This window comes from Athene noctua, chromosome 3 (genome assembly GCF_965140245.1).
Source record: "Athene noctua chromosome 3, bAthNoc1.hap1.1, whole genome shotgun sequence".
Classification (NCBI taxonomy): domain Eukaryota; kingdom Metazoa; phylum Chordata; class Aves; order Strigiformes; family Strigidae; genus Athene; species Athene noctua.
The window spans coordinates 71,011,218-71,119,702 of NC_134039.1; the positions used below are offsets into that span (position 1 = coordinate 71,011,218).

Here is a 108,485-nt window from a genome sequence, read left to right on the forward strand (position 1 = left end):
GCTTTAGTTCAGTCCTTCCCAAACACCGTTTTGCAGCAGGCAGCTATTTCTACATTTATTTCTCAACAGACATGTTTTGTTTGACATAAGCCTGCACCGGTAAAAAAACTGGCTTTGTCAAGAAGAGACTGTCCACTTTGAAGAGCTCGCTCAACGGTTTCAAGCAGCATCATCTCCCTTCAATTGTGCGGGTCATCAGGAGCAAAGACATGACATGTCAGCATGAGAAAACAGAAGCCACTGAGTAATCTAAACCAGCAGAGATAGTAATTTAGCTCCAATTTACAGACAAAGGAAGATGTAACAGGTGCGAGGCAGCTTTAGTGAACTTGTGACATGTTCATCAGGACATGGTCAGTCAGTATTTCTAAATAATCAGGACTGAAAGTATGAGGGTATTTTTGTCAGAGGAAGAAAACTGGAACAATACAGCAAAAACACCCAGTTAAGAGGAAACAGAGGAAAGCTCTCAATTCAAAACCCAAGTAGTCACAGAGACAGCAAACAACTTCTCTTCAGACATAATTCAGCTTGAACTTTCAGCTAGACTGTAAGGCAAAAGCCAGCCACAAATTACTAAATGAAGTGAGGATAAAGAGACGTTTCTGGTCTAAGCATGCAAGTGCTAGTAGGATTTTATCCATTCACATGAGATCATCCAGAGATGAAATAAAGAGCAGGGGATAAATAAAAAGGGATGCAGTAGGCCAAATGGGCCAAGTGGTTTTGGAAGAAGGTTTGTGTATGCACGAGATAAAGCAAGAAAGAAAACAATGGAAAACAAATACAGAGGATTAGGGGAGGGTGAAGTGTAAGGCAGAAGCTATAAACAAATCTGGTATTTAATAGAAAAGCATAGTGAAAAAGGATGACTGAAGGAAATAATTCTCCAAATGTGACTATTTTCCACAGAAATTGGAAAAGATAGAGCTTCAGTGGAGGATGCAAAAGCAGAGATTTTGCCTAATTCACATTTCAAATAGGCTGTGAAGCTCACAAGGTATGGAGAAGACCAGCTATTTAAACACAGAAACAGGTATTTACCTTCCCCCCTCATCTCTGTCTCCCAACCAAATCCAACCTAGTCAAACAGAGCATCACTTCAGGCTAAGCATTTCAAAGATATGTTCACAACAACTACATCCTCGAGGCACTGCATTAAGCCAACTTAACTTTTAGAACATCCACAGCCCAGTGAGGACACTGTTGCTGCAAGGAACTGTTCCTTTTGCAATGCCAACTTCCCAACACAGAACAGGAACCCCTCACATCTTCAATACTTTTTACTCATGATGTAGGAAAAATATTTGAAGGTCTGAGATGAGCTAATAATTCATGGGTAAAACATTTAGCTTATCCTAAAACTGTCTAAATAGAAATATAGTGAATCCAGGGATTCAGTAGAACTCAAAGTTTACTTAAAAGTAACAGCAAAGAACCCCCTCCACTTCTGCAAGTTGAATGCTGTAACTTTACTGTCCTTTACCATTAGCCCAGGTACTGTACAAGGCCATGCTTTTACCTGCTCCTATGCATTAAGCCAGTGTGTGCTGGTGATACCCTGCGGACTGCCACCAGCATGCCTCCTTTCCTTGCACAGGCATTAGGGTTACACCAAGAGCACATAAACAGCTCATTCAATTCACTTCTGTTATTTTCATGTGATACTAAAACAAGTGAGAAAGCAAGTGGCATTTTCAGGACGAACCATCCCCTCCTCCCAAGTACCATGCAGTCTACAGCTGAAACGAGACTCCCAGGCTCCACACTCCCTTCCATGAGGCTTCAGAGGCAGGCAGGGTTGAATCCAATCTCTGTGAGTACTGCTGGAGATGCAACTTATCTTGTACAAATGTTTAATGAAAAATGCATTAAAGTAATAGAAGTGTGAAGTTAAGTATTGTCAGAACACATAAAATACCACCTTAAAAGCACCACTGCATTGCCAGATGCATTGCTGCTATCATGGGAAAACTAAATATTGAAATAAACAGAGCAGCACACATTCAGGACCAGAGGATCTGTCACAGACTGATCTATTTCAGCTGAGCAAAACACAGAGAGGAGTATTGTAGAGGCAAACAAATAGGTCTGGATTAGATGACGGGGCAGCTCACTCCTGGTATTACATCCCTAATGGCAGACAAAGGCCTGTGTACCCAGTGAAAGCCAGCGCTGGGCAGCGAGCCTCCCTGGCAGACACCACGGGCAAAGAAGCCCTGCCATTTATCCCCAGCAGCGTTACAGGTTGCACAGAAGCATAACCAAAGGCTCAGCAATTCAGTACATGTTGGTGTGACCGCAGATGCTGCAGAAGAACAGCCATATCTGGATGTGAAACGCTTCTGCTGAGCACACCTGCAAACCTCTGGGGTGGAAAAGGGCTTATCCTTGCTTCCAGTGCTCATCTGCAGCACAGTCTGCAGCTATTTGTTTCACAGAGGAGCTCTGACAGATATGACTTATGAACAGCCTCATGTCACTCACGCCCTCCTGCAGTAGCAGCATCTTAGAAATCACTGGTTGCTTTTTCATCCCTTAAATTAACTGTATGATTACAAAGTGACAGATGTACTTACAAAGATCTAACCAAAAATATACATACACACTCCAACACATTAACAGGATTATTTAAAATAAAAACATGTTCCTTGGGCTTCAAAAGCAGGGAGAAACAAAATTCACCTCCCTCCCTCTCAGTAAAGGCCTTGAGGTGGCTATGAATCTGCCAAAAAGCACTAACTCACCTTGCTCCAAGAAATAAGGTGTAGTTTTGATAGCTAAGTTATTAAAGTTTGTAAAAAGCATTAGCACAAAGCATTTTTAGGTTTATTTAAATAAAAATTATAATTTATACAAGACTTTTTAAACAAACAAGATTTTCTTAAAAAATGTACAGGGCAAATCATTTCATTATTTCAGTTCTTCATACAGTATAAGTCTTTTGTCAAACAAAAGTTACACTGATAATGAATTATTTACAACTTCAAAATATAGACTCAAACTTCAGACATAAAAATTTTAACATCCATTATACTTCAATGATTAGTAGAAATTAAACATCTGCGAAAATGTACAGAATTCAATAAAAACTACCAGTGTTTTTAATACAAGTTTAAGTAGCCAAAAAAAAGTACATCCTTTCATCTCTTCACGATTGGCTAAAATCTCTTTTCTCTTTGTCTGCAGAAACAAGGGTAGGGTTTTGCTGCTGGCGTCCTGTGTGATGTTGCTACTAATAAATAGCTTGTTTCATTCAATCTTGCCTCACAAAAGCTACAGTGCACAGAAAGGCATGATTTCATATTTCAGCTTTTTTTGCCTTTTGAATTTAATTGGTCACCGATAAAGAATTAAAGCAGTCAGTTTTCATATCCCTTTTTTCTTCTCTTTAAAAGGGACTCAAACTAACTAATGCACTTCTAAAGAAGTTAAATCCAATTACACGTGAATGATCCAGCAATGAACCACAGACATCAACAGAATTGCAAATATAAACAGCAAACAGACAGACAGAATGACAAGAAAATCACTTTCTGCTATTAGAAAGTAGCACTTTACATTAAGTGGTACGACTTAGCCTGTTACTGAAGTACAACAGGCTATACTGCAAAACTATGAAGAAAGATTGGACTTTAAGGTGAGAGCTTCAGTGTAATTATACAAGTATATATTTACTCACTGTCCATCCCCTCCTGACCTCCAAACTTGGGAGGACGTAGCAGAAGGAAAAGCATGAGTAAACACACCAAAGTTACCTTCTAGCTTCTCTGAAGTCACATATGCCACAGGAGCAGTTACGTAGCGGGAACCTGGACAACCCAATGTAAAGTGAACTTTGCAAAATATATACACGTTTGTCAGTTATATTACAACTCTATTTTTTTAAAAAAATCCAGTCTGTTTTCTGTATCTTAGAATGAAACAGTGTTGCATTGCAGTTTGCACTAGGTTTACTGCTTTAAGAATCACTTTTTAAATTCACACTGTTAAAGTGCGGATTAATTTCAAACATCAACATATAAGAAGTTTCTAATTCCTTTGTCCAGAAAAAAAATTTAAGAGCATACTGTACACAAGGCATTCCAGTCTGGGAAAAGGATAACGATTTCTCTTCTCCCTCTCCGAAGCCTAGGTATAGTTAACTGCCCTGGCACCATCAGCATAGGATCTATAGCTTCTCCAGAAACCAGAATCTAGGACAACCCTATATACTAGGGTCAACCAGTGAAGGGTGGGAGGGGAAGGAGGTAATAAGTGCAAGTTACCTACTGAAACTGCTGTTATGATCAGAGTGAAGGTATAAATTACACTTGAAAAATGATACAAAAATAAGAAAAAGAGCATGCTCTCTGTAAAAAATATAGTTTTCTGTTTCTTCAAAAAAAAAAGGATAACCTTAAACATACCCAAGGGATTTTTTTCTTAAGACAAAATGAATGAATCTGATTAAGATTTATATAACATTAAGCGATTTTAATGCCTATTTGTTAGCCACACTTACTATTCAAGGAAGCTTCTAGAAAGGAAAGCCAAATGATAATTACAATTACAATTGCAATTACAAAAAGAGATTAATTGATTTTAAAGTAGGTTTGATGAGAAAAATTTAAGATCAAGGATTTTTATTTAAACATAAAACCTGCATGTGTAAAGTGAATAAACCATAAACTGTCAAGCTACAACTGTATTAGATGGTGGCAAAATGGATTTCCCACCAGCTTCACTTATGTCTTAAGTTTTCAGGCCCTGAGTTACACCATAACTAAAGAGGTGTTAGAAAAGCACCCCTTTTTCAGGTCACATAAAGACATGTTCAAGTGCTACTCTGAAGGGAGAACTCAAAAATAGCCTTTTAGCCATTACAGGGGATTCTCATGCATTCTTGTTCACATTTCCACTGAGGGCACAGAGTTTTACCCCGTCAGTGTTTCACTTTACTCAACCAAATCAGAGTATTCAACAGTATTTCTTCATATGAAGTCCATATTAAGTTCTTCATATCATACCTCTTCATGGCCAGACTGAAAAGGGTTTGTACAGTTTGACTGCCACTTTCTTCATTACTGCTGCATTTGTTGAGAGACCTAAAAACTGTACTAAGAGTTAAACACCCTTTGGTGTTTGTCTCCCCTCTCCCTTCTTAATTTTACTCCCTTCCCTATACAGAAAGAAAAATCTTGCTTAAAAAAGAAAAAAAAAAAAGGGACAAAAAAATAAAAAAATCCATGAAATTAAGTCCCATTTTAACATAAGAATTTGAATCTGCATTGCTTTTTTTGGGGACATTCATATAATGTCTGGAGACATCCATACTACTCACTGGAAGGCTTGGCGTAACTCCTACTGTGCTTTCATGAAAATGCAAATAAAAATCTAAACCTCTCAGATGGGTGCTATTATATAGAGTATAAAAGCTTTCTAATATTAGAGACAAAGGTCAATATGTGCTTTGCTGCTAGAAAGGTCTGAGAGAGTTTAGAGGAGGAGCACAGCCTTCCTGTTTTACCTGGCAGTTGGGTTTAACTGTTACTAAAAATTAATTTTGGAAGGGGAAAGAAAGTCCCTCAAATTATGCTTTGAAAAGGAACTACTGCTTTCAGCTTCTCTATTATAGTGTTATTTTATTATAAGGTAACTCAAGAGAAAAGTCAAATTAAAAAAAAAAGTCACATCTTAGTTTAATTATTTCCACCTCCTCCAACACAAAAGCCTTCAAGTCTTTAATACATTAACATACAAACACCTTGTACATACAACATGTGCAATAGCTGAGCCCTTCTATGACAATTATCTACAGAAATACAAATATATGATGCCTAACATTTTAGGAAAAACATTTTGGTGCCCTCTTTTATAAAAAGTATCTGCCTGCCTTTCTTCCTCTTACTTTGGTTAATTAGGAAAGGAAGATACAGTTACAAACTTTCTCCTCCAATTCACTGTACAAGCAATTTAAATGTCTATGCAGGAAAAACTGAACCTAACCAAACTGCTAAAATATCCTTCTGCAATGCAAGAATTAGCAAGGAGTTAAGTGCAGTTATAAATACTGAAATGCTAAGATGAGAATACTTCCTTGGTGTTGCTATCAGTTTTAATAAAGAACCCAATTTAAAAGTTTGAGCTGAAGAAAGAGACTTCAGGCTGCTGCAGTCATCATTCTCACATCTTGGGAAAAATAACTAAGATAAAGGGACAAATGTATCCCTAGTGATATCAGCAGAGCTAAAGGGATCAATCTGTTTCACTTTGTTATTTGGTGAGTTCTCCAAGTATCTTCCCAGCTTTTAATGTCAGTAAATAAACATTAAAAGTGCTTAATGTGCAAGGCTAATAGTGATGATAGCACTTTCACTGTTTTGTTTCATTTTGTTTTTTTTTTTTCTTTTTTTACAAAAACCTTAAAAACAAACATGAAGGCATATATAAAATACACTTGATTTATGTAACAGATAGAATATAAACCACCAGACAAGAAAAATTATTGCAAAATAGATGAGGATGTTCATTTTTTTTCACTACCAAGTTGTTAAAATAAGAAAATTTCCTTTAGATCTTCTAAGATAAGATACTAGCTCTCGCTGCTTGATGATGCAGAGGTTATTTTTACATATTGGTTGAAAATTGTCTCAAAAGCTTCATCTCTGTGAACCATGGCACCAAACACCAAAGGCTAAATGACAGAAAAAAAGATCATGTCAGTCTGGAAATGAAAAATCTTCCTCTAGGTATAGTTTTGGCCAAATCAATAGGAACAGGAGATGAACTGTATTCAAAGTGCATTAATAAAGCCATAAGAATCTTTCTCTCCACTAAATCCTTGGATCTGTGACAGAATTTCTAAGATTTTTTTCACTTCTGCATCTGCCTCTTTAAACAACTATGGAATAAAATGCAACTGCACAGAGTAGTAGCAACAGAGAATGCTTCAACACTCTTCCCTCTCTATCCACTCAGTGCATGATGATTTCATGATTGACCTCTGCCTTCATTAAAGATTTTTAGAAATCTCTATCAATGCCTCTTTGTTTCATTTCATAGAATATTTATTTAGGTAGATAAACATTTTAAACCTTGTAATTGAGAAGTACTTCTCATTATCAAACAACAAGTAGAAAGCCTGGTACAATAGTTGTCTGACTTGGAGAAAAGTTATTCATAGGTGATTAGTTTAAAACAAGGTTCAGTCATACATAAGAAAAGCTTCAGTCACACAAAGCATATCTGAAGCTTAGAGAAGCTTAAATCTTTAGCACTGTAAGACTGAAATAGAAAAAACGCATCTGAGGGTCAGGCCACTCCACCCCAAAGCCTCCTCACCCACTGATACTCTCAAGCCATCAGCTTTTTGTTTCAGACTGCACTGCACAGCAGCCCCCATGCTCCTGATAAAGGATGCTGGAACAGTCAATGGAGGTATGAAATAATGAAGCAAATCTTTCTGAAGTGTTAAATAGTCCAGATGCAGTAGAACAAGATAAATTAAAATTCTGAAGCCAAATATAATGAATAATAGAAAACTGAACTAAAAAAAAAACCAAACAAAACAACAAACCAACCCACTGGCATAAGGAAAAAATAAGTCTTTATGCTGATGCTAGCCAGAGAAGGAAGACAAAGACACGAAGTCAAGGATAGCAATGCAGATACAGCCAGCTACTTACTTTTTGTGTAGATGGTGTTGATACAGCAATACCCATCCCTGATCCCGGGAGAACAGAGAGCACTTTATACTAAAAAGAAAAAAAAAAATAGACCAAAGGTATCTTACATACTGATTAATTGCAAAATGTGCTGAGAAGGTTACATGACTTGTCACTGGTGTATCCTCCCATCCACAACTATAAGACCTCTATTAAAAACAAGAAGAGGCCAGATGCTGTTCTTTGACCCCAGAGTCATTGGGTACAGTGAGAACCTGCCTCTCCTCTTCCTCCTACGCGTGGTGGCAGCACCCAGCCTGCCTGCTGGAACCAGCCCCAAACCAAGCACTCTGGAAGCGCTGCGGTGTGCGAGAGCTGGCCCAGCCGCAGCGCCAGGGGCCACGCTGGCACCTGCACAGTGCATCCCGGCCCTGTGTGTATATACATACCCAACAGTGTGCTTGTGGGTATCACCTACAGGTTTCCCTAGATGTAACATTCAACCACTGTTTAAAGGAGCAGCAAGCAGACCAGAAAAAGCTTCTTTTTTCAAAATTAAATAGACAAACAGGGTATGTATAGGCTCTTTTGATTTTGTTGTTTTGGTTTGTTTTTTTAAAGAAAGTCTGTAATGCTAAGAAGGAATACAGTGGCTGAATTGGGGAATATTCCCAAGGGGGAAGAGACCCCAAGTCTGGTCTGTGTTTCCCACCCCCAAATAAAACCAGGCAGAGTACATTTTTATGCTTGGCTGCATGATCCTTGTCTCTTCTTCATTAAAAAAACTACACAGATGCAAAAGGATCTTTATGACAGTAAAGACCTACTAAACAACAAGCCAGCATTAATTCAAGTATGATGTTTAAAATCTATCAACATGAATTATTAATTTGAATAGCAGTGTTCAAGTTATGTGTAAGTTGTCTGCTTTATAGAATGTGATATAAATAGAAGGGACTTATTTGAAAATCTGGAGGTACTTAAGCAGTAAACGCTGGGCTGAGGTGTTTCTTTGCACAGCATGACTGAGTGTGGCACTCACAGCCACAGCATGCAGCAGTAAGCAGCCGTGTCTGTGTTTAAAGAGTAGGACAAGTTCAGAGAGGGTAACAAAGTAACATTAAAAACAATACAGTGATGCAAGGCACCAATAAAGCCATTGGTGACTGCAGGCTAATAAAACTCAACCAGAGGAAGGATTCCATTGTACTTGCCATGCTTCCAACCATCCTCCTCTTGACTCTGTTAGTGATGGGATCCCAACTAGATGAAACTCCAGTCTGATCCAGTTTGGCTATTCTAATGATCTACCTCTCTCCACTGACAATAATCACACATACTTCTGAGGCATCTGCTCTTAAGATGGTGCCATCTACTGATATCAACACCCAAACTGAAGTTAGTACTACACAACTCCTGTTAACAATAAATCTTAAAGCCTGCACAGCTCTAGTCAGTAGAGGAGTTAAGAAACAACACAACATTAATTTTAAAATAATTCAGGAGCATAAGGGTTTACTAAACTACTTTGGTTTTATGTTCACATTTGAGTTTGCTTGTGCTGAGCCCAAATGGCTAAACAAGCAGTTCTGGGCAATATTCTTCACGAAATATTTATATTTTACTTATAAAAATTAACAATGGTATGCTTTTTCAAAATAACATAAGAAAAAAGGCAAGTTAGGACTACCTGAACAGAAAACCAGCTTTGTTACCTATTTGAAACACAAACTAGACATACCTTCTGAATATCTGTTATATCCGTTAACTTTATAACTTTATTTCTTTTAGATGAGCCGGATTTGGAGCTTTCAAAGCACAAGTAACTAAAGAGAAGGAAAGAAAATGCTCATTTTGATACAGTATTCTAAAACAAGGCTCTCAATATCCCTCCTTTCACTTCTAAAGTTTGAAACCTCATAGGTTAAAATCAGCTTCAAAAAAAAGAAAAAGGTACACAATACACAATTCAGTTATTGTTTGTAATTTAGAGCAAACATTCATAAATTCTAGCAACTGGCTAACATGTCTGAAAGCCCAGCACATACGGTATGCACACGCACACAAAACCCCCTTGTATTTATATTACTTCACTGAATGTTTAAATGTGACAAGCATTTTAAAGACACTGGAAGCACATATATCCTTAAACAGCTGAAATACCAAATCTCAAAAGGCTTATAAATCTTTTACCATCCTAAAAGAAGATTAATGGAAAATGCTGAGTTTGGTTTCATGTTATTGTGATGCTGACAAAAGCTCAGATTTCTAACCGCTGAAGAGTGCTCTCCATCATTAGGTGATGCTGCATACAGATGAGCTTTATTTCCATTCATTATACTCCAAAGGAATTTCAGTGCAAGACCCAAACAGCAGTGACCATAGTTATTCAACCCTGGAAGGCTGGCGGGTAAGTAAGGATTAAAAAAAAATATAATAATCAAGTACTAGTTTTGAAACCAAGGCTTGAATTTCTATTTTCTTTTTGTTGACCATTGTTTCAAGGAAGCTATACATTCAATTTGCTTTAAAAAAAGAAACTAAGAGCATCTGCCAATCAATCAAGGATCACAACTCTCCAAATACACTTAGCTTTTAGCTTTCTTTTTTAGTATACATATAGTTAGTATGTTAGACACATCAAGAACTGCAGCTACAAAACACCTGACTATACAGAGCTACCCTCCATTCCTACGCAAGCCTTTCCAAGCCAGAATCACATTTGTTAAGCATTACCACACCCCAGATTCAGCACACCCTCTCCTATAGCGCTTTCTTGAGGTTTTAAAGCACCATGAAAAGGCATTTTTGTTTCAAAAAACCATTAAAGGATTACTTTTAGATTTAAATTTTTCAAAGTCTGTTGCATTTTCCTCCTAAGAAATGTGTGGAGTGCAATGACTCACTTTTCTGTGACATAAAGAACTCCATTCCTGATGTAGTCTGTCGGCATCTTCCTGTCTCTGTTAATCAAGCAACAGCGCCAGCCATTTTCACACACTGAAAAAGTCATAACAAAAAATTTTACTTTAAGAAAGACAGACACAGGCATTGCGCCCAACAATTTCCTTATAAACCAGAGGAAAACACTGAAAATTCAAACTTCAGATACCTAAAACTAGAAGTCTTTACAAAGGAAAGCCTAAATAAGGTGTTCTTAGACATCATAACATCTGGTTTAACACTGTTTTTTAAAAAAAAATCCAAAACACCTCACCTACACAATTATTCCCTTTAACTTGACTATTCCATTTGCATTAACACAAAAGGCACACTAGGCTGTGCATTCTTTCAAAGAACTGCAAGGATGTGGCATGAAGAGACTGTCTTCTGTTCATCCTAATTTAAAGTGAGTCTTTTTAGTCAAAAGCTTATACTTGTACATTGTACAGAAAGGGAATTCAACTTTAAAATATCCTTGACTTCTCAGAAAATACTCTACTAATGCAGCCTTCCTCTTGTGAAATACCTGCCAAAGGACGCTCATTTTCTGACAGGTTAAAAACTTCATGGAAATTCCCCCTCTTGGTGGTATGAAAACGACTTGTGTCTTCATCTTTGCTTATTCCAGTTGGGGCACTTGAGCCCACATAACTTCTGGATGCTGCTGTTTGAAGCTGCAGAAAAATAAATACAATTCCAAAACTTAAACAGCAACATTTAAGATGCGCTTTTAAAGAGAACTTGGCTAACTACTCTTCCTAAAATAAAAAGTCTGTAATGCAGTAATTTTCATTAATTACTTCAGCAAAGTTAACTCTGGACTACCGCACTACACTACTGCTAAAACTCTAATGTGCAATCTCAACATAACCTTTCAAAGTGTTGCTCTTTGATGGACACCCTTTGCTATGGTGAAAGCACACGGTGCTAAATGCATCTGTCTTAAAATACAACTTTTCTACAGTAAATAGTATATCAGATTAGATACAGCTAAGTCACTGCACACAGATCCAATTATTATACTAGTAGGACTACTAGCAGTTAATATATTATCAGTACTTGGCTTGTCTTCCAAAGACAGACCAAACACAAAATATTATTGCACAAAATAAGTTTAAAAACAAAAAAGAGCAAACAAAGAAAAAGCCACGCAAAACTGCATACGCTCATTATGAATACAAATGCTGAAATTGAAAGGAAGTTTTGCACGCTAGGATCCATACCTTTTCATGCCCTGACAGCTAGCAGGAAAAGAAATAAACAGCACAAATGTGACAGTGACAAAAGAAAAAAAGTGAAGTCTATTTAGCAGTATAATACACAGAATAAAACATGAACTGAGTGACACTGCAAGATCTTGCTCACAAACCAAGACTACACACAATTGAATGCAATTTAAAAAAGAAGTTATCAGTGGTTAGAGCACACCAATTTATTCAAGCTGCATTAGAGCCGTTGATCTTTGCTTTGAAGTTGCACTAAATTTTGAGAGTGTTGACGTGTGAAATAAAATCAGACTGGTTGTCAGCATCCTTGGGAGTGGGAAAAAGGTAGCATGGAGTTCTCAAAACCAAAGTATTTGAGCAAAATCTACTTTTAAACAGAGCTCCTGAACCACTGGAGACTGCCCTAGCAAACAAGCCTTGCTTCTGGAAGGACAGCAGACAGTTTCTTCTGGAACATCTGCGTTTCCTTTTTCATCTTGGTTAGGCACCGCATGATTACAAAGGCTGGCTTTTGTCATCAAAGCATTAACAGCTCCGTTCTTAGCCCTACCATACTCATGTGGTTAAACAACTGGCAAACTGACAACATGAAAGCTCAGGACTAAGCCCTTCTGTAAAGGCCCGATGCTGTTGGAGGCCAACCAGACTTTGCTGCTTTTTTTTTTTTTTTTTTTTTTTTTTTTTTGCACATAAGTTGGCAGCACTCGACACTTCACAGGATTTAGCAATAACAAAAGAAATCCAAAGCAAATGAAAAAATGTGCACTGCATTTGCTGACTAGAAACCAGACTGACAAAACAGGCACAGCAGAGAGTATTTACCATCCAGCTTTTAGGGTAACTGTAATACAATGATGCCTCGGGGGAAAAGAATAAAGAAAGTTGACATGGAAAGCAAACGGTTGGTAACTGCACTACTGCTCCAGATATTGCCCTTCTGCGCTGCCCTTAGCAATGACTGAGCCCCTGGAACCAAGGAAAATATTTGCTTCTCCAACACTGTGTGCAAGTAAAGATCAGATCAATTTTTTGAAGCTTTCTTGGACAAGTTACTTGGCTCCATAGGCACGTAACCTGGTGATGTTCCATGGCCCAAAACAGTAAAAAGGTCAGGGCAAGATGTCTGATGTTTTTTGCACTGGAATGAGAATTACTCCTGCTCTCTGCTACCCCACTTCCTACCTACCCATTATATAAAGAGATTAAGAAAAGGTGTTTAAACTTTAGTACCACATTCCATCCAGTGGCTGAAGATGTGAGAAAGTTATGCCCTTACTTCTAGTCCTTCCTAACACAGGCAAATGTTTCATCTACCCTTAAAAACAGCAGCCAATTTATCCATAACCGCCCAGGCTTGAGACAACCTATGGTCGATTATTAAAAGCAAAGCATTAGCATCCAATATTGATAAGTCTTAAATCTAACTGGAAGTGATTGGATTTGGAATGCTGAAAGAGTCCTGACTGTCTAAAAATGTCACCAACAACCTAGAGGTAGGAATATCTTGAGGTATTCCTTTTCATTTGATCTGTCATCAGCTTTTGACATACAACGTTTACCCATCAGATACTGCTGTAAGGATTGTTCTCTAAGGACACAGGGTCGGAGTGGTCGTATAGGCAATGAATATTGCATTGTGTCTAGGTTTACAGTGTCTTGTATGCTATTTAATGCTAGATAGACAAAGCAAATACACATATGCTGGCACTACATGCTTCTCGCCTCTGCCTTTTCTGTGAAAAAAATGAAAAACCTATCTGCTTTTTACCTTTTTGTACAATAAACTATTTTTTATAATATAAGGTTGCCAGAAATCTCTCAAGGAGTAAGAAAGTTTGTCTAAAATTACTGAGACCAAGTTAATGATTTCAAAGACATTTGGAAGCAGATGATTCAGTCCTGCACATCCTTTCCAGACAGATAACCCAAGCCTGTCAAGTCAGACACCGTAGTACTAATAGCCTGGTCTACTTGTCAAAACTTAAGTCATAAGGAAAAACTAGAAGGGATAATTACTCTTTAAGTTTATGGATTCAAGTTCAGCAATTTAGAGCTTTTCCTCCTCTAAGGCAGATTAGAAAGTCCAAGTAAGAAGCTACCACAGCCACCACAGTATGTGAATGATAACCTGCAAGCTCAAGAGGTGCAGAAACTTCTAAGCCCATCTTCTGCAAGCAGGAGAAATACAGGCTATGGGTGCTCCGTCCATACAATCATCCACCTGTCTTGTCCCTTGGAAAATAGGAGCAAAAAGACTCACTTTCTGTCAGAGATCATCTTTCTCTTCTACGTCCTTCTGAAATACTCAGATCATGCTGCAGTTATTTCACAACCAATTGCATCATCACCCCCAGAACCCTGTATTTCTTTATCCTCCTTCACAGGTTAACAACTGAGGATTCATGTGTTTATCTCTCTTGCTCTACAGTTGTGTACCCAGGCTGAATTACTGTTAAGTGCTGCACATTTTAGCCAGGGAGTTTATGACAGTACTCAGATACTTCATGAATGCAATTAGATATTGTGACATTTTAAGCAAATGCTAAAATAGGATTAGACTGAAGTTTTATTACAACTGTTTTTATTTTTAGACTAATAAACATTAACAAATTCAGAGATATGGAAAAGCATGACTTGCTCTTCAGTTATTATGTCAGGCCTCAAAACAAATTACAAAGATGCACAAAACACAACACTTAAAGATTTAACTATAAGATTTTAACAAAAGAAAAACTTACTGTTGGAGTACCAACATTGGGAAAAATCATTTTTCACCACTATGTTAAAAGATCATCTAATACAAATAACCTTAAGACATAATGCCTAAATCTGTAAACTACTTTATTACCTCTGTTAATGCTTATCCCATTAGTAAGCTGGATATTATACTCAAGCCTTTTTTTATTTATTTTTTTAACTAACTGTTCTGCAATCTACACAAGCAGCTGAATTTCCACTGAAAAAGAATGCCTGAGAACAGAGAAAAGAAACACAAAAAGCAAAATTTTGACAATAAAATCACCCAGAATGTATGTTACAGAAATTTATATGAATATGGATGGTGGGATTTTTGTGCATTTAGTTTCATACGGTTTCCTTTACATATATATATATATATTTATATACACATTCTGATAATAGATTCCTTTCTTAGAAGAAAGAGAATCTATATAAAAACTCTGTGGATCGTGAAAATAATAAAAAAGAACTAACGTTGACTATTAGGATTTAATTAATCTTCCTTTTAATGTGCTCTAGTCACTGGGGAAAAGGGAAAGGAAGAAAGGGATCTGATTTTCAAATGTTTGGAACAGAAGGACAAAAAGATTTATTAGCCTTACCCGTCTCGACACTGTAGCATTAGATCTTTCTTTGAGCTGAGGATCTGTTGGGAGACTTGTCCAGATGATATAAGGAGTATCATACTTAGCTCTTAGTCTGGGGCATCGTTTGAAGATAAAATCAATAAGGAAAAACTTGATTCCAGCATAGAGTCCTGAAAAAAAGGTCACTTTAGTAGACATGTTGAAGCAGCATTAAGAACATCACTGTTTTGATCATGTTTTAACAACGAATGAAATGAAATTCTGTATCTTCAGTCACAGTACTAAACCATTCTCTTGGTTTAAATATTTTGATTCTTCTTCCAAAGGGAGGAAATTATCCTTCTTTTCCTCTGCTGCCCAGATTCCTTCCTCCCATTCCCAGTTCTTTCAAACCACTTATGTAGCTTCTTATGCAGAAAAACTTTAAAATAATTGAAACATACATTCCTTACTACCAGAAGCATTCTGAAAACATTATATACTTCCAGAACAGAAAACATGCCAAAGCATTCAACTCTGCAACTCCTTGCAAGAATTTAAATGGCAACAGAGGGCTCTCATGTACTACATTAAACTCTATCTTCCAGTCCAATATGTCCTCATCTATTTCCTTGCATTCTGCCAGATTAAAAAGGGCTTGAAATACTCTCTCAAAACAGATCTCTAAGAGTCAGAGTAAAAAAATAATTCCTCACACATCTAATTGAATTGCCACGTCAAGCAAACCTATGTTTATGTTCAAGCTAACACAGTTTGAAGTTCAGTGCCACTAGAAGTAATGCTCATTTGATCATATCATTACTTTAATGAAAAAAAAAAAAGAGAATTCTGGGTCCACAGGATGTGGCTTCATATGAGAAAACACAGTCTCATGCTGTAGTCAAAACCCTCTTTTCCCAATTCCCAGTTGAGAGTTTAAGTATCAGCAACTTCACCGATAGTAATCTGTTCATTTTGTACAGTGTATCCTCCAAGTTTTACAAGTAGCCCCATTAACCCTCTTTTTTTTTTTCCCAATCCTGTCATCTTTGTGCCTTCCATGTGGCCCCACATATTGAATTTGCAAGGATATACGAGTGGAAAAACATCCACAATACAGGAATTTCTGGAAACCTTAATGCCGACAGTCTAAAGACCTCTGCTAACAGCTCATTATCAACTTTACCTCTTCAAGAAGCGCATGCATTACCCAGTATTTTTCTACTATATTATCTATTCAGAGATGTTTTCTGAAATGCACATTGCAAACAATATCAAGCACAATGAAAACACTTTTAAAAACTACATTATTTTTTAATGCAGGGTTTTCTTTCTCAAAACTCTAAAATTCTTAGATCACACTCAGTTTTAACACATTAAGTCTAGACTGTAACAGGTCAATTATTTATTGCATTTACCCATTGCAAGCCCAATAATCCTGTAGGGCAAAAAGCAGGATGCAATGAAAGCTGCCCATAGTGTAATGTAGAGCTTCTGTGTTATTTCTGGCTGGACCCACATGAACAAGCTGAAAACAAAAAATTAAAATTTTATTACTAGTGTTCCAGACATTGGTCAAGTCTTCATTTTAGAGGAAAAAGACTCACATCAGATAACTTACTTTTTAATTTTTTCCAGTATATCTGCCATCTTGCCAAAAAGGTTCTGCATAAGAAGCAAGAAAATTAAAATGAAGTCCTGCATTATTTTGGTTTTTTGGTCCACATAACAGAAACCAGCAAAGTTATCTTACTCTGTTGTTAATAAGCATTAACCAGAAATGATTTTTTTAACTCATTTTTAGACATTTATATACTTCACAAATGAGTATATACAGAACAGAAGTAAACTTCATTTTCCCAATAAATTTCCAAAGTTGTTCATATAAACATATGCACCACCACCAGAAGGAAGGAGATGAGTGCAAGAGAAAGGTATGCTACCTTCAGCAGGGACACATCGTTAGACACAGCACAAGGCTGCAGTTCAATGGGAGGGTGGAGTCACTCAGCTGCTAAGGTAGTTCACACTGATGGGAGTTGGGAGAAAACCTTCCCTCACCCTCTCCCACACAAATAGCAGATTTCAGGGCTGTTGGGGGTGGTGGTGTTTAAAACAGACTATATCGGAGATGCTGTGCAAACTGTTGAATTAACACAGCTAAAGAGACAGTCGAAGGAACAGGGCCTTTTACACCAGTTTTGTGACTAGAAGGTCTGGGATATGGACCCATACTACATCACGTTGGTAAGATTCTACACTATCAGAAGGCTCATGTGCACATATGAGGGGGAAAACTGTCAGAAGCTGCTTCTGTTCCGCTTGAGATCTTGCTCAGAGCCATGACTGGAGAACTCTGACCAGTTCTCTGAAGCATCATACCATTCCAAAAGCTCCAGGCATCTTGTTGAGAGCTCTATTGATCATAAATAAAGAACCCTATGCAAGGAAAGCATGGCTTGTTTAAGCAATTGCTTTCAGATGCTGTATAACAAAATTCTTTGACCACTGGGATTATGAACCAACTTGTTCTAAGGAAGCAGCCAGCAATGTCCCAGAGCAACACAGTACCTGTGCCTTCTGAGCCACGTCTAGTACAAGCTGAAACTTTTCAGACACTGTCAGGTCCTCTTTTGGGGGTTCCTTGGGCAAGAAAGAGACAATCTATTAAATTTTCAGTTCAGCTAAAACTGGTATTTTACAAAATTCCTCATAACATCACGACCCTTCAGCATTCTTGGCTATAGTCCTCTCACTTGAAACAGTCTGTAAATTCACCAAGTTCCTTCCTTGTTTAAGATCTACTGTTTGTGTCTTTCATTGCTGGTTATCTTTAGCTATCACTGTTTTTCTTCCATGGCATATGCAAACATAGTCATATGAGTCTGTGAAAGACACAGTAAGTCTTTGGAGCAGCACGGTTGCAGTAGCTTTCAGTCTATGACCTACTTCTGGTCTAGCGTCTTTTTTTTTTTTTGTTAAACTGTACATCTATAACTTTACTTAAAAATCATCCTGGAAGCAAGGCCTCACTAGACTTAGTAAAAGGTTTGAAATTCAAAGAACCCCATCTTATATTAATACTTACAATATTTCCTGCTTAAAGCAGGATATGCAAATATTTATTTCAAAAATGTTACAGAGAAAACAGAATGCAAGGCTTCTTGAAGATCCCACAAGACCTAACTTGTCCCAAGCTGGCTTATTAACATCTATTCCAGAAATGTCATTCAAGTTTGGGACATTTTATGGTGAAACACCCAAACCTAGTGCTGCTAGTGAAGATTTCTAAATGTAAAGAGTAAGAAAAAAGGCTGCAGTGTCTTTATTTGCACCTCACTCTTCCTTCCTTTTACAACTACCCACATAAACACAGAGGAAAGTTTTGAAGGTGCAACTTTTAACACAGGCATATAAGTCAAACCAATCAATGGCCTACCATGGGTTCAGAAACTTCAGGCACAATGCTCCACTGTATTCTCCAACCCCTAGAAGTTATGGAAATAGTTAAAGAGAGCAAGTACTTCTTCTCCACCTGCCAACATGGATTATTTGTATGAGGTTAAAAAGTAGTTTTTTGCAACAAGCACTTATGGGTTAAAAAATAAAATAAAATAAAATATCCCCAAATCAAAAAGAACCCTAGTAAACACAAGTGGCCAACCACAGACAGCTTTAAAGGTATATACATTTTTTAAAAATTGTATTAGCTAGGTAGATACTATACAGAATCACTGCTTGCAGGTTTTACAACAAAAGGGAACTGTGTGCACAGAGTCAGTAATCAGGAAATATTTTTTCTTGGTTTTTTATGTGAACACAATTATATCAACTTACTCTGGAGTCTATTTGCTACTGGTAATTTTCAAACAGAGTGACAGACAGTAAGTATTAATTAAGAAATCAGAAATTTATTTTAAAATATGCACTTTAAGATCCACCCCAACATTTTCACCATTTTAAGGAGGAAAACACTATCAGGCTAAAAGAGCATTTGTAAAAGAGCCTCTCAGTAGAGAAAATAGGGGGTTTTTAATAAAAGAAAGACTTAATTTTTTAATAGAGACCAAATACACAAATGGAAGACACTTTGGATAAAGTATGTCAAGGGCCACTGAAAAAGGCAAAACTGCAATTTTAGGTGAAAATTATTCTCCAGTGAAAAGGAGCAGGGTTCAATATTTCAGGTGATACTTTCCAACTACCCTGACTACTGCAAAATATTTTTATTTTTTAATTTTAAAGTGTTGAGGCATTTTTCTGAGAACGTGCAGCACCATTTATGATGGCCCAAGACACAAGAAATGAAGATAATTCCTTAGAATAGTAGAAAATTATAGAAACCGAGCAACGAAATTAATGGTATAAGAGTTTGAATTTTATTTTGTTAAACTTAACTCACAATGTTAGAAAAGGTAACAGTTTACGACTCAGTGCAAGAATAATAAAACATCTTTCAAACAAAGCATTACAAGAGAATAATCTAGTATTTAAGCAAATACCTGGCTATGAGGTAATTTAGGGACAACCTCAAAATTGCTAAAAATAAGAACATAGGAATGGCCCAGCCATGCCATACAGCATTCATGTAAATCTGCAGATTAAGAAGAAAAAAAAGAAAAAAAAGAGAGATGTGGATTACAAACTGGGGTACAGTGAGTTGTATGAAACAGCATTTCTCACTGTACTGTTGGGTTCAGAACCACACAACTCAGATCACAAAAGTTAAGAAATTTTAGCCATCCCATGACAGACAACAGCATTGCATTTATGAATATAAAGTCAAAACTGTAAGATTGAACTAAAACTCCAGAGATGACTCTTAAATAGTCAACAGTTGCTTGAGAGAATGAGTATTTTCAACACTGCAATTACATGAAGTATAGAAAAAAAACAGTAAACATTAAAGTCTATGACCTCACCTATATCAGTGAAGCAATGGTATAGTAGAGGAGTTATAACAATTAGCCCCTTACAGGTCAACGGAATAAACTCTCGCTGTGTTATTTCAGGTCAACTAAATCCCAAATTTTTACCAAGCTTAACTGTAGGAAAACAGGTCTTATTTTACCTAACAAATAGAAACACAAAGTGCTTCAAAAGGTATTCTGTCCCCTTCCCAGCTTCTGAAAATACAGAGACTACTGCCTCCATGCTTAGGCTTTTTATTAATTTTTTATATACTAATTTTAATAATTACACGTTAGGTTTTTTACTAATAACTGCAAAATGAAGCCTTGCTCTGGCTCTGAGGTCCCAGAGGTTTCTGAAGAACAGCTGTAATTCCTTCTTTCAGCTTTTATCTGAAGAATGGGTTTGTCAGGAGAGACAGACACAGGGCACCAGGAAGGGGAAGTCTCCTCCTCAATACTCCTTCAGCTGTGCCATGCAAAACAGCATCAAATAAATAAGGCTCTATAACTTACAGGGAGGGATCATTTAATGAAAAGGTATGTGACTTTTTCATTAAACAGGTTCATTCAGCTACAACTATAGATAATAATTCAATTTGATATCATATTATTTCATATACACTGTGACCAGAAGAATTTAGATCATTTAATCACCAACTAGAAGGAAAACAAATCAAAACTTCACTAGTTATGTCACTTTGTGGCATGCAAGCCTCCTTACATAGTATGGGAACGCTTGAATTTAGCTCACAGACTTGAAGTTTACACATTATACTCAAATCAAGGTGTTTTGTCTCTCATCAGTAAGTACGATCCTAACAAATGGTAGAGAGCACTGACGGCAAACAAAAGCTTCTTATCAAACACAGCTTCTATCAGCATTTCAGCCCTAGACAACAAGAGATTTTGCAAAGGCTGAAGTAACCATCAAATTACAGGATTGGGAGACAGGAAACAAGAAATGAGAGAACAATGCCTGGATTGTTACAAGTTATTTTAACGGTTACAAAACTATGCTACAATAAATCCAGAATACACAATTCAAGTGGCTTTCAAATACAACTGAAGTGACTCAGATATGGCAGTTTTAATGAATTTCAGTAAATAATACATTTTAAAAGTTCTTACTACTTTTGGAGGAAAAAAATAACTTACAATAAAGGCAATAGCAGAAGTGTAGATAGAATACCAGTCTGATAAGGCAGAAAGATTCTTCACAAAATTAGTAACAGGTTTGGCACCTCTCTCTAAATAGAAACAGAAAAAACACAACTGTTAGAATTAGCTGGTACTTAAATCAGCAAATGACAAACAATCAAATTAGAAAATTAATAGGAATATTCAAAACATGTAGCGATAAAAGGCTTATGCAAATTAAGAAAAATGAAACCCATCAATATAACTGAACAACTAGCTAAGTAATGCATTGACAAAAACTGCTATTCAAGACAAAGGTTATGTCTAAACTCTGAAATACAGACAAAACCCACCAATACCTTCTATAAGGTTACCCTGATGCTGATAGCAGTTTGTTCTGAGCCCTGCTCATACTACCCCGAAGATCTCGCACCGGTCAGCTCATCCCACTGCAAAGCAAGGTAAATTAGCCTGACTGGAATCCAAGACACTGAGGAACAACTTGCTGCTACTTGAACAAGCTAGTTTAAAACCAGGCTAGATGTCTCTTAGCTACGTTTCTGCAGGAGTCTATCGATTTGTAGCACTTTGCTGCTTACTATTCTTAGCCAAGAGACACAGGACCTTGCTGCCTGGCTTGTCTCCCACCACTGCTCACCTTCGCTCTGGCAGTCATTGCATGGGAGACAAACCTGTGTTGGGAGAGGCGTCAGGCCCACCACGCTCAGACGCCCAGAGCCAGCGAGTCACAGCAAGAGGAGCTCTTCCTCAGCTCCCCGAATAAGACTTGTCCTTTACCCTTCCTACTCCTTTAAGCTCTTTTACCACTTGAACAAACTAGCTGGGAGACACAAGAAAACAGGAGAGGACTGCTGCAAGACGACCTTTACTCTCTCTGTTGGAATGCATGGGTTTTTGCTTTCCCTGCCAAGAAGACTGATGACTCCACAAGAAGGCTGATGACCCCAGAAGGACCCATTCTTGTTTGCAGTATAGCTCACAATTTTCAATGACTTTCGTCAAGAAAGCCTGTGACTTGCTGTCCTAGTTTGTTTGGCTTGAATTTCAGCTATCCTTGATACATTCCCTATGGGAAGTAATTAAACAACTAGGTCTAGATTTTCCTTGAGCATCAGCAGCACAACCAAAGCAGCAGATGAAGTAAGTGAAAGGGCATGCCTGAGGCACTGGAGGAGGCCACAGACTTGGGCACTACTCCACCATCCTACACCAAACCTGCTAGGAAGGTCAACACCTGGAAACCACTGGTGACAATGGGGGTACTGAGAGTTCTGAGTGGTTGTCAGGCACCCCTGGACAACAGGGATCTAGATTTTGTGGCTCACCAAGTGGAAATTAAAAAACACTCAAAGCTTAAGCTTAATACCGCTTTTTTTAAAGCTATTCTGATGGCAATGCACATCCACCACAGAGAACAGGTCATAAGTCTTCTCCCAAATGAAACTAGAATGAATACTAGTATTAGAACGAGGAGAACAAAACTGACCTTACATGGAGATTACAGACCCTTATTTCAACTTCACCTTCCCCCCTACAATAATTTAACAATTTGGACCACAAATCAGTCTTTTTTTTTTTTTTTTTCAAATTAGCAATTTTTTGCTGCACAGAACTTTTGGAGGGCTTAACTACTTTGTTTAACCCACCATCTTGCATCCTCCACCTTCCAAAATAGTTTATCAGCTATCCAAGAGAAAGAAATGCAAGACAAACTCAGGGTATGCATCATCCAACCCCTCCTTCTTTGAAAGCATAAGCTAATAGACTAGCAAGGAAATTACAAGCAGCTCAGACATAAGTGTATGAACACTGTTACTTCTGCCATTGAACAAATATCCTGTCCTCATTCATTACATGTTTACACATTTTAATTAACATTACACTTTTAGTTCAGAGATGCCCTATGTAATTCAAGATTCTACCACTGCTCCTCTAAGTTACTTTGCACTCCAAACACTAATTCAAGATTTTGGAATCATTTCTGCTTATGAACTGGCAAAAGTATTTCAAAACACTTTATTTTAAGATGTAGCACTCCTCCCAACAGGGTTAATAAGAACTATTTTTTACTTCCAGAAGATAAATACTGCTAAGTACTTACTTAATCTTCTCATATTTTCAGTCAACCTGAAAAATAATGGATAAAACCAACTTGTTAAATAGGCAAGTAGTGCGCAGTTGTGTACATCTGGTCCCTAAAATACTGCTCACAGTTAGATGTTTGTGCACAAAGCTGCATCCTTGCCTGTTATGAAATGTGTTTCTAGTAACTAATACAGCTTACCTTGCATCAGAGCAAAAACTGAAATGTAAAAGCTCTCCAGCCTAAGACTGTCCACAGTTTTCAAGAAGCATATGATGGAACCTTCTAAATAATATAACTCTTATTCTACCTCAGACAGCACATAAACTTCAAATTTCATGTTTTGTCCAAATCTTTCACAAACCTTCTGAGACGGTTCTGTGCTTTCACTTTTATTACTTGTTATGCAAACACTTGCTCAAGCCATGTAAACATTTGTAAAAAGATTAAAAAAGCAACTTGTAAAGAAGCCCACAATTTCTCACAATCACATTAGAGGCTTACCTTCTAGCGCTAAGTGGCTCTTCTGTTTCCACTGTATTCTCTTCTGGCTGAAACCTGAAGTCCTCAACATACTCCCCAAACTTGTCACAAAACCACTTCTGAAGTCTCGAGCAGACTGTGTGACTACGCTTATCTGTAAAAAAGAAACACTAAGTATCAGGATAATACATCTTCACACAAAGCCTGCCCCTGTTCCCACACACCATGCCTCACTGGGAAGCAGACTTTGTACAGCTTTCCCATCCTTCACCAACACTCTCCGTGGAAACTCATTACAAAATTTACTTCTGCCATTGCACAGAAACCCTGACTGCACTAAGCTGGTAAAATAAGAATAACAGTGACTCATGCTTTGCTCAAAGTATGGTACATGGGAGCATCTTATTACCAGAAGTATAGAGATGACTTAAGCATCCTAACAAACAAGAATTTTTAGCAAACACTGTAAAAACATTTTCTGGTTAAGAGGTTCCTGTAAACAAAAGACTGACATAAATCTCAGTGCTCCTTTGCTGCTGAAGGGTCAACCTTGAGAAAAGGAAGTGCAAAGCAAAATACTCCTGAGCAGAGAGCAGGACAACCACCTTGCAGCCATACAAATTTGACAGGGAAAGGAGGTGGAAATTTAAGCAAGATCATAGAATCATAAAATACCAGGTTGGAAGGGACTTTAAGGATCATCTAGTACAACCTTTCTTGGTAAAACCACAGTCTGGACAAGATAGTCAGTACCCCGTCTAGCTGAATCTTAAAAGTGTCCAATGTTGGGAAAGATCCTGCAAAAGACATTTTTGCTACCACCTTCCAGCCATCTACAGGCCATAAAGATTGTGCATGTGTATGCATATATATATAAATGTGTGTATATATATACACACAATAAAAAATGTGGACCTTCTTTTTTCTAAAGCCAGGCTATAGAAATTATGCCATATATACCAATTCTATATATGGAATATATAGTCATAATACTGCTGGAAAGTCTTATATGGCAAAGGAATGAAGTGATGCACACTTTCTGCATGTGAGCTGCAGTGGAAAAATGTAACATAAATATTTAGGTATATGGAAATAATATAAGGGCAAAACCCTTAAGGTAGCACAAGTGAGAATAAAATAATCACCTTTTGCTTTACCTGACTCAGAAAATCACTGTCTAGAAAGAACAGATTATTCTTTGGAAAGGTTGTAGTTCACATAAGAGAAAGTAATGACATTATGGGAGTACAGGAGGAGCAACTTCAAATTTTATCTACAGATTTAAAAGCCTAAGTCTCAAACAAGAGGTGTGGGGAAGAAAGCTTAAGAAATGCAGACAACAGTTTAGATGTCCAAAGAAATGAGTAAGTCTTAAGCTTATTCCTTCTCCATGATGTCTTTTCTTTCATAAAAAGGAAGTAGTAATACAGTTAATGGCATAAAAGAGCTTTTGCAGTTAACAACAAAATAGAATGCCTTTTCCATGTATTACATCTGTTTGCTGGTAAGTCAAGGATCAGCAAGGCACACAAGGATGATGAAGTCAGTCAACAGGTTTCATTACATTCCTAAAAGCTTTACAACACACAATAAATTCCTTGCTCAGGTATGCAAAATCAACTACAAAAAGTAAATGCAGAATCATGTACAGAGAAGTAAGAAGCTGCTAAAACAGTCTTTCATATTGGGCTTCTTCCAAAGGCTGCTTAAGGATCCAGCAAGGTTTGATCTTCTAAGGATCAAAAGAAAGGGGTAAAAAAAAAATCCAACTAAAACAAACTGCTGGTAGAGATCTGACCAAGATTACCTGTTCCATTGGCTTGCATCTGTGGCTTTGCAGGTTGCTGAGCTGCAGGCACCTCTTCTGTCCTACAAACAAAACCGAAACAGTGTGAAATACTACAAATGACTAATTTTTTCCCTTTTTGATAAAGGGAGCACTGGAACCTGCACAGTTTCCATAGCTGAGATAATACAAAATGACAAGGAAAAAACCAAAACTTATGCCCTTTTGCAAGATTCAAAATATTCGTTGCACATTGCACTTAGGATCCAGGGAAATACCACCCACTGGAAGGAGAGGTGTGGTTTACCCATTTCCTGTTACTGACAGCTCGGTTTCATCTTACAACTACCAAATAATTTAGTATCAGATTTGTTGCTTTACTTATGCCTTTTTATTTCATATTCATCACAATGCCTACCACGAAAACTCTTCAGAGCCCTGACTATTCCCACAGTAATAAATGAAAAAGGATTCCATATCCCAAGTTGATAACCACAATACCAGAACAAAACCACAGTTTAATCTATGAACCTTGACTTCTGTCATTGTTACTACAGCCAAACACCACTCGTCTTCACAATGAGAGCAACAGGTGTCAAGAATTATGCAAAATGCTGGTAAGCTCTTGAAACACACAGATAACAATGAATTCTAAAAATCTTTTTTTAAAAAACTTGCAAAATTTAAATAATAGTTTGAAAAGATGAGAGGAATGCTCTAAAAATGTTCTAAAAATATATGGCAAGTAGCAGGCATCACTGGTCTCAGCTTTCAAAATGAGTTAAGAATAATATTCTCATCCATTAAAAGTGAACAGATTTTAGAAAACACTATTGCTTTTGCCATTCTGCACATGTGCAAGGCTTCAAATTACATTTGCACTATCCACAGCTTCCAACTGCCAACCTGTCTTGAGAATACTTCAGACTTCAGTCCAAAAAGTCTTCAGCTATCCATGTAGATATCCTACAGAAAGATTTATTAACAAAGAAGCAGCTTTGACAACATAACACCAGTCGCAGCAAGCTTTACTTAACATGGAGTTTTATGATTGAAAAGATTACTGTTTGAAACAAAAACGTGTTGGTCATACAATTTTATTAGCACTCATCAGACAACACAGGTGCTTTCAAATGTTCCCTTCAACTTTTGCTCCTCAGGAAGGGAACCAAGTGGAACGCTGGTCAGCAAACGGAAGAGTGAAAAGAGGGATCCCAGCAGATTGCAGCAATATAGACAGGTATATAGTTCTATCTCCTGCTGTTCCTCTAGAAAGAACATTTGAGAAAGATCTCACTCTACTGTCTGCACATGGGAAAGGCCATTACTAATGTGTGTTGTCTCAACATCAGCATACATCAACAAGTATGATGAAGAAACTAATTACCTTCTTTCCTTCCTAAGTGCTCCCCACATTTAATGAGCTTTCCACATCCTTGTTCATTTCTAAAAGGAGCATTTAGAAATAATTTACTGATTTATAAATTATAACTGGACATCTATCAGTGTGGAAAAGCTAAATTCAATTGTTTCTGCTTTCAAAGCCAGTTGTTTCCACACTTTTTCAGGACTTTCCACATGGCTTCTGCATTTGCAGCAACTCTTCTTTTCAAAAGCCTCCTGATATTTCTTCTATCAGCACATCAGATGGTTACGTAAACCATACAGGTGGGCATCTTCATCTGCAATCTGTCACTGCCACCATGTCTCATTGAAGCTGAAGACACATTTAAGTAGAAAGGAGGTAGTCATTCACAAGCAGGTTCACACCAGCAGGAGCCAGTTACTCAATCCACTCCAGTTGTGTGAAGGCTTGGGGGAGTGTCACACCTGAACGGCTCCAGCGACAGAGCCAAGATGGGATCCCCCCCCCACCAGACATCAGAGTTTTCAGGCTGGGTCTTCGTTTCACATGCTGGAATATATTTTCAGAAGCAGCACAGCATTATTACTATACATGTTTCTTGGGGAAAACATCAAAAAAAATTTCATCAAGAAGCAGTTCTGGATAGCAGCCTCAGTGGGCTCCATCAGGAGCACATGATCGTTTGGCTTTGGCCCTTCTTGTTGCTTTTTTGTTGCATTTTTTTGGCAATGCCTTACTTGACATCTGCCTGGTACTCCTTTCCTGTGAAGAACCTGACCTCTACAAATCATCAGGTTAATGACAGCTCATTACTGCACCTGTGAATCAGGTTATAATTAGCCACTTCAGACAGATTTGGGCCAGGAAGATGAAAATTCATTGTTTAGGCTTGCGCACCCTCTGGGAAGCTCAGTTCCAAAATCAGGTCATATTGAACCAGCCAGTACATCAAGACCACTGACAGAGGGGAGAAACTATCTTTCTTACAGTTTCTAAACTACGCTTCAGACTAGAGGTCAGTTAAAAGGCTTGAAAACATAAATGGACACTAGAACTATGCAAAAGCCTGTATTCCTATGTAGGGTTCTTAACTGCAATCTGCACCAAAGAAAACAAGCTGCATAAATTCCTCTGGGACCACACCTTCCACCCAGAAAAAGTGTGTGATTGGTAACACCAACAGATCCCCAACTTGAGGCTAGATTGTGTTTATGCAACTAGAGATTGCACCCATTTAAAAGCACAAGCTGATTAAAACAGATAAAAGCAAACTCAGCCAATGGAGAAGACAAACATAAATGTGCTTTTTTTTTTCTTCAATGTTTTTAAACTGAAGTCAGGGAAGTATGAATGTTAGAGCTGTTCATGACCAGTACACCTGTACCATTCAAAAATGACCAGCACACACTGATGCAGCATCCCCTCAATGCCGCACCACCAAATCGCACCAAAACATTATTTTTGTAGCTGCAAGTATGACACAAGTTAAAAGAGCCTTGACACTAAAGGCCATTTATCTTAAATAAACATTTTTGGGTTTTGCATATTAGGCCTTGAATACAGTTGCAAGTTGAGGTGTATGTGAACCAAGAGACTGCCCCCAACAACTTCATGAAGACCAGACTTGCCGCACACAACAGGTCTAGTCACCACTAGGATGTTCTCAGACATATTAAAAGTAATTTTTCTACAGGCTAACTCCAAGTTCACATCCACCAGGATGTTCACAGACATATTAAAAGCTATTTTCCTACAGGTTCACTCCAAGCAATCCATCACCATTCTTTCGACAGCTGTTGTGGAAGCCAGTCAAGGCTGTTATGTCTTTCTTACTGCTCAAAGCAACAAGAATGCATGTGCACTTCCATCAAAAACACCTTCCAACCTCAGAAATGCAAAAATAAGCATAAACAAGGTATTTTCACAGCCTAGTTTAAAGACGTATCATTCAGGTATACATGGCTTCTTAACCTGAGGAGCTGTCACAAAACTGACTTAAACCAGTTTTGTACGTTTTGCATTTCCATCCCATTAAAATGTATCAGACACTTCAGAAGCCTTTGCCCTTCTCATCTACGTTTTACATGGCTACTGTCATTTGTGGTTTCTGAAACAAAAGAAAAGGTTTCTAAAGAAATGCCATCAAACCAAAGTTATACATGTTCATGGGCAGAAAAAAATATTAAACTCTTGACAGGAGCTACTTTACAAGCAGCCTGTCACCAAATCTATTAAGTTAGCCATGCACGAAGTTCAGCCAACTGGGTATGTCAACAATCACATATGTATGTCAGCAAGCCCAGTGCAGCATGGCAGCCGGGCAGGAAGCTTTTGACCCAAGTCTCAGGTTCCTCCTACCTGTGCAGAGTCCCAGCCTGACAGGGAGGGAATGTTTCCAGCCTCCAGAGCAATCTTCTCTGGAAGCAGAGGCACCTTCTCAACAGACACAGTCAGACATGCTCAAAACATCACCCATGTGGAACACAACATAATTTAACAAGAGGCCAGGGAAAGTTAACCAAGATAAGCAGCACAGAAGGAACAGTGGCTTATACAGAAGCATTGTCTATTTGCTCCTCTTAAAAACAGTTCACAATGATACTAATAAAAAGGTTTGTGTAAGTCACAGCTTGCTAGTAGGTGGTGTTGAAAAACTTCTTTTGTTAATTTTTTTTGGTGTCTGATGGAGCTAGCTCACAATTTGTAAAATAAGGCAGCAACAGCCCACAATTTACACTAAGCAAGCATTACTCACACAGACTATTCCAAATTATTTATGCATTGTTTCACTAGCAAAATGTCATAAGCTTCAGCTGTTGTGCCAAATGCTGGGATGTCCCGAAGTGTGTCTATGGCAAACTTCAGCTGAGGCCACCATGTTGCTGAATACTCAGACATACTGACAATGAACACCACGACCAACAAAAGCACTAAAAATCCTCTTTTTCCCACTCTCCTTGTGCACAACTCAGTGAAACAAGCCCATGTTCTTCACACAAAAAAAGGAATATCTAGATTGTTAGCTCATTGTTTTCTCCTTGCTGAACACTTTGCAGCATGTATTTATATAGCTACATGTATTGATTGACTTCACAAATACTTTTGAATACTGCAACTACTGAAAGAATTTCTTCCTTCTTACACCACAGCATGGTTTGGTTTTCATTAGTAGCTTACTTCTGTAAGCAAAAAGAGTACATGCAAACATGTTTATATGCACACCTGTTTAAAGACTGTATAAAAAATTACCTAACTGAGAAGCAGGGCATATTTAGTTTTGCTGATATAAGCAGAGATGACCTTCTGCAGTTACTTTGCTTAATAAAATTAAGGTTTCCATCAGGCATAAATCTGTCCTACTATGTATTTGATTGTGTCAGCCAACACTTTGTCTGCAGTTCTAATAAAAGTATTTTAAAATATCTACAGTGAAGTGCAAAAAGATAAAAAGCAGTGAAGAATTTCACACAATGGAGCACAACTGTAGACAACCATATTTTTCTTCTTCTGAGTAGAAACTGGAAATTTTTCAGTCTTATTTTGTTGTCATCCTACATATGTCTGTCCCCAAAAGACTGAAATACTAGTTATGACTAGTTAGAAAAAGGTGATAACTGGTTTAATGTAATCCCCAAGTGCAATCCCCAAACTAACAGGGCTAATGTAATCCTTAGCATAGCAAAATGGGAATACAGCATTTATGTGGACAAGTGATCCAACCTTAATTTAGCAATGGCATAACTGCTAGAGATTGCTGTTGTCCACAATCCAAGAAGGCACAGATGTTGACACTAATACTGATAAACAAAGACCTTCAAAATCTTTTCTCTACAAAACACATGTATTCACAAAGTTGCAGCGGGCCATATCAGACTCTGGGCCATCCTCATTACTCTGAAATAGGGGAGGATGAGGGGTACCTTCCTGCAGAGGAAGATGGCTCCTCATCTTTCTCCAGAATTCCTAACAATGATGGGATCACTCTCCCCCTTCTCTGTGCATGACCTAGAGCTCAAGCATACCCGTTCTCAGGAGAAAACCTAAAGGTCCATGCCAGTGCTAAAGCATGTGGAATTTGTATCTCAAGCAACTCCTTCAAGGCAGCAAATCACAAGACAAGAAGGTATCCTGAAGCATCAGTTTTATCTATCTATAGCAGAAAACAATACTCATGATTTTGTACTGCTGTTACCGAGCTAACAGACACTCAGCATAGGGACGGGTCCAAGTTTGTCCTCTTCCACTGTCCCCAGTGGCCCACTCAACCAGGCAACATCAGTCTAGACAAAAAAATGGTAGTTACATATGCATACAGCCAGGCCAACCAGCATAGGCAATAAAAATGCACTCCCACTTCCCAGCTACAAGAGCAACTGTCAATGTCACAAAAAAATCAAAATCCAAACAGATCAGAGCAGTCCAGATTACCTCTCAGTGCATGGTCACAGGGCTGGCTTGGGAACAAGACTCCTCAACAAGGGCCCCACAGAACCACTTCTAAGTGTGCAACTTGGCAGCTCATGTAAAGACTGCACACAGATCAATCTTGCATGGAACTAATGATTTTAGAAAACCTTCAGTGCAAAACATCGGCTAAAAAACCCACTGTACCGGGTACTAAGGATAAGAGGGAAGGCCTAATTTATCTTCAGTCTAAAGCTCTGGCGAACCCACACTCTGAATACTGCATGAACTCAGTCTCTACATCTTAAAACAGTTAAAGAATGGCAAAGTACTCTTCAGGAGACACTGAAAAAGCTGAACTCTTCAGTCTGGAGAGGAGAAGAGTAAGAGAGGAAAGGACTGATCAAGGATGGCAAGTAAGCTGAATGTGAAATATCACAATTCTGTAACTATGGAACATTTCTTGAAACCACTAAGAAATCTGTTAAAAAGGGAAGAAAATAAATCACTTCTTTAGAGTCAAGAGTGAACTTCTGTATCATATTCCTCCATAGCTTCCAGTGGTAGATAGCTTCAGCACTTTCAAGATGGGGTTAAATAAATTTATGGATAACAGGTCTGCAAACAGATACTGAAGTGAAAAGGCAGAAATGTACCTTTTGATATTCCTAAATTGAGAGTTTGTGGATGCTTATGAGGAGCAGCTGAAGAAGTTGCGTTGTTTAGTCTGAAGAAAAGGAGGCTGAGGGGAGACCTTAACACTCTCTACAACTACCTAAAAGGAGGTTGTAGCAAGGTGGGTGTTGGTCTCTTCACCCAAGTAACAAGCGGTAGGACGAGAGGAAACAGCCTCAAGTTGATCCAGGGGAGGTTTAGACTGGACATTAGGAAGAAAATTTTCACAGGAAGAGTGGTCAGACAGTGGAATAGGCTGCCCAGGGAGGTGGTGGAGTCACCATCCCGGGATGTGTTTAAGGGTTGTTTACATGTGATGTTGGGGGATATGGTGTAGGGGAGAACTTTGTAGAGTAAAGCTGATGGTTGGACTCAATGATCCCAAGGGTCTTTTCCAATCTGAATGATTCTGTGATGTCCTGATGACAGTAGCTGATGGTGAACCACAGATCCTAGTGCCCAGCCAAGTAGTAGTAGCTACTGCTGAGGAGGATAACACAGGCAGCTACATACACAAGTGGTCTTGACCAACAAGGCCAGCAAGCAGCTGCTATGGTCTTAAGATCTAAAGTCCGTGCAGCTAGGAAGACTAAGAAGAGACAACATCAAATGTGATGCTTTGCATGAAGGTGGGTGTCCTCAAGGCTAGAAGGACTTCAGTGTCTAAGGAGGCACGTTTCCATTTATCATTGCAGTGGCAAGGAAGGCTCAAACTCCAGTCACCCTCACACATTTAGAGTTGTACTGTGGTACCGGGATGTCCTTGCTGCTGGAACAAGGACTGGGTGGTCTGGAGATGAGACAGGTTTTGAAGAGGCAAAGCATATGCAATGGCACAGCAAAACCTCTGGCATTCAGTAGCACACAGTACACACTGATAACTCCAAGTAGGTGAGATCCCAGAGGGAGGGCACCAGAAAAGGTGAAATGAAGAATATCCCAACTAGACAAGCATCAGGACACCTCTGTAGCTAGTGCAGTATGTACAGTCAAGTAATTCAGCTGTCTGTGTGGGGACAAGATGTACTTTTACAGGAAAACATAGACAGCTTCTTTCTGTGAGCTAATAATTTATTTTAATAGAGTCTAGGCTGGAAACGGATGCTGTCACCAGAACTCCTCAGAGAAAGTCAGAGATCAAAGGTGGCTTTCAGCTTTACAGTGAAGATATTTCTCTTACCTTGCTTTAAGTACTTCATTGACTTTTTGTTCTAGTTCTAATCTCCTCTGCCGTTCCTTTTCTAGCTCCTGCCTTAACGTTTCAGCGTTTGTTTCTTCTCTCAGCTTCCTGAGCTCCTCCTCTGTTAATTAAGGGAGAATAAAAAGATTTAGTTACCCTGAAGTATTTCTGTAAGAAAATTAAAACCTAATTATGACAGATTAGGTGGGGTTTTTTTAACTGTGCCATACCAAATGTGTTTACCAGAAAAAACGAGTAATCAAGGCCTAGAAAGACTTCATAAAAAGCACACAGCTGTATCACATACAAGATGTTTAGTTACAATTGTTAAAGAAAGGAAAAAAACAACTTTAAAGTTTTCTTTTCAAGATGCAATCTATCAAACATAAGCCCTTGGTATAAGCTACCTTTATCTAAATAAAACATGACATACCCTTCATTCCCCAAAGAAATAATGAGCAGGAAAGGCTGTCTATTGCCAAATCCAGTAGTCATAACAACAGGTAAAAAAAGTATGTTTTCCTCCCCTATGATGGGTAGGCAAAAAACTCCCCACACACTCACACAAAGTTACATGATGCCATATAACCCTCTATCCGTCAATTTCTGGCACTCCTGTATTTTTATGTAAGTCAGATGGCCCTGTTATGGACCTGGCTATCTTACAGTTTTAAGAAGGGTGGTAAGACAAGAAACTAAGTTCAGATTTTTATCCTTTTCTGAGCTTAGAGTGTGTCCTACTAACTTCCATGCAATAATTTATATATAAATATATATACTCACACATATTTACTTATATACTTATTTTTATATATAAACTTATATACTTATTTACTTTACACATATACACACTTCCATAATTTTTAATGAGAAATTAGTATCAACTATGCAATATTTTTTTGTGGCTAATTAGCTTTGCTTTTTTGTCACTGAGAGTATCCTTGTTCATGACCTTATCTTACTCTAGAGATACATGGGGTCACTATCACTGATCACTTTTCCCACATAGGTATACAAGAGAGAAACAGTAAAGAGAAGATTGGAAATATCTATCTTTTTTTTTTTTCTCCTCTCCTTTTTAAACAAAAAAAATGACTCTACATTTTGGTCTCTGGGCTTGTTTTTAAGCTCAGTGTTAACAACAAATAGTAGAACAGCAGGTGTATTTCAAGCTTAAAGCAAACCAGAACAGAAAATACTTGCTAATTCCACTATTAACAGACACAGGGGCTCAGGCTTTATGTCATTTTACAAGATTCATATATTATGCTCTACCTTTCAGCAACCTCTCCTGTTTCTTTTCACATATTGCCTTGTAAATCAGATAATTTTCATATCTGAGCCTCTCTGACTCCAATCAGTATGTGTTTTGAGAAGGTCTAAAGCCCTAGTGCAAATACTCAGAAGTGATAAACTCTCCCTCTTCTGCAGGAGGCCCTTGTGCAGTATCTCTGATCATTTTATCCACTGTGCAAGTTAGGTGGTGGTAGATTATCTGTATTCCTGCAGCACTAAGAGGTTTAGAGCACAGAATTAAGAGAGACAGGAAAAAGATACACAAATTGAGAGGACAACATGATGGCTTCCACCATAAGGCTACAAGCTGAATTCCACCAAACAGAAAGGAGTACTGTCATCTTCCCACTGATGCTTTGTTAGGGACGCTAGAAAGAAGAGTTGAAGCACAGAAACCAAGTTATCCTCTGGCAACTAAAACTGAAATTTATTCCCAAGGGTAGGGTAGGGAACTTTTCCCTGTTGCAGCAGGTATTGTGTCTCCTGTAAATAAATGGAAAGATATGGACATAAGGGCATATCTATACACGGAGCTGTTCCTAATTATGTGTCCACAAGGAACTTTAAACCCAACAAAAAAAATATGTGTATAATTAGTTAACCATACTTTCAAGGGCTTGCCTTGTTCCACAACAAGAGCAGGCACACAGCTGAGGGGAAACATCTGTTGCACTTCAAATGCACTGGAGCTTGTGCAATATCATGAAGATACCACAAATAGCTCCAAAGCTTGATAGGGATGTTATCTTCCCAATACCATTAAAGGGAAGAAATTCTCCATTAAGCACTGTTGGGTTTTTTTAAAGAGGAAGTGACTATGCATTGTGTGTACATAAGAAAACCACAAGTAGTGTAAATTAACATCAATGCCCTTGAAAGTCTGTTCAGATCTTCCAGCTTCCTTAATTCCAGTTGTTCAGATTGCACTACATCTTGTTCTATTAAAAACAAAACTCCAGAAACTTGACCACCAGGACAAGCAGTGCCAGAGATGCAGAATTTCTTTACGCAAAGAGGCGGAGTTAAAGCATACACAACGAACTATGTAAAACTCCTATAAAACAAACAAAAAACCACAGCATCTCATCATTAAGGACTGCCACAGCTTCACATTTCATGGCATTTCCTAACTTCCATGTACATGACTGCAATTCAAATCCACCGCACTACAACTGCTCTGGTCACTCCAACTCTTTAAAGCAGTATTTGTTGCTCCTTTGGCAGCAGTGTGATCTGGCAGTATAAAACCTCCGTGTTTGGTTAGTTAAATACTCTGAAGTTTGCTAAGCAACAGAAACCATAGACAGTCAGGGGAAAAAAAAAAAAAAGAAAAAGGGAAAAAAAAACCCCAAAAAAAGTAGTACTTCCTCACTCTCTCCCCTGCAATAATCTACAACATAGCCAAACTGAACTGAACTTACAGAGGACACTTCTCTAGCCCTGAGGGTTCCTCCTGCAGAACAAGTGAAGTTGAATAGAAAGAGCAGAGGTCACAGACCCTTGAGAAGAACCCATAAGAACATTTCATGGTGGTATCTATCTACAGATGAGTACCCTCCCTGACAATAAGAACAGAGTGCTCCTCGGATTTCACCTTCAGACCACCAAAATTCAAACATCCTCCCACCTCCACACACATATATGAAAGGGTAAAACACAAAAGGTCAAGCTTCAGCTCCAAGATTAATCAGCTTCCATAATCTCCCTCCCTGGCGTATCAATCACAGCTCTCTTCCTCCTACTGGGCAAGAAACATTAAAATATTACAAGAGGCTCAGTGCACATCTTAATTGGACATGCAGGTGATGTGACCAGCCATAAAGGTGACCTGGTTAGAAGGGGAAAATTACAGAAGAAAATGTCTGCTGAAATACTGACAGAGAAAATGCCAGTCTGGGAACTAGGCCTGGGAAGCAGAAGTGTGCTTCTTTGAAGTACTCACAGCTTGATACTTAGAAACCAGAGACATCCTGAGATACCACTGATAGGCACAAAACCAAGGAACAGTAACAGCAACTTATCATCTGAAAAGGTGAAAAACAGTTGGGGAAAAAGGGGAAAACATCCTGAGAAAGTAAGAACTGGTAACTGCCGCTGACTGTTCTATCTGCAAGAACAGAAAAACTGTCTGGAAAAATAAAAATTGGCCTGAGACAACAGAAAACATCAACATCTATTGCTATTCTGTGTGAAAAATAGAAATTAACAGCATCTATTGGCTGCTGAAGTGGTGGTGTCCTACATCTCCTTATTTCCCTATGATACAAAAATGACTTAATTTTTATCCAAAATGAAGCTTCTCTCTCTGAGAGCTTCCTGTGCTACACGTACTTTTCTAAATAGGTTGAACTCTCCATAGAAACTTTCTAAGAGATCATGTACCCTTGCCAGGGAGGGTTTGGTTTGTCCTCCCACTTCTGGGACAGTTGGGTTCCCTTCTGGGATGACTTGTCGCTTTCTGAGATCTAATAAGCTTGATACTGGTATTATTGTGAACAAACATATATATGTGCATATAAGCAATCTGTCTTAAGTATTTCTGCTGCTCACTTCACTAGTGATAGTTATAGCAACCTGTAACAGTACACACCTACTTGGTTACTGCCATTCTATTGATTGCTGCCAATAATTTATAACACCTTTTTATATATATACACACATATATGCATATATATGTTTTCATTCATATATATATATTCACTTTATCAATCACAGCTATAGTTGCTAGTGGTGATTTTTGTAGTATTCATGGAAATGTGTAATAAAGTAGAGAAATTTAGAGTAAAAAACCTCCGTGTTCTTGTATGTTACAGAATCCTACCAACCTAAAGTCACAATATCTATATACCCGCAGGCTGGGTAACCCTTTAGGTCATGACAGCAGATGTAACCCTGAAAAAATGCTTTAAAAATCTCTCTGACAAAGTCAACTTGTGTAGAAAAGCAGGACAGTATCTGGATAATACCGCACTTTTACAAATCAGAGAAAAATGTGAGAAAAGGCAACACTAGTGTTTGAACTACATTAACTTGCATACTACTGCACTGTAAACTGTAGGAGAGTTGACACTGTAGGAAAGACCACCACCACTGATGCATCTCATAAATTTATCAAAAACCTGTATCCATTTCAAATTTAACAAGCATTTTATCCTCTATTAGGTGTAATACAACTGATGCACCCACACTCTAAGGATTTGATCATTGAAATTTAAAGACAATGCAAAAAGTTTAGTTGATACCATGTAATTGTTAAAAGACAAGCTACCCAGGATTTCATTGGATCACCATATGTCATCAGCCACTACACCAACTGAATAATCTGTTTGCTCCTCAGAATACACAAGCTTGTAAGAAATGTTTTGGTAAAAAGCTCTTAAATACTGAATAAATAGTTCAGGCAAAACTGTACAGTGAGTAATATTTAGAGAAGAAGGATGATACATCAGGCTGGGAAGGCATGGCAGCAGGTTAGATTTCTAACTCAATACTGCATGTACAGTAAAGTGGTTGTTTCCTTTAATGCAGAGATTGGAGGTAGATTAGGGAGTCTCCTAGTAGTTGTTTTACATAATAGCATTTCTTTGTAGGCCTGCAGGTATGCTGCAAAATCCCTCCCTGGGACAAAGTGACAAAAAAAAAAACAAAAACAACCAACCTGTAGCTAGAGACTACAGACCACAGTTTCTAGCTACAAAATCAATTTAGTGTTGAATCTAAGTAAAGTTAAAAACTGGAAATGCAAAAAAGTGTACATGCACCCTATCATATTTACATGAGAAAACCAGTACTTAACAAGACAGAAATCCCCCTTCTACATCTATGTTAATTATGTCGCTACTTTTGAATATTACCAGAGTTCAAGTATGTTGTTTACTTGGTACTAAATGAACTAAATCCCAACCATACACCGTCAAACTGGATCTCGCCAGCCGCACTGGGGGAGCCAGACATCGGGAGTTTTCTCCAGTGCAGGCAGCTTCTACCCTTGCCAGACTCACAACTCCTACAGAAAGCTAATATTTAACTTTGTCCCAACTAAACCAACTATATGACATCATTAACAAGATGTTAGGAGTCTGAAAACATGTCTATTTTCATCATCATAGACACTAAAGAGCTTTTAGTCTTTATGTTAAAACACCAGCAGCAAACAGCAGTGCTGTGAAAGGCATGGAACGGCTCCACCCCTTCCGACAAAGAACACTGTCCGAGCAACAAGCGGTGATGGGGGAAGTACCCACAATAGAAATCCCTAACCTGTTTTTTTCTGTTTACAGTTATTTTGTAATTCATACACTCCTCTGGAGACAAGTTCACAATTCACAGCTATAATTGGATACAACTTAATTGTGTACTCTTTGTTATCTTCCCCAGGACTTATGTCCTTTCCACCAGTGACCTGAGAACCAGAGAAGGTGCCAAAGACTTATCACAAACCTGCCCAGAAGACTTCAGATAAAACATTAGCCTTTGATCCCAGACATTGCAAGACATCTATTTCTTTGCATGCCGGATGCTTGGGAAGAACCTAAAGACCTCTTTTCTCAAGCCCCAAACTCCAGGTTGACTGTCTAACCCTTCCTTTGTCTTGTGTGGTTAGGTGGTTGCTTCCAAAACTGGTATCAGCTTTATTGTTCTCATAGACCTTCCAGAGCTGGACAACGACTGGTCTGGAGAGACATCTCAGCTGACAGACAGCAGCAACAGCAGGAAGAGGGTGGGAGATGCAGCCCAAATGTGGCATTATCTGGTCAGTTTTAGAAATTCCTTCCTACTATAATACCAGATACTACTACCAAGATGATTTGGTACAACAATGTAAACTGACCGCACGTTAAGCAAGAGTTCTTCATGCTGGTTTTTTAGAACACTGTCCTCACATTCTTTGCAGGAAAGGTAGGAATCCACATTATTTTGACTTTATGTCCAGCAATCATTTTACACCAACAGACTAAAGCCAGCCTATGTTCCTACTCTAGATTTTAATTTTTCTATTCCCTTTAATTCAGAAAAGCCACAAGTGAACTTGGCAAGGCATAATGACGGGTTTCAGCATCCCTGATCCCTTTTTTGCCAAGTGATTCCTCAGAATTTGTTTTGGTAACTGTGTTTTATGTGGACTTCATACTACACCATTTAGTTTTTTTTAAAAAAGCAGATTAAGGGGAGGTCCTGTTACACTGAAGGCAGAAGCTCTCAGACTTTGTCTAACTCAGAAGTGGTTCTTTATGACAACTCAGGCACAAAGACGAAAATTTTTTTTTTTCTTTTTATCTTGCCACAGGTATTTTGTGAAGCAACACTGAAGAGCCTAAGTGTCGTATACAAACATTTAGCAGCTACATCAAGTGAAGTGAAAGAGTTACTGAGCTCAGTATCCCATTTGGTGATGGTCAGGAAGAGGTACTATTCCACCTGTACAAGAGGAACTAGTGGCAGTACACTCTGAACCACCACCTACCTGCAGTGCAGGGACTTCCCTCTGCCAGGCATGCTGCACGGTGCTAAGGAGTGTAACAGCAGCCAGTGTTACCGCATCACAGAGAGCATTACACTAAAACTGTTCCCAACACATTGCACTTACAGTTTCCTTTTTCTAAGAGCACAGTTGAAGGTGCCAGTGAAAGTACTGACTACTCAGAAGGAACAGAGCCATCTCCTTCATAACCTTTAGTGGTTAGTGTTGTAGTGACATTCCCTGCGGATGCGGAAGTCCTGGACACAACTATTCCCCACAACAGGAGTGAACTTCTGTCATATTTTTTGTATCATTCAACAACTTATTTATTCAGTGGTGAAGATTCCCAGGTGAGCAAAAAAATCCCTGTATGGAAAAAGTAAAATCAAGAATAAGTGGGAAAAAACCCCAAACCAAACCACCACCTGATCTACTACTGCACAGGGATCAAAATGCATTGTCCACACATTCAGCTACACAACTAATCCTCAATGAACTCTCATTCCTCCTTCCTCCAAAACTTCTTTTCCTATTGTTCCAAAAGACTCACCCTGAACTACATTATCTTCAGCTGATCTTTCTGCTTCATTATCTTCAGTTTCAGTCTGCTCAGCTACACTGTGTAGAAGAAAATAATGCTAAAAACATATGAAGATTTTTTTAACCCAACCATTCTATGAATGGGGACAAAAAGTAAGCCATCCAAATGCTAATCAGATAAGGGAAAGAAAAACCAAACAAAATCAAGTCAGCAAAGAAGGAAAACTGAAGGAAGAATTATTCAGGACTTTTTGCATTTGAGAACATCTTACTTTGGCAATTGAATAATTTTCCCTGTGGTCAGGCCTCTTGCTTCTTTGAATGAGTCTTTCATACATAAAACAAGGGAAAAAATGATTTTCTAATAGCAATATTGATGTCATAAAAAGCCAAAAAGCAGACAGAAACATCAAAGATGAGCTACATTTATTGAGTGCATATCCCTTCCTCCTCCCTACCCTGTTTTACATAGGCGTTTTGGTAGAGTGGAGAAATGAAACAGTTAAAATACAAACCCCACATTTTCACTATAAACTTTCTCCAACTCAGTCTGGTTTACCTGCACACATCAAAATTAAGAAGTGCCATGTCACATTTGGAAACAGTCATGCCAATTTGCCTTAAAAACCCCTAACACAGGTTTGGCAGTTAAACAATCCCTCTTTTTTCTTTTTTTGTTTCCATCATCCTGCTGTGCCTCTCTGCTCTTCCAAAGGCAGAGCTCCTGCTCCCTTACTTACAGTAAAACCACAGCTTTTGAGGACCAATGTTTTAGTCTCTTTGCATATGCCTACAAGGAGGGGAGCAGCATAGGCTCTCTCTACATTGATAAGAAATAAGCCAACATTCACTGCTTCTGGATCAGAGTTAAGTCTGAACTATCACCTTGCTTTGCAGTTCAATTAACATTCCCGTGGTACTATCTTCCTCACCACAATAGCAGAATTTCATGTGAAGTGTTCTTCTATTTCATGTGATGAAGGAGACTGATTTAAAAAGCACAAAATATTTGACAAGATCTCTCCCTGTGTGCAAACTGGTCTAGTCTCCTCTCAATTCAAATGGGTGAGGTTAGAAATAATTAAGATGTAATTACTATGGTATGTACAAAACAGTTATGCTAGCAACCAATTAGTAACTTTATATTTACATATAGTGACTTCAGTGGAGTTTTACTGTATTACAACAGACACAGGATGATTTCTCCTTCATTATGGAAGGATTTTAAATAAAGCTTCCTGAAAATATCTGAACTGCCTTAAAAATCAATAGTTTACTAAGATAAATCCCCTTCTCAAAATACCAAGTGGGAAGTTTTCTACTGCTAGATACACTTTTGCCAGCTTAAAAAGTCATTAAAAGTACTGCTGATCTATGAGTTTTCAGAAATTTCAGAGACTAAAAATGCCAGAAGAGTTGCAGTATCCATCTAAAATGAAGGGAACTGCAAAAATTTTGCTATTATTGCAGGAACTGTTTTCACTCACTGTTTTTGGCAGAAGTGAAACAGGCTATAAACATTTCAATGTCTGGTTCAGGAATAGCAGCAGACTCTTCCAAGGCTTTTATGTTACTAAACTGAGCAGGGAAGGGTAGGTTCCACATGGGGCTCCCGGAATCTCCAGCCCAGTTATACAAAAGGGACAGGCACAGCAGTGCTTACTGCTGCCCTGCGTGAGCTTTCACACCGACTCCACAATTCATGAAGTGAAGTTGGGCACCCAAGAAAAGGCAGAAGCAAGAGCACACCCCACCTACATAACGCACTGTGTAGGCAGCATCTGTTTGAGTTGGTGGAGGAGCTAAAACCACACATCTCTGTCAAGGCTGTGCTGCAGTTTGGTTAACCAGCCTCATGAAAAGGTGGTGTGACAGCACATGATCCTCCTGGGTTGGGCCCTCCAGCATTCTGGCATCTTCATGCCATCACCATTCACACGTCTCATCCAATGATGAGGGCAGATTGCACAAGCTGGGCCTGGAACAAGGACCAGCCCAAGACTCCAGCTTGCTGCTGCACTGGGATGGAGTCACGTTGGAACCTTGTGCTCTTGGAAGCCAAGTTGAGAGTGAGCAAGTGCACAGCACACCCTCCGTCAGTCAGAGAAGAGTTTTTGTAGATGAAAAATGGAGGTCTGAATCCTCCTTTCATCTGTACTAAGGCCTCTTAAACATCAGGCAAGTACTCTAACCTGCTCACAACTGCCTCTCTCAACAGTGTTTCCAGGAAAATGAAGGGTTTTTTCCAGAGTTTTGGAGAGTGTTTTGTCCAAGAAGGGTAGATGTGAACTCAATATACATGGTGCATCATGTAAGCATCTCTGGGTGTAAGTAAAACCTTTCCTACACCTCTTAAGAAACTTTCTGTCATTTTTGAGAAGCCCCCCAGTCAGAAGTCAGACCTAGAAAAACTTTAAAAATCTTTTAGTACAAAAGCAAGCAAAATCTAGTGAACAGACAGAGAAGCTAGACTCATGTCTTTTTACCGTGGCTTCTCTGGGTGCCCAGGGAAAACATTCAAGAAGATTCCCCACCAGTCACCATATGCAAACCACAGTCCTCATCAGAGGAACGCCACAAGCTTAAGGGATGCGTGCAGATCTCCCATGAATACCCTGTTAGCATCTGGGAGTCCAGGATTTTAAGCTGAAAGAAAGGAGGGCTTATGAGAAGGAGTAAAGGGTAGGAGAAGCCCAGGGTAAATTCCACTACCACAGCAGCCTTGGTGCTCACTAGTGTCAGCACGCCTTATTTAGGAGCCCCTGCTGCAGCATCAGGATCCCTTGGCCATGGTTGACCATCTAGCAAGGAATGGCTACTATGGCCCACAGCCAGTATCTGGGTAACTCAGATATACAGAACAGATACTTACTCTCTTTACCAGGGTCTTCACCTACTACTTAAATCAACTCCATTCTGCTTCAAGATTTCTGAACCAAAGATGACTATAGGCTGCTAGGTCAGTAAGAAGAAAGCAAAATCAATGCAATAAAACTATTCTTCTGCTATTCTCTAGCTCTGCTACTGCAGCAGATGTTTGACCCAGGAGAAATTACACTAAGGGTGTTCTGACACAATTGGTAATTGGACTCTGACTCAGCTTCATAGTCAATTTTTTGCCTAAAATTACTGCAGCTGTTTAAGGAAGTATTAGAATTTCTGTACGAAACAGGACCTCAGAGTACAGGTCTTTTTGTTGGTTACAACCACTACCACACACTTCACCTCTAAGGTTTATCACCCCAGATCTACCCGAGGACCACATATGTTTTTCTAGAGCTCCACTTTCATGAAGTCTATATCCTGCTAGGTCACTTTTCTTACAAAGAATCTGGGTCATTTATACCAAAAAACAGAAGCCAGAGAAAACACTGTGAAGGTAGTCACATACAAGGTTTAAAAAGGCATATGAGAATGAAAAGGGTGGGGAAGCAGAAATTTCAGTGGGAAAGAAGCATAATCCCGGCTTCTTTTATAATGTTGGTGTAAAAATCATAACCGCAACCAGCATTTTGTAAGTACCTAGAGACTCATGCCACAGTCTGCTGTACAGAGTAGAATGCAAAACCCTTGGGGGAGATAACTTTATTTCCTCCTAAAGCTTTTCATCCTCATGTGACATTTCTTCAATTTACCAGTTTATGACTAACCTTCTTCTCTAAGTCACCTGGTTTGTTTACTCTTAGCCACTGCAACCACCACCTCCTCCTCCCTGAGCTGCTAAAATTAGCACTGCAAAAGGCTTGAATATCCTTGAATCAGAATTAGCTAATACTTCTTGTAAACCATAGGATGCATTGCATGCCTACAAAGCACCTTGTAACACAGGGAACAGAGTGCTGCTGTCAGCAAAACTGCCTTCCATGACCAGGCACAAACAGTAATGGGAAGGTGCAAACACAAAAAGGTATTTCCTATTGTTCTGTCTTTCAAATGCAAGAGCAACAAGCAAGTTTTTATTTCTTGTTTAGATACAACTGGATTTTGAAATGGAAACACTAAAACCACTACTAACCTTAGCATATAAACCTAGCTGCCCCAGTTCAGTAGTTACCTTCCCTACCTGACTACTTAGCCAGCACCAAGGCAGTGTCCATTAAAAACAAGTTATATTAATACACAACATCCTTTAGAAATGGTTGATTCTGATGGTGACAGCTCCAAGACAAAGCTTTGTCCATCCATGTGCATTCAGAGATCCAGCAAACTAATCTGTCTGCACTTTCTCTTCAGCAGGTGTTCAAGCCTTGTTCTGCACGAACTCACCCTGATACCCTGATAACCGCTGTCTCGCCAGACCCAACACGCCCCTTTTTAGCACTTCTGTCCTACAACTCAGAAGGAGCCATTAGATTACAGAGATTAAGACTATTCCTGAAGACAGGAAAAGCAACTGGGCTGGAAGAGTAAGATGATCCTTCCCTTTCTTAAGACATCATTATTCAAGATCCTTTCCTCCGCATGCCTCATCCTCCTGTCAGTTTGCAGCTTAAACCCCTCACATTCCCAGTCACTTACTATCTGCATTTACAGTTACACAACATGCTAAGCAATTCTTCTCCATCTTCGTTTCTCTGGATGTTTAGATTATCTCTTCGCTAAGAGGAAGATATTTTCCCTTTACAGTTTGTCTCCAGTAACTACTTGCTCCAGATTTCCACTGCAGCTTGTAGAGGCTACAGTAAGGTTTGGGATGTGTTTCACTGGAAACACTACTCAGTCAAACTGCACCTTAAACTTGTGACTACTAATGACTGAAAGTAGTTTAGAGAAGACTAGCAGTTCGCTCTTCCTCTAGCCAGGCACCTTCAACTACAGATCCACACTGACTTGTAGCTGTGTTCATTATACATAGTGTATAGCTGGGAGGAAATCTCTCCTTAAACCTCCTGGCTAATAACACACCAATACAAATAAGAGGTATAGAAGAGGCAAAAATAAAATCAGGACTAGACTGATAATGATTAGAAACTCAACACACAAAAAACAAATCCATGGAACTCTAAATATTTCCCCCAAATATCAGCAGTCACTTTGATTTCTACACACCTAGCTGGAAGAAATGGAGTAAGAGGAATTGGGAAATGATTTATGTAAAAATACAATTATAGCAAGGTGTTGTTAAGGAATTTCATAATTAAAAACAGTATGCAAATACAGCTGAGTGACCAGCCTTCTTAAAAACATCTATTGCACCAATAGGATTTAAAAAAAATAAATAAAAATCAAGCTTTCTTCCAAGGGCAAATTGAAGTAAACAAACTACACATTTCTTCTATCAGTTCACTTCTGGGAAGAAAAAAAAAGAATGAAGCATTTCTAGTACAAAAACACCCAAAACATTAACTCAAAGAGAAAAATAAAATGAAAAAGTAGCGGAACCGTATCCAAAAAGTGAGCTCCTACTTCACTCCAACTGATACAGTTACGTATTTCTGCAGAAAATTTTGAGGGGGTGTGGGTAAGGGATAAGTTTATTTCTCTACCAGTTTATTATTCTTTCTCTTGTTTTGCTGTACAGAGTTGTAACCAACTTGTCAGAACAACACTATAAATAAAGCTAAAGCAAACCTCAGGCTTTGGTAAAGAGCCCTTGACCTAGTAGTAAGGGTTGGAGCCACCCAGGGCTGACTCATGCCACCCAGCTGAACTGCCCTGTTGGCCTGAACCTCCAACCATATGCTCAAAGTTTATGTGAAAGGATGGGCTTTATTAACCTTTACCTTGGAGTTTGCTGCAAAGGTCTCTGCAAAGGAAAAAGATTCAGCTGGAAGTGGTAAAACGGTTGATCAGAAGGTTTTTAAACTGTAGCATGAACCTGAACAGTAAAAATATTCACAAAAATGTGTGTCCCACATGGTTACTGTAACCACATACTAAGGACTGAGCATGAATTCACTAGCCATAGAGGCATCTGGGCACCGTATCATGTTTTTATAGCAAAAAGCATGTCCTAGTTCAAACCAGAAAACAGTTCTGGGAAGTCCTACTGTTTCTGTCACACATCAGATTACATCAGGAAATCACAAATATCCCATCTAGTTTAAAAAACAATTTAATAACAGAAGCTTAAGCAATATGTCATTGGGAACGATAAGAGTACATGATAACTCTGTACTGCACAGTTAAATAAGAATTCAAATAAACCAATGAAAACAACAAGGCAAGTCAAACAGAGCTTTCAGTTCTTCCCCTCCTATTCCAGTGATATATCTTCCAGGTATCAGTGGAAGCTGATAGCAGCTCACTATAAATTCTTGCCCAGTATCCTTTATCAGACCTCCCCCTCATACACATGGGAGACAAAATAGCAATGAAATATTGCCAAACGCTTAACAGAAAACTAATTCCAAATCCTTGAGAATATGAAGATAAAACACAAGTTTTGTAGTTAGATTGTAAACTAGAAACTGAATACAATCTATTGCCTTGTTTTTACCCTTTTGAAAATATCCGACAAGCTTTGAACACATAAAAACAACCCTCTTAAATTCAAAAATAATCCATTAAAATTACCATTTGGGGAAGCAACTGAGCAAGAATTCTCGTTGATTTATTACAGAGATCTCTACTTCTATCAAGTTAAAGGAATGCTTGTCTTCAATTTTTCTGGTTTTAACTATCCTGTCTTACGAGTCAGCAGTTCAGATCTGCTGAGATAAAATCCCAAAAGTCTTTATGGGTGCCTCTAGCCATGAATGACAATTTTGTCTTATATAGATACTCATATAAACCCAAACAAATAACACTTGAAATCTACAGATTCTCTTACCTGTATTTCTTACACCACTTACCAGCAATTTATATACTTTTAAGAGGCATGTGTTTTAAGATGTATTACTTGCTGAAACAGCTGACAAGGAAATGCATTGGTCACCCCTTCAGAAATCTCTTTACAATTACTACTAGACAAACAACACCTACTGCAACCACATTAAGGTTGAGTTAATTCTAAAATAACCTGCAGGTGTCAACATCAGGTCATCAGCTAAGCAGCTTTTGTCATATAGTGCAATGCTGTGAGCAATGCAACGAGGGGAAAAAACAACCAAGTGACCCAGAAACCCTGGGAATGCTTTTTACTTCCTCCTAGGGAGGTGTCAGCCCACATGCTATCCACACATCAGCACACCTCAAAATTCTGATGCCAACTTTTGCAATTTAGAAAAGTTTCAGCAGACTTAAGCCATTCCTTTTCACAGAGCATTAATTTTATACTTACGTAAAAAGTGTTTTTCCAGTAAGGCTATTTCCAGGTGACCTTTAATCTCATTCAGTCTGTCAGATTCCGTTCTGTTGAAATCTTGGACTCCTGAAGCCATGATGATGGTCCCTGGACCAGCCTATAAGCAAGCCAGAACACAATGACAGCTCAGAGGCAGACTTTTTTTTGGTAATTTAAATAAATCAACTTATTTCTGCAGCAGTAAAGAAACAGCCACATGAGAAACATGCAAGTATCAACAACTCTGCATGCCTCTTATTCAGCATTAAATTACCAAAATAAATGAGTGAAAGCTAATCAAATGCACATATCTCTCCCATGTGAGTTTACAGAATGCACTTCTACAGACCTCAGGGAGCTAGAGAAAACAAAGGTATTCTTCCCTCTCTCCCTCCCCAGTTTTGCTGCATCACCATTTAGCCTTTCTTCTGCTGATTTAAGAGGAATATTTACACTATCCAACTCCTCTTTGCATTAAATGAATGGTCAATGCAACATACTTTACATATAAAATTGTGAACCTAGCAAAAGTAATACTTTTCTGTATTATTCTACTGAGCTATGTGAGAAAACACATATTGTCTATTTTAATACCTATTTATGGAATGTGTAATTCTGAAGACCATGGACTCTCTGCAAAGAAGGGGTCCCCCTCTCTCCCACCTCCAGCACAGCCCAGTTACTGCTGAAGGATCTTGTTTGTGCCCAGAAGCTCATCCTGACAAGCCAGGAGAGGAGGGAGTCAGGAGAATGTTGTGTCTTGACAGATTCACCAGCACTCCTCAAAAGAACTCAGCACTGGAAATACTGCAGAATGCAGGAATTAAAGAGCAATTTGATGAGTTAGGAGGAGCAGTGACAACCACCACCTCCACAAAGTGAGCACAGCAGAGCCCCAAGCCCACACAGCAGAAGGCAGGTGATGCTGTCTTTCTCTCATAAAGTGGGCATTTTCAGAGAGCAGGGTAAGGAGTGGGTGAGGCCATCTCCTGTTCAGGCACTGTGTGCAGTCCCCACAGAAGCCAACATCTAAGAAACAATCTCAAGACAAAAAGGGATTTATTCCCCTATCCTAACCATTCCCTCACCCCTTGTTTGTGCCCTGAAAACACAGGAACTGTATTGCTTTCAAAAGTCAGCTTGCATACATTTAACCATGACAGCTTAAATTATATACATATATAAACTCAACTAATCTACAAGAGAGTTAACTAAAAGACATTTTCTGTGTTTCAGGAAAGATGTACAGAGAGCTCACTAACAACAAAGTGCTTTCCCTGCTGGGAATGATTTGCACTTTTAAGATAAAATAATGTGGAGATACCTATTAAACATCTGTTTTCTTACTTGAGCTGAACAGATGCTGACTTGAAGCCTCAGACAAATCAGCACTCTGTAAGCATTTATAGCACAGCATTTACCTGGCACCAACTCCTCACCTGGGCTTGCTCAATACAGTGCCAAGCAGAGATGCTATTTCCAGTCCCAAAAGCAACGCACACCCACACAGCACTCTGCCAACACTGCTGGCCCTGATGAGGAGCAGAAACCGTTAGCTTAACAGCAGCCTTGTGCTGCTTCCCATTTTGGAGCCGGCACAAGCCATGTCATAGCAGAGACAGACAGACCCCAGGGCAAGTCCTCACAGCATCCCCCTCCCCATGCTCCACATTTCCTGTTCACACTGCCTTTGGCCAGAGAGGTACAGTAAGACATGCCACTTGCACCAACTCCAGTCACTGCTGAAGAGTAACAGCTGCTTTCAGATGAGCATGGGATGGCAATTAACCTCTGTGTCCATTTCTTATCTATAGAGCTGGGTCGTATTTGTTCACACTGCGAGATTTAATGTTATCACTTGCCAAACACTTGGAGAGGCCCAAGAAGGATGGTGTGGTTGAAGTTGAACAGCAACACCCTTACAATACAGGCAGGCACAAGGAAAGCATTATTAAAATACAGATTGCTGCCCAGGCAGTAAAGCATGGCTTTCTATATTGTATAGCCACATCTGGTACAATGTGAAAATCTCTGCTCCCAGCACACAGGAGTTAATATGGAGCTGTCTAAAGAAACAGTGACACTGCTTAATAAATAAATAAAATCACATACAGGTCGAAGAGCAAGATGCTCTAATTATCAGGAACGTGCCCAGGCTCTGCTCATCAGCCCGGTGCTTAGACAGATGCTGGCTCCTGCCCAACCAGCCCCCAGACTCACGTGCTGTGGCAGGGACACGAGCACAGAGACTGAGGTGAGGGAGGAGAGGAAGAAGAAAGGGACTAGCAAATATCTTAAGTATACTGAAGTTTTCAACCTCATTGAAGATACTCAAGATATTTCACCCTGAGAAGAGCTACATTTCAGAAATTCATCCAGAGAACCAGCTCCACTTTTGCTTCTTCAGAGATGTTAAGTCATTAATTAAAACCCAGGATGCCTTAACTGTGCCTCTTAGAAAGAAGGAAAAAGAGGTGCATAGCACTGGGGAGAGTGATACAAGTTAACAGGACTCATTCTGAAAGTTTCCAAACGTGTATATCTACAATGACCTTCAAAGTCAGAGAAAAAAGGGAAAAAAATGCACTAAGTTAAAACATAAGGCTGGTTGCTAAAAATACTAGGAGCAAGATCATGTAATTATCATGTAATAATAAAATGGTTTAACCAGAGCAGTAAGATACACAGTGATATGAGTTTGGTAGAAAATAAAGCATCCAATTTCTAAAATTAGTGGCACCGTAATGTATTAATAAATACAATTTAGAAGCATTCAGAAAACTCAGCATGTCCAAGATAGCAATGTAGGAGACATTTAAACAGATGGTCCTTTGGTCCCAGAAGTTTTTTTCCCCACACCAACATACCTCGTTCTGTCAAGAGGTGTTAATGGGCTAAAAAGGTAAGAAATAAGGTCTACATATTTCCTGCACGTCAACTGCCTGCCTCTGAATTCAAAAAGTACCTCTGCCTGAAGTTACCATAACTGACTCAACTCACAAGTTAACAAAAAATTATCTTGCATTAATGCCAGTGTTAACTGGGTAAAGGTTCCTCCTTTCTGCTCCCTCTGTAGACTAGTACCGGGACTCAGGATGGATTAACTACAGTGTACTGTACAGATGCCCTTTCTTGCTTTTGACCCTTGAAGACTTCCACAGATTTCTGCTTTTTCTTCTGCCTCTCTAGCTTTAACAGGATTTGACACAGGAGCCCTCTTAAAATGTTGGCAATCACTATTAGCAATGACCATGCACAAAGCTTGGCGGTGCCTAGGAAGCCAACAAAATGCCACAGTTGAGTGTGGAGTCAGAGACAGAGGGGTTAAAGGAAGATTTCTGACGATGACAGATTGCCTCTAACCTACTATCAGAGTTCAGCATTGCTGCTCCAAGCCACATACAGCTCCGGATCTGATAAACCACATCTCCCCACTAATGTGTTTTTCAAGCCCTGTGCATTTAGGCTTTTCTTAACAGCACCTCCCAACCTGAAAGTTGTCTGCACTCCCTCCCCAAACCCCCTCATCCTGTGAGCCCTGGGATTTTCTTCTGTGCACTGAGAACCAGCGCCACTGTCACTATAGAGCCACAGAAAAGGTCTAAGTCACTTCTTAACCAAGCAGATGTGGATCTGTCCTCTCCATCTGCAGCACAGCACATCTTCAGCATCACAAAGAAATGTAACTGGCCAACACTCTCCTTTTTTACTTTCACAGCATCATACACAGATGATTCTTCTCTAGGAATATCTAAAAAAAAATGCTGGTCTCATTTCCAAGCTTGTAATTAACTTAGAGAGGAGCAGTTCTCAAACACAGATGATGAGGATCAACGAGGACACAGCATGTCAAGCCCAGGGACATAACCATCAACCCAAGTCACTCCTCAGGGTCCAGCAGTGGCCAGGATATGACACCAGGAATCAGTAGTTTAAAATACAGAATTTTAACCCGCATTAACTGAGCAGCAAAGGGGGGGGGGGGGGGGGGGGGGGGGGCAGGGGACATTTTCAGTAATACAACAAACTACAGAGCTTGTCCAGAGAGGTCATAGCCTCCCAAGTTTCTTGACTGACAGTTCATGTGCATTTTCTTACTTCAAATTACAAAAGAGTTCCCCCTGGCTGCTGCAACTACCTGCTGTAAGAAAAGGGAAAACCCACCAACAGTGCTCAAGAATGAAAGCATCTGCATGAATAGTTTAATCCTTAGTACCCATTCTTGGAAGCATACCCATATTGGCAAGCTCCTAAAACACAGCTATATTTTACATAAATTTGAAAAAGTCTAGCGCTAGCCAGGTTTAGAGACTTTAATATCTTGATTGCAATGTTTGCATCACGCTTTAATACCTTCCAAGCATAATGCTTTATACCTTCCAATCATTGTAAATGAGGTGACTGGTACAGAAGCGTTTAAGGTTTTAATTAGCATGTTTCAGGAAAAGCCAAACTGTACTGGAACAGCAATTAAACTAATGTTTTCTGTACCACAATAACTCAGATTTAATCCTAGTGCACTGGCAGGGAACTTACGTAAATAGATTAGATTGCTTTTGTACAATATACCAGGTATGACAGCACTTCAACTTGTAATTCTCACCACCAGCTTAGTGCAGAATCTCCAAGGGTGGCTGAAAAACACGAATTTGTTCTTTACTCCTCTCTGCCAAAGAGGACATAATCCTCTTCTGCTCCAAGTTCATTCATATACCTGTACACAGAACTGAAAGTTTTCTCCCCTTTTATAAAAATGGGACGTTTGTCATATTAAGAGTACATAAATTCACCTATAGCACAAAACAAGGAGACATAAGTTAAAAATGAGACAAATCAAGCCACAACTGGCAAATACAAAGGCGGGCTATGATTTTCAGTGCACAGAACCCCTCCCTGAACATTTGCGTCTTAGCAAATCAAGTCACTGGAGCATTTTAAAGCTTTTTTAGGTGCTGAATTGTCATCCAGCAGGAAGTAACCCATGTTGCATCTACAGAATAGGTAACCATGATGGCACCGTATGAAGGGACTTAAATTACTGAGCAAGTAACACTACCTGAATTTCCAATGTCATAAGACAAATGCTAATACATTTACTATTAGGAAGTAGGAATGGACCAGGTTACCCCCCTATACCTATTTCACGATTGTATTATTTTTATAAAACAATGCAGAAATAACAGTGCTACATACAGTGCTGAATGTCCCTGTGTTAAAATAAACAACCAATCACCTATGGTGAAGAGGAAAGGAAGAAATCTGGGAAACCATTCAGGAACTGAAAGAGACATTTTGAAAAAAGTTAATTTGTTAACCACCATGGCTGTCTTGGCAATGATCTGATCAGATTGTCCAAGTACTCTCAGAGACCTAAGAAAGTACCTGCTATCCAAGACATACCTTGGCAGTCAGGGCACTTAAATGAGAGGGGGGAAAAGTACCCACACAAACAAACAACCAGCCTGTATAAACTGAGACCAAACTAGTTCAAATTAAGACACCTATTGAACAAAAAGTCTCAGAAACCACTGAGGAGAATTAAAAGGAAAATCACAAATCCTTTCAATCCCAGGGCCCTCCTACCAGGACCTAGCTGTGTTCTTTACCCAAACACAGGTTAGGATGTTTATTATTGAACTAAATAGATAAAGCTCATAGTTTTAAGATAAAGAACATAAGATGCCCTCATTTGGCCATTCTTTCTGTTCTTCCACGGGGTATAAATTTTGCACATGCTACTTCAGTAAGACATGTGAAGTGTTGGGACTAAATGTATCCGTGTATCTGTGGATATATACTAAATGTATAAATTATATATAAATTTATAATATATATATATTATATATATAATATAATATAATATAAATTATATATATAAATATATATAATGGATATATACTAAATGTATCCTATGCTGTATCCGTGGCCTAGGACTGAACGTTCTCTTCATTTGTTGGAGGTGTGCAACAGAGGATGCTCTTCTTTGAAGATGGTCAGGGCTCTGCAATCACAAGCTTTTATGACAAGGCTTTTTACTTCAAAACCTCCATTTGTGGCAAGATTTTGCATAAGCTTGTCAAGTTCAGACACATGCAAAAAGAAGAGACACCTAATGTGCACATTTCTAAGTGCACTATGTACCCCTGAGGCACAGTACAGAAGGGCCTTTCATTCTAATGACTGTGCTGTACTGTTCTAATAGACAGAGATCTTTCTTTAATGGCTCCATAATGATTACTACACCAGACTGGGGAAAAAAAAAAACAAAGTAGGAGAGAGGGGTAGAGATGGAGCCTTTGTCAAGGGAACTGCTGACAAGGGAGTCAGAAACATCTATATACCGAAGATGCAGATAAGGGGACCAGGACTCAGATTTTGCACACCTATGCTCAGTCCCAAGCCATTAATCTTGCTCTCTCAAGCCCATGAGTTCTGTACTCAGATTTTAATAGGAACAGTGAAGCAACAGAAGTGGAAGCACAGTACAGTTCACATCTATCTGAAAAGATATGCAGTCTAACTTCAATTTATGCACAAGACTTCCATTGACTTTTGTATGCTTTCAGCAGTTCCCCAAAGATATTAACCAACAAGACTTGGTCTTCTCATAATCAGTGTGGTGTAAATATAATACTAAGTTGCTTGTAGAGCCTATAAAGGAAAAACATCCTGTATAAGCAATTTGAGTTTTAATCACTGAATTAAAAACAATTCAGGCACATTCAACCATATGATCTCAGTAAGAAACAGAGACATAATTCAGAATCGTCGTGTTCACACAATTTCAGCCACTACTTTAATATTGACTTAAATATACAACATTCCTTTCTTTACTCTTGGCACCTCTGTGGCACAGGGGATTATTTCTTCTCCCTGCATTTTATGGATGGGCAGCAGCACTTAGTGGGCAGATGTCTGTGAGGGTCAAGTCCAACTTCCCATGTGAAATTCATCCTTTGGATATCAGACCTCTTTCCTCATACAAGGTTGTCTATTTTGCTCATATCTGTAACACAGCTGCTGGTCTTAGCAGCACTTCTAGCTGTTGCAGCATCACACTGGGTTTGGAGCTCCCAAACATCAGGAGCAGGGCAAAACAACAAGTCTGATGCTGTTGCTGCTTTCCCCCCTCCCATTATCCTTGTTTTTAAATAACTATACTCAACTGTATTCCAAGGACTTAGATCACAACAGCCTACTTAACACTATGTAATCAGCCAGAAAGCAAAGTGTTTCTCTTCAAATTACCTTCTCAGCATACAGAGCTCAACAGTTTAAGAAAACAGAGACTATCACCACATATGTGTAGCCGTAAGGCTTTATAACTAGTCAAAACTGTAGGTTTACCTCACTGCTCCCTCATGGAGCTCCATCCTGGAGCTACTATCCTCCTAAAGAACTAAAGAAAATAGCATCTAGGGTTTAAGACAGATCTTCTGATTAGATACAAAGGATATCTAAGGTTAATGAAAATAAGCCAGTATTTACCTACAAAACACTCAGAAGATACCATGCTGGAAGAGAAGCAGCACATATAAGTCCCAGTATACACAATACACATGTCTTAACAAATGACATGTCTTCAGTAGAATAAGAGCAAAAGAAAAGCATTCAGCAGACAATCTTGTCTGAGGCGCTTGAGGATTTGCATACAATAGACTTTTTGTGACCAAAAAATGCTCTATACAAGCCCAATTAAATTTAAAAAAACTCATAGCTATGGAACAGAATACAAGCTGGCAACCCCAAAGGACATGCTTAAGCATATACAGTTTGAAGTCTTTTAGTTTAATACTTCTGATGAGCAAGCCCTATGCTTCTAGAAAAGAGCTTTCAGACAGGAGCCTGACCACATTTTGGGGATAAAAACTGCACAGTGAGTTTCTATATAAAGTGGTACAAATTCTGACTTCCAAGTCACATTGCAGAATGTAGTTATATGAACAAATCTTAATTTAGATTGTAGCACTCCAAGCTCAAGGACCCATTTTTTAAACAGTTAGAACACGATTTTTTTTTTTTTTTTAACCAGTATTTAACTTGTCCTGAAACAGTGTCTTTTAAAAAGGTTAATCTGTTTGGATGTTTCTGCTCACAAGCAGCAAAATTTTTTAGCACCTGAAGAGTCTTGCTCACCTCCTACACAGGCTTAAACCAGCTCTTTAGCATGGAAGCACTGGATACAACACTGCAGTGAAGAACAAGGTTGTGTGACCCTCTAATTCTAATGAAGCCACCAGAAGTCTTACCCCTACAGTCCTGGCCAGTGCCATTTGAGCAGATCTGAGCTCCTCAGACTGAAAAGAAGTCTTTCTTTCAGATGTGTTCATTAGTAATTCAACAAAATAAGTAAAAACCAGACATTTAGAAGCACATCCAAGGTTAGCAAATCTGTCAAACCACGGATCTAAAATCAAATAGTAGGGACAGGGAACCATAACACTAATAAATTAATTGACGCTTCCATTTTGTGGAAAGACTTACTGAAAGCTTACTTCCTAGTCCACAAATCTTCAAGTGTTAAATGTAAAATACAGGGACAAGAATTATTAATTTCTGTTATTTTTCTGCCTGACAACTATATAATATAATATAAAGATACTTTAACAAAGTACTTACAGGGTCTCTCAGCTCTTCATTGTCTCGAGTTGATGTTCGAGGTATTTTCACCGGGATTTCATCTCCACATTCAGTGTCTGAAGCATTTGGAGACTCTGCTAAATCAAGGAACTCATCTCTCTTGTGACCTCTGAACCTTATTTTGTCCAACTTCTTTAGCATGTTCAGCACTGCACTTTTCTGCTTTACCTTAACATGACGGTTGGAGTCTCTGCAAGAAACAAGACATGAAGAGTACTTCAGAGAGCTTGCAATAAACCTAAATGCACACATTCTAATCACTATTTCTAACCATCTTTAAAAGGCCTTCCTGCCACTGGAGGAAAACCATGCTGCAGCTTAGCTTTTTAACAGACATTTTTTTCCACAGTGTAACAGATGTACGGTTTGTTTTTCAGTAGTTGATGACTTACCATCTTCCCACACTATTATGGCCTCCTTCTCATGGCTATTTTTAAAGCAAGTCAGAATGGATGCAAGCTAACAACCTGCACTCCAAAGAAAAATTAGGAAGTCAGTTCCTAACAGATTACTGGAAACAAAAAAAGTTTAGCTGAGAAGTCCACATTCTTCAACTTGCAGATGCTTCTAATCAAAGACATGAAAATCCACTAAGATTCGCAACCAATCCTTAAATTCCCAGAAAAACTGGATCAAAAGAGTAAGGAGACTATCATATCTCCCTACTGCTTCAGGCTAAGGTAACAGAAAATACCAAGGGTTTACTGAAGCTACTGGACAGATCCATGCAGAAGATCCCATCAAAAACCAGAGACTGTTTAAATCAAACATAAACCACATTCAAATGCAGTGCCAAAATCCTTAAAATTACCACTAATGACAATCTTGTATACCTTTTGCTAGACTTCTATTACTCCCTTTGAGATGAAAAGGAGAATCACTTTATTTGTGATGCTTCCACTTACTTTTTTTTTTTTTTTTTTTTTTTTAAATAGAATGACCAAAGCTTTTCTGTAAGAGTAACAGCGCAGCCAGTATTTTTGCAGAACATGAAGGTGCCATGGCATCTGGAGAAAAGAGAAATGCCCGGAACATTTCACTTCCAGAGGCAGTATTTACATGAGCAATACTTAAATTCTAAATCATAAATCATCTTGGGAAAAGCTTTTTAAGAGACAAAAGAAGAAAGCTTAATTAATGTATGGAAAGATACCATTACACCGCACTGTATAATTTCTAATTTAAACCCAACCTGCCAAATCATTCAGATTCAATGCTCTACATGGATCACACTCTGTACTAAAGGTCCCCAGCTCCATCTTTTTTTATTAAAAAAAAAAAAGTTCCTTGTTCCTACCACTCCAGCAAGCAACCATTCTGGCAGTTTATAACAAACCAGCCACAATTTTCTCTCTAACAAAGTATGTTCCTCAGCATAGAGCATTTCATTTGGAGGGTGCCACAGTGCTCTCCCAAATGGACTTTTACAGTGGTAAAAATTTATTTTGAGACACTTGTTTCTGTTACTATCCTACTATCCTTTTTTCTCTGCGGTCAACACTGCCCTCCTCTTCATTAAAAAAAACCACAATTAGCTTCATGGCACATCATCCCAGGCACTGGTGTGAGAAGAAAAAGCAAAAGCAAATCTAGACACATGTCACTTCCAGAGTATAAATAAAGAGCAAGAAAGAGAGCCTTTTGCTACTGGCTCTCATGGCCTTTGCACTTGAGGCAATTCTCACTTCCCAACACAAGCTTCTCTTCAACAGAGCTCTTCATCTTTTCCCAGTGAATTCTCCACTTTCCTTAACACTTTGGCAGGGACTATTCACCCCAAGTTCAAACCAAATTGTTCTCTTCAAAATCTGCCTTAGTTTGCACCCCTGTCAAGGTTTATTAGCATCCTCCTCTTAAACACAGAAGTTTAAAATTAATACAGATCCCCTATAGTGCAGCTGGCAAAACAACCCAGAAAACACCTCCTTTATCAGAGATGCTTAAAGTTGCAGCCCTGTGTTTAAACCTTCACTTAAAGAGAATCACTTGAGGTAACTCACACCAAGGTTATTTTCTATGAACAGCCTTTCTTTGAATTTCTATTACTTGTCAAAGCTAAGTTTAAAATAGAAACACTTCTTGCTATTCATTGACTATTTGATGAAGAAACTTGTCAGCTATCACATCCAGAGATATCTCTAGGCCCTACTATTAGTAGCAACTAGAGAACAAATGCTACCAGAGAAGTTTAAACTTCTGATAAGCACATGCACAGTTGTATCAAGCTCCCTCACATCTCAGAGATCTACATCTATGTTCAACCAGTTTTACATGCCATGTTTTAAATGCTAAGTCAGATCTACAGTAAAGCAGCTGTAAACCCGTGGTGATTTGACTTTGGCTAAATGCCAGGTACCCACCAAGTCACTCTATCACTTTCTCCCCCGTTTTTTTCTCAACAGGACAAAAAGGGGAAAAGAAAGTAAGATAGGAAAAAAACAACCCCTGTGGATAAAACAAAAGCAGTTTTAACGTAAGCAAAGCAAAGCAAGGTCCGCACGCGGGAGCAAAAAGAAAACAGATTCTCTACTTCCCATTCTCAGGGGATGTCGGGCCTTCTCAGGAAGCAGGGCTCCAATACGCGTAGTGGTTGCCTTGCAGGACCAAGAGTGACCCCAACCCCTTCCTTCCTCCTTTCTCCCAGCTTTATACTGAGCAGACATCACGTGGTATGGAATATCCCTCTGGTCAGTTTGGGTCAGCTGTCCTAGTTGTGTCCCCTCCCAAGATATTGCCCACCCTGTCCCAATGAGGGGGAAATGTCAGAAAGAGCCTTGGTGCTGTGTAAGCACTGCTCAGCAGTAGCCACAGCACCAGGGTGCCATCAACACCCTGCCAGCTCCCAGCATAAACCACAGCACCGTGAGGGCTGCTACAGGGGAAAACCAATTCCAGCTCAGCCAGACCCAGTACAAAACCAAACCCCATTTGTTCAGCATCCACTGCTACATGATACAGCTATGTGAAGAAATAATAATGACGGTAAACTGCTACCCCTTTTCAGGTCAGGACTCATCAGCCCATACCAACAGAGGACAAGCAGGTATCCCAAGCCTTCTCCATCCATCTTACAAGTGGAGCAGTTAAGTCAAGGCTGCAGATAAGCATTGCTGTCCTGAGCAGAATCAGGATGCCCCAGAATTCTTCTGTTAAAGCTACAATTATCCATCCTCCCCAAAAATCGGGTGGGTTCTGGACCTCTTTTTATAGCCTATCATATACAACACTTCAACGGATACTGCAAGATCTGAATTCAGTTTTCCCCTTAAGAGTTGTCCTGGTTCAGCTAGGATAGGGTTAAGTTTCCCCAGCAGAGAGGGGGAAGGGATCTCCAGGTGGGTTATTCATACCATGCTGAGGTCCGGCAGAGGTAGCGAGGGAACTTTTTCCTTTGTAGCTTTTGTCGCGGGGAGCATCGCAAGGGAGCTGTATGTAACCACTGTGGTATTTCTCTGTATATCTTTTGTCTTGTTTACTGTTATTGCTGTTTATTGTTATCATTGCTACTGTTGTTGTTCAGATTGCTTATTACACTGTTGTATTAAATTCTGTTCTTACTTTAACCCGGGGTTTGTGCCTCACTGCCAGCCCAACCGGCTGAGGGTGGGGCAACAGCAATGCAGTCTCCGGTCCCGGTTAAAACCATCACAAGAGTGGATTCACATTCATTTATCACACAAAAGAAGTGAGAGGCAACAAAAAAATCTTGAGACAGAGCACTCCTCAACTCTCCTCTTCAAGCTTTACCTTCAGGCAACAAAGAAAGAAAGACCCACAAGGCCAATGAAAAGGCCCAGGGTGTAATCGCTGGGGTTGTTTGCCATTTGGGAAGAGGAAGTCCTAAACTCCAGCCTCCTCCTAGCATGGTTCATGCATTCTAGCCCTAGGTCACTGAACAACCTGGCCAACAGATGTACCCATGAACACATTTACAGTATTTTTTACTAGTAAAACTAATGTGCCTACCCTTGTGTTAACACCAGGTCTTTTAATAATGAAAACCCTTCTTTAAGGCACTAACAGATCACTCTACTGAACAGTCATCTTAAATTCTGTAACACTGAGGCTAGCAAAATGAGATGTCATCAGTGTCAGTATTTTTGAAGTATTATTCAGCAGGTTGACCATTAGAAGAGGAAATAGTAGAAAATCATGTTCCTAGGCATTTTTAAGTGCTTTAAGTACATAAAGCTGTTATATAAAGATATCTGCACAGTTTAATTTAAAAATAAGATAATTTTGTCTAAAAACTGTTGAGTGTATGAGGCTCCCAGATGACTTACAGTTGCATTAGATTAACCTAAGCAAAAACCTAAGCTTGCCAATAAGCTCCTATAGAAATTCATTGTCTGGCCTCCAGCCAAATCAACGATTTAAGACAGGCTTTTTATGTCAGCAGCCTGTTTCTTGCAACTAGCAACTTTTTTTTAGATAAAGATCAATAAATATGGTGACATTTCAGCAGTTTCAGGCTCACTAGGAAAAAAGCTTCTTGGAGATTTTGTATTGCAGGTGACTTGGGTCAAATTTAGATAAATTTGAGGAGGCTTTTGTAAATCGTAAAACTAGAATCAGATCTGGAATTAGATTTATTGTAAAATATAGTAACTAAATACCAAAACACTTGTGTCATCATCCCAGTTATTCATCCCCCCTCCCAACTACTCTTCCACATCCTAGACTCAGCTGGCTGAGCTATAAGTTTCAGGCTGTTTCTAGTAACTCCCAATACCAGCAACATCAAAACCAACATGCAGTTTTGCATATGCAGAGCTCAGAGTACAAATGCAGACCCACATCTCCTGCTTTCAAACTAACCATAAACAAGTATGAAAGTATAATAAACACACAAATATTTTAAGTCCCTGCGTCTCACTTCATCATACATGTGACAATAATTGTTCTCGCTACCATACAACAAACAACCTATAAGAATTAAGACTGGTATCATGCTTGCAAAATATTAACTTGAACAAAATAAAATCAAGTTCATCCTCCCCATCAAGTTTTATTTCTGCATATAAGCACCCTACCATTAACGTAAGCAACAGGAGATCTTTCCCACATTCAATGCTGTAACAGAAAGTTTTGCAGAGCACAGTAAGGCAGATGCTGACTCTGCAGGACTGATACAGGTCCAACTTTGTTGCACCTCAGACATATCTAATAATACCAGCAGGTCCTCTTGTCATAATATAGTACAGATATCTTACATTAACATGCTTACAAACACGGCTATTCAGGCACCCAGGTTTCTAAGAAGGTAGCTTTTACTTCTCTTGTTGCAGTAGCAGAGGTCAAACCAGCAAAATTAAACAGCAGCCTGTAAAAATTACCCCCAAGTCCAAAATAATCTAGTAAAAAACTAGGCCACAGTTTATGAAAAAGGTCTGTATTTTCCACACTAAAAAAAACAAACTAAAATAATCCTGAGGTGCTTTTTTTAATTACAATTAATAGCTAGTTGCTAAAGCAAATCCTTCAAGGCTGAGGGTTTACTCCTTACACAGAGGGCCAGAGATGACATGACTTTCTTTGGACCTAATATTTAGGGGTTAATTGATGGTTCAGATGTTGTTTAAACTAATGTATCAAGACCCAGAACAACATATGCACACATTCCAAACTTAAGCTAAGTAAAGAAAAATCAAGTTTTCCCAAACTTCCACATAAAAACCATAAGGAGACCTAGCATAGCTTTTCCTGCCGACATTTACAGAGAGGCTTCAGCAAGGAGACAACCAGCTGCAGGGAAACAAAAGCCAGCCTGCTTGGTACAGTCTGGTGGGACTTGGTTACAGGGCTCACTCCTATAGACATCCCCTCCACAACTTTGTGCCACTGCTCCCCTCATGCTCTGCTCTTGCACAAACGTGGAAGAGGTTGTGATGAAGAATGGAGGTGGGAAGTTGGGGAAAGGCGGCACCCAGTGCACTGCTGCTGATTGAAATCTGCCATAACTTACCCCAGAGCTTCCTACAAATGGCTTATAGGTTTTGGTCTTCTGTTGTTACATTTAGTTTTTACACAAGAATACGCTGAATCAGAGTACATGGCCTGGTAGACTGGGCAGAGACTGAACAGCTAAATCTTCATGTACCCTTTGTTGGAGAAAGGACTTTGCTTTGCAACATGGCAACTCAGTTTTCCCTAGCTGTTCACAAAGCACAAACCTGCTACACAAAGTCAAACAGCATTGCCTCAGCAAGTGTTCACCTGGAGCCTGGGAGAAAAAAAAAAAAAAACAACAAAACCCCACTAAAACATCATGGATGAACTTGATCTCAGGTGAAAAAGGCCATACAAGAGTATGACACAGCAAAGTAACCTTCAAAGCACCTTTGTTCCTTTTGCTAGAAAAATGGCATTTCAGAAAGCTGAAGATGACATTGAAGCAAACAAAGCATACCCCTAGTTCTCATCTTTACATTTCACCTCCTTCACATTCTCCTTTCAATCTCAAATTGTCTTTCTGTAGAAGTCCAAGGTAAGAGCTCTGTACCCAAGAAAAAACAGGCTTGTGCAGATGAGCAAATACAGACACAGTGTCAACACCAGGATGTTTCAGTCTTATCGTGATGGAGCGACATGCAAATTGAGGAAGAGGAAAGTATCAGGATTGCGTTAGGTATTCATTACTTCTTCACTGAAATGCTCCTGCATATTATGCTAAAAGAGTTGACAGGAGCACAGGAACACAAGATAACACTGTGGCCATCCACATACCAACTGATACTGAAAAGAAAACTTGGTGTGTTTTTTTCTGGACATCTCTAACTAGAACTCCAAACCTCAATGAGTGTATCTAAGCCTGCAACAGATTCACAGTCCAGCTCTATATACTGTTCTGTGCAAAAAGTTCCCTCTTGCTACATGATTTTTTCCCCCCCAATTTCTCATTTTAATGGACAGAATCTCAAGTCACTGTCTGAACATTTTGTACTTATTAATATTTAAGAAACTAACCAGAGAAAGATCAACTGATTGCACTTGAGAGCTCCTTGTACGCTCAGCTTTTCTTCTCCCTCTACACACACTCCTCCCGAATTGCTCTGCAGAAGGCTCACATCTGTGAAGAAAGCTAAACTTTATTGACAGCATCTCTTCTTGAGCAACAGGGAGTGGTTTTGTATAGATGAGTTAGCATCTTTTGAGAAAACTTTACATTAAGCTCAACTCAACAAGACAAGACTCTTAAGTACACAGAAGGGGCACAAACCTCACTCAATGCAGCCCTTTCAGGAACAGTGCCCCATGTGAGACTTGTACCACCCAGGACTAAGCAATATGTTAAATTCTCTATAGATTATGGCCATAATTTCTCACTGGAAAAAAGAAACAGCAATACGTTGAGCCAAAAATCCAGCTGGACTGGCCAAAAGCAGCTTACAAACACTCTTGAAAAGTTACAAGCGCTGTGCAAGTGTCCTCGATTTCCGACATCAGCAAACACGCAGGACTTGACCTTCAGAGTTGAGCTCTCCCCATGCTCAACCCCTCACAGGTTCATCCTGAAATAAGTCACCACCTTAGCATCACTGTCTGGTAAACCCTTCCTCCAATTATGTTACTCTTAGCCCCAGGGTCACAATATGATGTAACACATATGCAAAGCAAACTGCTTTCTGGTTTTGAGTAACACCTACTAAAAAGCTCCCAACCCCTTCAGGGTCAGGAGTCCTTAAAACTCTAGGGATAGACTAGAATAGAGAGGGATAAGACCAGGGGGACAGACTTTGTTGGGTTTTTTTGCATGAGAGATGAAGTGATCAGTTAAGCTACCTATGGTGTGGAGAAATACTATGCTTAGTAACTCACATTTATTTTTCCCTTGAGTTTAAAAGGAGATGAACAAGAAAATCCCACCAGCATCATCTCTATGCTACAGAGTGCTGACAGAAGCAACACTCAATTAACATGGGTCAAGAATGAGGAGAAAGTTGTGCTTTAGTGTTGCAGGCTTAATTAGATGCAGCTATTAAGCATCAAATCTGAAACAATTCAGATTGTCCACTGACTGGAGGGAGGGAAAAAAAATGTGGAAAGCTGTGTAACATGCACTATGGTACAACACGGGGACTGGAGACAGAAGTTCAGCACACCAATCCTGACTGCCAGTGGTGAGGTTGTCACAGCAACCATAATGCACCTTCATGAATATGTATTACGTTAAAATCTATTTTTTCCCCAGAAAGAGACTAACATGTCATTCAGCTCACAACATGAAGCTGCCTGGGAGACAAATCAGGGTTGTACAATAGAGGCGACTTGTCTTCAAAACCTTCAGCTTGGCTGCTGCAGACAGGAGGGGGTTGAGGGAAACGGGGAGACACAGACCATGGCAGCATGGGGCTACAGGACTTTCTTCTGTACCTGCCTCAGCCAGAGAGTACTTCAGACATATTTGGCAAGAATTTTAAGGCAGAGATTCCCAAAACAAGCTGCAAAATTACAGATCTGTGCAAGGCATCAGCCTTCATTCCTCCACCATATGGTAACAGGCCCTTCAGCAAGGCCGAGGAGATGGCACCTCCAGTGACCCTCCACAGAAGGATGGAGAAGGGAGAGCTGCTGTTCCCACTGCTAGGGCCAGTGCCCAAGCCAGCAGAAACTGGGGGGGCCTTGGCTTGATCATCAGTGGAAAATTGTGGGTCTAGAGGCTCACAAAAAAACCCCCAACAAAACAAGCCACACACATGTAACTATACAGGTCACACACCAGTGTGTCAAGAAAGAGACCTATGTCAGTGACTATTTCAGTGAGTAGCTCTGGGAATTGTACTTTGTACTTAATCCCCCACTTAATATTGCACTGGAAACATCACATCTCCAAAACCACACCCCTTCTGCAAACATATTGAGAACCTACATACCTCTGTCTCTCTTTCATCATGAAACCTAAAATCAGCAAGCTTTGCTAAATTAATTCCTCTGTAAACTGGTAAACTGGGAATTTTAACTCCCAAAACAGGAAGACAGAGCTCATTTTTTCCTCAAGACACCTGTGTGGGGAAAAATAAGTGAAATGTTTACTATGACATCAGAAGAGCAGTACCAAAAACCCTGCACAAAAATGACTTCGCCTGCAGAGAGGAGCTCAAGCAGCACTCATGGGCTAGAGGAGCCACCAGTTCAAGCCATGGGTCGGCAAGTAGTTGCTCAGCTACTTTTCCTGTCAGATATCTTGTGAAAAGAGTAGCAAAAGCCTATCGCTCTCCAGGTAAGGCCCTGCCTTGCTAGTCACCCCCGGGTCCTCCCTCACCACCCCTGTCCCATCTCCTGCATCCCATCCCAAGCCAAGACTGAGGTCCACTTAATCACATCCTGACACCAAAGGGAGCAACTCCATTCATTTCTGCCATGGCCTTTATGTCACTTGACCACTCATGCAGTTTATCAGGTCATTGCTGATACAACTAATTTTTGTGTTTGCTTTCTGGCAAGGTCAGTCTAATCAAAGCAGACAGCTATACAGCCTCACTCATGGTTGCACAAGCTATTAGAGCTGTCATGCCTCCCACACAGAAAATGTTTCTGGTCGTGGGCAGAGGGAGAAAGCATTCTTTTACAGCAGCCACCTGCACTTAAATCAGGTTAAACAACTGAAAACCTCACTCTAAAAACAGTGTTTATGAAGCTGCCATGAGGCACATTTCAGAAATCATTCCCACGCCAGAACTTCAGTCACTCCTCTGAAGAATGAGGGAAGAGCTTATCACAGCTCAGCACTGACAAAAGGCTTTTTTCTGCTTCCTCACTCTGAATTTTGTCTACTAGTCAGAGGAGCTGACGGCAAAAACAGGAAGATGAACATCACCAGCTCAGCAAGAGCCTCCGTATACAAGGCTCAGGCAGCTCAGGTCTGGCTGAGCTTCAAACTAGAAGCTGGGGCCCAGGTGAAGTACTGCTATAAGCGAGCACTACAACTTCTGCCCATAAAGACGAAGAGACATGGAGGTCATGGATAGGGGAAGGAGGGGACACAACTAACATAGGATAAGATTAGGCTATCACTGCATATATCTCCTCTTCCACTGTTCAGATGGAAGTGTAAGAAGCCTACCTTGACATAGCACTTAGAATAAAGTTGGCCATTTACAATACATACATACTAGCATGGGACATCTTATTCAGGCTAATAAGCTTATTATGGAAGACGATCACTAACTGTTTAGGAAGTTTGAGCCATGCCAGCCCTGAAGGAGAATTTTAATTCTACCCCTTTAAGTAAAAAAAAAGTGCAAGTTATTGAGACCAATGCAGTTATACTTGTTTGACACTGACTGCATTTACATAATCTCAACTGCATGTTCATCATCTTTGGATGACAAACACAAATAGAGAATGGGGATACTGCTAAAAATAAAGACAGACACTGTTGAAATGAACCATAATCCAGATTTAGAGAAAGAACAGCCTTCCAAGGTCTATGCAGAATGTCTTAGAACTAGCAGGTATTTCTTTGAGAGGACTCTCAGCAGCAGTCAAGTCCTTCACCTGCTCAGAGTGACGGCTCACCCAGCAACCTTCAGAAACAGAACACAGGTATATAACACCATCTAGTTTTAAAGAATGACTACATAATACTTTTTTTTTTTGATAAACAAATATTTCAACTTGCTATTCATTCAAAAAAAGATAACTAAGAGGTACACATTTGAAGCAGGACACAGCTCAACTAACATCTATAGCCTGCCTAATCTCTGCTGACCTCCATGCAGTGCAGGTACCTCCACTGAGCACAGCTGAGAGCATGCACTCCATTGCTAAAGGGAATCCTGCCCCAGCCTTTACCAACAAACATCTGCAGCAGCACACACAGTCTACTTGCAGGTTTGAGCAACAATCCACATGCACCACAGTGCCAAGACACCTATGCATTATGGTTTCACTTACAGCAAGGCCATACAGAAGGAATTACTAAAGCTATCAGGCAAAAGACCACAGACCTACAACTGCTGTGTTACATATGCAATGACAAAATGCACTCCTCTACCTTTCTGTTCACAAAGCAACCACAGGGCCACATTCATACTTCCCCAATCATTCAGCTATCGGGGCACCTCACTGAGAACAAGGTTAAGAGCCAGAGCACATACAGCAAGATGGCCTATTTTGACAGGCTTCCCTCAATTTAGGGAGACAATTCAGCAGAAGCCAACATTAACATCTTTATAAGCGAGTAACAAGTTATCATGAAGCCATCTAGATGCAAGTTTTCAGCAGAAGATTCCCAGGATGCATGATTTTTACATACAACACTTAACAACTTGCTTCTGCAAGCTTTAACTATTCTGCTGCTGATCTGAGAAGTCATTAAGACGCTGAAACACTTATGTTGCAAAACACATCAAAAACCACGATTCAGATGTGCTGACTACAGAAATCAATGACATACCCAGTCAAGGGAAGGAATTAAGTATTTTACCAAACACTAGCAGCTCTCCAACCACCACAGAGTCATAAAAAAAAAATTAATGAAGTTTTTTAACTTTTCCCTTTATGGGTAAATAAGTTCAAAACTGCTGATACCTGAAGAACTAAAAAGATACAGCTAGCACATGCCAATTACAATCACCACAGTTAATTAAGAACCTTTCATTTCCTTCCTATATACTGGCCTTGAGCTTACAAGGAATGTGTATAATCCCCAAATCCCAGCCATTTCCACACAAGAAGCGTTGCTGCTGCTCATTATGCTCCTCCCTTTCTCCCAACAAAAACCTAAAAATGCTCATGAAGTTGGTGCTGTGGGCACAGAAGGAACCTAAAGGTGCAGCAGTGGGTCCTGAGCGAACTGGTGGATGAAGTGGCTAAGCTACTACCCACTATATTTGAGAAGTTGTGGCAACCCAGTGAAGTTCCCATTGACTGGAAAAGGGGAAACACAACCCCCATTTTTAAAAAGGGAAAAAAGGAAGACCCAGGGAACTACAGGCTAGTCACTCTCAACGCTGTGTGCAGAAAGATCATGAAGCGGATCCTCCTGGAAACTGTGCTAGGGCACATGGAACACGGCTTCAGTAAGGGCAAATCATGCCTGATGGATTTGGTGGCCTTCTACAACAGGGTTACAGCACTGGGGGATAAGGGAAGAGCAACTGATGCCATCTACCTGGACTTGTGCAAAGCATTTGACACTGTCCTGCATGACATCATTGTCTCTAAATTGGAGAGACATGGATTTGATGGGTGGACCACTTGGTGGATAAGGAATTGGCTGGATGGTCGCACACAAAGAGTTGCGGTCAACAGCTTGATGTCCAAGTGGAGACCAGTGACAAGTTGACATTCCTCAGGGGTCAGTACTGGGACCAGTGCTGTTTAACATCTTTGTCAACAACATGGACAGTGGGACTAAGTGCACCCTCAGCAAGTTTGCCGATGACACCAAGGTGTCTGGTGTGGTCAACACACTAGAAGGAAGGGATGTGCCATCCAGAGAGACCTGGACAGGCTGGAAACGTGGGCCCGTGCAAACTTCATGAAGTTCAACAAGGCCAAGTACAAGGTCCTGCACATGGGTTGGGGCAATCCCAAGCACAAATACAGGCTGGGTGATGAGTGGATTGAGACCAACTCTGCAGGTGACTTTGGGATGTCGGTTGACAAGAAGCTCAATGTGACCCAGCAATGTGCGCTTGCAGCCCAGAAAGTCAACCATATCCTGCACTGCATCAAAAGAAGTGTGACCAGCACATCAAGGGAGGTGATTCTCCCTCTCTACTCTGCTATCGTGAGACCCTACCTGGAGTACTGAATACAGCTCTGCAGCCCCCAGCATAAGAAGGCCATGGACTTGCTCAAATGAGTCCAGAAGAGGGCCACAAGGATGATCAGGGGGCTGGAGCACCTTTCCTATGAGGACAGACTGAGACAGTTGGAGTTGTTCAGCTCAGAGAAGAGAAGGCTCCAGGGAGACCTTAGAGCAGCCTTCCAGTACTTAAAGGGGGCTACAGGAAAGATGGGGAGGGACTCTATCAGGGAGTGTAGTGATAGGACCAGGTGTCATGGTTCTAAACCATTGAAAAAGAGTACATTTAGACTAGATATAAGAAAGAAATTCTTTACTTTGATGGTGGTGAGACACTAGAACAGGTTTCCCAGAGAAGCTGTGGCTGCCCCCTCCCTGGCAGTGTTCAAGGCCAGGTTGGACGGGGCTGTGAGCAACCTGGGCTAGTGGAAGGTGTCCGTGCCCATGGCAGGGGGGTTGGAACTAGGTGAACTTTAAGGTCCCTTCTAACACAAAGTATTCTACGATTCTGTGATTCTACAAGATAGGGCGGGGGGCGGGGAACAAACCACATCTCTGTGTGGATTATGCAACTTTGTAGTGTTGTATTTCCTCATCAACTTTTAAATGAAGGGGCATGAAATACTACGTAAAAACTTGCATAAATAATACATAAAAGGACACTGTGTGAAAGGGAGGAATGCATGTAAATTAAATGAAGTAACAGAGAAAGAACAAGTTTCATACAGTAAATCTGGCTTCAGCCATCAGCTTCATTTCTGGCACTGTCTGTACTACACAGCTGCTTGTAAAAGCCATGTAAACTATTCCTTGAAATCTTATCACTGGGTAAAAAACTCAAGGTCAAGCTCCCACCAGACCGACAGATATGTGAACAGCAGCTCTGATGGAAAGCAGCACTCTGGAAAAGAGCCTCCTTCATCTCACTCACGCAGCTTGTCAGAAGATGAGAGGGATATTTTTCTCCACGTAGCAGAGTTTGGAAATAGCAGAGGAAGTTGCGTGGCACAGGAAAGCACCAAATTTGTCCTCTAGGTATCGCAGACCCCTCCTCCATTTCTTAGGAGTGCAGCCCTTTGCGTAAGTCTGTCTGCCACGTCAGCACATTTGCTATAAACAGAACTGAAACACTGTACCTGAAAGACAGTTTTGATTTCTAAACTGCAATTACTTGTTTAAATAATTTGGCTAATAAAGTACTTCTCTCAGCATAGTGAAATGTCAGGCTTAAGGATGTTAACCTAGGTTGTTGCCCTGCTGTTCAAGGTAATGTCCCTTACAGGAGCAAACCTCTATTCCCTCACATTTCAAACTGCATCATTCCCTCAGTAGGCACAATATCTGCTCTTTGTTCCCATGCTTAGAATAATAATCCTGAATTAAAAAACAAAACAAAACAAACTCCAAGCTCATATAGCCACACCAGGCAGCAGAGTATCCAACACTATGGGAAACTGTAGGGGCCGTATGGAATATAATCACAATCCTTCAAATTAACTCTTTTGTTTAGCAAACTGCTTGGGTATTCTGACATAACTGCAGATCCCTCATTTCAGATGATGATTTTTAACATGCTTTGGACAACAAAAGTAAGTGGAAATCTTTGCTATTAAACCTGATTCTTCCAAGAAGCACATGTAGTCTGGGCATCTCCTCCATGCTCTTTCCCAATGACGTCTGTACATCACTCAATACACTCAACGCTGCTGCAAATTAACTCCAGCCAGCAATCGTAACCTGCTCATCTTCAGACACACACATACAGCTTGGCATACATGGCTGCATGCACAACTGAAAGAGGAATGGGGAGGAAAGATGAAGATACGCAGCCATGTTGTATGAGCAATTTTGAGGCTTCCTTAAAGCATGCATAGAGTTGAGGAAAACTAAACAAAAAATTCCATCATTTCAAGAAAACACAGAAATGATGTGTTACATAAGTCTGTAAGGAAGATACAAAGCCTCCTCCTGACAAGTAAACCAGAGAGCTGAGGCTATTACCATAAACTAGCCCAGTTCTTACTAACTTGGCCATATTTGTAGGAAATTAATATTTTAATGGTGCTTGTTATATCCCATTGCCTCATAACTGCAGATGACATAAAAAATTATACGCAGGAGTTAAAAACTACATTTTTGAAGCTGCTTGAAACAACTGGAGCAAGACGTCTTAGAGTATGTCTTTAAATAAACCCAGGCACACCAACATACCCAGCTCCCCTCCTCTACCGAGGGGGAGCCTGCTGTTGGCAGCAACTGAAGTAGAGTTACATGCTAAGTGGCATTTCTCCCAAAAGAAGACAGCTCCTCTCTTGACAGAGCCATATTAGTAAGGTTTCTACCATGTTTCAACATGACATGTACTGGACACAAGGAAGAGGCAGAAAAAAAATCTCTGCCAGTTTGGTTTTTTGATCCCAAACATGGGGTAACCTATGAATCCAATGGTGTCTGCACTTGATTTATCAGCTCTTCAGTTTATTAACCAAGCCTGTACAAGTACTCTACCATACTTTTTGCAAAACAAAGTATTTTCTCGTCTCCAAATGTCACAAGTACACCGAAGCCTGTCAGGCTGCTAAGATGATACAAACCCAATGACAGTAAAGAGCAACTGGCACATCACTAAGCCTTCACACTTGAAATAGATTTAAATTAACACAAAGGTAGCAGGATGGATTGTTTGGTAACAAAGAAACCAAGGAAGAAGTAAGATTTCAGTCATGGTTTCAATCAGACCAAGCAACTTAAAAGCCAGCTACAGGATGGCATTTATGTCTGCCTCTAAGACTGGGATGAGGACCAGAATTACACTACTTGAGCTGACAGGTTTATTTATGCCATGATGACACTTCAGTTAGCAATGATAAAGATCCAAAGGTCAAATACTTTAAGAAAAAGAGCCAATACACACAATATATTCTGAGCAGTTACGGTTGGGGTGAGGAAGGAACAGGCAGGGAGCATTATTCCTTGTACACACCCACCTGCCCCACAAGTCACCATAAAACCACTTCAGCTGTGCCCACTTCAAAGCTTCCTAAGTTCACAAAGGAGATTTCTGTAGAGAAACCACCTTTCTTCATCCAAACACATAAGAAATAATTTGTTTTTCCAGGTCAAAGCCAGAAATAAGCCAGTGATGCCTCACAGCAAAATTGAGAAGCCACATCACCAGCTGAAGCCTAGAGATTGCCCACAGACCTCCAAAACACCTCCTGAAAACTCCCTAAAAAATCTGTGGGAATGAGTATAAATGAAGGCAGAGAGTGACATTTTTGACACTTCTTTTAACCAGGATTTCTTCCAGCTCTAACTTATTCCTAATTGCTTCATTAATATTCACATATTTAAACCTTAAAATTTTAAAAACTAAACTATGGATTTCACTTTTCAAGAAGGATCCTAAAAGCTTCCCAATCAGGCTCAAATTCTGGTTGGGGATATCAAGCCTCCTGTTTACACTACGCAAATGTTTTAACAGATACAGTTGCTCAAAGTCCTGGAAACTTGGAATTCTGAGACTTTTTGCATTAATGTCAGAAGCATGCTGAAGACTGCAGGACATCATCAAACCACCACCTATCACTGAACTCCCACTAACCTCTGATTTGCTTATATAATTGCCATCAGTGTTAAAAAAAAATAAATCACTATATCACATTATTCTTGAGTATTTTAGGAATTCCAAGAGGCTCCTATCTATGCCCAAAACCAAACTACAGAGCACCAAACTTGCTGAAGGGAAAAAAAAACCAAACAAACCCAACAATAAGAAAAAGAAAGATGACATCTTTGGCTTTCTTTGTGGTAGGCATCTGGTGCCTTCATCCAGCTGCAAGATCTAGGCAGGGTGAGTAAACTTGAGCAGGGACTTTGATGGCTGTAAATGTGAGTCTGTTCCAAGCAAGACCTGTCATGGAAGATGAGAGCAGGTACTGGCTGTCTTTAGGGTGAATACACAATGAAGGGATAGTTCATATCCTAGCAATACCCCTGCCAAACTCTTCTATTTATTGGATAGTACAAAATCTTCAAGAACTAAAGAGCAGTTTTAATCAAGGACTGACTACTGCTGCACTCAACTTTGATGCCTACAGCATACCAGAGGCATCAGGCCTCCAACAGCTGTACTGCAACAAACAGACCCTGCTACAACCTCTCCTTAGAAGAGGCAACCACACAACACAGAAGACATGAAAGCAAGTTTTTCTCAACTAGAAGACTGTTGTCCAGTAAGTGGAAAGGTTTCTGGGTACCGGGGAATCATGACAAACAGTAAGATTGGAAAGCTGGGTCCAATTTGTGTATAATCAGCCCCAAAACCTTTGACTACGAGCTTTGCACATATATGGAAAAAAGTGCTTGGATTTGGTATTTAAGTTAACAAGACTACAGAAGAGGTCAGACCACCCACGCAAGGGTGCATACAAGAGCACTTGGGGGATGAAGCTGCCGCCTCCCTTCAAGAATGACAAGACTACTGAACCTCATGCAATTGCATACCTTTAAATAAGGGTGTTTTCTTTAGCAGACTGGCTTCCAGGCAAGCTTTCCTTTCCACCTTGCCCGGAAGAGTGCTTTGCTCTCCCCCATACACCAGTGACAATACTCACATTGCTAGTATGAATGCATTTTGCAAAGTTTTACTTTAAGCATTGTATCTACTGGTTAATTTTCATTTTAAAAGAAAAATAAGTTATTTCAAATTATTACCAACTTGTAAGAAATAAAATCTGCATGCCTGTAACTAATCTACATCAAGAGTTGGCGTCTGGCATTTCCTCCACAGTTCAGAAACACCAGCAATGCATCTGCTTCCTAAACATGGTTTCTCACCTCCCATTTCAGATAATGAGCAATCTATGATCAGACAGTTATCTTCAAGGTCCAACCCCTTTTTAGCATTTCCAGTAAGTATATCTGTCTTTACCTACTTTTCTTACTTTTACAAGTATGTAGTATTAACTCTACAGCAATTAAACCACTGAATTAAAAAAAAAAAGCTCTGGCGCCAGTCTATGTAAGTATCAACACTTGGTTCAGCTGAAGCTTTTGAAAAGGGAAGATAAAGTAAAAAAAGCAAATCACCACCTTTAAAGCAAACACTCTTTTTTTGTGTTGGTCCACATAGTGTTTCCAAAACTCATCTAATACAATTGTTCAGCAGTTTAATATGCACATGAAACTTTTTCTGCAATGAGTGAGGTCTGCTGTACTTTCGTATTAACTCTCAGATATTATGATGAACTTTTAGCCAGCTGAGAAGAAAGCCACCTTCAGGGTAAAACAAACAGATGTAGTTTGCTTCTGACAATAAGGAATACAAACTGCATGGAAAGATTTTCCATGATTTAACAAAAGACAATAAATCGTCACCAACAGTAGACTAATGAGTCACAGACAACAGCTTAATACTTAAAGCTTATCTCTAAAGAAAAAAATATTTATGCAATTTCAAAGTATTAACAAGAAAACAGAAAATTAGTTTTGACTAGACCCAACAGTCTTCAGCCAGGATAGCTGTATGCATCCAAGAGAAATCCAGAAAGGACACTGCACACAGCCAGGCTTGCATTCCACCAGGAAAACTGGACTGAAAATGCTGGTCAGTGTTTCTCACTCAAAAAGCATATGCTGTTCCTGCTCTGCTTTAACAGTGGAGGGCCAGCCAGCCTCACCAGGCAAATTCAAACTGCTAAGCAAAGTGAGCTCCACATTCCTCCTGTAAAATATTCCAAGAAATAGTATTTGTCCCTCACTTGTTTTCTATGTGTTGTAGAGGGATAAATGGTCCAGCATTAGAGGAAATGGCTGTTGGCAGGGCCTTCAAACATGTTGGTGAAAGGTTGCTACTGGAAGAAACAGGAAAGAAGAAGAAGTAATTTTAGAAAAAGTATATTTTCTGTAGAAAAGTTTCCTAATACAGTTTTCTGGGGAAGTGAGAACTATCACACTTTGGCTGTTTATTCCCATAACTGAAAGTTAAGAGCTGTTGAATGTGTCATCATTCATCAGTCCCATAAGCAACTCTGTCAGGGATGGAAGACAAAATCCTTCAAAATTAGACCAAGACCCTTTTATAAGCATCAAAAGCTTCATCAGATTGTTTCTCTGAAGCAAAACAAATAATACACATAATAACAAATAATCTGGAAGACACCACAGACCTCATTTCTGCAATGTTTTGCAAACTCTTGACATTAGTTTTAATCACTGCAAGTTTCCAGGAAGCTCTTACAGCTGAAGAAAATCTTCTGAGCACAGCACCCTGCAGCAGCTGGCAATTCTCTTAAAGGATCAAGTGTGTCCAGCCAGATGCTCCATGGTTTGATGGGAAGGTCATTCCTCATTGCATGATCCCAGGGGATCCCATAGAGCTGCTGAGACTGCACAGTTTTACACAAAACCAAGTCACACTACATTTTTGTACAAAAGGTGATCTCAGACACTCAGCAATCTTTTTTTGATTGCTTTGTAGATTAGCCTTTAAAAGGAATCTGAAGGTCTTGGATAAAAACACTGCAGAAGTCCAAAGAATTATAGTTAATCAAACTGGGATAATGCCTAGAAGCAGTTTAGTGCTTTGAAAAATCACACTACATAAAGACCATAGTTACACAGACTCCACTTCCTACTCCTTCTGATGATGTGATCCTTGCAAACTGATGCAAGACCTAGTAATCCACAGAGCTGCTTTTTACTATTAACTGATTATTAGAGTCCAAAGTCACCCTAATATTAGTCTCATAAGGATGCTTTGGATGTTTTAGTGCTCTCAGGTCCCATGCTTCACAGCTACTTCTTCCCCACACATAAAGGATGGCAATGGCTGGGAGTCAAACCCCTCTGCTACACACACCAGGAGGAAGCAGCCAGGATCTTCACAAATGGTACGTGCAGGCAACTCCCTCAGCATTACTCTCTGTCTCACAAGGGAAAAGATGAACAAGATGAAGAAAGCCCCAAACCCAAAAGTGAGATAGGATCCTGGACTACAGATCATCTTGCAGCTTGATTTTTGTAACAGGTAGCTGAAGTTGTGTTCATCGAGAGCCATGTAAGTGCAAGGAACATCACACCAAAGGTACACAGCATTTAATCTTTGAGTACTGAACATGCTATTTTTTTTCCCGTTGCAACATGATATCTTGTTGCAATATTTGTTCATCTTACAAAATGCTCAGATCCCAGGCTACTGTTCCCTTCACTCCCAGAATGGGATCATGGATATTTTCAGACTGGTTTCTTCTCTTCTGGTCAGATCTCCAAGGCTCAAACTGAGCATGCCACTCTCTTTGGCCAACCCAAAAAGCATAAAATCACCCAGTTTCTGGCAGCATATTGTCCCTGGAACAAAACCTATTACTGGTAATGGTCCCACTACTACAGGAGGGTCTGGGGAAGCAGCTTGTGACTGAAGCACAGAACTGTACAACTCCCTAGACTCAGATCTGGAGTAAATTACAGGGTTTAGATGCCCATGTCAGTCCTAACATAACTAGGAGGGACTCTGAACCTGTACAGCTATAGACATCACTTGGCTCTACCAAAAGCAAGATGGAAAAAAAAGATACCCTTGTCAGGCTTATAATGCAGCATCACAAACTACGCATGGCCTTCAAACTATGTTTTAAGAGATACTTCTCTAGAGGCTTCACATTTCCCTATCCTTATGGCTGTGACACTGCTTATAAATATTGCTGATGGTTATAAATCCACATGCCTCTCTGTAGCCATGCTACATTTCCCCAGGAATTACAACATGCTGTTAACCTTGAAAAGTGCAGCAAGTTATTTTAAAATGCAGTTACAGTGCACATCTGGGAATCCAGAGAGAAGGAAAGAAAACATGCAAACCATTTCCTGAACACAGATAGAATGCGGAGCCTCAGGTGGTAAAATCCACGGTGAGAAGCTGGATGACTTTTTTCTGAAGGTAGCTCTAGAGCCAAAACTCTTTTAGGAAGTTTTCTAACTTGAAGAAGCCACTTTTCAAAATTTAAGCAAATGATAAATTTCAGGTTATGAAATTAACGCTGATTTGAGCATCTAAAGATGCTTGTGTATCCTTTGTTGAAAGGCACTAATTTTCAGACTGTGAGAACTGGTTGGTTTCCAAACCAATGAATTTGAATTTTTCTGTATATAAGTAACCTGATAATCTGAAATGAATATTGAAGGTACACGTGGCTTTTACAACACAGTAAAAAATGCCAAGCATTATTTGTCATCTAGCATTTAAAAATCTATGCTTCAAAGTTTATCTAGACTAAGATTAAGATCATATACTAGGAAAAATTTCTTCACCAAAAGGGTTGTCAAGCATTGAAACAGGCTGCCCAGGAAAGTGGTTGAGTCACCAACCCTGCAGGTATACAAGAGATGTGCAGATGTGGTGCTTAGCGACATGGTTAAGTGGTGGACTTGGCAACACTACGTTAACGTTGGACTCGATGATCTTAAAGGTCTTTTCCAACCTAAACGATTCTACGAATCTATGACTAGTAATGCCAGATACTAATACAAACTGCTGACAGAGAGCTCTGATAAGACAGTTTTAGCGGTTGGAAACTAATTGCACTCAGTCACTAATTGCATACATCAGGCCTGCATGGAGTGCATGGCTTTGTTCTCTTTAATTAAGATTAGAATAGACCTCTCTCATTGTGCAGTTACTTTCAGGGGAGTACTACGGAAATTTAAAATGCGTCTGTTAAACCATTGTACTTGGACGTAGAACAGGCAAGCAACTACTAACTACTTTTTCCAGATAATTTTACCATATTCTTAAAAAAGATTTCTAACTACACACATCTAGATATACAGGAGGGGACACACTCATTTCTTGACCATTGAGTGTCCCCTCCCACAGAGTTTGACAAGAATCCCAAGGAAAAAGTGACATTTTGTGCTCTATGCCTTTTTCTTGTTCTCCTCTCTCTCTCCTGTCCATGAGTAGTGTTACCACCAGCATCCACTAACAGTTTTATTCTGCACCTGAAGTGTTGACCTAAAAATAAAAACCCTGTTTACAAATTCTGTATTTAACACTGACTACAGAGTTACCCATATAAGCATACTGAACAGATGTGGCAGAATAAGGAAGCATCCAAACTTCATTCGGTTTAGTTTATAGACAGATGCTCACCTTAAGGCACATCACAAGGGAAATGAAGTAACCTAAGTGCCCACAGAGCAGGCAGGTCAGCCCCAATGGAGTACAACACTGCATGGGATGGCTGCTGAAGAACCAAATCAACCCACAGCAAGGATGCGCCCTCACAGACATAAGCAAGCATTCACTCAAAACTGAAACAAGCCATTTCAGACAGCGGGCCATATGAACACACCCCAAGAAACACAGGTACCCATGTGACTCCGCATCTAATGATTACACTTACTGGCACATGTAGCCAGCAAACCTAGTCATCAATCCCTTAATCCCAGCTCAAAAGAGGTGTCAAAGCCTGCACTGATGGGATCAGGAAAATGCTGAAGCGTTAGGGATTTTTTTAACAAGTAACATCAGCTCCTGTGGAAGAGCAAAAGTATTCAGAGAAGCAGCATCAGTGACTTACAGCAAAGTGACCTCTCAGACCCATATCCTAAAAAAACACGCTCAAAATTTACTTTAGAAATTTCTTATTTTTACAGCATACTGGGAAATGTGAGGTCACAGCTGGAGTACTGCGTCCAGTTCTGGGGCCCCAGTACAAGAGTCTCTATGGACATACTGGAGACAGTCCAACAAAGGGCCATGAAGGGACTGGAGCATCACTCCTGTGAGTTCAGCCTGGAGAAGGCTTAAGGGGGGGATCTTATAAATGTATATAAACACCTGAAAGGGGGGGCATAAAGAGGACAGAGCCAGGCTCTTCTCAGTGGTTCCCAGTGACAGGACCAGAAGCAATAGACACAAACTGAACTGAGGTGCGCTCTGAACATCAAGAAACACTTCTTACACTGTGAGGGTGACTGAGCACTGGCACAGGTTGCTCAGAGAGGTTGTGGAGTCTCCATCCTTGGAGATACTCAAAAGCTGTCTTGGCCCTGGACAACCTGCCATAGGTGGCCCTGCCTGAGCAGGGGGTTGGACCAGATGATCTCCAGAGAATCCTTCCAACTGTGACCACTCTGTGATTCTGGGAAATGAAAAGGCTAGTTCTCTTCAGTCACTGATAAGACACCTAGAATAAGTTTTACAGTAAGTTTAATGCACTCTTGTTAACATGTGCCTCTGGAACAGGTGATGTGCTCTTCACAGACCATCACAAAGAACTTGCTGCGTTAACTTGGTACTTGTAAGAAGCTGCAACTAATCAGAATTTCAGTTTCCATTAAGATGCAGACATAGCTTTTAAATTCTATGCGACAACTTTAAGGTTTTTCAAGACATGTTTAGAAAATACTGTCAGTGGTTTTTTTCCTCACTAACACATGCAAGTATTAAACACATACGGTGACCAAAGATGCAAATAGAAAGGATTTTTTAAACACAACTGAACACATTGGGAATCTTTAACTTCCACTATTCTCAGAAGCAAAAACCTGCATCTTCAATCATTTAAGCACCTCTGAAGACCTGGTCCTCTAAATCATGGAATTAAATTTACTGCTACCAGAGCATGCACCATGAGAAAGACTGGGTGTTAAAGAAAGGACGGGAAAAGCAGCAAGAGTGCTTCTAACCACAAATACAGTATTTCTGGTTTGCAGTGGATAACTGCTCTTTCAGTTTAGTCAAAGCAAGAGGATTTACTGTGTAAAAGAAACTGTACTATTAAGGTGAAGAAAAAACATCCAGAACTTACTCTCTGTGAAGACTGCAGAGCCTGTTAATATTTATGAAGTCTGAACTGGCTTCAAAGACTCCCTACTTCATTTTCTTATGTCATAACAAAAAGCAGCACTAACTCATTAAATTTTAAGGTGAGTTCACCACTAAACTGTAACTGTTTTAATAAATTCTGACCTCCTAGGAAAGGGCTTAACCTTTCTGTATGTGCATGTATGTGTACCATATCAATGACTGACCACAAAAGGAAAAGAGATGTCTTGCATTTGTTCAGAGACTTGAAAAATCAAAACACATAAACCCTGGAAACACCCAATATTATGACCCAAAAACTACATTTCCAGCTGTATTTCTGTGCACAGATTATTTCATGGATTAACCTGCCACTGTGCAAAGCCAGGGCAGTGGGCAGAGAGAGAACCTCTTTTGAAAAACCCTGATTAAGCACTTACTGTCAAAAGCTTTCCCTCTGATCAAACCCTGCATCCTAAAAATAATACATCAGGGGAAGACATCTCTCCTCCTAGCATGGGTGCTACCATGCAGATATTATAACTGAGAAAAACCTATGTAGGAAAGAAAAAGAAACAGTGTTACAGGATAAAGCTAGAAAATTCTGTACTTTATGTGGGCCCAACACAACCAGGTTTGGACAAGAGTCTCCAACTCGGGATAGCAGATTTTTCTGCACATAATGCTGGACTATTTTGGTAATAGCCAGGGCTTTGAGGACTTCAAAGTTACAGAGTATCACTGCTAAGCCTGAAAAATACTGGGGGTAAGGAGAAGAAGGAAGAGACAAAGACAAGCCGCTGTCTTTAAGCCACATAGCTTTAACCCCCAAAATTCAGCAAGGCACATGTTGCCCTTGACTCAAACATTCCTGAAAAGCATTTATTTTCCAGACCTATAAGAAACAAAACATCAGGAAATATGATCTATTACTCCTTAAATTAAAAGATATTAATCATAAAACTATTAATAGGACCATATGTCACAGAAAACAGCCTCATATTGTCAAGAATCCCTGTGGATTTGGTGGGGACTGAGTCAAAAAAACAAAGCATGACCTTTCAGCAGACAAAATGAGGTGAAATGGGGCCTTTGTTAATTTTCCAACATATTTGTCATCGCTTTGGGAGTTAAACAGTTAATGCTCCTCCTTAGCTTCGAGGTTTCTGTAATAAGGAGCAAATACTCAAGTATGAAAATGATACTGAAGAGACACAACACACACATGTAGTATCACAGGTATGTAGGTCATATGTATTCACAATGTTCCATACCCTGGAAGTGTATCAGATCTTTAACAGCAGCACTAATCACTTCTTAGACACTGCAAAAGTTCCCTTGCCAAAATAAAATATTAAAGTTTGGGGTTTTTTTCTCCCAGGTCTCAAACAATATTGAATCTCTCTGGCATACGATATTGTCCCAGCCATACACTCTTATAATGAACTTCAGTTCCTACAAGCTTTGATTATCACAGGCTGGGAGGAGGAGAAAGGGTAGGGCCAGGGAACAGCTTCTCCATTGGCTACCTGTAAATCACCAGGAATTAGTTTCCAGACAGGAAAACAGCAGGGCTATGTATCAGCCTCCTGATTTTGCCTCCTCAATTGGGATCCCCCCTCTGCCAGTCTCTCCAAAACCGGGTCCCACCGAAGAGGGAAGAGCGGAGCCAGGACGCTTTTCCCAGCTGCTGCCCTTAATTCCTCCCTCCCCCACAGGCGCTGACGTCAGGTGGCCAGGCCACAGTGATGCTGGCAAGGGGGGCAGGCGGGCCAGGAGGGAGGTCAAAGCCTGGGTGATGCTTTCACATAGAACAGAAACTGTACCGTGCCAAGCACCAGCACACATACGTTCAAAGCAGCAGCAGCTTCTCCCGTACCACTCAACCGTCACCCCCTGACCCAGCACATGGCGAGCAGACCAGGTCTCACTAGTGCCACAGTTAAAAGAGAGAAAAATCCAAACCCGTCAGTCTGACACTTTTGAGCTCAAGTTAGTCCCACCTGCCACCAGCCAAAACCATCTCCAAGAGCTTACCTGCAGAGCTGGAAACATGACATGGCTCATCTTCAAATTCAGTCTGGCACCTCAGCCCAAAACCACCTTTATTATGGCAGAGGGATGAGCCAAACATACTTGTGGCCTCCACATGAAAGACTGAAACATAACTCAGGCTTTCAGGAATTTTTGCACAATTTGGTATCATAACACCATCAATTTTTATATTTTATCAGTTTCACAGCTAGTAGCTTTAAATGTCAACTTCAGAAGAACACAGACTAGGATTAAAAAAAGCCCCCTCTTTTTGAATAACTAGATAACTAGATATGGCATTTGATAACTAGATACAGCATTTTAAATAAAAGGTTGAAGACAGCTCACACCTCTAATTCTGAGGAGTGAAACAACTTATCACATGTTAAAAACCAAGGCAGGATACTGTCAGATAATGCAGAGCACAGGCACCTGGGATCCCTACTTTATTAAATATTTCCCCTCCGCACCCACAACTCAACCACCACTGGAAATGCAATACCCAAGAACTTGTCCATCATTCATTCCACATTCACACAAGCTCAACAGTACCACGTCTACTCAATCTTTAACTCTGCAGCTGCAGTAACAAAGCCCAACACAAAAACATGAGAAAGAGCTGTTATGTTCCCATTGCCCCATACGAACATTTAAGCCCAGGGATGACCCACAGAAGCACACAGGAGGCCCACAAAATACTTGCACACCTATCAGACCTTTTCTGAAGGAGCCAAGGTTGACAGCATTGACTGTAGAACAGCCATCCTCTGCCATCCTCTCAGTCTCCTTGAAAGTAAGCTCTCCAGCAGCATTTCTCTGCTCCGACTACTCCAATGCTCCCATGCTTCAGTGCTCCACATCAAGATGAATCCAGATACTGCACGCTTTGAGGGGTCGGTACATTGCTGGCTACTATTTAATATGAACGTGTGGCCAGCCCCTAATTCAGCCAGGCACAGCTAAAGCTCAAGAAACAACCTTCACAACACAAACAATGTTTCCAGGTCTTATTTCCAAATTAGATGGCACCCAGGTGCCACCCCGGCCCGGGGGTGGGAAGAGGTAAAGGAGGGGTGCGGCGCAGCTCCCTCGGCTCCCCCCTCGCCACGGGAGATCCCCTGCGAGCAGCGGTAGGAAATGCCACCACGATCAAAGCCACCGGCAGGGCAGCGGGAAGAGGAGCAGGTCTGGCAGGGGCAGACTACCAGAAGCCGCAACAAGGACCCCAGCAATAACGCGGGAGACCAGCGAGGACGAGCTGCGTTTGTACATAAAGATGTGACCTCTACCAGGTTCACCGCCACCCCACGTACTCTGCCTTTACTACAGCCGGCGACTCCGGTCTCCGCGTCTCACCTGGATGGCGGCGGTGATTCACGCCTGTCCCCGCAGCCGGGACGGCTCCTCCGTGCCGGAGGGGCGCGGGAAGGAGAGCTGAGCTGCTCGGCGCCCAGAGGGACGGGCTCCCCTTTTCCGCAAACGGACGAAGGCGGCCCAGAAAGGCTGAGCCACCGGCCGAGAGCTTCCCGGTTGCTTCCCCAGCATCCCCCCGCCGCCCCCTTCCCCCCCAGTCCCGGGAGAGACGAACAAAAGGCGACGGAGGGAACGGGGGCAGCCAGCCCCCGGCGGTGCTCCCGTCCCGGGGGGCGGCGGGCGACACCGCGCCCCGCACGCAACCAGCCCTGCCCGGGGGCGAGGGGGAGCGTCTGTCCCCGCCGCCCCGGCCCGGGGAGATCAGTGCCGGGCTGGGGGCGGAAGGGTTCGGACAAGAAAAAAAAACATAAATAAATAAAAAAAATTATTTCTCCCCCTCACCCCCAGAGGGGGCCCGGTGGGGCACCTACCCTGCTCGTAAATCGGAGCAAACTCTCATCCACGCTCCCCGCCGTGCCCAGGCCGCCGGAGCCAGGCGACGCCCCGAGGGCCGCCGGTCGCCGGGCTGCGCTGGGCCGGGCCGGGCGCCGCCGGGGCCGGGCGCGGCCGCTCAGCCCCGCACAAAGCGCGGCGCCCTTGCCCGCTGCGGGCGAGGGCGGCAGCAGGTGCCCGTCCGCCGCCGAGGCCGAGCCGAGCGCCCTGCGCAGCCGCCGCAGCCGCCGCCGCCGCAGCGCCCGACCGCTCGCCGGGGCCGCGCCGCGCTCCCGCCCCGCCCCCGGCGGCCCCGCGGCGGGAGCCCGCAGAGGCGGGGGCGGGCGGGGCCGGCGGGGCGGCCTATGGGCGGCGGCGCGGCGCGGCCCGGCCCGCAGGAGCGCGGCGGCGCAGAGCGAGGCGCCCCGCCGGCCGCAGCCCAGCCCGGCCCCAGCGCCCGCGGCCGAGGAGGCGGGTCCCGCGGTGCCGGGTCCCGCGGTGCCGCCCGGCGCGGCGTCCGCAGGCTCTGCGCGGAGCGGCAACGAGCGGCCCCCCCAGCCCCTCCGCGCCCGGCGCGCACCTGCCCTGCGCCGCGCCGGCGCCTGGAGCTCGCCTGCGGAGGAGTCCCGCGCCGAGCAGGCAAGATCCTCCGTGCTGTGCTGGCTGCCGGTGCTGCTGCCCCCCGCTCTGCGCGGCGCGCACCGGCCCGGTCTGCAGCGGGGGTTGCTGAGCGCGCTCTTCGCCGCTGGTGCCGCGCACGGGTGGCGGCGTCGTGGCGCCCGGCAGGGTCAGGGCGTCCCGGTGCTGCGGGGCTGGCGAACGCGCGGGCACGGCGGCGGCCTCGGCGATGCCGGGCGGCGGCCGCCAGCAGCCGCGTCGCCGGAGCGAGCTGCGCCCCGTTCACCGGGGGCTGGCGGCGAAGCACGTGGCCGGGCCCGGGCAGGGCGGCGGCGGGCCGGGGGCCGCAGCCCAGCCCCGGGCAGCGCCTCTGGGCCGCGCTGTGGCCCCACCGGCCGCGGGTGGGCCGGGCCGGCCGCCGGCACCCCCCAACGCACACGCGGGGAGCCCGGGCGCGCAGGGAGGGGCCGGTCCTGCGCGTGGGCACCCGGTGTCAGCACCGCGGGCGCTTGGCCGCTAGCGACCGTGCGGGCTGCACCCCGCCGCTCGGGCGCAGTCGGCTGCCTCTGGCGCTGCTGCTTGCTAACGCCGATCTCGGGTTCGGAGCTCAAGAAATACAGGGAGCCTGTGCCGTGAGAACCCTCCCGCTTCTCGGGTCCCACCCCCCGGGTTTGGCGGCGCAGGACCGCCCGGCGGAGCGGCCGCCGCGCAGCGTGAGCGGGATGAGAGCGTTTTGTAACAGATCTGTCCGCCTCGGCGCCCGCTCTGGCGCAGCGGGGCCGGGCCCTGGTTTGCCGCGCGGCTCCCTCCGGTGGGCTGCGGGCGGGCCGGCCCCGGCCCCGGCTCCGCGGCGAGGCTCCGGCAGGTTTGGCCCTTGGCGGGGCGGTGACTGATGGCATGTCCTGCGCTCGCCGGCGTCCTCGTATTTCACGTCATCTCGTGCCCTTTGCTCGCTGCCTTTGTAACTCTTTTTATTTTTTGAGATCAGGAATTTATGAATCAAAAGGTGGGGGAGTGGAGCCATGTGGAGGCTGAGTCAGATCGTGAAAAAGAAAAACCAACCAAGAGTGTGCAATTCCATATCACATTTACAAACACGGTTTCATTCATCTCCATATGTTGCTCCTGTTACTACTAATAAAGCTCTGGTTTCTCAGACTGGTGCTGCCCTGGGAGAACGATTTGACCTTCCTGGGGTTTTTCCTCTATAGCCTCCATAGTATTGGTGTTATTTTCCTGATTATGTTTTTATTACATTGAACATAGTAATAACAGAAAGAATTTGATAATATGAATGTACTCCCCACACCCTCCTCTCTGTTCTTATTAATCGATGTGCAAAGGAGTGACAGATTATTTACCAGAAGCAATGTTTTTCCTCTATACTGGTAAGATTTCCTAATTATAAATATAAAAAAAGCTTTTTCCCTGTGCGTGCACCCCTGTTTCCCTTCTCTTTCTTTCTTCATCCTGCTAATGATACCCAACTCCATCATAGTAACTTTGGAGCCACAGGAAAGCTAGCTTTGTCTACTGAAATATTTCTATGCAAGCCTCTACAGGCAAAGAGAGCCAGAGAGCAAGGTCTGCTTTAGGCGTAATGGTGTCTGGGGTTTTCTTCCCTGACAGGGAGGTATAACTGTGGAGTATACAGTAATTAATTTAATCCAGCATTGGGAGAGAAGGAGGAAGAATGATTGTATTGAAAAAAATAAGGAGGTTTTTTAAGTTTCAGATTTAAGATCTAAGTGACAATTTCAATGACCTTCATGATTTCTATTTTAAACAAAAGGCAGCAACCTAGTACAAGAGTATCATTTGTCTTCTCCTGGCCTCATCCTTTGTTCTCCTTGGGGCCTGTCACTTCCTAGGGCTTGACTCTACCTCAATGGGGCAGCAGCACCTTTCACCCATGACTCTCCAAAGTACTGTTCTCCCAAGTGGTTTTTTTCTCCAACTGCTTATTTCACATCATCTCTGCTGTGCAAGGTCTGTCTTTATTCTTGAGACCCTCTGAGTCTCTCTTCTCTGTGTCTTATTATGCTTCAGTATTTCTGTCTTGCCAAGCATTCTGCTGGTTACTTTACCTTTCCCTTTCTCTCTGCTTTTTTGCACACTCATGCCTTTTCTCTCATTTTTGTCCCCTTTCATATATCTTCTTCCATCTTTGTTTTTTTTCTCTTTCTGTCCTAGTTTTTATACCCTGTCTTTCTCTCTGCTGTCTGACATCTCATTTCAGTCCACTGCCTTACTTTCCTTTCCTCTTAACATCTTTTCTCCATGCTGTTCCTTTGGTCATTGTCCTCCTCCATCCTTTCTACTGACTGATATTTACATGTACATAGATATATGTGTATACATATATCTCTACTCCACTCCATTCTCTTCCATTCTCCAGATGAAACAAAGAAATGACTCATGCCTATAGTCTCATCCTATTGCATTCCTTTCTCTTGCACCTGAAATACGCTGCTGCTGCCGCCCATCCTCAAACACATGTATTGGGTAGACTGAAGAATTAAGTATGTGTGAAATGTTCCTAAATTCAGAAGTGGGCTTGAGAGAGCATCTCTGCTCAGGCTGCACTATGAACAGCAGTTACTGCACTCCCACTGACAGTACCAGAGTAGGATTGCAAGTCCCCTGAACCCAAGGAACTACTGGCATTTTCTTCATGTTTCTGGATTTCTGATTTTTCGTAATGAAAAGTCTATAATTTTAGATAAGGGACGGTGCCATCCATTTGAATTAGCCCTTGAATCCTGGAATGATCTAAAATAAGACCACACAAAATGCTTTTCTTTTTTGCCAATTGTTTTGTTTTATACATTTGTTAAACCACTTTTGTGCAGCTGTTGGGAGCGAAATGCTTTTCTTCTAGTCAGAGCTAAGCTCTGCCTCTGAAAAGGGGGCTCTGTGTGGAGTGAGACTGGGATCTCAGCTTGTCATCTTCCCTTTTTTTCTGGAGCCAGAGGGAGAGGAGAGAGCTGTGACTGCAGGATCATATGCATTGGGTGGGAGATGGAAGAATAGATGCATAACCCAGAAATGCTACATTAACCTCAGGGGGTGGAGTGGAGTTGTTTAATAATATTTCCCCTTGACAATCACTGACTACAAAAAGCATCATTGGGGATCAAGGGCAAATGTTATATTTTGCTATTTAAATAATCCTCCTAGTTTAAAAAAAATCTGATTTAATAATTTTTTTAAATTTTATTTCAAAAAGCATACTACTAACTGGCTGGAATGAAAACAGCTCCATCCCACGGATTCCACCCCCGCTTTCTGGCAGCTTACCTGACTCATAAAGAGAGTGGGGGATTTTATATGCCACCTACATCAACACAACATTTTCCTTTGTGGTGAGAGTTAATCACCACCCTTGTCATATTATTTCACCGACCCTCTTGAAGATACGATCTATCAGCAGGAATTGTTTAGCTTTCAAACCAGCCTTAAAACTTCTTATAGAATAGGGTTATTTTTTGAGTTTGGTGAAAGTACACAGGCCGTCCACTGCAGTAAGGTTTTCTGTGTTATTTGTTAAAAACTGGCATTTACCCCAGGATCAGGAAAGAGAGTGTTTGCAGAGGACTCATCTCTGACATGGGATGTGCCACCTCGAGAGTTGAGATTCATCAGGTGAGGGTAGAGGACGATCCCCCAGGTAATCATTGCAGGAGGTGTGCGCTGAGAAAGAAACGGGGCGGGGGGGGGGTGGGGGGGTGGTGTATAGTCACAATGATCAAGGATTTAAGAGGGAAGAGTTTTGTCAGCAGAGGCCAGGTTTACATTAAACCAACAGACAGAGTCAAGGAAAGTGGACATGGGCACATAAAATCTCTCCTTATAACCTGTTTGTCTAACCTGTGTGACCCTCCCTCTTGTGAGGAGAGAGATTGTAATGTAGTAGACTGATAATTGTCAAGAGGAAATACTACACAAAAGAAGACAGGAAGGTAGGAATGAGAACAAAACACAAAGGTGGCAGTACAATAAATACAGTGTGCACAGGAGGCAGTGGAAAAAAAGGATAGGAGGGACTGAAAGTGCACCTCCAGGAAAGTTATTGGGAGTTACCAAAAGGACATGAGGTATCCTGGAAAGTGAGAAGAAGGTTGAGCAGAAAAGCATCTGATGTTTTTGCAGAAGAAATTCTTGACATGAAATACAGGGAGGACAGAGAGGAAAGAACAGCTGAGACCACTCTGGAGCTCAGGACTTAAATCTTAATGTGAAGGAGAGCCAGGGAAAGCATTTGGTAAGAGTCTCCTCACCTCTTGTCACAAGGGCAGACAGAATCAAGGAATGGGAAGGAAGGTAGAAAACCAAAATAATTAAGTGAACCGTTGACAAATGTGGATGATGGAAAGGTAGGGAAGCTGCTGCCATGTTGACAGAAGGTCCTCTTTGGGTCCTCTGTGTAACCTGCAAAATTATTGAGTAACAAGTGGGGTGCTACAAGACAGGAGGCAGGGAGCATCCCATCAGGAATGAGCTGTCTGACCATACCCAATATAAATATGGGTTATTTCCATTTTGATGTCTATAAGCCTTAAAATGCATTGTGGATACAGCAGCTCTGCGGTGAAGATATGAGTGATGTAGTTGTCCTTTCTTTCAAACCTTCCTCTTTCTCCCACGCCAGAATTAATCCCATATTCTCTCCTCTGTGGGTCCTCAGCCCGGCTCTGATCATCCTTACTATTGATTGTGCCTGTCAGATATCTGGGGCACAACTCAAGATAAGGACATAGTCTCCCACAAAGATGTGCTTCTTGAAGCAGGGGCGCTAATGAGCTCTGCGGAGGGTGTGTGCCAAGAGGGGAACCAGCAGGGAGGAAGAAAATAAAAGGGTGAGCACTTCACCAGAGGAAGAAAGAGGTTGGGAGACCATAGCAGTGGGGAAACTAAAGGTGTGGAAGCTTCAGGCGGAAAGTGAGTGTGGGAGGATAGAGCCACAGATGGTTAAAAATAACAGTACAGATAATGTGGCACTCTGCTGGCGTTTTAAACCTGCTGCCTTTGAAAACCATTCTGTGTTTTGAAAAAGGAGCCTTACATTTAATTGTTCTAATTGCTACCGACCAGCCAGGACTGCTGGCATTTTGGGGCTGGCATTTTGTCCAGCAGCCCCCATTTTCTTCCCTGCTGGTCTAGTGGTTGCAATCGAGTCATCAGCAGAGAATTCTTTGCACCCTGCCTGATATAATATTAATGTATCTCTAATAATGCTTTGATTTCTCTGGAAGGGAGATGGCCTTTTTTAGCTTGTGTCAGTATAGTGAGTAGCGTACTAAGTCCATGTGATAATGATGCTAACACAAATTAGAGATGAATTAAAATGCCATTCCCAGGCAATTTGTATGATGTGGAATTTGGGCATGGGCTAACCTGGCCTGAAGGAGAACTGCAAGCTTTTCAACCCTGTGGCTGTTGTAGTTTGTTAGTTTCTGTACAAATACCACATGTTGGATGAGACCAAGTGGCAGCAAACCTGCTGGGGCTTTGAACCTCCTGACGCTTGTAATGGGTGTGAGGGAAAGAAGGAAGGAACAATAAAGAAAAGAATAAAGGAAAGAAGTACAAAGTGAGGGACCTCTGTGCATTTTGGTAAGAATTCTTCAGTAGTACAGCAGCGTAGAACAGAAAGACATTGTCTGGTTAATGTAGAGCAGTTACTTGCTATCGCCAAAGCCGTATCATAGAATTTTTTTTTTTTTTTTTTTGAAAAAAACCCAGGTTTTGTCTTTGAACTGTGGAAGGTATGGGTTTATTTATCTTTCTCCACTCCTCTGTTGCCCTCATCCTTCTATTTCCAAGTAAGGATGTAAGTGAGGTTCCTTTCTTTCATCTCTAGCGTGAATTTATCTGTGAACATTCAAAAATGGTTTATTGTCAGTTCTTGTGCCAGACTATACCTTCAATAACTTTTGTCCTTAGTGTTTACCCCTATCTATTTCTAGAGAGTAGACAGAGCTCCCCTCTTTGTTGGAGCTTTGCTGTGCTGTCCCAGCCATGATTTTCTTCTCTCCTTCCATCTAATAGGCTCTCCATTTTCCTGCTTTGTACAGAAGATGACCTCTAACTATCAGAGGACTCTCCGCCTGTGGTAATGTGATCTAGTGGCTGCAGCAGCGAAAGGTGTCAGCAGTCCTGGATCGTATTCCCGATCTGGTTATTGGAAGACGTGAGATCTGGGGAAGGACATTTATCTTTGTTTCCCTGCAGGCTCCACATAGTCACACATCTCCATTTACAGTAAAATTGCTATTACCATGCCAAATGAATTATTAATACACACATTACAATATTTTCAGTATCCCATAGCAATGAAATCTGTGCCACTCGCTGCCCTTTAATTTGTGGCATGGCATGCAGTCCTTTTGGATGTACCTGTGTGATACCCATGGCTCCTCCATCTACACTCCATGTTCCCAGGCACCGATGCTTTAGAGCCATGATAAAGCTGCTTCCACGTATTCCTGTCTTTTTCATTAAATGCATGCCTTCCACTAATTTTTTTAAATCATTTTCAGGACTTGTTGAAATGTGAGTAATGTAACTGGGAAACGATGATTGAAGGTAGAGACTCTTATTTAGAAGGAATATCGGTCATGATTGATTACAGTTGCACATATCATACCCTCACCTGTCTCTTTCTCCCCACGTAGGGGCAGGATTGGTGATGCTGCCCAGGTATGTTGAGCATACCTTCTCAACAGATCCACGTGCATTTCATGAAGGTTGTTAAAAAGTTTTGCTAGGCTTATTTCACTCATGCCACTGAGTCTATGTGGTAATACTTATGTTGTGATGTACCCATCACATCACTCTTAAAAGCCTTAATGACCTTGATCTGATCTTCAGTCTAATTTGGGAACATAGCTTTCCACTGTGGCATGGTGTTACATCCATATGTATTATTCCCAGTCAGTGTGGTATGGCCAGAGTAAAAATTTTGGGGTATGATCCCTGCTTTTGTTTCTTTTTGCTACACAAATTGTCTGTAGCACTGGAAAAGGTCACAGAAACCTACTGAAATGGGATGAAGCATGTGAGAGGAAGAGGTGCCTCATGTGTCTGCATTGGTTCCCATGTAGCTTCTGCCTTAACTCAGAAGCAGCTCTTATCTCCTGGGTAGGCCTCTTCTCCTTCTCCCACCCTCTTCCCTTATGGCCTGCAGGTGTGGGCTGTAGCTTCTCTCATATTTTTGGCCATGGCTGAATTAGCACATTTTTATGGGATGCCTTTTTCAGCAGTGATGAAAATAGTCTAGAATTTTGATAATTCTGTTACTCTGTAAAATCCATTAAAATACTTCGCTTAAGTGTCATAATAGTTCTTTAGGCTTATTATCATTACTGGTTTCGAGACCATGGCTCTGTTGTAGAGGGAGTTATTTAGATATAGCAGGCTCAATGAGTTTATGGTCTTCTGCTTTCCCAGTGAAATTGAAATAAGGCCAAAGATGAAATGATTTTCATTTCTGATATGGCACAGAGCAATTTGTTTTGAATCTACACTCCTTATTTTCAATATCATAGGGCACCATAGAATAAGTAAAGCACCTTTTTGACATGTGCAGGTCATTAGTATTACAGACTCCAGTCACCTATGATTTTTGTTCTCATATATATCTCCAATAGCCTGTACTCTGCAAATCACCAAGAAGGTATGTAGAGCTTGTGATGCCGCCGAGTAGCTTAGCTGCTGTGATGTCTTGCTTGCTTCTCTTGCCCAGCAGGATTGCTGCAGGTCAGTTGCAGATCATCTGCCTGTATGTGGTCAGCAGGGCTCTGATCTCTCCCTGACTTCAGAGCACCTTTGCTGAGTTAGTGTAAGGACAGGAACTAAACCCTGCACTGAGACACAGAGCTGCTACTGACAGGTTGACCCCCAGTGGGTCCAGTTGAGTTGTAGTGGGATATGAAGGCAACAGAAGGCTGTTGATTGAGGAGAGGTTTCATGGCAGAAGCAGCAAATCCTGAGGACTGTGAAACTTAGGAGAGGAAGTTTGTGCTGAAGTTTATGTTGTGTTAAGATTTTGGCTTACTGATAAAACTCCACGAAGGGAGCGAGCCTGGTTTTGTTCTCTGTTGGACTGTGTTTGTACTGAGGGCTTTCTGAGGATGGCTGCAATAATGCAAGTTTCTCTTAAACCCTGGCACTTTGTGGGAAAGCTGACTGGAGTGTAATTGTAGCAGATGCTGGTACTGGGTGTACTCCTGTAAACATTTTAATGGGTATTGATCTACAGAAAACATCATTTCTCCTTTTTGCATTTATTAGATGCTGCCGGTCAAGCATGTAGATCAGAGATATTCCAAAGCAGGTACATAAGGAGTGCTCTTATAAAGAGCAGATAAAAGTGTAATGCTAAAGCTTTTCCAAGTACTCATTTATTCACAGTAACAAAACCTTGATAAAACACAGAGTCTGATTTTTATAAAGTACTGACCCTTCTGGATTCCAGTGGAAATCAATGACAGCTGTTGATGCTAAGCATCTCTAAACATCTTATTTGTTGTTTCAGACCCAGGTTAAACCCCCATTGACTTCAGGCACTCATTTAATCAGAGTAAAGACAGGAGTATTTAGCCTTCTGACGGACATTCTCACAGCAACATCTCTTTCCATTTCTCTGCTTGACTCATGGATAAGATTTTCTTTTCTTTAAAAATTCAATATATGTTCTTTGCAGAGAGATCTGATATAGGGTCCTGCTCCTTACTAAGCATCTCTGACTGATACCCCACAACCCAGAGAAGTATTGCAGCTTGGCCAGAAGTAACACAAGAAATTACAGCTGTTGCTGGTGATTAAAAGTGTGTTTTCTAAAATCATAAATAGAAATGCTAGAAAATAAGAGGAAGGAAAAGGTTACTGTAGGGAGTATCCTGTACTGAACTCACAGGCAATGCGTTAACACAAGCAATGATAAGGATCAGTCAAAGAGCTAGGATGCCGGTGTATATCTTAGGGCTCTATTCTGCTTGTATTTCTACTAAAGAAATCTGAAGATCACTTTGAACATAGTGTGTCTGTGTCAGGGAGTGAGTTTGTAGTATTTCTTTCTATGTTAAGGAGGAGGGGACATCTTCAGTTTCAACATTTTCACAGTACAATATGCAAGTGTGAATCTCTTCAGTAGAAGAACTGCATGTGTGTATCCACAGTTAGAAGTTAGCCATTTAAACTATAACTTTACAGGAGCAGTCATATAAAATACAGCAGAGTATGTGGGATTGAGGATGGGGCATTGTTATTGATACTGGATTACCTGGGATCCCAAAACTGATCTCTGCGCCTCTCCACCACTGGAAGAAATGAGACATTTCAGACTAGTTTACCTTATTTTAGGAAAATCTTCTCCTCATTACTTCAAAGCAAATCTTACCTCATCATCACATGCTAGACAACATACCAAGAGAAAAATTCTTTCCAGTCCAAAATATGACTATCAATTTTTGCACATGAGGCAGCATCACTGATGTCTCATGGTGATTCATCATGCTTCTGATCTGCTTTACTACAGAAGGCAGAGCTTGCTACCAAATAACCATAAAATATCTGCTTTTCTCAGCTATTACTATTTAATAGCACGTGTTGGATGAGCAAATTATTGTTTAATAAGTTCCAGGTAGATCACCGTACATTATAAAAGGGAGAGGATTTGCAGTTTGTGGAAATAAAGCTGTTCTAACAACAGTCATTTGATGACATCTGGTAAATTGTAAACTGTATTTACCATATCTGCTGTCTGTGCTCTTACAAGCATTTCAGAAAAAATAAAGCCATTAGAAAGCCTTTTCCTTTTGGTGGAAACATTCCCTAATTTCTTGCCCTTCTTTGTGTTTCAGAGTAAAACAAAAAGCATCAGCATATTTCACTTTACATTTCTTCACGTGTCAAAGTCAAGTTTTCTTTAGTTTATACAGCAAGAGAAAGTAAGGTAAGGGACAGTAAGTTTTTCCTACAAATGTTTAATTTTTCAGCAAAAACCCCTAAGAACAATGTGCTGACTCTAGAAATGTAACTTTTATGGTTGATTAGGAAATTAGAGCAAGGCAGCAGCGTGATGGGCATGGGGATTTACAGTGGATGCTGCAGAGCTCATCGCAGCAAGGACAGCTTTTAGTAGGAAAAGGAAGGAAAAAAATCCAAGTGCTGTTTCCACCCCTGCATGAGGAGAGGTCCAGAAGGCTACCCATGGTCACCTGTGCACACCACTGGTACCAACTTGGCACTGGTCCTACAGAGACAGCAGCAAGGCCAAAACTGGACACAAACGCTGCAGGAGCTTCCCTGACTGTCTCTTCATCACTATATCGGGCCTGGGGAAAACAGAGACAGCATCAGGCTTCATGTGGGATTTCTCAGCAGGACTCCTCTCCCATCTCAGATCTGAGAGACTGCAGTGATTTGTATCTTTGAATATGTTTTCGGTTCATTTTCCTTTAATGATGAAAGGGGTGTCAACACAAAGGAAGATGTATCTGTCACTCCACACCACTCTGGTTTCTATCAGCAGGCGTGCTGCTGCTTGGAGCTGGCTAGAAAAAATACTGTGGTTGATTTTGTGGTTGGTTTTCTGAGGAAGGAAAAAAATGCCAACACTGATAACTGATTCTCAGAGCATACAAAGCCATAAAGAAAAAAAAGGGGCCTGAAGATTATCCTCAAAAACCTGAAACCTTTCAAATGTTACCATGATGCCTCAGAGTGCCTCTTCCTGCATGGCCATAACCCTGTGTCCCCAGGACCTTGGTGACTTGGACCTGGAGATAAGCATCATCTCCCCTCCTTAGGGGTCCTTGTGGGAGTCTCTGGCTGCAGTATCCCATGGGAAATGTCTGTTGGGGGAACACAGCTCATAAAGCATGTTCTAGGCAAGAGGTACCCAGCTTCTATCTCCCAAGAGTCAGAGAGTGGCTGAGGCTGAAGGTGCCTCTAGAGAACATCTAGTCCAGCCCGTGCTCAGAGCAGGGTCAGCTGCTGTGGGTTGCTCAGAGCTACATCCAGTTGAATTTTGAATATCTCTAAGGATGGAGACCCTGCATCCTTTGAGCAACCTGTGCTAGTGTTTGTTCACCCTCACAGTAGAGAAGTCAGTGATGATGGCAACACTTCCAAACACAAAAGCTAATTATCAATCTCTTCAGGTTTTCTCTCTTCTTTTTTTTTTTTTTTTTTTTTAAGGAAAAGAAAGAAAGGCAACTGTTTTCATAAAAAAAACCCTTTATTTTTTTAAAGGTCACCTAGTTTTTCCTCTACAAACTCTCCACCTGGACACTTTGGGAATAATCCCACTACTGTCTTCATACCAGAGCACCACCTACCTGTGTATTGCATTGCACTGTTGACATAAGGGTTGCTGATACTGTTGACAATTATTAACATTATTTGTTTAGCACTTGGCAAAGGTAGTCAGGCTCTTTGCACTAGGCACTGCCCAAACAAACTGAAAGGAAGACAACCTGTTCCCAAAGAAAGTGTTATTTACCTCTTAAACAGTAGGCTGCAAAGAAATGGGTGATGGCAAGTAAGGACACTTTAGGGTACAAGGATTAACTTTTGTGCTAGTTTTTTGTGCTTTTTAGCATCATTGCTTCCCTCATCATGGCCATACATGGGAGAAGAACAAGATCCTGGCCGCACTATCCCAGGGCACTAGCCAGTCAGATGGATGGAGATGTCCTGTAGGTGTGACCTTTTCTGGAGACATGAAATCCCTCTGGTGCCTGTTGTGCGCTATATTAATTTTTTAAAAGCTGCACTCGAAGTGCACTTAACAATACATATTTTAGAAGGTCACACTTTTTTAAAAGCCTAAGAAATAGTCATTTACATTTTTCAGTGGTGATGTTTTTCGGTCAGGAAATTATCTCAAGAGGAAACAAAGCAAATGCAGTTATTTCTTCTCTTGGAAAAATGCCTTTCTATTGAAAAGACATATTTTCAAGTCTGCAAACAAGAGCAGTAGGGGATTTCTTTTCCTGATACTGCTTCCCAAGTAGAGAAAGAAATAAAAAAAAAATAATCAGAGGAAGAAAATATATTTAAGGAGGCAGATGCCAGAGTTTTGAAGGGTGTCCAGGACTTTTGGGGCAGTCTAGCACTTGCCCTTCCAAATGACTCCACCGAGAAGAATGCCTGGGAAAATCAAGAAAGGAGGTGGCAGAGTCAAGCACATAGCACATGAAAATCATGTCTTTGGAGATTCTAAAGAAAAGGTAAGAAATTCATCTAGGACGACATGCCTGGGTACCCCATACTCAAAGCAAAGTGTGGAGGTCTGGAGGCTTCTTCCAGCTGCACATTTCTGGTATTTCTTGTGACACTGTTTATTCATATGCTCAAACTGAGCATTTTGCCATGCCAAGTCTGAGAGTCTACTTTGGTCAGAACCATCCTGCGTGTCTCTGGGCATGGTCTTTGTCCATGGTTTTCCACCTACCTCAGCTCACCTGGCTGTGAAGCTTTGCCGTGAGTTCACCTGAACGAGAACTACTCATATAATGTTCCTATTTCCTTACTTTTTCTGTGAAACTGCTTTTCCTTTAACTTCAAGGAGTCAGCAAAATATGTTAATTTACGATTGCCAGGTGATATAACTACATATGTTACAACTACAGGTTTCCTGAAACTAGGAAAATATATTAATGTTCATAACCTGAAGTCAACTAGAAGAAAGCATCAACAACTTTCAATACATTTCTTTGTTTTTTTCTTTTCTTTTTCTTCCTGTCCTCCATACCTGATGTTAGGTTGCTAGTTACCCCAGGGATAGGAGAGATATTTATATATATTATTTACCCAGTTTTGGTGGAGTTTTTTTTCATATTTGCATGCTTTAGTTGTGAGCAGTTTGGGGTTCTGGTGCAGTGAGAAGTTGGTGGTGTGTCTGCAGCCTGTTACACAAAGCTTTCCTGTACGCTGACCTTTTCCCACCTAGTCAGACATTATCCTGTTTTGGAGTGACAAAGTACTTCTTTTTGCAAGATGAAGCAAAGGGAGCTTGAACAGGTTTCTCAGACCTCACAAAGGCAAAACTCCCATTAATGGCAAGGAAGAAACTGATTTGCTTGAGCAAAAACTCAGTGGTAAGAACACCGGTGCCGACTTTTGCTTCTAGCCAGGTGGGCTTTTTGGAGGGCTGTGGTGGAGGTGTTGCCTCCCATCTCCCTAGAATGCTGAGCAGTGCCAGCCTGCCCTTGCAGCTGGGCGTACCTTGACTTGAAACGCTCAGCATTGCCCTTTACTCAACACCTGCAGTGTTGGCACCTGGTTCAGTAAAGTGGCCAGCAGCTGCTGGTGCTTGCTGCAGGCAGAAGGCAGCATCTCAATGTTCTGAGGATATGGAGCTGTGGAGGTTTCTTGCATGGTTTGGAAGCAGGAGCTGGTATCCATCAAGATGTGGGCCTGTAAATCCAGCCTCAGCGTCAAAGACACGTCCCACAGGGAACAACAGAGAACTTCTTACAGACTCGGTTGCAACACAGATGCTGTTTCTGGCTTTGGCTGCAGATGCAGTCAACAGTGGAGAAATCAGGTCAGGATGAAGGGCAACATCTCATTCCTTCCCAAAGAGGAGAGGCAGGGCTAAGAATGCAGCCATTGCTTTGACACAGTCAAAGGTCCCTCTAATGCTCTGTGTTTGCAGACCATATGTTACATCCCAGCTTTCTCTCTCCTGTTTACTTCTATCCATTTTCCCATGTGCCATCAGCTCTGAAGCTCTTTTTTCTCTTCTACTCTCTCTTGACCAGCAGACTGTAATTCCTAGGTCATCTTCAGAGGAGATGCAAAGCAATAAAATCCCAAGCCTTGGAGTGATGCTGGAAGCTGATCCTCCAGCAAGGCCCAGAGAAGCCTTGCTTTTCAAGGGATCACTCTAAGTGCTCTCTGAAACACAAAACCATTTAGCAGGTTATTTGACACAGTTATTTCCTTGGCCCACATAGTAAAGCACATGTAAATTTGTATTGTAGTGGAAGCACCCTGTTTTATGATGAGTTTACATACTGTCTTTGTTACTGCATTTCTGGATGATAGCAGTCAGCTGCAGATCAGGGCTCTGCACATTGTGGCCTAATGAAGAAAAACTCAGAAAAAGGATCAGACATCTTTGATGTAAACAGGCCAGCAGAGACTCTCAAAAGCAGAAAGCACCAAATAGCAGGAAACAATTTCAGTCCATGTAGCTTCTCTCCATCAACACATAGCCCAAAAGCACTTTGATTTTCTCCTCCTATCCACATTCTTGTTTTTCTGCAAGGTGATTCCTGCCACCTCCTCTGAGCTTTTTTACTCTCTGTGGTGTTTTTGCTAGCTAACATGAATACTTGGAGATTCTCATAGTTCAGCTAGCTAGCTTAAAACTATGTGATTTTTATAGTCCACTGGAATACATGGTGTAAAACAATAGCCACAGAAATGCAAGCACCCTCAAAATACTTCTACCTACATGCAAAGAAAAAAGGGTTTACTGGAGATTGTAATAACAATATAAAATCATTTTGATCAATGATATCTTGCAACAGTCTCCAGCCCATTCCAGCAAGATTTAATTTGCATGCTGCAGTTAGTGTTTTCTTTGGAACTGCAATGTTCTTCTCAGAAATATGTTGACCCTCCAGCCCATATTTACTAAGTATATGCCAACTTGGCCTAGGTTCGGTGATGTTTACAAGGCTGGTGTTACAGGGATTTAAGCAGAAAACAACAAAAAACAATACATAAGCCAGAGCAGTTCTCGCTGGCAGTTCAAAAATGCTTGCATGGGGTCATGGGTGCTTGTCTCAGATTCAGAGATTGTTGCTGACTCAGACTCTCTCATCTTTCAGTAAAACTATACTGTAGAAGAACAAAAATTAATTATTTTCTTTTTCTTTCCAAGCAGCTCCAAGACACAGAGAAAGAGTTTTCAGGATGCCAGAGCCAGCGAAGTCCACCTCTGCCCCCAAAAAGGGCTCCAAGAAAGCTGTGACGAAGACCCAGAAGAAGGGCGATAAGAAGCGGCACAAGAGCAGGAAAGAGAGCTACTCCATCTACGTCTACAAGGTGCTGAAGCAGGTCCACCCCGACACTGGCATCTCCTCCAAGGCCATGGGCATCATGAACTCCTTTGTCAATGACATCTTTGAGCGCATCGCTGGAGAAGCCTCCCGTCTGGCCCATTACAACAAGCGCTCCACCATCACCTCCCGGGAGATTCAGACGGCCGTGCGCCTGCTGCTCCCAGGAGAGCTGGCCAAGCATGCTGTCTCAGAGGGCACCAAGGCTGTCACCAAGTACACGAGCTCCAAGTAGCTAGACGTTACCTCTCCAATGGGATCATCAAGCATTGGACCCTCCATGCAAGCACAGGTGGGCAGCCACGGTCTGGATAAACATCACAGCTATTATCCACAGCAATTTACAGCCTTGGGATGGGCATGAGAAGTTGCCTGGTGGAAGAGGAGATGGTGATCTGGATGTCTGTCGTCTGACCTTCATAGTCTGTTCGGGATGTGCAGCGGGTTCAGCAAGGTTGGTGGAGGAGGCCCCTGCTTTCACATCTCATCCAAAGGACTGACCAACTGTAGTATATCCAAACTCTCCTCTGTGCTTGGCAAACATGCATGTTTGGCGCTGGTGGGGGAGACTGGCAGCAGCAACACAAAGACACTGTCTTTGAAGTCTTCCTGTTTGGCTGCTTTCTCACAGTGATCGTAGATGGGCAACCTAGGAGTCAGCACTGGTATCCTCTCCCTCATAGCCTGGATCTGTCCTGGGGTACAGCAGCGCAGCCACCCAGTGCTGGCAGAAGTGACATTGACAGCTACCGGGCACAGGCTGTAGAACAAAAACCATATTGATTCAACAGCTATCTGTGCTTGATAGCCGGTGTTAAAGAGCAAGCCTGGCAGGCAGGCAGATGCCTGGGATACCAAGCGCTGTTCCTCCTCGTCGCTCTGGATGAATGAGCCATCGAGCAGACTGAGGGTGCTGGCGCTGGCGTTGCCACTGCCTGCTGACTCCCCCCTCATGCCAAGGCAGAAGGACGGACAGGGGGGATGTTGGGGCTGGGTCGCTACCTTCCCCAGCTGCTGCTTTGCTTGCTTTAGGACTTGCTTTGTTTTGCAAGATGTTGCTAATTCTGCTGCTTTTCAAAGACTTTCCCAGCCTCGATGCTGCCCAGGCTTTTCCCTTCCACCATAAGTGTGGGCAAGATGGGGTGGTGCCCATGGGGGTTCCCTCACCTGCAAGTGTTAGAGTGGTGCAGGACAAACAGCATAGAGGTGTTGGGAGGGGACTGAGGATTTGGGAAGGCATCTGGAGTGGGAGCAGAGGTGGTTAATGCAGTCTGGGAAACAGGCAGGATCCCCACAGAGGGTAGCTCACCTGGCCCTGCCTTCTCTGCTTTATTCGCTGGCTAGAAAGCAAAAGCAAAACCCAGAGCTGGGTGGGTATAGAGACACTCACCTGCATCCCAGTGATGTTTTAAAGATTAAATAAATTTAAACTACTTCAGATAATCCCCACATCTTCTCAAAGTCCACAGTAAGGTGAGCAATAACAAAATCCTAATAAAAGCCATAGAAATTAGTAGAGTCTTAGTTACAGGTTTCTCTTTCCAAACTGCTGCACAGCAGAAGAGCATGTGTAGAACTGGTGTGAAATTGAAGCTTCCTACTCAAAACACAAAATTAGCCAACACTTAAAAAAAATATCAAAATCTCTGGTAGGCAGTAGTGCTCAGATAAAAAATATTCATGGTAAAATAACAACTGCTTTCTGCAGCTTATTCTTCAAATTAAAAGGGCAGCAAAGACACAAGATCCAGAACTAAGTGCAGGTTCTCCCCAAACTCCAAAACCTTTTAATTGAAAGGTAAATTCATAGCCTGAAATAACAACCTTGCAGTACATCTCTCACTTTCCCCTATGTTTATCCTGTTTCTTTACACTTTGAGAATGATGGGGACCCTTGACAAATTTATGTTGCTTTTGGAGCTGTAGGACTTGTCTTGGTTTTGTAAGTAAGTGTTGCAGTCATTTTCCACTTGGTCTGAGGGGAGGACTGCATAGACCTGCTCAACCAAGAGCACCTCAGAAACCTGACAGCAGCTTGGGGTCTCATGTGGTCTCTGAGCAAGTTGCTTATGGACTGCTCCTGTCCCCTGCTTTGAGTTTGAACACCTCACACCCAAAAAGGGGCTTTCCTCCCACACTTTGCTCAGTACTAACACGCAGCCAAGTTTCATACCCTAATGCCAGCAGGATTTCCTAGTGATATCTTTCAGAAGGAGCACAGATTAGCACTTCCTTTTGTTTTCCAATCGAATAGTCAAAATCAGATACCAAAGATGAAAATGTACCTGCAGTGGGCCTAGAGCCACCATCCTTGGTCTCTCTCCCACTAGAAATCAGGCAGTGAATGATGCAGAAAGGGAATATAAGGAATCGAGGGCTGGCAGGCAGCACTAGAACTTTTTCTTCCTGTCCCTATGAGCTGCAGTTCGGAAGTCTTCTTGAAAGGAGGAGTCTTCCTGAAAGTAGGAATTCAGAGTGGAATAGATCTGTTCCAGTCCAAGTGGGGTGTGTGAGCCAGGACACACATCTCCCAGGAGTACCCGGCACAGCCTCTGAAATCCTCACTTTTTCGAGCAGAGCCGAGTCCTGCTCCAGTCTCATCAGGCTGCAAGAAGTCACAAAAATAAAATGAGGCATTGTACCTCCAGGATCTCCTGGACAGCTCAGGCAGCTGGGGACAAGGCTGGGTGCTCAGACAAGAGCTGCTGGCCCCGTACATGTGCTCACAGAGTACTGGTCTCATTTATTATCTGCCACTGTTGCCACTCTCAATTTTTGGAGATTGTTTCAGAAAGAGGAGAAATGGCGATTTAAGACTATAAAGATACTTGAAGGCTTAGAGAGGATTTTTATATTGTCTAAAGCTGAGTGACTGAGACTGGTCATGGCCATCAGTTTATAGTTTAGACTGTCATTTCACACATCATTTGGTCTTCACTCTCCCTTTGTATTGTTTCTTTACTTGCCCAAGATAATGTGAAGCACAGGATTGAGGAACTGACCCAGGTTAAAATGAACCTTTTCTTTTCTTGCAAGCTTTGTTTTAACCCAGTTCTGGTGGCTGATCTGTCACTGTTGTAGAGACACTTGTGCCAGCGAAGGAAAGGGCTGATGCAGGAAGGGCAAGGCTCGCATAAGCTAGAACTGATGCAGAAAGCAGTTGGGAAATTAATGGCCTTAGGGTCAAGGAAGAATTAAGCAAGGAAATCTCTGTCTCCTGCAGTGGTCCAGTTAGCAGCAAAGATGTGGGTTATAAATACAGTGCTATGGGTGTTACCCTTGCAGTGTCTTGTAAGCAGTTTCTAACAGTCCAGATGCTGGAAATCAGACACATCCCATTTTGCCAGATCCCAGGGGACACAAGTGTTACACAAGGGAAAGGGAACAGATTGGAAGGCGAACTTTGCTCCCATGCAGCCACCCAGCTGTAGTGGTACAGCAGGTAAACAGCATGCAAGTCAGCCTGTCCTTCCCACAGCTGCCTGCCACTGTACAGGAGTACACTCACAGCAGTTTAATGGGAATTATTTTGACTGTGATGAGTTTGGACTGAGCCTTAGTAGTAGAGGCAATAAAAAATGGTCTAAAAGTTCAAGCATTGATTGTCCACTCAGTAATCTGAGGTGTGACATATTCCACAGTTCCCTGGTAAGGGGATTTGCCGCAGAAGAGGAGTTCTGCACTTCAGGATCTGTGCTTTTGAAAAATATGTATTTCCAGCTCTGGAACTGATAAAATGTTTTAAAACTGAAGATAATACACTGGGCCCCACTGTCCTTATCTGATTCCTACTGCAATCCCAGAACAATCTCTGGGTCATACCTCTGTTTTGTCAATTTAAAAAAAAAAAAAAATCAACTGCAGTTTGAAATTTGGGAAAGGAAGCTGAAAAAGAGTAATACAGCCTTGACGTTAACCTCAAAGTAACCCCATGGACATTACTGCACCGAGTTACTTGTTTTGAAGTACAATTCAAGAGAGAAAATTAGCTGCTATAGATCTATTCCTGATTTTCCACCCTGCTTCCCTGGAAGGGCTTAAAGTCCATCCACCCTTCACAGCAGAGCTCAACCTACTGAAGAACTGAGTGGCCACATGCACAGAGTTTTGCTCCTGCTCAGAACAGGTCTTTTAGTTAAGCTCAGGGAAAATAAGTAAAAAGAAGTGTGGAGTCTGAGTGCCTGATCTGGGATGCTGCTGCATGTCCTCGGAAGGCATTCCTGAGCTGAGACCCCTGAAGAGCCCTGTCCGGAGGAGCCCCATGGCTGTATGCCCTTCTGCCCTGGTGACAGGCAGCCGTGAGGAGGTAGCCCCAAGTCCTGGCCACCCCTGAAGTCAAGCTTGGCATGGCCTCTGCACAGCCCTGAGCATTTGTCCCATTGTAGCATTTCCTAGCGGTTTACATCCAGACCAAATTGTTTACAAGGAAAGAAAGAATGTGAACTAAATCTTAAAATCACTTGCTGCCAGAATTTCAAGAGTTCCCTGGGACCAGCACTTGGGGAGCACTCTCTCATGCTTACTCTCCATGCATGGTATCTTGTGGGTTTATGTACACGGAGTTTTTCTGACAGTAAGTGTTACATCAGGTATGATCTATGTTATATTACTGCTGGTTTATGACCTATCTTACTGTTAATTACCTGTTTTCTGTTAAATGTATAAATAAAATGTCAATGCCAACCCGTTGAAAGTCAGATGAGACACAGCTGTCAGGATGTCTTTGCTTCTTGTGTATCACCCAAGCCCTACATCTCTCTTTCTCCATCATATTTCCTCCAGACCCAGAGTGGCAGCAGCCACCCTACCAGCAGAGATGAAGCCCATCTGGTCCTGTCAGAGGGTCAGTCAAAAATCAGAGCAACCCCGCACCAAGGGGATGTCGCACACTGTCACTGTGAGTCCTCATGGGATGTCACTCACCCCAAAGATGGGTGCAATATGAGCATGTGTGTGTGTTTTCAAGCCCTTCCAGCAAGCTTGTCCCTAGTAGAGCCAAGCCTACAACCTGTCCTTGTCACACTTCTGCTTGGGGTGTTCTCTGCCTGGCACCTATAATTTAACCCTGAGGGGCAACACTGTTGACTTGCTCAGACTGAAGCACTGTGAGATTCTGCGGTTGGAAAAGTGGTTTATGCACATTCAGAATTTCTGTTTATCTGAATTAATGATTGCTGCCACTAGAAACATCTTTCCTTGAACTATGAGAAGTTACAAACAACAAACATGGAGATGTATCTCAAAATGCCAGGAAGAAAAAGGTCTTCCTTTTAAAGAATGATTGGTGACTATACTTGTGTGAAACACTTGCTGGAAATCAGCATCTTAATGCACTCACTGGAGAGGGAAATGCACATGCCATGCTAGATGCTGCGTGCTGGAGAAACAAGCTAAGAGTTCAGATATGGCGTATAACAGAAATCAAAGCTAAAAAGATACAGAGTCTAAAGACAGACTCACAAGCTTAACATAATTGGGGAAAATCAGTATTGGGAGAAAAAATCCCTTATAACTAACTGAAGTATTTCTTTCCAAAGAAATAAAGTATGCTACTTGTAATGCTGATTTCCATTTTGATACCACTTTGCAGAGTAGCACCCACAATGTACTTCCATAACAGAATTGACACCTGGGTCTCAGGAAGACCCAAACCAGGTTACAAAATGTGGTGTATAACCTATGGTCATGCTCCTCCAGGATGTTGGGAGATAACTAATTTATTTAGTTACTCCATTATTATTTAGTTACTATTGACTGGTTATTCAAAGACCGTTAGTTGGACTCAGGTGCCACATGACTAAAGCTGTTGGCAGAACGATAGAAGAACTCAGGAGCATCAAAAGAAACTATGAGAGAATGAGGTTTAAAATAAGTGAAGAGGAGCAGCACTTCATGCAACAAGCAGTCCACCTGTTCAGCCCTTTGCCAACAGATATTGGAGATGCTAGAATTTGGTTCAAGGACAAATTAATGGGAGAGAAATCCACTGAAAGTTGCTATGCACATATAAACTATGCTGAAAATTATTAGAGGATGAGAGAATATGAAGGAGAAGTTATTGTATTTGTCTGGCCTACTCCTAAAGTCTTTCTTGCCTATTCAGTCATGGCCACTAATGAAAATAAGGTTTTGGGTTGGATGCTCCATAGGGCTGGTCCAGGTTGTCTTTGTAAATTCATGTAATGTCTGCCTGGTACTACATATGAACTGTGAGGAGTTTCAGGCAGTTTTCTTAGTCCTCTGAAGCTTAGAAGAAAGCATAAAAGAAAGCTTTTTTTCTTCCTTTCCTACATGGCTCCTGCACTTGCATTGATGGTTATGTGGATTGTGTTAGCCTGGCTTACAGAAAAGATGTAAGAGATGTTTTGTTTCTAAAATAGAGTTAATAAACACAGATGGTGTGAGAAAGAGAGAGGAATTGAGCTTCTGCTTTCTCATATAAAGGAAAGCTGTTCTCAAAAACATTTCTCATTTTCTGCCTTGAAGCAGTTGATTTAAAAAAAAAAAAAATTATACACAATTTCCTGCCTTTTAATGTCCATAATGCTAATTCCCCCCCCCCCTCCAATCTCTTACAGAATTCATTCAGAAAAAAATTCTTACAGATTTAACAGTCTTCCAAAGACAGAAGATTGTAATAGAAATGGGAAGATTGGTTAAGAATGGGGAAGAAATGGCAATGGCTGGGTGTGAGGCACCAGATGGGACTAAAGGCAGGAGACTACAAGTGAATGCTGTAAGAGTGGCAGGTGCTGATGGGACCTCAGTCAGGAGCCTACCAAGATGCCAGCACACACACAGCGTGCAGCTGCTCAGGACAGAGTCAGGGAAGCAAAAGGGAATAAATTCTGGTAACTCCCAGAGGTGAAGCAGGATGGACAGTGTAGTTGCTGTCAGTAGCTAAAGCGTACAAAAGGAGCATCCAGAGACAGCACATGGTCACCAATCTAAGAGGAACCCGGGAAATTTGATGAGGACATGATGGCACCATCCCTCATTGAGTCGTTGTGAAGATGGACAAATCCTGGTGTCTGCATGCTGGTCAGATGGCTGGGATACACCCATCTTGTGAGTATGTGGGTACAAGAACATGAGCATGACTGAGTCAAATCAATACTGCTTTAAAATAAATTCAACTGCCTATAAGGTGACGAAGCCACTCTCCTATAGGGTCTTGCGTTGAGTTGCTACACTGTGGCTGCTCATTGTTTATTTGCGTACATCCAGCCTCTGAGCAGGACGAGTCTCTCATGTGCACTTCTCCCAATTTATTGGCCATTGAACCTCCTCCTGTGCAGATATGGAGCACATTCTTTGTCCAAAGTAAATCCAGATTTGCCAACACTGGAAAAAGTGTCCACAGCTTTTTAAATAAACCAGGAGATGCTTCTGACCTAACCTGCCCCATAGGCTAGGACATGTCCTGGTGAATACCAAGCTACTTCTTGAAAACGTAGCTCCAAATGGGAGAGCCATTGAGTGCTGTCGATATAAGCGCTCAGTCTCCTCTCTTCACCTGAGACTGTCTGGGAAGACCAACAAAAGTGAAGGAAATGTGAGGGTGCTATTGCCATTTCACATCTTCTTTTCATAGGCTTTTGGTTTCTTTGGAGGGCTGCAATATTCAAGGGCTCCCAGGAAGCCCGGTCTTGCAGACACTGATGGAAACAGGCTATTGAGCTGCTTCATCTCAATAAAACTTGCTCTTGTAGGAAGCTTTCTGAGGCATGTCTCAGTTCTAGCAAAGTGGGAAGCCTGCAACAGCAAGGGCTGCCTGAGCATGCTGAGGTTGATGGTTGCTTTTGTTGAGAGGTTACTTTTTGGGGGATGAGCGTTTGTCCCACAGCTACTTCCTCCTGTCATCAAGGTAATAAAAAGTCATATCTGAGTGCTGACTTAAGAGATGCAACATCCTCCCTTCTCTTCCACAAACACCCTGCAATGCCATGTCCACATGAACTCACACTAAGTGCATACTGCTCCCATACTGACTTGCACTCTGGCCCAGGTCTAGACCAAATCAGCTGCAGCTTTAAGTAGAAAACTCAGTGGGAGAGCAAAAGAAGAATATTCAAATTCATCCACCAGCCCCTTTTGCAGCTTGTGTTATAGCAAAAGGGCCCAGACACCTCTTGCCACAGCTGATCTCAGCTAACAAAAGCTGTCTCCGTGGGGTCCACCAGTAGCCCCTGGCCACTTAGCAGGAGAGAGCCAGAGCTCTTTTTAGCCCAGATGATTCAACACAAAGAAGCCTTTATAGCTCAGCAGCAGGCATCTCGTGCCTCTTCTCATCACGCCTCTTCTCAAGTTCTAAATACAAGGGGACAAAAGTTATTACAAACCCCTGATTCTGTCAATTCCCTGAACATATGCCTGTAATGCTGTTTCTGGCATTTAAGTATCTTTAAATGGAAAAAAGAGAGCTCTTAGGAGTCATGGGACACTGCATGCAACATCTCTGTCAGAGCCAGCATCTTCCCTGGCGTAAACTAATCACCACTTGTGATACTCTGTGTTTGCAGGGCAGGATACTGAACAACACTGAACAGCAGCACAAGAAAGTTCAATGCAAGCAGCTGCACACCATGGAAGATGAACAGAAGGTCCTCCATGCCAAAGGGTATCTCAGCAACCAAGAGCTCAGCCATATTTTAAAGGGATTATAAGTGCATAGATGGCAAGAAGAATTTTAATAACAAAAGACTTAATAGATGCAAGTTTGCAAGCAGTGGTAACTCTCTGCTATAGGAAAGTTACACTAGATACAAAGGAACAGCGGGAAGAAGTCTTATCCCACCCTGCCAGCTGGTGTGGGGCTTGCAGAAACAGCCCATACCTGTCTGCCCTGTCAAGGAACCTCCCCTAGGTAGAGACAGAACAGAAATTCATGCCCTAAGTGCCCTATTCACGTGAATGAATAGTCAGTTCAAACTGTTCAGAAAGGAATAATTTTGGAAGTTTTCCCTCTTTTCTTTTTTTTTTTTTTTTTTTTTTTAATTTACCATTTGGAT

At 41.3% G+C, this 108,485-nt stretch overlaps 2 protein-coding genes across 4 annotated transcripts; one reads left to right on the forward strand and one right to left on the reverse strand.

Moving 5' to 3' along the window:
- Positions 1–2,815: 2,815 nt before the first annotated feature.
- On the reverse strand, positions 2,816–83,853 carry GRAMD4 (GRAM domain containing 4). Of its 2 annotated transcripts, XM_074903264.1 has the most exons (20): positions 83,773–83,853; positions 56,310–56,520; positions 47,688–47,808; positions 33,169–33,289; positions 25,565–25,626; positions 23,779–23,911; positions 23,293–23,318; positions 21,189–21,280; positions 19,623–19,714; positions 18,560–18,608; positions 17,692–17,763; positions 16,742–16,785; positions 16,539–16,648; positions 15,157–15,311; positions 11,813–11,830; positions 11,116–11,263; positions 10,553–10,646; positions 9,388–9,472; positions 7,668–7,736; positions 2,816–6,676 (listed from the first exon to the last, which is right to left on the reverse strand). In XM_074903264.1, exons 1-20 carry the CDS (start codon positions 83,799–83,801, stop codon positions 6,575–6,577), a joined length of 1,833 nt encoding a protein of 610 aa, XP_074759365.1. In that variant the 5' UTR covers positions 83,802–83,853; the 3' UTR covers positions 2,816–6,574. The 2 variants fall into 2 exon arrangements, with proteins under 2 accessions (XP_074759365.1, XP_074759366.1); XM_074903265.1 differs by lacking the exon at positions 11,813–11,830.
- A 369-nt stretch (positions 83,854–84,222) lies between these two features.
- On the forward strand, positions 84,223–104,281 carry LOC141959354 (histone H2B 5-like). Of its 2 annotated transcripts, none has more exons than XM_074903266.1 (2): positions 84,223–84,412; positions 99,300–104,281. In XM_074903266.1, exon 2 carries the CDS (start codon positions 99,329–99,331, stop codon positions 99,707–99,709), a length of 381 nt encoding a protein of 126 aa, XP_074759367.1. In that variant the 5' UTR covers positions 84,223–84,412; positions 99,300–99,328; the 3' UTR covers positions 99,710–104,281. The 2 variants fall into 2 exon arrangements, with proteins under 2 accessions (XP_074759367.1, XP_074759368.1); XM_074903267.1 differs by lacking the exon at positions 84,223–84,412 and adding an exon at positions 95,630–96,630.
- The last annotated feature ends 4,204 nt before the right edge of the window (positions 104,282–108,485 follow it).

What these genes read in the sequence shown, in the direction of transcription:
- GRAMD4 (XM_074903264.1), bottom strand. Translation starts at nt 83,801, where the DNA reads ATGAGAGTTTGCTCCGATTTACGAGCAGG. An exon ending in GATGCAAGCCAATGGAACAG is followed by an intron (nt 23,912 to 25,564) that starts GTAATCTTGGTC and finishes TCTTTTTTACAG; the next exon opens with ATAAGCGTAGTCACACAGTC. An exon ending in GATTATTGGGCTTGCAATGG is followed by an intron (nt 15,312 to 16,538) that starts GTAAATGCAATA and finishes CCTTTTTTTCAG; the next exon opens with GACTCTATGCTGGAATCAAG.
- LOC141959354 (XM_074903266.1), top strand. Translation starts at nt 99,329, where the DNA reads ATGCCAGAGCCAGCGAAGTCCACCTCTGCCCCCAAAAAGGGCTCCAAG.